The sequence below is a fragment of the Neofelis nebulosa genome, chromosome 1, assembly GCF_028018385.1.
Source record: "Neofelis nebulosa isolate mNeoNeb1 chromosome 1, mNeoNeb1.pri, whole genome shotgun sequence".
In the NCBI taxonomy this organism is placed as follows: domain Eukaryota; kingdom Metazoa; phylum Chordata; class Mammalia; order Carnivora; family Felidae; genus Neofelis; species Neofelis nebulosa.
Window position 1 is genome coordinate 85,061,095 of NC_080782.1, and position 144,179 is coordinate 85,205,273.

The following is a 144,179-nucleotide window of genomic DNA, read 5'->3' on the forward strand; positions in this document are numbered from 1 at the left end:
ACTTCTGTGACAGGAACTGCCATGCTCCTTCCTGAAATTTTTATTATTTTATTTTTTGAGAAATTTATTTATGTATTTAAAGCAGGCTCAACACCCAGTGTGGGGCTTGAACTCACGACCCTGAGAGCAAGAGTCCCATGCGCTAGTGACTAAGCCAGCCAGGTGTCCCTCAGTTCTGAAATTTTTAGAGGCAGAGATAATTAGGAGTAGTGTGGACCAGCTCTAGAAATGGCCTAGAGAAATGAAGCATCAATCTCCAGCATCAGCTGGTTTCTGGCTGCACTGGCAATGTGCCAGAAATCAAAAGCAGGATTGGATCTTAGTGTCCAAACTGTCACTATATAACTGTCACTATAGAATGCTCTTTTCCTTTTCTTTTTTTTAAATTAATTTATTTACTTCTGAGAGAGAGAGAGACAGAGAGCGAGTGAGGTGGGGAGGGACAGTGAGAGGAAGAGACAGAATCCCAAGCAGGCTCTGCGTTGTCAGCTGCAGAGTCAGATGCGGAGCTCGAATCCACAAAAGGCGAGATCATGACTTGAACTGAGATCAAGAGTTGGACACTTAACTCACTGAGCCACCCAGGCACCACGGGAATGTTCTTTTTCATGCCGATGTTTTGAGTACCTACCTATCTGCCCATAGGTTTGGCCTTCTCTAATTGTTTCAATTTCAGTACAGAGAATAAAATCTTACTCCTACAAAGTTTTACTATATATTTTATTTGTCAAGGGGTGTGAGTAGGAGAGTAGAATGCAATGTCTGTATAGTAATACCTTTGTTAATAAATAGGACTCACTAATGATAAAATTTGTGTGTGGGGGCGGGGAGAAACGTAACAGAAATCAAAATGTGAGTGTGCCTGCCAAGATATCAGAACTCCTGAAGAGGGGAGGAAGGATACTTTGCTGTCAGCTTCAGAGACAGCACAAGTGTCTCCATTTTGGGCAATTGGAGGTTAGCTGGCCCAGGGAGAGTGGGTGGGGTTGGGAGTGAATGGTATATGTTGCTTGAGAAACAGTAGAGTAAATGGGAGAAGTCCTTGAAAGATGCAAATCAGGTCTCCACTCCAGCTGGAGATGCTGAAAAGCTTCAGTTAGACTTGCCTTAGGCTCCCTTCCAAATCCTATGGAACCACTGGCAAGCAACGTAAGCAACCAAACACAAGCATTTCTGTCCCTCTGCTTGAGGGTACCCTGCCCATCAGTGTCGGTTAAGTCCTTGCTGTAATCATTCTGTGGCATTTGCAAGTCTGGTACCAAATAAGTCTCAGCTGAGTCACTGTAGAAGGAATGTTTTAAAGAGCTCAATCAACACACTCTTTGAAAAGTAACCCAGTTTATCCTTGTTTAATTGGGAAACAGGATTAAAAATATAAGAAAATAGAAGTCTTCCCTAGGTGAGTAAAGACTTCAGGTAAAGAATACTGTGCCTTGAAGACAAATGGAGGCAAATTATGAGACCTCATGACCTCCTCAGGACCCACCTATTTATCTCAACCAATCTATGCTCAGACGTGTGTTTTGTCAAACAGCTAAAATTTCAAACAACATTTTACGCGACATGAGTTTTTGGCTTTTTTTTTTTAACACTGGATTTCTTATATATTTTCTCAGCTCATAGACAATTTTTTAAATATTTACTTATTTATATTGTGAGAGAGAGATAGAAAGCAAGTGGTGGGAGGGGCAGAGAAAGAGGGACACAGAGGATCCCAAGCAGGCCCAGCAACTGTCAGCACAGAGCCTGAGCCTGGGGCTTGATTCCACAAACAATGAGGTCATGACCTGAGCCAAAACCAAAAGTCAGGCGCTGACTGAGTCACCAAGGCACCCCTCTCACAGGTAAATTTTAAATTAAACTATCATTATATAGCAACACTCAAATCCTTATCAGAAATAATAAGCCGTTGTAATAGAAATAAAATAGAGCAAAACAGAGAGAGAGTAATACAATTCTATTCATATTATTGAATGGTAATTGCTGCTCTTTACTTAAAAATTTGCATCAAATTAGAAGTTGACTTTAATGATAAATGCTCCCTTGGATGACTCAGATGTTACTTATTTTAAAAGTTTCAAGGTTATCAGTGGAGAAGTCAGGTTGCTAAAAAACACAGTTTAATGTATCCTTGAATAAGACTGAAAACTTGTCTGATAAGTCTGATAAGGGACCCTTTGAACAAGATGAAGCTGTCTGGGAGGCTAGTATGTAAGTTTGTGTTTAAAAAGTGAATAAAATGTAAAAATAAAATCTGGTGATTTCAGGACTTAACTACATTCATAATTAATGTTCTTACTCTTGCAATTAATGTTTAAAATTTATTTAAAAATGCATGTGTGACCATAGTTTATACATATTTTAATGTTTCAAGAGCAATTTCTTTTAACATATGCTTGGTTTTTTAAACGTGAAGATAAATGTGATAGGGAGGAACTGGAAAGAGGAAGACAAATGTAAGTTTGTTTCAGAATATTTTATTTTCACTATGACTATGAAATATTCCAAAGGGAATTACATCAGTATGTTCATTCTATTACTTAGGAACCACAATTAATTTCCCTAAAATGTAATTTTTCTTTGTAATACATTTTCCAGTACATTGCCTTTTAATCTCAAAAATACATTTTACATGTAAATCAAAATGGTGACATAGTTTGCTTTTCTTTTGCTGGGACGATTCAGAGACTGGAAATTACCTGATGATGGGTCTGGCAACAAAGAGACAAAGAGGTGAATAAGATCACAGTTTCGTTTTCTGAAGTTTGCTTTCCTGATGTGTACTCCGATGCTCCTAGTTGTTAAGTCCACTTTATGGCTCTAGAGGGGTGGCCGTTTCCAGTGGGTGGCCGTTGGTGAAAGTACACTGTTTTGTGACAGGACAGTATTTGCTAGAAAAGTCAGTAGGTGGAGAGACGGCTTCATGTATTGGTCTATTTATAGTTTTCAGTGGAAAAAAATTGTGGGCACCTGTTTAATAATCTGCATTAGGAAATGTAGAGTCATTGGAGGTTTAATAAAATTTTCATTGATGGTAATTGTGAGTATGAAAGAAGCCAGGGAAGCCTCTGGTTATATCTTCTTATATTTATTAGTATTATCATTTTACAGTTGTTGATATGTATCTTCAGGTCGCTGACAGGAGGAGGACCCTTACAAGGATGGGGAGATAGTATCCCACAGAGGGGAGTTTATTTTACACTCAGCAATAGCAATTCTATTTTAAGTTCTATGGAGAAAAATGTTCAGGTATTGATCCAGCTTGTATTTTTCAGAATAATAATAAAAAATAAATAAAACAATAACAAAAAACAAAAAACAAAAACCCTCCAAAACTAAATACAGAATTCAACTTTTGACTGTAGCGAGTAAAATGCTGCTAGTTGGAACAAGTTATTATTATTTTTTTAAACAGTGGATTCATTTAAGTAAAAAACAACCCTCACAGAATCTCTTTGTTCTACACGGAGAATTAGTCATTGTGTTTCGCCTTTTGATGTACTGTGGCACTAAGGATCCTCACATAGATTCTATTTAGCTTTGCTAATGTTCTATCAACTCTGGGACCTACGGATGAAACCTAAAGAGATAATGTGGCTCTCGCTGCCAAAATCAAGTTTTCCCTCAAAGCACACAGCATGTTCCCATCTTCCACTCTTGGGCATTTCCTTTTCACAACAGGTCCCCTAATGGATATTAGACCAAAATAATAATAGCATGGCAGTCAAAAATATATTGTCTCTTTTCAAATGTTGCCCTACAGAGACAAAGAGAGTGTGCTAATTTCCCTCCTTTTATTCTCACTCAAAAAAGTTAATAGTAGCTGAATCCCTGACAATCAGCACTCAATCAAATAAACAAATAAATCAACAACAAAATTATTTTTAAGATATATGTGATCTAATCTGTAACTGAGAAAGGCCAAAACAGCATTCGTTTTATGCAGACCTCAAGCAACTCAATTTCTGAAGGATGATTTTAATGGTAGCCTTCACCAAAATGCATATTTTAACAAGGCATATTTACAGTACATAATAAATGTTTAAATTAGATTAATTAGTATGTATGGTTGAGGCCTTCCTAGTGTTTAGAATTATTTGCCTTGCTAAAGTAGTAAATCTAGATGAGCTGAGCACTCAAATGATTCCAATAACAACACTTGGCATTTGTGTAGTACATTATATTTTCTAAGTACTTTATAATTACAGTATTAATTAGTTAAGTGACACAGTGATCTTGTGAAGAGGTCTACACCATTATTCCCTTTCACAAATGAGGAAACTTTAAATGCAAAGGACACAGTAATTCACATAGCAAGTAAATAAGGTTAAAACTGAAAAACCTTTGGTGTGACTTGTCCGGGTCTGATGTTCCATTTTACTAAGAATAATTTGTTTTGATGTCATGTCCTTTTTGCTTAATCCCAAATACACATTTTATGAAAGCTAAAAGACTAAGAATAGAAAAGGTGGTCCTTAGTTTCAGCGCACTTTGTCTCCCAAAATAAACTTGCATTGGTCCTGGAGTCTGAGTTGTTTTCCACATTTCGTTTTTGGATAGTTTGTTGTTAGCTCATACAGATGCAACTGACTTTTTGTAAGTTGATTTTGAATCCTGCAAATGTACAATTTATTTGTTAGTGCTAATAGCTTCTTTTTTTTTCTTTTTGTGTGTGAAGTTTTAGGTTTTTGTCCCTTTTTTTTAATATATAAGATCATGTCGTCTACAAACAGAAAATTTTGCTTTTTTCTTTCCCATTTGGACGCCTTTTATCTCTTTTTGTCTAATTCTTACCTCATACCATATAAAAGTAACTAAAAGTGAACCCTAGACTTAAATATAAGAGATAAGACTATAACATTTCCAGAAGAAAACATGCAATAAAATGGTTGCATCTTGAATTAGGCAAAGATCTCATATACAGGGCACAAAAGGCACAAGCCATAAAAGAAAAAAATGAAAAGTTGGCCTTTATCAAAATAAAATAAATTTTTCTTTTTAAATTTTTTTTTTCAACGTTTTTTATTTATTTTTGGGACAGAGAGAGACAGAGCATGAACGGGGGAGGGGCAGAGAGAGAGGGAGACACAGAACCGGAAGCAGGCTCCAGGCTCTGAGCGGTCAGCCCAGAGCCTGACGCGGGGCTCGAACTCACGGACCGCGAGATCGTGACCTGGCTGAAGTCGGACGCTTAACCGACTGCGCCACCCAGGTGCCCCATAAAATAACTTTTTCTTTTTGAAAGCCACTACTAAGAAAATATAAAGCAAGTCACTGACATGATGAATGTGTTTCCACAAAACATTTCTGAACAAGGATTAGCATGTTTAATACAGAAACATTTTACAACTCAATACTTAGAAAGTAAAAGCTATATTTAAAAATGAGCAAAAATGTGAGCAGGTACTTTTATAACAAAAGATATGCCAATGGAAAATAATTATGGAAATGCAAATTAAAACCACAATAATTTAACACTCATGAGTGGCTCAAAAAAAATTTTTTTTTTAATTTTTTTAAGGTTTATTTATTTTTGAGACAGAGAGAGACAGAGTATGAACCGGGGAGGGTCAGAGAGAGAGGGAGACACAGAATCTGAAACAGGCTCCAGGCTCTGAGCCGTCAGCACAGATGCCTGACGCGGGGCTTGAACTCATGAACCGCGAGATCATGACATGAGCTGAAGTCGGCCGCTTAACCGACTGGGCCACCCAGGCACCCCTCAAAAAATTTTTTTAAAGACATGCCCGAAACTGGTGAGCATGTAGAGGAACAGGATATCTCACATGTTGCTAATGAGAATGCCAGTAGTTTGGAGAAAAATTAATTTCTAATATGGTTAAACATGCAGTTAACTATGATCCTGCAACCCAGTTCCAGAAAAAAATGAAAACTCTTGTCCACACAAGAAACTATATGTGAATTTTCATAAGACCTTTATTTATCATTGACCAAAACTGGAAACAAGCTGAATGCCTATCAGGAAAAACAAACTGTGGCACATTCATGAAATGGAACGACTCATCAGTGAAAAGGAGTGAAATGCATGCAACGTTGTAACAGAGTCTTGTAAAAACATTTTTTGCTAAATGTAAAGAAAAAAACATAAAAGTCTGGGATCTATTTATGTGGCTCTATGGAAAAGGTAATACTATAGGAACAGAAAACATTATCGGTGGTTCCCTAGGGGAAGAAAACAACTAAAAAAGGGCACGAGGGAACTTTTGGGGGCATTGGAAATGTTCTATATCTTGATTGTGGACATGATCACACAATTGTATATTATCTGTGAAAATTTATTAAACTTTATGCTTAAGAAGAGTGAATTTTATTGCATGCAAATTATATCTCGATCAACCTTACTAAAAAAATGAATTTAAAAGCCAATGAAAGAGGACTTAAGGAATTGGTTTAGAGTAGTAAATTATAGTTAAAAATGTGGCATTCTGTGTAGCTATCAAAAAGAACAAAGTGATTTGTGTATACATTTTTGATGAATTTACTTAAGCATATCATTAAGTTAATGGAAAAAAAAAGGTGCATACCAAGAGTGTATTATGAAGAAATAGAAAATCTGAATGAACCTAAAAACTGATAAAAGACTGAATCAGGTATCAGAAACCTAACAAAGAAAGCCCAAGACTAGATGGTTTCACTGATGGAGTCTATCAAATATTAATTAATTAATTAATTTCTCTATCAAACACTTGAAGAAGAGTTAACATCAATCCTCCTCAAACTCTTCCAAAAAATTGAAGAGAGGGAAACACAAACTTATTCAGTGAGGTCAGCATTACTCTGATTGATACTAAGCCAGACAAAGAAACTACTGGAAAACAAAACTGAAGACCAGTATTTTTTATTAATATGCAAAAATGTTCAACAAAATCTTATCAATCAATATTCAGCAGTATACTAAAAGTATTATGCATACTTTTAGTACATACCAAGTGGAATGTATTCCTGTAATGCAAAATGGTTTGACATATAGAAATCAATGTAATAGACTGTATTAACAGAATGAAGGCAAAAATGTAACATGATCATCTCTATTGATGGAGAAAAAGCATTTGACAAAATACAATGCTCTTGTATGAAAAAACACCCAACAAACAAGAAACAGAAGGAAACGACATCAATTTAGTAAAAATCAATATCAAAATTGCACAACTAACATCATACTCAATGGTAAAAGACAAAACTTTCCCAAGGTCAGGAACAAGGCAAGGATGCTCACTTTCACCACTTCTTTCAACATAATACTAGAAATATGGGCTAGAGAAATTAGGCAAGAAAAAATAAAAGCTATCCAAACTGGAAAGGAAGAAGTAAAATTGTCTTTGTTAGAGATCTAATATTTACAAAATACTAAAGATTCCACACATGAATACACAAAACTGTTAGAAATCAGAAAAAAATAATGTTAAGTTACTGGATACAAATCAACACATAAAAAGCAGTTGCACTTTTTAAATTTTTTTTTTACTGATTATTTATTTTTTAATTTACATCCAAGTTAGGATATGGTGCAACAATGATTTCAGGAGTAGATTCTTTAATACCCCTCAACCATTTAGCCCATCCCCCTCCCACACCCCCTTCAGCAACCCTCTGTTGTTTTCTATATTTGAGGATCTCTTATGTTTTTCCCCCCTCCCTGTTTTTATATTATTTTTGTTTCCCTTCCCTTGTGTTCATCTGTTCTGTGTCTTAAAGTCCTCATATGAGTGAAATCATATATTTGTCTTTCTCTAACTGACTAATTTCACTTAGCCTAATACCCTCTAGTTCCATCCATGTAGTTGCAAATGGCAAGATTTCATTCTTTTTCATTGTGGAGTAATACTCCATTGTATATATATACCACATCTTCTTTATCCATTCATCCATTGATGGACATTTGGGCTCTTTCCACACTTTGGCTGTTGTTGATAGTGCCGCTATAAACATTGGGGTGCATGTGCCCCTTCAAAACAGCACCCCTGTATCCCTTGGGTAAATACCTAGTAGTGCAATTTCTGGGTTGTAGGGTATTTCTATTTTTAATGTTTTGAGGAACTTCCATACTGTTTTCCAGAGTGGCTGCAGCAGTTGAAAAGCAGTTGCATTTCTTTTTTTTTTTTAATTTTTTTTTTTTAACATTTATTTATTTCTGAGACAGAGAGAGACAGAGCATGAACGGGGGAGGGGCAGAGAGAGAGGGAGACACAGAATCGGAAGCAGGCTCCAGGCTCTGAGCGGTCAGCCCAGAGCCTGACGCGGGGCTCGAACTCACAGACCGTGAGATCGTGACCTGAGCTGAAGTCGGACGCTCAACCGACTGAGCCACCCAGGCACCCCAGCAGTTGCATTTCTATACACTAACAATAAACAATTTGAAAAGAAAATAATTTTACCTTTAAGAGTATCAAAAAGAATAAAATACTTAGGAATAAACTTAGCCAGGACACCAACATTTGTTTATTGAATATTATAAAATATACTGCTGAAATAAACAAATAAATGAGAAGACATTCCATATTCATGTTTCAGGAGATTTAATATTATTAAAATTTCAACATTATCCAAAATGATATACAGACCTCATGAAATCTCTATAAAAATCCCAAAGGCATTTTTTGCAGAAATAGAAAAATCCATTCTCATATGTATATGGAATCTCAAAGGGTCCTGAATAGCCAAAATAATCTTCAAAAGAACAAATTTGGAAGTCTCAAACTTCCTGATTCCAAAACTTATTGCTAAGCTATGATAATAAAAAACAGTATGGTATGGGCATAAAGATAGACATACAGACCAATGGAATAAAATTTCAAGCCCAGAAATAAACCTTTGCATATATGGTCAAGTGACTTTTTAAAGAAGGGCCAAGGCATTCAAAGGAGAGAGGACAATCTTTTTAACAAATGATATTGGGAAAACTGGATATCCACATGCAAAAGAATGAAGTTGGATTTTTACCTTATACTACATGCAAGAATTAACTCAAATGAATCAAAGACTTAAATGTAAGAACTAAAACTATAAAACTCAGAATAAAACATGGGGAAAAGCTCCATGATATCGGATTTCTTGGATATTATACCAAAGCACAAGTTACAAAAGTAAAAATAGATAAATTATCTATCAAAATTAAAAATGTTATACATCAAAAGACATAACCAACACAGTAAAAGGTAACCTATGGGATGGGAGAAAATATTTGCAACTCATATACTTGATAAGGAATTAATATTCAAAGTATATAGAGAACTAATAAGGCTCAACAATAGCAAAAAACAAAACAAACAAAAACCTCAATTAAAAATGGGCAAAGGAGCTTAATACTAATAGAAAAATTGGGCCAATTTTCATCCCATCAGTGCAAAGTTGATTAAACAACTCTATTTTTAAGTGGCATGTAAAGCATTTAACTTAGTATTGCTTAGTATTAACTAGCATTAACTTAGTATTAACTTAGGGTCTAGGTTACATGCATAGATTGAGGGGAATATTAAAGTGTATGACTTAGATTTCAAACACATTTTTTTCATGCATTTGAATGTTATTATGTAAACAAGGTACTGATGACTCCTTGGATATTTCTGGAGGGAAAAAAGCTTTGTAATCACTTAACTTTCTTCCAAATAATAAAATTTTATAATTTCACACTTATAAATTCTGTAAGTAAACTAAATTATAATCATGTAAAAAAAATGGGCAAAGGGCTTGAGCAGATATTTCTCCAAAGAAGATATACAAATAGCTAAAAAAGCATATGAAAATACAGTCAATAGTACTAATCATTACAGAAATGCAAACCAAAACCATAATGAGATACCATCTCATACCCGGTAGGATAATGATTATCAAAAACCAAACCAAAGCAAAACAAAACAAAACAAAACAGAAAGTACCAAGTTTTGGTGAGGTTGGTGGAGCATGTGGAATGATTGTGCACTGTTGGTGTTAATGTTAAATGATGCAACCACTGTGGGAAACAATGTGGCTCTTCCTCCAAAAATTGAAAAATAGAATTTATCATATGATCCAGCAACTCCACTTTTAGGTATATAGCCAAAGAATTGAAAGCAGGTGTCAAAGAGATATTTGTACTGCTCATGGCAGCATCGTTCAAAATAACCAAAAGGTGGAAGCAACCCAAGTGTTCATGGATGGATAATGGACCAACAAAATGTGATATATGCATGCAATAGAATATTATTCAACCATAAAAAGGAAGGAAATTCTGACATATGCTACACTATAGATGAACCCTGAGGATGTTATGCTAAGCGAAAAAAGACAACCACAAAGAGACAAATGCTCTATGATTCCACATATATGAGGTACCTAGAATAGTCAAATTCATAGAGAGAGAAAGTAGAATGGTGGTTTCCAGAGACTGTAGGTAGGGAGGAATAGGAAATTGTTTAATAAGTATAGAGTTTCAGTTTTTCAAGATGAAAAGAATTCTGGAGGTTGCACAACAATGTGAATATACTCAACATTATCACACTGTACACTTAAAAATGGTTAAGATGGAAATTTTATGTTATATAACCACAACTTAAAAAGTATTTAAAAGGTGATAAAAAAAAAAGCAAAGTGCAGAATAACAGCCATTTGTATGCACCATTTATACAAATAAATTATAAATAAAAATTGAATTAGGGCAAAAGAACTAAGAGTAAGAGAAAAATGGAAAAAAATTAATCTTGTTTTATTTTTTAAGTTTATTTATTTTGAGAGAGAGGGAGCTTGAGCAGGGGGAGGGCAGAGAGAGAGGGAGAGAGGATCCCAAGCAGGCTCCACATTGTCAGCACGGAGCCCGATGCGGGGGTCAGTCCCACGAACCCTGATATCATGACCTGAGCTGAAATCAAGAGTCTGACACTTAACTGACTGAGCCACCGAGGCATCTCACAATTTTGTGTTTTATTTTCACCTTTGGTGTGTTTTGGAATTTTGTACCTGAGCATGTATTATCTCTACTTCGATAAAAACACTTAGAAATATAGATTGATGTAGGTATGTAGATAGATGGACTGACAGGAGACAGAGAAATAGATGGGTAGATGGATATGTAATTGGGACAGACCATATGAAATTGCTATTTGATCAATTTTGACACGCAAAGAAGGCACTCTCATACAATTCAATGAAATACAGGAATTAGCAGATGAAAACAAAAGTAGCTTAGTTAATATTTAAAATCCTTTCCAATTTTGATTTTATGAATCCAAAAAAGATAGCTTCAAAATATAAGTCTCAATTTAGTGTTAAAAAGTTAGAAGTCTATTCAGTTTTTGATGTTATATCCCAAATTGCTTCATTTGCAATTCTGGTTGCAAGTATTGGTTTTTGTGGAGCATTTTAGCTCATAGAATTTCTAAGATTAGAATTTAGGCTTTACTGCGTAGTTTATTTACAGCACATTTATTGAGACTTAAACAATACAGACATATGTAGCATCTTAAAGAATATTTCTAGACAAGTCAACTTTGTTGATTATCCTAGAGTGTTTTCCATGTACTAAATATATCAAGGGAGATAATTTGAATGTTATAGAAGTCGACTTGCCCTTTTTGGATCCACATCAGTTTAAAAGATGCAGAGCAGAAAAACCATGATTGTAAAATGGGAAGAAGCTTAGAGTGTTTGGTTCAAAAATCTTTCTTTGCCTGTCATGGAGCTCATGTTCCTTAGGCAGATAATGTATAGTAATAGTTGAAGGCTATAATAAATATCCTTTCTTACTAATGTATTACATTTTATTAGCTAGATCAATATTGCTGTAATTTCCACCCATTAGCATCTCATTGCTGTAAAGTACATAAAAATATTTACATTAACACTGATCAAAATTGCAGCGGCGTATATTAAAATATGAATGACATATAATCAGAATTTTCTGTTTCTACTGCCTCCAGTTATTTGTGACCCCAGATATGAAGTTCAAGTTTATACTTAATAGCACAATTATGTAAATCTGTAATTCTAACACTGAATTACAGCTGGTAATGATCAATAATTATATTTATGTATGATGGGAAGTTAATACTGCCACCATAGATTAATGTAAACAACAAAATTATTTCTGTAGTCGAGAGCTAACAAATCATCATAAACAAAGAGAACTGAAACAATCTCTTTAGAGCCTAATTTCTCCAGCAGAGTAAACAGATTTTTTATTCCCAATGAATGTAAAGCCCCCAATGAAAGAGAACACAACTCTACCAAAATATCATGATGGTTGAATGTTTCACTACACTTATTGATTCTTATTTCAGTCTTCAGAAAAGGGACAGTATTCGGAAATATCTACAACCAGTGATTTATAAAAACCAATTTGGAAAACATACACATATTTCTGTACATTATAGACTTCAGAGTCTTTCCAATAAAAACAGATGGTTTTGCAAATACATCAGAAAATTGTACATAGTTATTTTGTTGTCTGACCCTATCTTGAATTACAACCACAGTTGTAAGAAACAGATGCTTGAAATATTCCGAATAAGGGAGATTTTAAGTGTCAATAATTATGAATTTCTGAATCAGGGGGAAGACCTAGGAATCATGCTACAAATCTTTGTGTTGCTTAGTGCTGTGTAAATAGTGTGTACTTGATAAACACACATAGATACAGAAGAGTCCTACTGAAATACAATGAAAACTGAAGAACAGTGGCAAGACTGTAAAACTACTATACTCCTCGCTAAGACTCAATTCAATGCCTTATTTCCGATTTCACTAATGAGGTTAAAGGAGGCGGGATTGTCTATAGGAGGGTTGGTATTTTACATCTGTTTTATTCATTCATCAATCACTTATTTTTAGCTAATGTTTATATAATGCTCCCTAAGGGCCAGGACCTGTTCTAGTTTGTACATAAGAACTTATTATTTCTCACAATCACTCTGTGCAGTAGGTACTACCAATATCTCCATTTTACAGATGAGAAACCTGAGGCACAGGGGCTTTCTAAGCTCATACAGTTAGTAAGTGGAGGAGGTAGGATTTAAACCTGTTTTTCCTGAAATGAAAATCATGTTCGTTGTTTCATACTATGGTGCAAACACCGAATTATTGGTGTTACGCAGTAGAACACTAGTAAAATACAATTTTAACTTCTTAATTTAGGCCAAGCTAGATTATTACACATCACTGCACTCTGCTTAAGTGTGCCTGATTTTCAGCCCTATTGACACTTGGGAGTCACACGGTAGTTTGTTTGGAAGGTTGTTCTGTGTGTTATAGGATGCATGGCATGTCCCTGATTTCTTCCCATTAGATGCTGGTAGCAGCTCCCCACTTAGTTGTGACAACCAAAATGTCCCCTGGGGGCTAAATCACCCCCAGTTGAGAACCATTAAATCTTAGCCACATCCTAACAACTGCATATGGTAAAATGAATTTTTAATAAATGCTTTTCAATAACATAGAACACTTACTCAATAAAAGTCAGATATTATCTCTATCCTCAAGCTACCTAGGAAATGTCACATCTTGATACTATCAAGAATGAGTCTGGAAAATGAACATTGACAACAAGAATTAGTCATTTCCATGTAACAACTTCTCATGATGTTACCAGTGATGAGTGGTCTTCCTGTCTTCTATGGATTCTAATCTCTGACATAGCTTGTATTTCACTGTGACTGTATTGACTATACAAATAGACATTGGAAGGAGATCATTTCTATTCCTCCTAACTCATTGACATAAGTGTCTTATCGATCCAAAGACCAACTATTTCTGAATTAGCAAGTTAAAATGTTGTTTATGAATGTATTCCTGTCTTAATTTAATTTTTAAAATTTTTTTAACGTTTATTTATTTTTGAGACAGAGAGAGACAGAGCATGAACAGGGGAGGGGCAGAGAGAGAGGGAGACACAGAATCGGAAGCAGGCTCCAGGCTCTGAGCCATCAGCCCAGAGCCCAACGCGGGGCTCGAACTCACGGACCACGAGATCGTGACCTGAGCTGAAGTCGGACGCCCAACAGACTGAGCCAGCCAGGCGCCCCATATTCCTGTTTTAATTTAAATAAAGTTCTAGTTTCTTTTAATGGTCACCTTAACAAAATAATTCCATTCACTGTCATGCTATAGAAACTTTTCTTGGGTTGGCAGTAAGGAATTATTGGCTGATAGGCCAATTTTCTCTGAACAATCTTAGCCACTATTTTAGAAAGGGGGGAAAAAAGCAGAATAATTCTACTCCTCTTGCAGAAGTTCTTTGTGACATGGTGTTTTCCTCACACCGTAAATGTTCACCTAGTGATTTCAGATTATAGACTTACATTTCTTACCTGGTCCCTGTGGGACTTCTCAGGCAGCTTAACCAAGGTTAAACTGGTTTATTCTCCCTTTTCTGTACAAAAATGTTTCTGAGACAATACATTTATGTGACATTTATTTATTTGAAAAAAAACATACATATAAAATTTGTTATTTGCCAGTCACTGGTCTAGGAGAGTCAAAAGAATTAGCTAATTTAACTCTCACAGTACTATGAGGTAGGCACTATTTCTAAAATGGTCTCAACTTCAAAAACAAAGAAACTGTGGGACAGAAGTCTTAAATAACTTGCCCAACATCCTTGGCTAATAAGTAGCAGAACCAGGATTTAGACCTAGGTGGTGTGGTTCCAGAACAGGCACACTTGGCTCTTGGCCACCCTCCAGAACGTTCTGAATCATTTTTTAAGGGAGTCCATTTCTTTTTTAACTTGAAAACACCTCTACATTTCTGCAAAGAAAGATTTGCTATTATTAATACTTTTATTAATATAAAGATTCCCATTTAGCAGATAGCTGAGGTTTTTGATAAAGCTCAAATCCTAAATTTGAAAATGGAGATGTGTGTGTGTGTGTGTGTGTGTGTGTGTGTGTGTTTGTGTGTGTTTTGGACCAAGTTGTTATAATTACATTATTTGCCAACATTTAAAGCTTTGGAAAATTTCTCAGAAAAATATGGATATTGGGTTTTCCTTGAAATAATTAGAAGATAAGAAAATAACAGATTTAGTTTTCCTATATGGCAACAATCTGTCACAGCTAAGCAGCTGTCCTTTTTATATAGGACCTGTAAGCCCCAGCACTTGTATCTTGCTAGTCACGCTCATGATGTTTCTTGATGGTTTCTGTGGAACTTTAAGACCCCTGATCTAGTCGCTGGAAAAACCAAAAAGAAGCAAGACATCTTAGTTCTCAGAGGACATAGGACTCCTGGGAGGTATCATTTCTAGAACTTGAGAATAAGATGAGATATTAGGCTCAGAAAAATGTTCAGAGCTCAATGATTACATCTGGGTTACAAATTACAATATTGTGATTATTAAGAACACCCTGAATTCAACTGAATAAAAAGTAAAAATCTTACTGGCTTTATTCAATAATTCCTGAATTGGGCAGCATCCAATCTAGCAGATCAAAAGGAGCTCCAAGGGGCTGTGCATAATGAAAGACTTCTACAGGCACAAGGGAGCAAGAACAAGGAAGTTGTGCTAGTAAACTTGGTTGTGGCAAGGTCACCTTGCCTTAGGGTTCTACCAGGAAGATTACTTCACTAATGCTGATCAAGTAATTCCTGATTTGACTAGTTTAAGATTCCATTTCCGGGAGAGCTGAAAGTGCAATTAAGTCTCAGTTTGGTGATGTGGGGGTTAGCATTAATGACTCCATTTTGGGCCTGTTGTCTTGCTTTTAACATGGTTTGTAAAAATATATATTTGGTCATTCACATGACCCAAATATACTTCTTATATATTCAATCTTTGTCCATAGGTCCTGGCTCACAGCTCCCCAAACCCTTGGGATCTCCTGATTGATAAGGGCAACAGAGACATCTTATGTCATAGTATTTAGTTCCTGAAAATGCTTCAGAGCCAAAGGGTGAAATCGGTAGCTTGTTATGAGTAACAATCCCCTTTCCACCACAACAGGCTTTATGTTAACGAAGTAAGTTTTGGAAAGCACCTGGGCTGGTTGCCAGTGGGACTAACCACTAACAAAGGGGTGGGACTTTCCGTCCCAACCCCCTGATTTACAGGAAAGAAAGAGGGCTAAATGCTGAATCATCACCAATGGTCAATGATTTAATCAATCGTGCTTGTGTAATGAAGTCTCCATAACAACCCACGAGGAGAGAGTTCTGAGTGCTTTCAAGTTGGTGGAGGTCCTGGAGAGGGCATGGAAGCTCCCTGTGCTTTCCTTATACTTCACAGCTCTTCTTCTCTTCCATCTGGTGGTTCCTGAGCTTTATCCTTTTATAACAAACCAGTGATCAAGTAAGTAATTGAGTTTCCTAAGTTCTGTGAACCTTTCTAGCAAATTAATCAACCCAAGGAAGAGGCTGTGGGAACCTGTGATTTATAGCCCTTTGGCTGGAAGTGCAGGTAACAACGTTGGTTTGAGACTGGCATCTGAAGTGGGTGGAGGTGGGGGAGAGTTGGGAGGGGTCTCGAAAGGTTGTAGATGAGAACAGTTTTGTGGGGCTAAGTCCTCACCCTGTGGAATAGGATGCTGTCGCTGGACAGATAGTGTCTGAATTGAGTCAAATTTTAAGACTCTAAGCTGGTGTTGAGAATTGTTTGTTGGTGCAGGAAATCCCTAGCCCTGCCTGTGGAAATTGGGTCCCAGAACCCTATTAAATAGGAAAACCGGTAAGTCTGACCATGTAAAATTTACCATGCCATTACCGTATGTAGGCACCATATCCTCCCCTTGATAAGAAATAGGAACTAAATTAGCTAGTGGGGCAGCAGTGATTGTTAAGTTGGACCAGATGTGCAAGGGAGATTTGCAGACGGCTTTAATTTTATCTTTCCACTATTGAACATGCAAAATGTCCACTATTTAGATGTAATTATCACTGTATTCCTTGCCTTTGTATATTACCTGGGCTTAATTTTTGTCAAAGAATTCTATAAGAATGTAAGTTCTATGTGATTCTCTGGAAACATATATTAGCGCTTATTCTCTGAATTCCATGAAAGGAGAACATATATAAGAATTTACTAAAGAGGAGAGGAGAAGGCTATTAAAAATGTCTTTGACTTCACTTAGCCAGACCCTGGAATTTCACAAAACTTAACAGTGGTTAATTGGTTTACTATTGAATGATGGACAGTTAAGGGAAGAAGCTGATAGCTGGGAGACCGTAAAGAGTCTGCAAGTGGGCGGAAGTATTTATGTGACAAAATCTTAGTAGAGTGGTCAGTGGAAGGCTTTAAACCTGAATCCAAGGGTACTTGATTATAGATAAAAAGTGAGAGTTAAGAAAGAAAGGACTTGTGAGTGAAGGAAAGAATCTCTAATGCCACAATCAGCCTGTTAGCATTGTCTCCCTAGCAAACCAGAAACTGAAAGACCTTTAGTATCATAGTTGTGTCAGTCGCTTCATGGATCCCATTTTCAAGGAAACGTTTTGCAGGAACTTTAATGCCTTACGGAAGAAGTTGTTGTAATTGCATGGGTGTACTCACAGGTACTCAGCTTTAGAAATAGTTTATACCAGGGGTGCCTGGGTGGCTCACTCGGTTGAGCCTCAGATTTTGGCTCAGGTCATGATCTTGCGGTTCATGATTTCAAGCCCCACACCCAGCTCTGTGCTGACAGCTCAGGGCCTGGAGCCTGCTTCAGGTTCTGTGTCTCCCTCTCTGCCCCTCCTCCACTTGTGCTCTGTCTCTCTCTCCATCTCAAAATTAAATAAACATTAAAAAAGTAAAAAAAGAAATAGTTTATACCATAGTATTTTTATTAATGATATTTATGAAGCAAGATGAGGCATTGAGAAATTACAGGTAAGCCAGGCCTATTCTGCCAGAAGCAAATCAATTTGAGAACTAGAGATTAAAATATATTTAGAGATTAAAATCAATGTGCGCAATAAGGGAAGATGAGCCAAAGCAGAATGAATGAGGAGAAAGTATTTGCAGACTTCTGGTTAAAGACATCATTAATACTCAAATGAAGAAAGCTTGGTCATTAGCTTCCAATTTGCAGTACATTTATAATTAAAGATTTTATACTTTGTGATAAGTCAGCAATTATATATTCTTAAATATATTCATTTAAGAATTCTGTTTCATAAATTCTCTATATCTTAAAGTGTGAATTTTGTTCTTGTTTATTCATCTTCCTATGGCCATTTTAAAGTACAGAATTAAAAGGTTTTTTTGTTTTTTGGGTTTTTTTTTTTTTTTTTTTTGGAAGAATCAAAGAGAAACCATACTGGGTTAATCTGTCTGGTATCTAGAGACTCTATTCTTGTGCAAAGACAGAGCAGACCAGGTCAGTGGCATCCCAGATAAGGAGGTTAGACCAAAAATATGACTGACTAGGTAGAGTTCCACGGCCTGGGCAGGATGGAGAGAATAGTTGTTTGGAGACCTTATATCTTTGCCATGGCAACATGATGATGGTGAAAAAATATTCCTCAGGTTGTATTTTAATAGTCGATATTTGAAAAAAGTCAGACCTAAGTTAGATGGTTCAAACCCAAGTCATCAATCTAAGGCCTCCTGGGAGAGAGGAAGATTAGGCACTACATCAGTTATCTATTGCTGCACAACAAGCCAACCCCAAATTCTGTGGCTTGAAACCATAACAATTTACTGTCTATCATGAGTTTGGGCAATCTTTGGATGATCTTGACTCTTGGTTTCTCATGTGATTACATTTTACTGGAGAATCTGCTGGGCTAGAATATCCAAGATGGCAGGTGTTGCACATTGTTGGCTGGTGAATCTCATCTCTCCACGGACTGCTACCCTTCAGGGGTCTAAATTGACTACTTACCTAGCAGTCTTAGGGCAACCTAGTCTTAGGGCAACCTAGCCAGAGGTTGAAGACTGAAGGGGCAAAGTGTCTTGAGACCCAGAGTCTGGTACTTGAAAAACTTTAATTCAGTCATATTTATTTATTAAAACAAATCCTAAGATTGGCTCAAATTCACTGGGTGGGGAAATAAATGCCATCTCCTTCTGGGAGGAGCTAAAAAGAATCTGGACATGGAATAGAGACCTTGAATCAATAGTAGGCTTAAAAACCAGGGACCCAAGAAAATTTTTATGCGTTAGAAGACAAGAAGTCTAGAGCAATCTTAAAGGCAAAGTGTGAGTGCTCATAGCAAATACTGAAGTGTTATTCCTGTGCTTACTTACTAGTGTTTTGGGTACACTTGAAGATGTTTAGAGGGAGTGAATACCTGCAGAATGTGGTCTAAGCAGGGATTTTTCTGGGGTAACACGGTAACTTAATTATATACTTAAATATTTGGTTGGGATATGTACCATCTTCATGAAGTAATGTCTTCATGTCTTTCACTCTAACAGTATAACAAAGTTTCAAGTGTTTTGGCTACAAAATAACTTTTCATTCATACCAAAGCTATCTGAATGGGTGTTTCCTACCACACAGTTATATGCTTTTCATTGAAAAATGATACTGTAATAGCATTCTTTGGAGCAGATGGTAGCTACATTTGTGGTGAGCATAGCATCACATATAGAGAAGTTGAGTCACTATGCTGTATACCCTCAACTAATGTAACATTGTGTGTCGACTGCTAGAAAGAAAGAAAGAAAGAAAGAAAGAAAGAAAGAAAGAAAGAAAGAAAAACTCGGAAGGATTGTTTTCTCAGGATCAGAAGACAATTATACATGGATCTCAGAACGCCAGGAATTTTTTTCTTATATCTTGGAGTTGTGTGATTATGTGATTTCTGTTTTCTAGTTGCTACTCAGTGGTACTGAACGCAGAGGACCCAGCATTGCTCTGGTGGTGATTTCAATAAAATAATCTCAGCTCTAAGCTTTTCTTATTTTAAGTTAGTCTTAAGTACAGCTTTGTATAACCACATGAATTGAGGAATGCCTGGTTTGGTATTTTGTGTTGTCTACAACTTACTAGGTTTATCCATACATTAATCATTATATTATGATATAATGATCAAACATCCCCAGCTACACAGAGCCCTGAATGTATTTTATGAATGACAACGATAATCTAAGTTCACTCTTCAAATGTCTAGTGTACTCTTAGAGTGGTCTAGTTATTTATCCCAATGATATCTTAACTTATTTTAGTTTTATTCTTCATTTGACTTCCTAATCATGGCAGATAATAGGTCTAAATTGCCTTCCTTAAATTAGATGAGAAAGATAGGATTAAATTGCACTTGTGCCCAAAGTATCATTTTTCACTTAAGAAACAGCATCAATGATGTCTATACTTCCACTCATGTTAAATTCTCAGTTTCCCACCATTGTGCAAAGGTGAGCTTTTTTTTTTTTTTTTTTTTTTTTTTTGCATTTCTTGGAAAAACAAGGACACACCACTTCCCATATTTAGCACGCACGTATGCACTTACATCTGGTTTAGGTGTGACTGCATATTACATTTCCCCTATAATAGTAGGCTAAAATGTTAATTTTTCTCCAGTGTTTAAAGTTAGGTAGGCAGAACAGGGTGGTCTGGCAGTCCCAAATGCTACTTCAGGTTATAAGTTTCTTTTAGATCATCTTTCTTTCATTCCTAGACTGAGCCCATGGAACCCATGTGGTTAGTGGAACTCCAATTGTCACATGCATGTTCTAGAAAGCAGGAGAAAGGGAAAAGCGATAAAAGATAACTCCCTCCTTAAGTATATGATACTTTATTTTAATCTTACTGACTCAATCTTAGTCATATATATACATCTGCCAAGAAAGCTGGGAAAGGCAGTCTTTTAGCTGGATGCATGACTTCTGTTAAAAAAGAAGAGGAGAATGGATATTGAGAAGCAACCATCAATTTTTTCCATGGTACTTAGTAAGAATTAATGGAATTAAATTGAATAGAAATCAGAGATTTCTGATATGTGCTTTAAGAATCACTACCTGACGAGGTGTTTGAAATCATTCTCATTATTTGGTGTTCATGTTGTTGAACGTGTAACCTGAATTTAGATTACCAGAAGTTGCTGTAACCTCTTAAAGTATGAATCTGTTTATCTTCAATTTCTGTGCTGAAGGCAACAGCTGCATCTTACCAATGAACCCCCATCTGATAGAAACATGTGTCTGATTTCTATTTTAGTCTTGGCATAGTAACTGTGAAAGATTTTGGTTGGCACTTAGTTATATTGCTAATATGTCACTGACTATTATTGCTACGAAACCAGCTTTTCTGTCACATCTCTTATCATGTAGCATATCTATAATCCTTATAAATAAGCTAGAATTCTACCCTTTTATAAAAATATATATCTTAATTCTGTGTCTAAACATATACACTCCCTCTGACTTGTGCATTTCACATTGTCTGCTATTTTCACTTAAATTCTAATACCATTATTTAAAAATTGTCAAACAGCCAAGAAAGACTGAAAAGAAGGAAATCAACTAGAAAATTACTGAGTTGGCAACACTGTGTAAAAATGATCAAACTGTATATGTGTATTATTTTACACACAAGAGATGATTGTTTTGTTTCCTTTCTTTTGGTTTCTCACAACATTAAAGCTTAAAATTTGTATATACTCAAAATTTTGTTCTACACCCCCTGTAGTTAAAATATTGTCAATATCCTGAAATCAGAATTACAAGATGTTTAAATTGTTTTTCTTTTCCTTAAACAAAATGCCCTTCACAGTCTTCTGTGGCTAATATGCTATTGACATCATTGAATATGTTCTTTATTTCAGATATTTTATTTTTCATTTCTAAAATTTCCATTTCATTCTCTTGAAAGGTTTAATTTAGTGTTAAATGTTTTGTTCATATCCTTCATTCTCATAAATATATTTATCACAATTATTTCATAACCTGTTAACTCTAATAATTTGGTGATTTGTGGACCTATCTGTTTGTTTTTACACTTTTTGGTTTTTAGGCATGTGGTTGTCTTTGTTGTGCCAAGTGACTTTTGATGGAATGTCAGATATTATATATAAAAATCATGGGGGCTGCAGATATTATCTTCACAGAGAGTACACCCTTTATTTTTGATAGGTAGAAGGAATCAAAGATAATCATCCAAATAAATGAAGGAGAAAGCTGCTTTGATGAGGTGTGGCAACCGTGATGTGGCTTGGCTGATCCTGGGTTCACCCTGGACTCCTAGAATCTCCAGTGGATGGGCTTCCCCTTTAGGGGCCCCATTCTCTTGACAGGTCTCATATTCTGATTTTTATGTTCTGAGGCAATATAGACCTCCAGCTACTTTTCAGGTATTTTATTTTTTAGCTTTTTAAAAAAATTATTTATTTTTTATTGTTTTTATTTTACAGATACAGAGCAAGTGAATGGAGGTGGGGGAAGGAAGAGGGAGAGAGAGAATCTTAAGCAGGCTCCACACACAGCACAGAGCCTGACATGTAGTCTGATGTGGGGCTCAGTCCCATGACCCCGGGATCATGACCTAAGGTGAAATCAAGAGTTGGGTGCTCAGCCTACTGAGCCACTCAGGTGCCCCTATGTGTTAGCTTTTAACCTTCTACTCTGCATAGTCCCAGAATTTGGGTTAAACCCATTCATATTCTTGAACCTCCTTTCCAAATATTTATCAAAAGCTCTGTTGGTTTTTCTTTTCCCAGGAGTAACACTCTATTAGTTTAAAATCCAATTCTCAGGCTCCTGCTTAAGCCCAGGATAGGCACAGGCCTCATGGTAAAGGCAGCTGCAAAGGTCAGCTTACTCACTCATGATTTTCCCCTCTCTAGAGTTTTAGACCTTCCAGTCCTTGGTGCCTCATCAGTTTTCCAGCATCTTCAAACAGATGATTTGCATGTTGTATCATTTTTTTCCTCCAATTGTTCTCTGAGAGAGCTTTACTCTGCCCAAATCTGCTCAATTCCATCTGGTATGATCTATGTTTTTGTACTGTTTGTTCATTTTATTTTAAACAGTATACCATATGGACATCTTGGAAATATACCTACCTTTGTAGTGTATTATTGATACACAAAATATCAATAAATGGTCTGAATGTATACTTTTTTTTTAAGTTTATTTATTTATTTTGAGATTGGGGAGCAGAGAGAGAGGGAGAGAGAATCCCAAGCAGGCTTTACACTGTCAGCGTGGAGTCTGACACAGGGCTCAAACCCATGAACCATGAGATCCTGAGCTGAAATCAAAAATGGGATGCTTAACTGACTGAGCCACCCAGGCACCCCTGAATGTACACTTACATATAGGGAGGTATATTACTTCATGAATGGAAGCATAAAAAAAAATATTGTCACAAAATATATAGTCTTAATAAAATTCTTCAAAATTCTTAAGCTTTCTTAAATCTGTGCATGATATGAAGTCTTTAAAATGAGTACTTCAATCTAAAAAGCATATTCATGCATTCATAAAAATTTACTATTTGAAATGTTTCTCTGGCAGAATTGGGAGAGAGGAAGAAGGTACACTTTGTGTGCTTTGCTCTCCCCTGAAATCTAATGTTACCCTATTTTTAAAAAGTTTATCTGGTTAACATCCAACTTTTACACCTGTATAATAAAATAGGTTTTTGGAAATTGACAGATCTAAAATTTTGAATTCTATCTGTAGCTTTTTCTCTTTGAGAAATCTCCTCTATGCCTATTACTTGAAACACCAGTTATACAGTAGTGATGATTCTCAACCCATGTAACTCTTTGGGGCTCCAAATTTGTACATAAAAAGTCACCAAGTTACTGTGACTTAAATGTCACCTGGGTATGTCAGACTCCAGTTGCTGAAACTTTATTTCTACCCTGACTCTCATGTACCTAATGTGCGGTAAGCGCACATACTCTATGTTGACCGATTGAATGAATGAATGACACACCCATCCTTCTCCAATCTAGAATCCTCTTCTTTATTCCTTCCTTTGGCAAACACAGGAAAACCAATCACCGCTTGTAATTAGCCCAGGTTCCACATATCACTTTCTGTTACTCATTTAAGATGAAAAATATCTCTCCTTTTTTCTGTTTCTTTGTTCTAATTTCTGTCTTTTCCATGAGAGGTGTTCTCAAATATCTGAAACTACTGGTCTTTCCATATGTACTAAGAATAAAGCAAAAAATCTGACTGGAAGCTCTGTATCTGTTGTCAGGGATTAATGAGTGGGTGATTTCATACCAGGATTTGGGAGCAGAGACCTGTCATTTATATTGGAGAAACCCTCATATAGCAGCCCGTCTTTACTGGTCATTCAGTTTCATCAGAAATGAATCCTCAGGGCTCCTTTCTGTGACCTATAGACCCATAGACTTGATGGAATATATTCTGGGAGTGATTTTCTCTCTGTCTCTCTCTGTCTCTCTCTCTCCGTGTGTGTGTGTGTGTGTGTGTGTGTGTGTGTGTGTGTGTGTGTGTTAGGGATGGGGGTGAGCTCACCATATAAACTTTTAGTTAACAGTATCATAAGTCAGTCTCACCCTTTGCTGTTTCTAATGTCCCTAAATCTACAGGTTGTTTAAATTTCTCCAAAGACTAAATCTCCAGCCTCTGTCACGTGGAGAGACAACTAAGTGGCCTTGCTAGTTGGTGAAGTCCTCAGCAGGTTTTTCATGTTCCCATAATACCCCATGTATAACTCTATTACAGCTGTCATAGTATACTATACTATGCTAAACATTAGTTTCCCCTTCTGTTTTCTGAGTATGGATTCCTTAAAACTAGACTCTTATCACATGGACAGTATTTAATAAATATTTAAAGAAATGAAATGATTAGAGATATATTTATATTATATCATTTATTTATTACTACTTGATTATATTTATTTAATTCCTGATATATTTTTAAACCATACTCCTTCACCAAATGTTTATTAGTAAGTGTCCCACATGGTTTTAAGGAGTGGTGATTGATCAGTCGACAAAACAGTGCCTTATGAAACTTAGAGTCTAGGGATAAGAGAAAAAAAGGAAAAGAAATGTAATAAATATTTAAGTTATATGATGAATAGATAGAATTTGATAAGTGCTATGAAAAAGACCTACTAGAGCAAGTTGAGAAGGACTGAGAGTGTTGGAAGAGGAAGTTTAGTTTGTGGTATTAAAGTTGTTCCTTAGGCAATGTTGATGAAATTAGAGCAAAGCTTGGAAGAAAAGTATTAGCTAAGAGAATATCTGTAGGAAGAATAGTCCAGATAAAGAAAATAAATAGAGCATTGGCCCCAAAGGAGAAAAGGTTAGTGTGGCTGGAGTGGAATGAGCAAGAAAGAGGGAGAGTGATGGAAAATGTGGTAACAGAGGAGCAGGACCCAGTTCATGCTGGGATTTTTAGGCCATCACAAGGATCTTGGCTTTTATTCTAAGGGAAATGGTGAGTCATTGCTGAATTTTGACAGTGATGTTTCATGATCACAAGTACATTTTATAGGAAGACTCTGTTTGCTATGGTAAGAGTGGACTGTAGCAGGGAAGGGTGGACACAGGATGACCTGGTAGAAAGGTACTGCAATAAAAATGAGACAACATGGTCATTCTAACCAGGATGGTAATGTAGAAGTGAGAAATGGTTAGATCTTCGATATTTGAAGGTGGAGCTGATGAGGTTTGCAGATGGATTCAACATGGCTTTTGGCCCAAATAGCTGAAAGATAAAACTGTCATCATCTGGGACACAAAAAGGCTGTAAGTAAAACAGATATGGGGTGGGGAGAAGATCATATTTGAACACATATTGGATTTGGCTCTTAAACATTTACATGGGTATGTCAGGTCATCAAGTCAGGACAGATATTTAAATTGGAAACATATTGGAGAGTTTAAGCACCCAGATGCTCTTCAAAGCCATAGGACTACATGAGATCACCAAGGAATGGGACATAGTTGGAAAAGAGAAGATAGAGGAGTGCACTCTGGGGAACATTCAGATTAATAGGCCTGGGAGAAAAGGAAGAACCAATAAAGGAAACAGAGGAAGAGGCATTCATCAGGTAGGAGGAAAACCAAGAGACTGTCACCTAGGAACCAGGTACAGACAGGAAGTGTCTCAAGGAAGAAGGACTAATCAACTCTGTCAATTGTTGGTAAGTCACATAGGGAAGGAACTTGGAATTGATCAATGGATTTACAATTAGGGAATTGTGATTGAAAAGCAGAATTTGGTGGAAGCGGTCATGCTGTGGTGATGATCTAGACTAGGGTGAGTTTAGTAGAAAATGGAAAGAGATAAATTGGACATAGAATAGAAAATCTAGGGCACTTGGGTGGCTCAGTGGGTTAAGAAACCCACTCTTGATTTCAGCTCAGGTCATGATCTCACAGTTGCTGGGATCGAGCCCCATGTCGGGCTCTGCACTGACAGTGAGGAGCCTACTTGGGATTCTCTCTCCCTTTCTCTCTCCCCCTCTCCCACTCATGCTCTCTCTCTCTCTCTCCTTCTCAAAATAAATAAATAAACATTAAAAAAAGAAAAGTCTGTTGAGGAGTTTTCCTGAAAAGGGAACAAAAAAAAAACAAAAAAAAAGAAGTTTGTCTAAAGATGTAAGTCATAGTGGTATAATAATCAGAATATGATTTCCTGTGTGCTGATGGGGAAAGTCTAGCAAAGAGTGAACAATTGATAGGACAGGAGAAAGTGAGGAGCACATTCCTGGGGCTCTGTCCATGAGGAGGGGGGAAAGATGGGAACTAGTGTGAAAGTCAGACTTGAATTGAGAAAGGAGCCTGGGAGTGGCATGAGTCCCACCAGGCAGGAAGGCAGAGTATGTGAGCACATGTAATGGTAATGTGGGGAGTAGACTCTTTGGAGGTTCTTTTCTGATTGCTTCAGTTTTTTTCAGTAAAGGAAAACAAAAATGTCATCAGCTGAGAGTATGGACAAGAAAGGGGGTGTTGAGGTTTGAAGAGTGAGAAGCCATGAAATATATGTGTAGGAGAATAGAAGTATAAACATACTGGAGACATATTTACTGACTACATGATATTATTAAGCACCCACTGTAGGCAGTAAACAGGAATATGAGACCAGTCAGCATGATGGAATGTGACTCTCTAGACAGACAGATTCAGCTGCGTAGTTGTGGGATTTAACCAAAACCAAGAGAGGGGCAAAATCATTAAGGGTATATGTAAGGAAATGCTTTTAATGCTTGACCATGGAGCTTTTTATGTTTGTTTTGTTTGGATTCCAAGTTAAATTTAGAGAAATCATACAAAATTCTTCTTTTTGTAAACCAAGACAATATTCCCTGGAAACGGAATGATAATAATAATGGATCCAAACAAAAACCCAATTTTAATATTTTAAGTTTAAATACATCCTTGAAGTTTCTTCATCTCTTTTTAGATCTTCAATGAGATATCAGTATTGATATTTCAACAATTGATTATTTTGTGTCTATTCTCTAAGTGGAAGCATTATTAACTACCATGGCTAGTAAAGTAATGATGTTTAAAAACAAGGACTGTGACTGTCCAGTCATTTGAAGCATCTCTTCTGGAGCGGATAATTAAGGAAATGTTGGAATAGGAGAGAATAATGGGTACCACACTGAAGAGCATTGGATTTACTTTCAAATCTCATTTTCAGAATTGTTATTAGGACTATATATCTGTACAGTTGACCCTCAGACAACATGACTTTGAACTGCATGAGCCCACTTATGTGGATTTTTTTTTCAATAAATATAGCACAGTACTGTAAATGTATTTTCACTTCCTTATGATTTTCTTAATATCAGCACCCCTAACCCCTGCATTGTTCAAGGGTCAACTGTGTATCCATTATTTAGTTGACTATTGAAATTATGCTGAAAATCTAGAAAAAAATGAAAACCGCATATTTATTGAAGTGAGACATCTTCCGTCTTTCAATGATCCTGGTTCTATAAGAGGCAATGCAAATGAATGTGTATATTCTTTATGCCAATGAATGTTTTTTTTGTTGTCTATGCAGTATGGCCCAGTTTTTGACAGGAAACATGTAACTGATCTTTATAACCTGGTACTTAATTGCTTCTTTCCTATAAGATTAAGTAGAAACCTTTTAATCTGTAAAGCAGCATTCTCCTTGGCACTAAAGGAAGTCTATTTCAAAACAATTCTATTGAAAGGGCTCTTAACCTAATGCATGGGAATTATTGTTTACATGACATATTGTTCGCAAAATGTGTGTGTGTACACTTAAACATACACTTGTGGGTAGAGATTGCTACCTTTCATAAACCTTTCAAAGGGATCTTTGACCTCCCCCCCAAAAAAATAAGTGATATAACTGACAATTCCATGATAAAGGGCTTTTTCCCTATGTTCTAAAGATGAGTAATTCTGTTGCATCCTTACGTCCATTACACAGGGTAAAAATGTGTATGTAGTAGTTTTAATTTGCATGTAATGAAGCTGGATTACTAAAGGGACAAATGTATGTACCCAAATCACCCAAAAGGCAACAGTGTCCAACACAAAAGCCACATTAAAAAATTCCCTCTCCAATGGACTAACCAGGAGCATGCAGTTTTTCAGCTGTGAGCAATTGGCTACTGATAACCTTGTTCATTAACAAATCAAGCAGCTGTTCAGATCTGCAGAAAAGCCCCCATGTTGTCCCTAAATACTCCAGTACAAAATCAGTGTAAACCAATTAAGTTACACAATGGGAAAAGCATCAGATGTGTAACTGATGCTTCACTTAGCCTCAGCCTACTCTTCTTTTAGATTTCAATAATCCTCAACCTCCAGAAAATGATAAATTTCACATCAATCTTGAGTAAATATTCCAGAGTCCATTCTACTGTGTACAGAGAAACATATTTTAGAAATCTTCTAAATATTTGGTGGCTACCTGAACTGGAATTATTTTTGTCCACTGAAAAAAATAATTTAAATCAGTGACTAGAAGTAATCTGTGGTCCAAAAGATTTTTATTATTTATGTTAAGAAATACTGTTTGTACTTACAAAGTTGTCAATTATCTGTGGAAGAAATGGTGGAGGTATTTATTATTCTGAAATTATATTGTTGTAATTGAATCAAACTGTCAATATGTACTCAGCATGCTTAAGATACGTCAAAAAGAAATCTTAATTAGGATTTTGGGGGTGTGGAAAATTTAGCACACAAAATTATACACATTATATTTTTCACACCAATGGAATCAATAAAACATATGGCTTACCTTCGTCTTTGTGGCTAGCAGTATTTTGAAGTAATTCATCTCAAATCTCATTGTGCAAGAGCTGAAATAATTTTACCTATCGCTTTTTAGTTCATCTTTATAATCTGTTATTTATTCTCTTTTGTTTGGGTAGTATCAAAATTGTGGTAAATATTAATCTTAAAAATCACAGCATTTTTAGAACTTCAAAGGATTGTCAAGGTTCTTAGGTCCAACTCCTTTATTATACTTCCTCAATAAAAAACTCATTAGGAAAATAATCCTATTTTTCACAATCATTTCTAAAAGGAACACAGATTTCTATGCTCTGTCACCCAGCCCAGCTCTTTCAGTGAAAGGAATGACCTTGAATTGAACTGTAGAAAGTACATGGAAGAAAAGTTTACTGAAGAAGTTTAGTAAGGATACAGGAGATTAATGCATATATTTGTGTTGGACACCCTTGCCTGTGCTGCATATTCAAAGTGATGGGATCATGTTATTTATTATATTTTTCAGATCATTTGCAATGTTAATTTACATGAGTTTGATATCGCTTTTGTCTTTTAGTTATGTGTTATTCTGAGAAATCCCTAGGGAAGCAGAGGATTTATATGCTTTGTGTACATGTTCCGCAGACTAAGCGCTCTGGCATAATTATTTTTGGCACTCGCTAACTGATTAAAACATCCAATTTAACTCATGATCAGTAAGATTAAACCTTTTTAATATACCTCAAAAGTAAATTATCATTTACTACTCAAACATCCCTTTCTGCACATGTCCTCAATAAAGCTTTTCTTTTTTCGTTAATGTACCTTTTAACGAGGATTCCCTTTTATTTCTTCCTTTGGGCAAAACTGCCTTACCCTTTATAGAGAGGTAGGAACAAAGATGAGATGGAGGCTGACTAGATAAATACATGGATTTTTAATGTTACACCAATTACAAGCCCTCGTTCTTGTTGTATTTTGTAAAGAATTTGCTATTCAAGAAGACATGCCCCTGCTTTGGGTTTATTTGATGTACAGACAAATGAGAACAGTTAGAAAGAAATAATATTTGAAAAAAAATCATTTATACGACTTGGCGAAAAAACTGCCTTTTGTTTAATTTTAAATCAGTTGCTTTTCAAAACTTGAGGTTACATTTCAGTTTTGCAGTGAAACCCATTTAATGGAATATCCAAAGCACATAGCATATTACAACAATTTGAAGGGAAGAAAAGGTTCCCAAGGATGACTAAGTATGATCTAATCTTAAATTAGAATATTGGCAGTTTGCTGGTCCTCTCCTTGCCGAGGACTCTTGCACTGGATCATCACTGTAAGGAGAGATGAGGAAAGTAAAATGCCCTACATAACGTGTGCTGGTTAAGTCAGGAGCTCATGGAGCTTTAAAGCAATCACAGGTGTAAGCCCCTCACACACACACCTCACACGCTGAGGGAGGTAGGGGGCAGTCAGATTAGGAGAATCCTCCTGTGTGGATGTTAGAGTGTTATTGTGTACAAATGTTGTGGTTACTGCCTTTTATGCATAGGATTAACATCAAATGAAACAAGAATTATGGAGTAGGGCTTTAGATAGAAAATAGGTCAAGTCAATGCAATAAATATCCTGTCAGAATTTTGATCCAGATTTACAAATACTTCACCAGATTGCTAATAAGCCTGTAGCCCAGCATGTAAATATTTGAACAGTATGAAAAATGCATCTGAGTTAAACAACACGACTATGCCCCAAATAGGTTGAACTACTGTAATGTTGTAAACCAGGCAGAAGGGAGACTTTTCTGGAATATGTGGTAGATAGACCAAGAACATTGCCAAAGTGGTTTCCTAAATTGTCAGGAAATCAAAATCTCAAAATAAGTAAATCTAGTAGTTGGTTACACAAATTCTAAGAGCTAGAAGAAACAAGCTTACAAACTTTGTGTAGATTTCCCATTCTTGGATCTAGAAGTGTTGGAGTCTTCTGAAAAAAATTGGCCACGCATAAAACTATCTTTGAAATTGCCATATCCATGCAGTGGTCTCCCCTCCAAGACAGATTCTGGATGTGAGAATAATTTGAAGACCCACTAACAAATGTGATTTTTTATTAGGTGTGTTTGTGCCAGCCCTTTGGACGTTAGGGGTTGCACATAGGCAAACATTTTGGTGGGCATTTTCTCCCTCTCTCCATTTCACATAAAATTAAAGAGTAATTTAGTGTTGAAGTCCAACATATGAATCCCTAGGTTAGCATATTAGTTTCAACAGTTATTAAAGCTTGCATAAGACCAATCACATTTCCATTGTACCATTGTAACTAATTTATGGTCTTGATTTCCACCCCCTCCCCGAACTTTCTGACCAAGCATGACATTAAAGGCTCCAAGGAAAACATTTGTTTAAAAGGTGAAAACAATAGTAGTAAATGTTCTGCTTTTTCTCCTCTGGTTCCAGCAGCAATCATACCAAATTTCTAGTATATTTACTTGTTGCTAATTGATGAAATAATGTCATTCTTTTCTATTAAGAAGCGAGTTCAATTATTGATCCCATCATCTGTAAAAAGGCAATTTGCTATCAGTTTCCAAGTGTGTGATTTGTTTTTAACTAAGAAAAAACTTTGAACATGGGAGAGGGTAAGCTTGTTGTGCTTAAATTTTCATAAATTGGCAACTTTTGGCACAGATGCCAAAGAGAGAACAAGAATAAATGTCTCAAGCCTTGGTTGTTAGGGTCTGATCACAAGCGTTGTGGTGTAGAATTCATGGATTATTCATGTGTAATTACAGATAGCTATTGTGCTCCTTTAAATCATCCCTATGGCCCATTATGGCCCATAACAACTGAAATAGCAATTGTCATAGTAAGGTTTGGGCTCTGTCACAGAGTGTGGACTCTAATCAATAATGATGAATGGTAAAATTTTACATCAAGCGGTCCAAAGTCTGGTTGGCCTCCTCCATAAATCTGTACAAACACTAAGCAGAGCAGCTGCAGGGTCTGGAAATTTAAAAGCCAACACTCGCCTTACCCCCTACATGCATTTACCTCTGTAAAAGTAAAAAAAAAAAAAAAAAAAAAAAAAAAAAAGGGAGGGGGGGGGGAGAAAAGGAAATGCTCAATATATCAATTCTAATAATTCACATGCTGTTAGAAGCATTTCCCCCCTATTTAAATGGGAGTGAACCCTAGGTTGTTTTCAAGGTCAATTTCAGGTGAAAGGGGGGTCATCTAAAGGTCACTTGAGCTCCCATGCAGGTCAATAACACCTCTTCACTTCCACAGCAGACAAGCGCTCACACCCAATCAATCCACCAGCGCTGCGGCTGCACCCAGTGTAATGAACAGTGAATAAATGTAGCCTATCATCACAAAACATGCTTTTTAAGTACCTTTCCTTTTCATGTAAAACCTCTCGCTGTCAAATTCTACATTCACTCATCCAGCAGTGAGTAGCAAAAGTGAGAAATCAGACTCTCATTGGGGTTGGTAAAAGGTCACAGCTGACAGACACGGAGGTTAAACTGCCGAGTTAAAATACTGTTCATTACCCACTGCAGCTTTTTGCTAACTACACTTCTTTGTGTTATAGTCAAGCAGTACATCAATATGCCCCTCCTCTTAATTTATTAGCAATTGTTGAATTGTGTGGGGTAGGGGCTAAAGGAGAAATTAATGTCTTATATGTGGCATATCTTTACATATGCATATATATTTTGCTTTTGAATATTCCAATTCCCTGTTTTAATACTCAATACCCTGTACAGCATGGTGTCTACTTGAGATGTGCCCTAATTATTAGGGAAACATAATTCCTAAGATCATAAGAGACTGGGTAATCTGAATTCCAAAGGCCCAGGGTTGGTTGTTTGGAGACCATTTTTATTCAGATATTTTTTCTTAAATGAATTGTATATGAGACCTTTTGATGTTTTTCAGTCAAAAAAAAAAACCTGGTTAAATATATGGGAACTTGTAATTTCCACCAAAACATGTAAAAAATACGTGTTAAATGTACACAGTGTTTCAAAATAATTCATTTTATCAAAAAGTGTGATAGTCTTATGTTGACAAGGGTAGCACCTATCAAACACATTGTCAACCCAGAATATAATCTATTATTTTTCCAGAGAAGTGCGTCATACCTGCATTCCCCCCCTCCCCCAATTCTGATGGAGTCAAAGGAGCCTTTAATAGTGGTGAGTAATCACTGGAGTTTAAGAGGAAACAGTACTTTTAATGAATTCAGTTGACTAAATGAAACGGTTTGGTGTGAAATCTGAATGGATTAGTACAATTTTCCAAAAATGAAATTTCATTCTTTGATTAATTAACACGTAGGTGGAAGTCCCTTTATTGAAACACAGAGGCTTTGTATTTAAAGATACCAATATGAAAACAAGTTGTAGAGTGTTCCAGCACAAAATCACAAATCATGAATAAAATAAAGGTTTATTTACATGCTCTCTCCAACAATAATTTGACTCAACAAAATTACCATTATCTATTTACATCTTTAAAAAATGCATTCTGAGATTTATTCTAGAAAAATATATCTTTTTCCCCCTCCTGTATGCCTTCTCTCTCAGTGGGACTGAAAATAAAATGTTATGACTTAAATCACAAGAGGCTAACATCATTTTTAGCAACAAGGGCTGCATAATTTCAAGACTATGAGTGAGTGGCTGACTTTAACTAAAATGTTTCAGTTCTCTGCGTATATAGGTACATAAATAATTCAGAATTAATCCCTGCAGAGGGGACAATGGGAATCGTAAATTATCCATGTGCCGTCCTCAACATTAGAGGCAATGAACCTATAGTAACAAACTATGAGTGTTACTCATTACATACATTTCACAGACACCTTAACCTTTTGAATATTAATTTCCCTCTGCAGCTTGTAGCTAGGCAGTATCATTTTTTTAATTTTCCTTCCCACTCCTCTTGCCTTCATTTCGTTCTCTCACGAAATCTCCCAAACGGTAGTTAAGCCACAGCTACTGAGTGGATGTATTGGAATACATTGATTTGTTATAGAAAGGAGTTTTTTTTAAGCTGAATATTTTTTGTTTTGTAAAAACCCCTCAATATCAGAGGTAGCCTTTCTGTAGAATGCAAGGTGAGGTATATCAGTCAGGCTGTTTTTATAAAAATAAATGGGCTTGCAAATCTGACTCCACTGTGGTTGATAGTGTCCTTCAGATTTCACAAATATATATCATACTTTTATTTTTAACTAAAAATATGTTGAAGAGTTGTCATAATTTTCATCTAAAGATGAAAATAAAGTAAAAAAGAGAGGTATGATAGTTCCTAATTATAAAATCAATTAAATTACAAAATTTAACTGTTAAATTAGGGAGTTTATTTTTTTTAAGACAATGAGATATAATAGTGGGTATCCTTATTTTTGTCTCTAAATTACCTTCCCAGGTAAAAATATCCTGATTAGCTTTAGAACTCTTATTTTGAATGACAGAGTAAAGAAAAGATTCTTTCTAGTCTAATTCATTATGCCCATTCCTGTCTATTAGATAAGATAAATCGAAATGTTTATCCTAAAAAATTATGAGAAGTAACATTTATAAAATAAATATAAATATTTGTAAGGATATATATATAAATATAGACAAACATGCATGTATTAGACATGTATGTAGATGAACTGATATGAACCCTATTATAAATCTCTACGTTTAACTGAACTATACATCATATGAAGGTTGTCTACAGACACAGCTGGAGTGAAATTCAACAAAATTGTTTGTGCATCAGGCTTTTCAGAGATTTCAACATGCCCTTCCCCAGCATAGTTGCATGACTTACTCCTCCATCTTGTTAAGATCTTTAATTACCTCTCTGTACCTTCTGTCAGTGCCTAGTTTAAAATTACAAATCTACCAGGGGTCCCTGGGTGGCTCAGTCAGTTAAGTTCCTGACTCCTGATTTTGGCTCAGGTCATGATCTCAGGGTTCTTGGGATGGAGCCCTGAGTCGAGCTCTGTGCTGAGAGCTTGGGATTCTCCCTCTCCCTCTCTCTCTGGCCCTCCGCACTGTCTCTCTCTCAAAATAAATAAATTTAAAAAATGAAACAAAATAAAACCCACTAATATCCAAGATGTCTCTTAGTTTCCTTTCCTTGCTTTATCTCTGCAACTCCTGTAACTCTGACATAATGCTGGAAAATTTTTGAGGACAGGAAGTTTTGTTGATTTTGTTCTTTGCTGTATCCTGAATGCCTAAGAGATAGTAGGAGCTCATTAAATACGCTAAAGAAATGAAACATGGTAGTAAATTTGAGGTGTCAAGAACTATTTGAAAATCACTCTAGTCCCAGCATGGCTGACTAATGGGGCAAATCGTGATATGAATTTAAGGCAACACTGCCTTATTTCTTGGGCATCTCCCACAACTTGCACAAAACCTTCCCTTTGGGCAGGCATTGCCCTTGGACTCTCCCTGCAACTGCTTTTATTGAAATTAAAACTTGTTCTCACTAAAAGTCCGTTATCATTCATTGACAAATTGCACTGTACATGTTAATTTTGTTCCATAGAATGCATTTGCACTTTAGGCCTTATCTCATATTATACAGTCAAAGGATTTGTTTTCTATGAAAGAAATTTCCAATAGAGACAATTAAGTTAGGCAAAATACTTTGGTTTTCCTTTTGGTTTGTTGCAATCTTGATTTTAGGTCTTCAATTCATGTTATGTAAATTTCCATCTTTTTCACCACAATTCTGCATATGGTTCATTTAAATTAACCAGAAATAGCCTTAGTACTAGTGCCTGAGGTGTGGCCAACAGTTGGCTCATTCATTGGTGCGCGCGCGCGCACACACACACATATACTTTTTCATGGGAGGCAAGTAACTAATTCTTTGTATTTTAAATTCTTTGTAACAAATTGTATTTTCTTTTTAAAAAGCAGACATTTTTTCCCTAAAGGTCAAAGAGTTCTTTGAAATTACATTATACCTGTTTTTAGATTTTATTTTGGAAATGGTATTTGTAGATGTGAAGAAAATAAAAAAAAGAACTTTACCTCAAACACTCAGGCCATCCGCCCCCAATTTTAACCCAGGAGAGTGTTGGCTGTTTTTGTAGGACTGAGTTATAAATTTTATCCTATCATTTTGGGATCAATGATATTGGTGTAAAATAATGATTAGGAAATAACAATTCATAAAAAACAAAATATGAATACTTTTAAAATTCAATTTTTATGAACTAACCACTGGGGAAGCTATAGTGTCTAATTAAACTGTTATTCCAACATTAATGTGGGATTATGAAAGCAAGGACCCAATACGTAAGTAAATCGCAGCTTTTTTATAGCAGGTAGTGACTGTGTTGTTTGAATATGTGTTTTGAGACACAACCTCTTTTGTAACCTGGTCTTTCATGTGTTGAGCAGGAGTGCTCATCATTTAGTCTGCTGTAAAGACTGTATTGTGGCAGGAATGAATCTCAGTACTTGATTACAGCTTCGTGAGGAGTATAACATTTTAATTTTCTATAGGTTCTACTTCAGGTCTAAACTTGGAAGATAATATTAGCCATTCAGGGTGTCTTCTATCCATTCCTATGGGTGGAAATCTATGCCTCTGGGGTTGTGCAGTGGTTGACCCCCTCATTGGGGTCACAATTGTTATCTTGCTCCCTGCCTTTGCCATTACCTAAACTGGCATTTGCAGAGGGCATCTATTTACCTAAAGAATTAGGCTTTGGGACCAAGCACATCCCTCCTGTATTCTTCTGGACCTACAGGGCCTCTCCTTCTCTTCCAGCTCTTTGAATGGCCTCATTAATGCACAAGACATTGCAATTGTTTTGCCTCTCTCTTGGGTCACAGGAAACTTGAAGCTTTCCCCCTGACTTACTGGATCATGTTTTGTGTCAGAACTATATGGCTAGACACCTCACTGAGCCATCCTTCCGCTCCATCTCCTGGACCATCCATGCTGGTTGAGAGGGTAGAACTAGGGTGATAGAGCTTTTCTGACCACTACGTTAAATGGTGAGGGTTAAGCACCAGTCCTCTTTGTCCTTTGGTTTTCCCAAACCCATTTTTACAAAAAGAATTATGTTCTCCTCTTCTCTTATTAATCCTTTAAGGAGCAGGACAATGGATCCTAAGTGTAAAACAGATATTTAGGGTGGAATTACTTTGAGTACTTGTAATTATACTTCATGATGCCATCCAAATTTTTAGAAAAGACTATTACAGAATAGGCATGTTTACATATCTAATCAGCTATCAAGTTAAGGGTCATTACTATTGAAACTGTGTTACCCTGCAATGAGATAGGTGGTATTGGGGAAGTTACTTCTGTTTGGAGCAGAGGAGAACAGAGCACATTCTCGTTCTGTAGGAAGTCTTGAGGGCATGGGAAAAAGCAGACTTCTCTGTGACTTACCCCAGAGTAATCTTGAAGAGTACCGACCGAGTAGTGGCAGTTGATTTCGAAGTGAGACAACCAACTCAGTAGGGTTCTGAGTTGTAACTGATGAGGAGTCAGGTATCCCTTAGTCTAGAGGAAAGTAGTTTCCTTAATTCCCTGTTTTCTTCAGGGCACCATTTCTAATAGTAGCCAGACTAAGATTTAGCAGGCAGATACCTTCTTTTGAAACATGAATGTTTACATTCTCATAATTTTATCCTCTTCAGGGAAGGAACAGGATTAGTGAACGCATGTCCTAGTTATTCACGTTCATCACTTTTATTCCCTAGACCCAAAATATATGAATATAGTGCTGAGGGGCTAGCAGTTTACTTTCCTTTAAAATTTAAGAGCAAAACAGAGAAAACAAAGAGTTATAGGAAAACCTGCAATTTAGTGACATTCCCTAAGCAAAAGATTCAATAATACTGTTGAAATAACTTCATAGTGAATTCAAACTGAATAATCCTGGGTGGCTTATCCAGTTAAGCATCTGACTCTTGAGTTTGGCTCAGGTCATGATCTTACAGTTCGAGGACTGAGCCCCACATTGAGCTCTGTGCTGACAGCATGAAGCCTGCTTGGGATTTCTCTCTCTCCATCTCTCTGCCCCTATCCTGCTCAGACATGTGCTATGTCTCTTTCTCTCTCTCCTTCTCTCTCTCTCTCCAAATAAATAAACATTAAAAACAAAAACAAACAACAAAAATCTGAATGATCCTATTCAATCAGGTAAGTCTTGTAAATGGACTCAAAGGGGTGAAAAATTGCAATGTCTTTGTCAAAATTTAAGTTGGCTAAGATACAAGATAGATGAACACAGGGCAAGGGAAAATAAAAAGAGAGGGAAGCAAGAGACTCAACTATAGAGAACATACTGAGGCTTGGTGGAGGGAGGTGGGTGGAGGATGGACTAAATGGGTGATGGATATTAAGAAGGACACTTGTTGGGATGAGCACTGGGTGTTATATGTAAATCATGAATCACTAAATTCTACACCCAAAACCAATTTTACTATATTTGTTAACTAACTAGAATATAAATAAAAACTTGAAAAGAAGTTGAGGTGTATAGTATTATCACACTATTAAAATTTATGTTCACATTTAAATCAATTCCGTTTCTATGAAAGGAGAATCAGGATAATTTAGAATATAAAATTAAATCACATTGCCAAAGAACTCTTTCTGTATAACTTGGAACGAATACACCAAACATCTAGCCTTTTTTTAAAAAAATTATTTTGCATACAGTAAATGATAAATAAATGCTTGAATCACTTTAGAAAACCATCTCTGCTCATATCCTAAAGTGCCCACAAATTATTTCTTCCTGAAGGATTTTAGATCAGTCTGTGAGGACATACTATCCTTAACAGAATTTATTGGTTTAAAACATGTCCATGTAGTAATATGATAAATAAAATTATGTAATCTGCAAATATCTGGCAGAGAGCTACATAAATAGTTAAACATTAGTTTGTCTGAAAGTTACATGAATAGAAACAAGAAAGTGTGTAATGATACCAGGAAGCTTCTAAGCATCTGAAAATAAAGGTGCTGGCCACAGAGATGAAAAAAAAATTGAAAAAGGAGTCTGATGACATCAAAGGAGGTATTTACTTATTTCCTCATTTTGGGGTTCCCAGTTTTTACTGTTCCCATTTAGAGGCTACACAGTAGCTCCTATCATCTACTTAAAACCTAAATGTTCATCCTGTGAAAATAAATATCTAAATTATGCTATTGTAGGGAAATTTATATATAAATCAACATAATACTGACTTCAATAGCAAAAGAATAGTTACTGAATCATTATTTGTAGCCATGAAAAATCTAGGCATTGATAATAGTACCCTTTTCTTTACTTATATAATTGTTAAAATAAGCTCTACTCAGAAATGCAAATTATTTTGCAATGCAAATACAAAGCAAATGTAGATGTTTTTCCAATGTATCAATGCTTTTTTAATATAACAGAAATAAAGATGTTATGTATAATATTATAATGATATATTTTGTGACAATGTTACATGAACACTTCTTAGTGAAATTGATGAAAACATGCATGCTATTAAAAATCAACTTAAAAAAACAAGCTAAACTTAAAAAAATGTTATAGTTGTGACATATAACCACTAGGATATTTCTAGAAGTGGTATCATACTTAACACCCAACTTTGCCTTTTTTCACTTTCACACTTATAATCTTGTGTTTTGCCATGATCAAACAGTGTGCCCAAGGCTACTGTTTCTCTGAGATGGTATTTCTGGAAATGACCTTATAATACTATCAGAAATACTGCTGCCAACTTTGATAATAGTGGGTACAGAAAGGTCTAGGACTTTATTGTAGAGACAAGGCAAAACTACCAGAAAATGTTAAAATTTAGTCTCTGAAGTTTTACCCCCCCAAAAAACGTACACACAGTCACATACATGACTTCAAAAAAACTAACTTCCAGAGGTCAAGTTTGTATTATATATATGACAGTACAATTTGTTGAATGATGTAAAAAGTTCTCTATGCCTTGTATGTGCCTCAGGTACTCAGAACCCAGAAGTTTCTCTGGAAATTTAAGACCAATAATCCACCAATATTGATATTTTGGGATATCTGCATTATAATTTTTTTTTCAGTGCATGATTTCTGAAGGGCACCATAAATGCTTCTGAATTCTTTCTTAAAGTTTATGGATAAACTGAATGGTTGAAAATATCTTAAAAGTTGGTGAGTCAACTAGAGAGAACCTGGTGAAGAATGTTCATCTACTCAACATTTTCCATAACCAGCCTTAAGTCAAAAATTTGAAAAAGCAAACACAATAGCTATTTGAGTCATTCTTCAGCGTGTCAATCAGTGATAGAAGAAACCAATGCCAATAAAGGACCCAAGATTAGTTGAGATTTCACTGAAACATTTGGATTATAACAAATCCTTCAGGCTTAAATTAGGTAACAGTAACTGTCCCTTTCCATCATGGATTTAGACTACACGTTCCTTTATAGCAGGCATTTTATTTTCTTAATGATTACATCCCTGGCATCTAAGACACAGACATTCGATTCATATCAACTGAATTGATGAATGAGTGAATGAGTGAATGATTGAAGAAAGCAATTGAAATACTTTTTCAGCACGTCATCAAATTATAAGTACTTTACAGTTCTGCCTAGCAAAGCACGTTCTACTATAGAACATAATGTGAGAGTAGAATGGGTAAAGATATAATAAATGGGATATTTGTTAAGAGATGCTCATTCAAAACAAATCTTTGCCTCAGAGGCAAATATGAGTCAAATTAGTTTTATCTTTTCACAGTGTTATAATTCAGATGTTGACTCTCAAGTGTTTCATTCTATTAAGGGAGCCCTCTTTATTTTTCTTAATCTTGCTGTAAATTTATATTGAAATTAAATAGTATACTTTCATCGAAAAAAACTCTTGAGTAGAAAGCTATTGTGTGGATATTTTAGTAAAAGAGTGAAGAAATCTATGCTTGATTATTTATTTGTAGCTCTGTTAAATTATGTTAAAATAAAGCAAGTAAGCCCACATAACTAGGCCTTAAAGATTACATGATTTTTATTTTTAGAGGAAAAACCCCTCATAAACCACAGTCCAATTATTCAATTTTGCTTACTAATTATGGAAACTGCTCATTTCTTGGCCTCAAGCAGTAGATGATACATCTCTGAAGGGTGACACAAAATCTGTCACCATCTATGGCTCATTTTATTCAATGTAAATATTTTTGGAAAACAAAATAAATAGTTTAGAAATTCCTACATTCAGTGTGGTTGATATATGCATCATTTCTGATATGTGAGCCTTCGTTCATACTGTCCTTTAGATAAGGTTGTGGGCTGTGCTTTTTCTCCCCTAGGACAGTGAAAAACACAGAAAGGCATCAGTTGGAACATAATTATAAACATGTTTTCTCATAATAAAAGCTGGTGTTTAAGCTATCAATAGAATTAGAATTAAATTGGGCCAATAGCTCATATTTTTAGAACCATCATGTGAGAAATTGTATCTCTTTCTTTCCTACATGGCACAAAAGCAATATTGCAGCATAACAAGTTGATATAAAGCTCTTTCCGTGCTTTCTCAAGTGTCCTCTGAAGCAGCTCAAAATTCAGAGCCAAATTAGAATCTTCAAAAAATGTTTTAAATGTTTAAGATTATAGAGAGGATTGATGAGACCACGTGTATGGAATTTTCTCCATGCATTCATAGAATCCTGTACTAACTAGAAGTGTTAAAACTTCAAACAAGTTTCATAGCAAACATCACTTATAGGACGTGGAGCTCACACGGTCATTAGATTGGAGATAAAGACTTGAGGAAGTGTTTTCACTTTAACTTAAATACTAACCTAGGAAGACTGGCCCTACATTTATGGAGTAGTTATTCTTGCCATTTTGAATTTTTTCAGAAGTCCTCACTGCATTGTTTTAAGAGCTTTATGAGAAGTTAGCAGCTTGCTAACTTAGGTCTTGAGAATATATTCGTGTACTCTAAACGCACTTTTCATGAAATCATACTTTTTATTTAACTATGTAGACTACTTAACAAGTATGAATTTAAAAGAAACTGATGATAGTGATTCCTTGTTTATTGTTATTGGTGGATAATATTGAAAACAATTTAAAATAAGTAAATTACTAGAATTTTTATCACCCTTCACGTCATGTATTACTTAAAAAAACAAAACGAAACAAAACATTATTTTTAACTTTTTGAGGAACCTCCGTAATGTGTTCCAGAGTGGCTGCACCAGTTTGCATTCCACCAACAGTGCAAGAGGGTTCCTCTTTCTCCACATCCTCGCCAATACCTGCTGTTTCTTGTGTTGTTGATTTTAGCCATTATGACAGGTGTGAGGTGATATCTGATTGTAGTTTTGATTTGTATTCCCTGGTGATGAGTGATGTTGAGCGTCTTTTCCTGTGTCTGTTGATGATATGGATGTCTTCTTTGGAAAAATGTTGATTCATGTCTTCTACCCATTTTTTAACTGGATTATTTGGTTATTATGGGTGGTGGGCTTGCTAAATTCTTTATAGATTTTGGATACTAACCCTTTATCAGCTATCTCATTTGCAAATAACTTCTCTCACTCCGTAGGTTGTCTTTTAGTTTCATTAATTGTTTCCTTCACTGTGCAGAAGCTTTTTTATTTTGATGTAGTATCAGTAGTTTATTTTTGCTTTTGTCTCCTGTGCCTCAGGAGATGTATGTATCTAGTAAGAAATTATTATGGCCATTGTCAAAGAGGTTCCTGCCTGTGTTCTCTTCCAGGATTTTTATGATTTCATGTCTCACATTTAGGTGTTTAATCCATCTTCAATATTATATGTATGTTAACTAGCTGGAATTTAAATGAAAAATTTAAAAACCATTTAATTATTTTGTGAAATCAAGGTGGGGAATATTTTGAGAATCGTGTTTAACTTGAAACAATAAATAATTTAAAAGATATAAATGTAAGACAAAATTAATAATATTTAATTAAAAGTCAGAAACAACTTCCTGACTGGGCATTTTTAAAAGAAGAATCATATATAAATATTTCCAAGTTTAGATATTACTAAAGAGAGGACCTGGATAAATACCAGTCTAATAATGTGTTGCCTTATAGTGATGTATTCTACAATACAGCAATAGAAGAGATTCAAGGGCTAGAATATTAACTTGTCAGATCCCATGTTTTGTAGAGTATAAACTACAATGCTTATGTAAGTAAGTAATATATTAAGCATCAAAATGACTAGACAAATCTTAAAGGGTTATATATATGTGAATGAAGCCAATATAATTCTGCCTACTGCATGTTAGTTGAATTGGATGTTGAATGTTTTAACTTTAGGGAATATTTTAGACCATTTCAAGTCTTATAAAATGGATAGAACATCAGCTAGATTTCCTATATATAATTTCCCTTGTTAAATATAAAAAATATAAATATAAATATAAATATAAATATTTTTTTCAGGATAAACAAAAGTTATTGAGCTGGAGGGGTCATGATAGGAGAAAGATCATACTATTAATATCAGCTGGATTATAAAATAAATGGGTACACATGGGTACATCTCAGTATCTTGTTATTTTTGTGCCCTGACTTCGTTTTATCTGTAGCATCTGTTACTACATAACATATTCTCTTTCCTCTCACTAGACCGTGTACTTTGTGAAAATAAGAACCCCATCTTCTTTGTTCATTTCTGGATCCTCAGAACCTGGTATGTAGTAGGATTTGAAAAATATTTGTGGAATGAAATAATTGACATTAAAATTTATATAGATGCATTTATCAAAACATCTATGGTCTTACATAAATAGAAAAGATAGTGACACATATTACTTCCAATGTTTGCCATAGTGTTTCTCCCTTATGGTTCCTCTTGTTAGTTTATATTTATTGGTATATGTGGATGACTTCATAGATCTTTTCATTTTTTGTTGTTGTTGTTTTCTTTTCTTTTGCATTCATAAAATACTTTAATCTTTCTTTTTTTTTTTAATATGAAATTTATTGTCAAATTGGTTTCCATACAACACCCAGTGGCCATCCCAAAAGGTGCCCTCTTCAATACCCATCACCCACCCTCCCCTCCCTCCCACCCCCCATCTACCCTCAGTTTGTTCTCAGTTTTTAAGAGTCTCTTATGCTTTGGCTCTCTCCCACTCTAACCTTTTTTTTTTTTTTCCTTCTTCCCCTCCCCCATGGACTTCTGTTAAGTTTCTCAGGATCCACATAAGAGTGAAAACATATGGTATCTGTCTTAGATCTTTTCAAAGAAAACATAGATATTAGGAAACTCACAGAACATTAAATTTATAACTAGCTATTTAAAGACTAGAGTAGGGAACAAGAAAAGATATCCCAAGCTAAAAGGAATGTGTTTTATTTTCCACTGAATTTTAGTTAGCTAATAATAATTTATGAACAAAATTATAGACTCATCTCTAGGGTATGCGGTTCCTGGGTGTGGTGGTTCTATAAAGAGCAGCAGAATGACTTTCTTTTCAATATGCAGTCAAGGATTACCTTTAGTCTAGGTATTTCAATGAAGAATAAAATAATTCTTTAGTTTTGAAGAGGAAAGAGAAATGGTTAAAGAGACAGGCAGTTTTGGGACACTAGGTGATAAAATTTACTTTGATTTAAAAACTTACACAAAAACATTTTCATGATTTTAGCTCACTACTGCATCATTGATATTTAACACTTATTTATAAACAACCAAAGACTACATACTAATAAATATATTTCTGATAAATTTCTTTTACCTTTTGGTATAATCATGTATTATTTGCGAGTATTTCAGATGCCATAAAATAATTTTTTTAAACCTTGTAAATTCGTTTTATGGATGAGACTAAAATCACATATTCTAATCTCACTTCATTTAATAATTAAAAACAAACTTCTGCTCCTCAGAACATACGGATTCCTTAAGAATTCCTCAAGAATTGGTTTCACAAAATAGATAACTTAGCTAACAAATAGTGTGTCATATTGATTTTATTGTATGAGAGTTTTCAGTTTCTTAGAATTATGCTCCAGTTAAAGAACTTTGAAAGTACCCACAAAATGAAACAACACAGTTTTATAAAACATAAAGTTTTAATTAATGTTCTATGGAAAAGACATTAGGCTGTTTTTTTCCACTAAATTTACCTAATTCTTTACATTGAATTAATCAGGATTAATCAGATATTTTTGTGTCATGAAATATTTCCAGAATTATACATTGGAGGTAATGATAATCCTGGAGGTAGACATGGAATTCTGTGTTTTATAATGATATTTAGCATTAAAAATTGAAGTGGTAATTATTAGCTCTTTCCTTCAATTGCCTGAGCATCTAGACTAAAAGTGACATTTTTACCATAGTTATTTTGACAAATAACTCAATTCTTTTATTCATTTTGAACATAATTTTTACATAAGCAAATTTCTAAAACTTTCGGAGCCATAATTCAATTGTAATTTACTGGAGAGAGATGTCATTTTAGAATAGACATTCTCATGTTGCATCCATTTATTCATAACTTTTCAATCCCCCACATGGCTAATATCCTTGTTCTAGATTATTTTTCTTCTTGTCCTTTATAAGTGAACTGGACATCTATGGAACTCAAGCTTACACCCCTTTTGTCAACACACACGTTCTAGCTTAAAATATCTGTATGAGATCTTTAATTCCCTGATCATTATTATTATTATTTGTTTGGAGATTGTTTTTATCGCATTTAGACTTAATATTCCATACATAGCTACTTGGGCATCAATTTCAACTTTTAGAACTGTTAGCAGAAATACATAGGTCTTTGAAAACATGGGAAGCATTAAAGCGATGGGGACATTCTGGGCTGATATTTTAGTATTTGCCACAAATTTAGCTGGCAGTTACTTTAATTAAAAAAAAAAAAAAAGCTAGAGTAGAAAGTTATTCACCGGGAGGTAAGTGAAGACCACCAGGAATCGGCTAATAACTTATTCTTACATTAGACTCAACCTAGGTCAAAAAGGTAAGCATCTAGCTATTACACAGCCAACTTTATATCATTCAAGTCAAGCTTGAAAAAGCAGGTTTCAGATGTTGACTTTTGCTTTCCCCTGATATATGTGATCTTTGGAGGAGAAAAGGACAGCTTTAGGCTCTTGGTGCTGGCATTTTCATGTCTTTCTCAATACCGCAACCATGCTGTGTCCTTTGGAGATGTTCTTTTACTGGACTGCTCCCCAATGAAACTGGGTCTTGAAGTGTCAATGGTATCAAGAGAGATCATAGGATACCCCTCTAAATCTGCCTCTGGTTGATGTCAGTCCTGCTAGCCCTGTGGATTCTGGTCATAGCTGCCAACTTTCTCTTTGAAACTTCTTCCTTTTCATTATGTTTAGGTGCCTCTCAAGTCACCGAGCTTTGGTCCAGACTCAAAATCAAATTTCTTTTTTCTCGTCTCTCCCTGACTGATCTCAGAGATATTACAAAGCACATTAAATCTCCAAAGAGAGACAGCACTTAAAAGTGCTATTTCACTTTTGTGTTAACTCACAAAAGTCAGTATCTCTGACTGATCACCTATGAAAGAACCCTTAAAAAGAACAGTATCACATTAAAAAATTTTTAAAGCATTTTAAACTGCTCTTTGGGGTCTATCTTCTTTTAGACACTTCCACCTGATATAATGGTGGGGGTCGGTGGGTGGAAACTTGGTCTAAAAAATAATGATTAGCAAATTTAGGAAATTCTTTAAGTTTGGCTGGATACTTTTTGCTTTGTCAGAACTGTCAGTGCGTGCATTTCACCCTTGATTTGGCCAGGTCCAATTACTTTATAAGAGTTTCTGTTTTTGAAAAACTGATTTCTTTTGTTGTTTTTTTGTCTCCAACAAAAGAAGTCATGGTAATACTAAAGGTAGACACAGAATTCTTTTTTCATAAATGTAAAATTAGGAGTATTAATTTATAACAGTTATACCATCTTGAAAAATATTAGGAAAACTGAAAATTACATGATGGTGAGATTTTATCGAAGAGTGGGAGTCAGGTTAATCAGCTTGGCCAGAATACGGAAATGATCTAATAGTTGTTATAACTTACTTTGCTCTCAAAGAAGAAGATATTAACTTGAACATATTACCAAGAGGACTGAATATCTTGCCGAGTAGATAGAGCAAAGCTCAGAAAAATTAAGCTGGTCCAACCTTTCCAAAATCGTTTTTTTTTTAAATACTTATATGTAAAAGTGGAATCTATAAGGCTTTAACTAGATCTTATGGCACAGCGTGAAATACCAAGCAAAGGTACGAGATTAACAATCGTTTTTATTATGTCAAGGGAAAACAATAATTCTCAGTCTCACATACCAGTAAGAATTGTCCATTTATATGTGGAATCTAAAATAAACAAAACAAACCAACAAAGAGACACCTTGTAGAAAAAGAGATCACACCTGCGACCACCAGAAGCAGGGAGTGGAGGAAGGAGGAAGGGAAGGAAGGTCGTGAAAGGCACAAACTTCCACTAATAAGATAAATTAGTACCAAGGATGGAATGAGCAACATGATGATTCTGGTTACCACTGCTCTTTGATATACATGAAAGTTGGTAAGAGAGTAAATCCTAGGAGTTTTCATTCCAAGGAGAAAATCCCGCCCCCGCCCAATTTCTTGTATCTATATAAGATGATGGATGTTAACTTCCTGTGCTAATCGGTTTATAATATATATAAGTGAAATGTGTATGCTATATACTTGAAACTTATTCAGTAATGTATGTCAGTTGTAGCTCAATAAAACTGGGAAAAAATTTTGCTGAACTAAATTGGATAGAGTGCACCTGACATTACTTTTCTCTGCAATTTGATTGCTGTAGTCCGAGGTTGCTACACTAGATACTGGGACTGACTCTCCAAATAAAGTGTTAGATGAATTCTTGATCTACCCAGTGAGTAATATTAGAAGCTTTTTGAAGAGTGCAACTGTCTTATACTTTTTGGGCTTATATTTTATATCAGAAATCCATCAGATATTACATGTACATAAACTCAGTTGATAGCTTCTGTAAAGGAATTTCATGTAGAAATGCATGGAATGTGAGAAAATGTTTGTTTTTGTAAATAAATGATAGGAAATCAGATGTTTGATCTGTGTTGTCATGTGGGATCCATGAGCATATATATGAAACCATATGTTTGGTGTCTAGAATTAGGACTATGATTATAGGTGCTCAATAAATATTTGCTGAATGCTTGAATAAGAAAAAAAAATCATAAAGGGCTGGGAAGTCACATATAGGTTTGATTTCCATAGAGTGTTTCTTATGACTTAAATTTCCCAAACTAGGCATGAGAATTTTAGGAACATTTATTTGATTTTAATTTTTGCAAATGGTGTGTATGTGTGTGTGTGTATGTGTGATCTTCATTTTCTTATCTTTGTAAAGTGAACCTACTAAGAGGAGGAGGTCTAGAAACCAAATTTTGAAGTACCTGGTACATTTAATGTGAAAAATCGCTACAAAGTATGATTTCCCCTCAACTAAGATTTTACGTATTGTCTTCCACATGGGAAAAGCAAACTATTAACTACAAAATATTCTTTCTTCGGTAGTTTTTATTACTGGCATCAAAGTGATATTTCTTTTTCTTCCCTCTTGGGTTTTAAGCAACTGCTAGAACCCTTTATATCTTAAACCTTGAGGCAAATTGCATATAAGTATTTATATCCCGAAGAATAACTTTCAAACTTTTTGTACTTTTGGATGGAAGAGATACTACATGTGAATCTAAGAACACTCTTGGAACTTACTAAGTTCTCATACATTGATATAGTACGAGGGTTTAGTTTATGATTCGATTTGCTCCAAGTCAGAGCATTTGACATTTTGATTTCAGATTTTACAAATGTTGTTACAAATTCTACTTTCTAGCTTGTTCATTTGCACTGACTTTTTTTAAGTGAACAGGAATGCACATCATTGACAGATTTTCCACATTTTGAGATAAGGTAAATTCAAAATCAAACTTAAATCTATATTCTTAATTTTTAAAAATCTATCGGGAAAGAGCACAATGGAGCACAAGCATTAGTATAACATATTGTAGACCAATTATAAATCGGTGCCCACTAAATAAATAGTTAACATCATTGGACAAATAATTTAAAAGGCTTATAAATGCAAAAGGAATGCTTATCTAGTATGCTATTTAAAACTTAGAGTTGACTTGTATGATGACCATAATGTCAGAGGAAGATAGAAATAGCTGTCACATAAACTTATATAATTCCTAACTGGCAGACTGTTTGCTAAGTCCTCAATTTGAAAGAGTCATAAAATTAGATGTATTCTTATAATGTTGTCCTCTTGGTTTTTCTAAGAGGGAATATGCCGACATACCATCTAATAGTCTTCTTAAATATTTTACATTGTATGTGTATTTTAAGTTTTGAAAAAGTAATAGTTACTTTTTTCAGATATATTGAGTGAACTAATGCGAGCTTATGTTTCTAGCAAAAGAGCTGTCTTCACTAAAATTAGCGTGGTAACAGCCAACATTTTTTGAGCAAATGTTACTTGTTAGATACTGCTTTATGCATCCACAGGTATAAACTTATTTAATACTTACAACAGTTCTGTGGGGTAAATACCATCATAAGATCATTTTGAACCTAAGGAAGTTGAGGTATAAAGTTGTAGAGAAAATTCCCACGGTTACACAGCTCCTATAGGTTGGATTCAAAACCAATGCCCTTAATCAATGATTTATATTACCTATAAAATATTTGCAGGACTTCTCATCTCTGCCCTGATCTGTATGGCTTTAGTTGGCGTTGCTTTTCCGGAGGACAAACATTAAGATGAAACCGAGAATTTAGTTTATCATTTGGGATTTCTATTATTTTCTTATTACAAGATACAGGAAAATGTAAAGTCATTTCATAATTTTCTTGTTGTTTTTTGTGGTTTATTTAATTGCATCAAGATTTTTGGTCCTACAGTGACCTAACTTAACAACTTAAATGGAGGCAAGCATACCCGAGAGAGGAGGGAAAGATTGATTGTACACACCTCATGACTACATGTATCTGTTCCCTAAAAAGTTGGTTTAAAGAAACGAAAATCCCAAATCTTAAGATATCTCTTAAAAACATTATAAGACATTTCAGTTGAAAAGCTATGTTAAAACATGAAAATTTGGGGTTATCAAATTATTACTTAGATTCTTAATAGTCACTGTCACAGACACATCGTGTGACACACACTATAAGATCAAAAGGAAAAAAAAAAGCATTGTTTCATTATTTCCGTTTCGAAATCTACAAAGGAAGAAGTTGGGCTTGATGGGAGCTGAAGATGAACATCAGCTGTAGAGGGGAAAAGTGCTGAAATAAACAGAAGTTTTTTTATCAGGTAGTGCATTAAGTTTCATGCAATAAACTAATTAACTAAAAAAAAAAAAAAAAGCAATTTACACAGATGCCCCGTCAAACACTACAGGGGAAGCACAGATGGGGCACTATCAAGTAGCATAATGCTCCAGTACTCATTTATAAAATCTGCATAATTCTTCCAAACATCTGAAGCCCTGTAAAGAAACACATGCTAAATTTAAAAAAAATATATATTGCTCTAAATTCAAACACTCTTTTACATACTGCAATATATTTGAGTGGGTGAAGTTCTATTTGTGGGTAGTATTTGCCTCACATGCAGTAAAGTTTGGAGATGGAAACAAATGTACAGATACAGGGAATTCCCTGGAATAAGCAATATATCTGCCCGGTACCACAACACACACTGTGTTTTCAGCAGTCGTGCTCTACCTGGTTGAATCATTATAGGATATCTTGAGGAGTTGAACCATTCACTTGTTCGAAGACAGGTGTAAAATTCAGGAAATTTTATCTATGCTGTAGGAGAGATTTATTTTCTCCTTTTAAATGATTTTGTTTTTCAGGCTTCAAAAGCCCATTTTATTTAATTCATATGGATGTTCCTTGTGTTATAATGCCTTTTGGACTGATGTTCAAAGCGAAAGCACCTAAATTTAATAATCACTGCTAAGTGCACCCGTGCATTTTCCTCTAATGATATTAGTGAGCAAATTTATATTGTTTTGCTTTATGCTTATCTTTTAAGGGTGTATTTTTGAAAATGACTCTAGTGCCCTGAGCGGTGTGTGGACCAAACATTAACTAAGTGCCTGACTCTTGTTTCTCTGACTTATGCCTTATCTTTTCTACGAAGATTCTTGATAGTCCTTTATGATTTTCTCGTTTTGCTTTTTTATTTTCACAATGGTGTAAGCCAACACATAAAATGCGAGAAGTGAAGTTTTGGGTTAAGGTTGGGGGCAGGGCACGAAAGCCTCTGTAAGCATTGTTTTCTTTTCCCCCCAATCTCTCTGCTACCTCTATTATAAAACATACAATATGCAATCTCATTGCCTTTGACCTTATTGGTTTCTCTTTCGCATGGGCACTAATAATTAATACAGAGCCACTGAGTGATACGAATATATTCTCTGTTGCATTGTCGAACATGCTAAATAATTTAAAACGCACAGAAGACTCTCTAATGCTTGGTGGGGGAGGTAAAACCATACCCATTTGGAAGGGGCAGGGGGTTGGGGGGTCTTTGCTTTTTTGTTTCTATTGAATGCTTTTCGGCTGTACAGCTGGAAAGGGCATTCCTATAGGACTTTAAAGGCAAAGTAGAAAAATGACATAAAAGCCTTGCTTGGATTTGATTGATGCACTCTCATATTTGAAGTTCACTCAGAGCTTTGTGCTAGAAGGCCTGGGTCACTCTATCCAGCACTCTAATGAGACTGTGTGTGAACACTTCCAGCTTTGTGGGCCTTGCTTTAATCAGAGATTGGAAAACACTCCTGACTGATAGGCTCCAGAATCAGATCTAAACAGAAAATAACATGCTCGATTTGGCCTCTGAAGGTGGGTTGAGCAAATCTTTGTGATGTATTGGAGCATTTGCTGAGTGCAAGTGCACGTGGGGTGGTTCCTATTTCTGTCGGCAAATACAAATTTTTCACTCAGCAGGCGTAATCAGAGCTAACTCGAGAGGAGAAATAACAAAAACTCAACAGCCCTTAGCAACTCAGCATGGCATAGAGGGATTTAAGACTTTAGCATTTTATCTCCATCAGTATGAAAATGTATGAGGAAATCTGAACTTTGAAAGTACAAATAAACACATTTAACACATTGCAAGCCACTGAAACCACTGGCTCTAGCTGGGCACTTTTAATTCTCCTTCTTTTGTTTAATCAATTGTTTATCAATTTCACTTAGGACTTTCAACTCTCGTAAAACTTCTTTCCTAATTTGCACCGCGATAGTTTGGATGAGCAAGGAATAATGCAAGTAGTACCTCCTAATGAGTTACTGGTGCTTAGTGATAATCTGACGTTTAAAATGTTGTGCTAGATGCCAAAAGAGAGTGTCATTCATTGAGGGGCAGAAATTATCCTCATGTGTCATGAGAGATACTAGAAATCCCTGACAGTCACCATTCAAAGTCAGGGTCAGAGGTGCTTTTAGAACTCAGTTATAGAACTTATAATTGTTTAAAAATAATGCAATCATGAAAATAACCACAAAGGGTGCATACTCGATGCCTTGTTTACACAATTTTGATACAAATTCTCATTATTTTGTGATTTTCTTATCTTTGTTAATGTCATTTCTTGGAAGCAGTGATATAGCAGAACTTATGATATCAACGTTTAATATTGAACCTTATGTGCCTTTGAAATCATGTCTGATATATGAGATCTTTCTTAGATAATGTTGATCTCAATCAACATTCTAATTACCAATGTTGCCCAAGCATTGATGGTGCTAAAGTTCTACCAGAAAAGTAGTCATGTGTTTTATTATCCGAAGTTAGACACTTCTAAAATGAAAGAGCTCTATTATTAATGAGGCCAAGGGAACAAGTATACAACGGACCATACTGGGAAAACCAGGATGTATGGCACCTTACCTCCAGGAAACTTCTTACCTACAGGCCAACTCCTACAGGAAACTTTGTTTGAGTGATGTTAAATTCTTCTTGGTAAATCTTAGAAGAATAATTTTTCCATAATGAAAATTTTATGTTTCATTTTTCTTTGTGTACCTAGTCTTGAGTCAATTGGGTTTCCAACATCACTCTAAAGATACTTGATTTCACATTTTATAGATTCGTTAGCACTTAAGATTTTAGATATAGTCTTGTTTGAAAATTCTAAGGAAATGTTAGCAAGTGGCAAATACATGCTACATACTTTTAATTACTATTCAGTCTAACTCCTGGAAGGACCAGAGTGATATAAGTGGTTAAAGGGATATTTTTTCTCTGACTTCTGGGCAATGAAAACATCATCTTCATCATAGAAGTGGGCATTAGACATCCAAATGAAGAGTGGGAAATTAACCTAATTCCATAGAACACAACCTGACTTGTTTTTTTTCAAGTTTATTTATTTATTTTGAGAGACAGAGAGCACAAATGGGAGAAGGGCAGAGAGAGAGGGGGAGAGAGAATCTCAAGAAGCCTCCAAACCATCAGTACAGAGCCCAATGTGAGGCTTGAACACACTAACAGCAAGATCACAACCTGAGCTGAAATCAAGAGTTGGATGCTTAATTGACTGAGCTCCTGAGGAGCCCCACACATCCTGACTTATGTTCTAACCTCAATCTACCTTTTTCCTTAACCACTGGGGGTGTCTATTATGAACCCAAAGAAATTGCCAGATCAAAGGATTCTACCCCCATAAAGGAGCCAAGGATGTACTGATGTCACAATTGTAAATTCTGGCATCAAATATTCTAGGAAAATCTTTACTTTCACTACTGCCTAGATACCCTCACCTACTCCCTGGGTCTGTTTTTCAGAATGCAAATGAATTCCTTGGCTTAGACTAAACTGCCCTCTCTCTCTCTCTCTCTCTCTCTCTCTGCAACGGTGTTTAAAAATAATAAACCTGAAACAAGAGAATCTTGTAAACCATCTAATCCCTTTGGCTTTCTTATTGTACAATTTGCGTAAATATTTGCATGCATATGATAAAATAGTTTGTTGAATGAGTAAATAAATAGAACTAAATTAAAAGGTTAATGCAAACATTTCTATATATACCTAAATGAATAATTATACAAACACGTTTTTAAATATTTTACTATTTCTTCCTAAAGAGCGTTTAAAACTTTTTTATTTATTTTTGAGAGAGACAGAGAGACAGAGAGAGAGAGAGACAGAGAGAGAGAGAGAGAGACAGAGAGAGAGAGAATCTAAAGCAGGCTCCAGGCTCTGAGCCGTCAACACAGAGTAGTCCAATGTGGGGCTCAAACCCACAAACCAAGGAATCATGAGCCGAAGTCGGATGCTTAACTTACTGAAGCAACCAGGCGCCCCATAAATAACTTTTTAAATTCAAATTGTCATTTATTCTAAAGTTGGAAAAAAGATTATAAGTTATTAAGTACACTCGCTGCAGTTCACTAGTTGGCAAGTATCTATGATTCTACATATGCCACAGTTGTTCTTATTTTTGGACTTTTTTGTTTTAAATAATTTTATGTAAAGTGTATGTAATTTCCTTGTAACTTGGAAAGAGTTAGTAAAATGAAAATGGTTACCAAAGAATCATGCTCTCAGTAAAATGAGGAAAATTTGATTACGTGTTGAGATGTCATGGTGTTTAAGATTATAGAAGGTATATAGATGGGTAGACTTGTTTCTGTCATGTGCTTTTTTATGGTATAATTTCAGTATATTTGGGGTTGTTGTCACGTGACATAAATGCTTTAAAAGTAGCAGGCAATAATCTGGTACGATTATTTTTGGTATAATATTATAATATTGTTTATATCCTTAACTACTCCTTTTTTCTTTTCTCTACCTCTAATCTAAGACTAATTTCTGTCCACTCTACTTTCTAAATAGCTGTCAGATAGAGCTGCTTCTCTCTGAATGCCTGTCACTGATTTCCATAGTCTCCTACATGAACCGCTTGCCTCCAGCTTTGTCACTTTTCAATCCATTCTCCACATTGTGAGGATAAGCTTTCTAAAATTCAAATTTTTGACCATTCCCTGCTTACAGCTCTTTGAAAGCTCTCCGCTACTCGGAGATAAAGCTAAACTCTTAAAGTTACTGACAACTTCCTCTCCACCATGGTCCTTGCTGACCTATCACTCACACCATTCTGTCGTTCCTCCAGTGCACACCCCTGCTCATTTTCCCCCAATACTCTTTCTTTTTAATGCCTTCCCTTTTCCTTCTACATTAATTTAATTATTTCCATCTTTGAGGCTTGTTTTGCCACTCCTCCTGAAAACTTTCCCTGATTTTTGAAGTCTGGGTAAGGTGTTCCTCTTTTGTGTGCCAGTAGTAACCTACCCTTGATTTATGATACTCATCCATTTATTTATTTGAACTCCTGCTGCGTTGTAAGTTTCATAATGTTATTCACCTTTCTTTTCTTGTTCACAATAATAAACCAGGTTTAAGCGTAGTATCTGGTACATAGTAGGTGTTCAGCATTTGTTTGTTTATTTAATATGTGAAGCATCAGCCTCTATGAGAACAAATTGATATTAAAGACATATACATTTCCATCTTGTTAACCACACTTCCTTACACACTTCTAGGTAGAGATCTGGCTTCAAATACATGAAGTGGTTTATAAACAAATTCATTATTAGATTTTGAATGTTGAGCCACCCATTCTTGTTATTTGTCTCCTTTATAAATATATTCTTACCTCTTTCTCACTTTCTCTCTCTGTCTCTTTCTCTCTTTGTCTCTGTCTCTGTCTCTGTCTCTGTCTCTCTGGTCCTGGCTGTGTTTCACAGTAAAACGAGTCACCAGTGAGTCACAGAACAAACAGTAGGCTTTTTCCATGAAATGTTGAGAATAAATTCCAAAATCTTTGAAAGAAGAATGTTGGCATGGATTCTCAGCCCATGTTGGTAGTCATTAACAGGTACATTTTCATTAATGCAGACTTCTCTGTAAAGAAAAAACACATACTTCATGTAAGTTTATTGCTACTTCACTGTGAAGTGAATGTATACTCACCTAGCTATTAATTTTCTTTTACACCATTTTTAAGACCAGACAGCATTCTTTTTCTTCTCCCTCTCACACTTCTGGGTCTGAATCTTATGTGTCTGAACAATGGTTAGACATTTAACGTTGTTAACATTTAACGTTAGTGATTTGATTGTAATATTTTCCTCTCTGCAACTGTGACGTGATAAAGTTTATAATAGGAAAATACTTAATATATAATAAATAAATTTCTTCCTTTTTATTCGAATTATTTTCAAATTCCTAAAATAAAGTGGAAATGGAAAAAATGAAACAGGAATAAATCTACTTATCTTAAAAAGGACGAAGTTAGAAGTAAAGAAAATCTCTAAATTCAGGTCAGTTTAAGAATTAAGAGAAAAAAATCCTAAGGATTAAATAAGTTAATTGAAATATACATGAATAAATTGGCTAATATATTTAATCAGAAAGATCAAGTACCAAACATGTCCAGAGCCTTGAGACTAGTCTGGTTCATGTTGGACATACAGTTGACGCTGAACAAACACAGGAGGTGCAGCAACGCCGCCCCCGCCCCCCACAAGATAGTCAGAAGTTATGTATACCTTTTGACTCCCTAAAACTTAAATATCAGTAGGTTACTGTTGACTGGAAGCCTTATGATAACATAAGCAGTTGATTAACACATATTTAGTATGTTATATGCGGTCTATATTCTCGCAATAAAGTAAGCTAGAGAAAAGACAGTGTTACTGAGAAAATCATAAAGAAGAGAAAATACATTTGCAGTACTCTGTATATTTATTGAAAAAAAATCCACATGTAGGTGCATCCGCACAATTCACATCTGTGTTGTTCAAGGGCGGACTGTAATTTCCGAGCGTTTTATGTTTACTCACAGACCCAGTTCCCTTTCTCTTAATTTTTTTTTGAATGGGAATGTTTCAGTAAAGTTTAATTAATATTCACATATGACTTGTCATTTTCTAACACATGACATCCTTTTTTCTGTGATGGGCACAGATGATAAGCGAAACATGTGTCTTGAGTGAACAAAATGGTGCTGGTTCCCACAGGACAAGGGGGAAGCTACATTTACTCAACCAGCTCATATTCCCCTCAAAATTGCATAACTGCACGACTGTGCCCTCTGAGTTCCAGGTAAATGTGTCTACTGCATTGGCACTTACACAGTTTGCACTATTACCCGCAGGTAGAATCTCAAGGATCCATTAGAGGGCCAGACTAATAACTTTAAGATAGATTTTACTGAGTAGCCCGACAGTTGGTTTCTATCACAGGAAACAAAGAAACAGAGTTAATATACTCAACTCAACTCAAGCTCCCTCCGCTCTATTATTTAATTATATAAATACAAAATGTTTCACTACTGCCTCTGTTTGTATGAATGAAATCATACAAACTTGGGAAAAGTCCGGTGTTGATTACTTACTACAACATCTACACGGAGTTTACTTACTGAGAACAAGTGCATCTTTCCACTTCACTTTAACTTGTGGAAATCTGACAAAATGAAACTCATTTTAACTAATGGTTTTAAAAGTGTTTTATGTTTCTTTGTACTTTTTATAAAGAACTATCAGCTTTCTTTTTTTATTTACATTTTTTAATGTTTATTTATTTTTGAGAGAGAGAGAGAAACAGAGCACCAGTTGAGAAGGAGCAGAAAAGAGAGGGAGACACAGAATCCAAAGCAGGCTCCAGGCTTTGAGCTGTCAGCACGGTGACTATGGGGCTTGAACCCACCAGCTGCAAGATCATGACCTGAGTGGAAGTCAAGCTTAACCGACTGAGCCACCTAGGGCCCCCAAAATATCAGCTTTCTAGTAGCACTAATAGACATGTAATTTAAAAATGTCCCAAACTGGTTTAGTTTTCAACTAAAAGTTCAAGATGTTTCCAGAGGTCAGACTAATTGTGATTGAATCATCTCCCTCCCTCCCCTAGACCCTCCCTTTTAAAAAAAGTGGCACTCTTCAGTAAATAATGTCATCATCATGATAGAAGTTGCTCATGTGGGTTGAGAATAGTTTATTACAAAGAGAACTTGATATTTGGTTGGTAAAGGAGTAGAGATTGGAATCAGAGGAAATCAGTTTCGGTTTTCAGTACTTTGGTTCATGTCTTCTTAATGTTTTCTTTTTGTAAAATACAATTCGTTCTTAAAATCAGTATGCCTTATCTACCGTGTTGTACGTAAGGTGATACGGAAAAAACAAGCTAATAACAAATGAAAGAGCTGCTTATGTTTTTTTTCTTCTAAAATTCTAAATATTCCTACTTAAATATTATGCTGGCTTTTAAGATACATTTTAAGTTCTCTCAGTTTCAGGCAAGTTGTGGAACGGATTTAGATTATGGTTACAAGGTATAAAAATATAGAAGAGGTAAAATAGAACTTCTAATCATTAAACTACCAAGAAGCCAAACTGAAAAAAGCCATTTCCTTTCCAAAGAAAAGAATCTCAATGTTTTTAAATCAAAGAGGAAAAAAAAGCAAAGGTCTAACTGCCATGTAAACTCATTTTAAATGTCATGTCTTATTAGAACCTAATGATCAGAATGCCTAATTCCCCCTTTTGCTTGAGCTATCAAATTTGTCAAAATTTTATGATAATTCATCTCATCATTCCTTAGACATTTAAATGACAGACAGTCATGGTAAAGGGGGAAAAAGCCTCTGTAATCCTACTCCTCATGTTAAAACTGCCTCCAGAGAGGTTTTAAAAATATTCCATATTATAGCATGTGGAGCCGCTCAACTTCTCAGTTCCACTTATGATTCCCTGCCTTTTTGGAAAATGACAATAAATTGGCTATCTACTATTCTTGACCTTGTGACTTCTGAACCATGGCTGACCAAATCTTTGCTGACTTGTTTAAGTCAGTAGCTCTAGTATCTCTTAGATCCTTTCCCAAAGGGTCCGAAGCTTTCTCTCTCCTGAACGGGTAAGCTCCCCCTCTAGTGTTCAGTGCTCATCAGATTATTCCTCCAACAAATAAGGGAACTGCCCGGTTTGGGGCTCCCTCTAGACAGACATAGCTTGGAGTGACATTTATAAGTGTTTAATAGCACAAAGAGGAAAAGGTATGCGTGAATTCTACATTTCGAAATCTGTTCTTTCCTTTTTAAAGCGTCCCAACTGTTTGCTTCTGGAACTCTAGGAAGTGCTGTTTTGTGCGCCTTGCAGGCAGAATGTAGGCTGAAGAGATAGGATGATGTTGGAAACTATAAGATGACCTAGTAAAAGTGATCCTTTCTGTTGAGAAATTTGAAGCCTTGTTACAAAGAAGGGACTTCTTACTGAAAGCTGACAACCTAGGAGCTCTTTATTTGCAGACCAACTACCAATAGAGGAGCAGGATTGGGGAGTATGGAGGGTTGGAGCCTCCAGCATGTTTTTTTTTTTTTTTTTCTTTTATATAAGAATTTTGAGAAGGGCCAGTTAGAGAATTAAAACCCCTCTATTTGCTGTGAAAAAGAGCTTGGGTAAACAAGCTCCTGTACTCTACACGGCTTATTCTTCCTCTATCTGGAACAGAACCACTGGGCGGCAGGGCAGGGGAGGGGGGGGGCGAAGTACAATGGATATTGGTGATAGTTTTAAAGTATGTTGGTCTCAGAGGTTAAAAGTTCAGCCACTTCATTAAATCTAGTGTTGAAACTTCAGTGAGACATAATCCAGAATTTATCATGAAGTTGAAAGTAAGAGAAAGAGAAAACAAAGAAGGAAAGATCAAACAAAAGAAGGGAAAAAGTAAAAAATCTGAAATAGTTCCATGAGGTTAAAATTCCGCAGTTGGTTACCAAACTAAAACTTAGTAGGCTTATTTGTTTTTAATCATGGTACATAATTTTCAATTAAACAGAACAAAATTAGTCAGCAAATATACACCAACATTTTTAAAGAAGACCTAACGAATTCTACTATTTAAGTAATTGCTTCGAAGTATGTTTCAGAGGATAGGATATAAATTGGAATAGATCATATAATTCATTTAAAATTCAGGTTGGAAATAACATGAAGACATCAAATTAGCTTTGGCACTAATTGTCTGAATTTTGGGGAATAATGTAAGTCCTCAAGCAGTATTTTTCTTTTTTTTTTTTTTTTTTTATTTATTTTTTGGGACAGAGAGAGACAGAGCATGAACGGGGGAGGGGCAGAGAGAGAGGGAGACACAGAATCGGAAACAGGCTCCAGGCTCCGAGCCATCAGCCCAGAGCCCGACGCGGGGCTCGAACTCACGGACCGCGAGATCGTGACCTGGCTGAAGTCGGACGCTTAACCGACTGCGCCACCCAGGCGCCCCCAGTATTTTTCTTAATATAAGTGATTTCAAAAACATGCGTGGTTAATTTTATTCTTGTGTTATAAGTTAACATACATTTTTTAATGAAAGTACTAAGACCTTAAAAAGTGGTGATAAATAAAGACGACCTCCCAAAGTCGAGAGAGGAACTTTCTTTTAAAGTGTTCCATTTTAATATTCATGATCAAATGATCACTATTATCCTCATTATCACTAAGCATGTATCAAGTACCTACAAATCATATAAAATATATATCCTGTGAGACCCCAACTTACATTTTGTTTTGGTGTTGAATTATTATATTTTGGTGTGAGAAGTACATTAAGATATTTTCTAAAGTAAAATAAAGTATTCCTTAATAGTATTCCTTACTTTGTTGTTTTTCTCTTTACTGGATCATTTTAAGTAAATTATTTAATATAGCAGAAGAATAATGTCTGCAGGGCCTGAAATGTTAGACCGTCCTAAATTTTGGCTATTTTCATTTTTTTTGCTTCTGTGTTTTACTAAATTTCATTTTAGTGCTCTCTTTTAAAGTTGACTAAAGGGCCTTCTTAAAAAATCACCCTTCTTTCGTAAACTGATAGGATCAGGTGACTAGGGCCTATCTTTGGTCCACAGGAGTCCCTTTGAAGGTTTAAAGTCCTAATATGTTCCATAGTCCGTTTAGTTTTGAACTTCTTAGATCAGACTGACAACTCATAGGATGACCATTTCCACCAGGTTTTCCAGGTGGACAGTCTGCTCTGAACTGGACTGAGATCACACACATTTGTCTCTGAATAGTTGTTTGACAGGAATATCCATCTATCACATGTCTCATACTAGATTGCATTATAAGACACACAGGATTAACTGGAAGCCAGCACAAATATATTACCACCTTTATTTTTGCTCTCGTTGTTGTTTAGTTGGTGCTCCAAGTCACTGGTTTAGGTAAAGTTCAAACCATCAGTAAAATTCTAAAGTAAGTAGAATTACAAAGTAAATATAATACTATATAACAGGAAAGCTGACTTAAAAAAATTTTTTTAAGTGTTGATTTATTTTTGAGAGAGAGAGAGAGAGAGAGAGAGAGCCCCAAGGGTGGGGGCAGAGAGAGAGGAAGATGCAGAATCCAAAGCAGGCTCCAGGCTCCAAGCTGTCAGCACAGAGCCTGACTCGGGGCCCAAACTCACGAACCAAGGGATCATGGCTTGGGCTGAAGTTGGATGCTTACCTGACTGAGCCACCCAGGTGCCCCGGGAAAGCTGACTTTTATGCAATTTTTATACTTCAAATTTAGTTGTACAAAAGTCACATCAAAATTTCTAGCATGGTGGAGGTCATGAGTTGGCTTGAATAACTTTTAATTGCTAAGATTGTATAGCATCGTGAAGAACAGATGAAGGGGCCCCTATGTATCAAAGTGGTTATAGAATAACAAATACACACAGAAAAACTGTGGAAAATCACAAAAATAAAAGCATGAAATAAAGTTAACTACACAGAACCCTGAGGGTCCTGGTAATTTGGAGTGACTTATAATAAGATTATACAATATACAAACTATAAGGGACCTTATGGATGATCACATCTACTTTTCTCATTTGCCAAATCTCAGACCCAGGAAATGTAGAAAAATAACTTCCTTACTTAATACCATGTGGCTACAAAATGGAGGAAAAAGCATTGGATCTCGGTCGTTGGGTCTCAGTGGCACTGCACCTTTTACCAAGTAAGCTTCGGTCATGCCCTGGTTGGCAGGGGTGGTTTCATAGAAATAGAAAGTCATAGTTTTGGAAAGTTTAGAATAGATGTGATTTAGTCAAGGAGTTAGTAAATATTTAGAGACGGGTTAAGTTAAATGTTTGTTGGGAGTAAAAAGGTACTTGTTAAGCTCTTGAAACTCTTCATCTTGGAATTTACCCTCATTAACGTAACAACAAGTAAGATACAATTTGTTATTGAGATTAGGTATTAAAGAATAAATGATGGTTGATTGGAGCGTATTCTTTTTAACAAATACATTAGAAAAGTTTATCAACTTAAGCACTTACTGGTTAGGTCTCTGTAATGAATCCACAGTCCTGGGCCCTGGCAGAGGCATAAAAATGGTTCTTATGAGTTATGGTGAAAACTTTGATCAATTGTGCTCATTTATTTTTGGAAGAAATTGTGTATTCTTTGATTAACCAGCAGTCATCGGGGGGGGGTGAAGAGAGAAAACTGTCACAGGTCTCTTTAACAAAAGAAAGAAAAAAAAGGTGGTGGTTTTGAAAGTAGTTTAAGTAGGAAAAAGTCTAGATACAGTTAAAAGAAAATGGTCACAAGGGAGTATAGATGGCACCTTTCAGAGTTTGACTTCAGTAAGGAAATAAAAAGGGACGTATATTATTTGTTGGAATGTGATTATTTTGATCATCCTATGTAACTTGTCTTCATTTACAAGAACTCACATCATTAATTGTCTCCATTTGGAGGCCTGCTTTGTTACCCTTGTCCTCCCTTGCTCCTTTCCTCCTCTCTCTGTTAGGAGCCTAATTCTTTGCTTTATTTAGATACTAGCCCTTCCTACACTGACTGTACTGTAGATTTCCTCATCCTGGGTAGCCAGAAAATGTTCAAGCGTAGTGGTTATATCTTGCTTTTCTGCATTTACAGTGCCCCCTTCTCACTGTCTGGCAAATAGTAGGCACTCATAGAAAATTGTTTCATGAATGATATCTTTGCTGTAAGATTAGAATGAAAGAAAACTTTGATTTCCCAGTGTTCATTCTACAGTTGACTCCTTATTTTGTAGAAACAGCAAGAAAGTTTCCATGATACTCAACAGTTCTTTTTGCAAGGTAAAATGATGTATTCAAAATTGGAGCCATACTTGGAAATCATGACTTTAACTCTAAAAAATTGTACAATAATTGTAAAACTGCTTTGCTGTAAAAATATCAAAATTATGTCACTTTTAACAAGTATCTCTTTATATATTATATAATACCTATGCAAGCATTTTAATCTCCTTATATCTTCAGTGACATATTAACCATTTCATGACATTCATTCAGTGAGTGTTTAAGGAATGTGCTGGAAGCACAGTAGTAATTAATTTTTTTTTCTTCATGAATTTACATACCAGGGCAAGAGGCAGATGATAAATAAATGTGACAACATACAATGGATGGAAAGAATAGCAGAATATTGGAGTTATGGGAAGCTAAAAAAAGGTCCATACTTGAAGTTACTGTATGTCATATGTATGCTGTATTGTGGTGGCAGGTCCCCAAGAGTCTGCCTTTGTTCATATAAATATTATTCTATACAGACAACAGTGTGTCAGGTTGTTCTTCCTCAACTTTTTCTAGAGATTCTATCCAAGAATATCACGGCTGAGGCTCCAGTGTGGTTTCAAGTGTATATTGAATGCTCCTCACATTGCAACAGCTTGAACATTCGGCTCTTGGTTATTCTCCAGACATATTCAGGCCAATGTAATTTGTGGCAGAAATTATTACTTTAATAATATTTGAGAGATACGGGGGAAATGCCCAGAAAAAAAAAAACAAGAGAAATAATAAAGAGAGAAGAAAAGGGGCAATAGTAGGTCCCTAGAAATCATTAAGAAAAACAGAGCTGACGATCTCTTACAAAACTTAAACTTGCAGGTAAATTGGACAGGATTTAAAACAGATACTATGTACACATTTGTACAAATTGGACCTAATAGAAGGAGCAAAAAGTGATACAGATTACAAATTAGTCATTCTACCTTCAGTAAATTCCATGAACCTTAGACTGGAAATATAGTTGATGGAATTTAAGTAGGAATTAAAAGAGAGAAGACCCACATGACATGATTTTAGAAGCATAACATTTCAGAGATAAAAGAGATCTTAGAGGGATGTTTAGATAAAATTTTTAACTTCATAGATGAAACTAAATTGAAGAGCACTGTTGAGTACAGACCACCTTGCAAAAGAGAAGATGTGGATATTGATGTCATAATAAAAATGTTATAACATAAGCTTATTTCCTTTGCTTCCTTCTCTCGTACCTTTTATCATATCAATAATATGAATGTAAATTTCTAGAGTGTAGGAACTTTCTCTCACATACCACTGAAATCCTGCTAGTGAGCACAGAGCGTGGTATGATAGTTCTATACATCTTTATAAATAGTTGTTATAAATGCTCAATTACTGCATTGCTTGCTGAATAAATGAGTGAATGAAGGATGAATAAATATATGGCCAACTGTGCAGACTGTGATAAGTCAGAAAGTCAGCACCATACCATCTGACAAAACTTGACTTAACTTTTGGAAAATTTCCTCTCAAACTTTTAAGAAATACTGAAAAGAATTGCCTCTTCAATCTTCATCCTAATAAAAATAAAATCAAAATTAGGGAGTGTGAAGTGTGTGCCAAACCACTTTGTTTGTTTTGATTCACACCACAACCCCCTAAGACATATACTCTCGGCAGTGAGAAGGTAGAGAAACTGAAGTCTAAGAGAAATTAAGCAAATCACCCCAAAAAACATCTATCTTTGCGAATAGCATAGATTTGAATCCAATTGGCTGGCTGTACAGCCAATGCCCGATGCCCTTCTGTGCCTCCAAGCTCCCTTCTATTGAAACGGGTTTTGGAAAAGTGGTGTTTAAAAACCTGTGAGGGTGTGATATTATTAACTTAGAATTTATGAAAGCATGGAATATAATGTAACCTAGCCCCTAGACTTTAGGGAAATAGATTTAAAAAATGTCGAGAGAGGGGTGCCTGGGTGGCTCAGCGGGTTAAGCATCTGACTTTGGCTCAGGTCATGATTTCAGGTCATAATTTCACGGTTTGGGAGTTTGAGCCCCATGTTGGGCTCTGTGCTGTCAGTTTGGGGCCTGGAGCCTGCTTCAGATTCTGTGTCTCCCTTTCTCTCTGTCCCTACCCCTCTCGTGCTCTCTCTCTCTCTTTCTCTCTCAAAAATAAAAAAACATTAAAAACATTTTTAAAATGTTGAAAGAAAAGAGACTTGATTCCAAGACCATCCATTTTATTTATTTATTTGTTTGTTTGTTTATTATTTTTTATTTACTTTTTAATTTTTTTATGTTTATTTTTGAAGGAGAGAGAGAGAAAATGTGAGGGGGGAGGGGCAGAGAGAGAGGGAGACACAGAATCCGAAGCAGGCTCCAGGCTCTGAGCTGTCAGCACAGAGCCCGATGCAGGGCTCAAACCTGTAAACCAGGAGATCATGACCTGAGCCAAAGTCGGAGGCTTAATTGACTGAGCCACCCAGGTGCCCCCCAAGACCATCCATTTTAAAATGGAATATGGCTCCAGTGTTATAGAAGACTCTGAAACATGAAATTATCAGTAACATCATTGACCTGCATTCTTCTAAATCCTGGCTTTGTCACTTACTAGTGTATAATTCTGGGGACATGGCTTGTCTGCACCTCATTTTCCTAATTTATAAAATGGTGGTAACAGTAATACTTTTCCTTACAAAGAAATTGGAGAGTTCCATGAGATGTAATTGTAAAGAAAATTCAGAATAAATGATTGGCACATAGTAGACACTTAATGGATGTTAGCTATTATACTGAAGATGGAGACACCCAAGTATCAAATTGGTTCTATGATAAAAGATACAGGATCAAACAAGGGGCAACAGAGAGAAGGGAGTAAGTAAAGACAGTACGGAACAAAGGTCAGCGGAACCACTGGGACTGAAAAGTCAAGTCTCTTTAGGGAGAGGGTTGCAATAGCAGTCTGCATTTCTGAAGAATAAAGTGAATCTGGCAAAATCGAAAATGATTTGCCATGGCTCTGGGCACCAGGAGCGGTGCGGTCTGCGTGGCCATCAGCGTTGCAGAGAATAAAAATACCAGGAATCAAAAAGAAGTTAAAACCTGGGGGGAAGGGACTAAAATTTACACGATTAAAACAATGAGAAATAGGGGCGCCTGGGTGGCGCAGTCGGTTAAGCGTCCGACTTCAGCCAGGTCACGATCTCACGGTCTGTGAGTTCGAGCCCCGCGTCAGGCTCTGGGCTGATGGCTCGGAGCCTGGAGCCTGTTTCCGATTCTGTGTCTCCCTCTCTCTCTGCCCCTCCCCCGTTCATGCTATGTCTCTCTCTGTCCCAAAAACAAAAAAACAAAAAAACAAAAAAACAAAAAAAAACCAATGAGAAATAAATATAAAGATCTGCAGTTAGGTCAAAAGTTCAAAAATTATGTGGAAAAATCAGCATTACCTTGGAGACAAATTTGTTTTTTGATTATTGAATCATATCTTTATTTATAATACTTCTCACTAATATCGCGTATTTTTTTTTACATGCCCAGCTACATGTGTACTTACTAGAACGTATGTTTCCAGATAGCAGGGAGCTCATGCATCTTGTCCACAGAAACCTACGATGCGTTTAGTACAGTGACGAGCACAGGGCACGCACTCCAGAAATACTTTTCAACAAAGGCACTGCTTTCACCTTATCTTGAGGGGGGGTGGGTGTTACTTAACCTAAGTTCCCAAATCTTTATCTCCAAAATTGTTGTAATAAATGAGATAATATACGTAAAGCACTTGGCCTGATGTCTGGCCCACGGCAGCTTCTCATAAATGCTAATTTGATTCTTCCTGCATAGGGCTGCTGTGTAGGAGATAAATTCTGTGCTTTGTAGAGGTGTTCTTTAAATGCCATGCCTCACAAAGTACATAACGTTTTAGGTATTTTATCTTTTCTAGAAACTCCTAAATTATTTTACAATGAAAGTTGCTATTTACACTATATCTTTAGTACAATGTTGGTCAAAATATCAAAGAAATTCATGTACATTAAGTTTAGTAAACATTTATTGATTTTTATTACACTACATAGAGATAATACCACCTCTGTTTTCAAAGACTGCATATGACCCAGGTGGGTGGACTTAGATTAAATAGCTGTATTTCAAAAATTATATTTTTAGGGGCACCTGGGTGGTTCAGTCGGTTAAGCATCTGACTTTAGCTCAGGTCATGATCTCATGGTTCATGGGTTTGAGTCCTGCATCAAGCTCTGTGCTGACAGCTCCGGGCCTGGAGCCTGCTTCGGATTCTGTGTCGTCCTCTGTCTCTACCCTTCTCTCACTGGTGCTCTGTCTCTCTCTCTCTCTCTCTCTCAAAAATAAATGAATATTAAAATTTAAAAAAAAGAAATATATTTTTAAAATTATAAAGAGGAACCAAGCCACCATTGTTTTCAGTATATGATATATATATATATATATATATATATATATATATATATATATATATATTTTTTTTTTTTTTTTTTTTTTTTTTTTTTTTTTTTTGGTTTTATAAAGTTGGTATTGAACTCTTGGAGATATCAACTTTAATACTAATAATTGTATATGTAGAGTTTCCTCTGGTTAGACAAAAGCACTGCGAAGCAGTAAAACAAATTATAAAGGATTATTTAGCTATTTTTTTTAACTTCAACTCCAAATGAAAACAATTATATTGGAGACATATATTTAAGAAATGGGTGAATCATAAGGTCAAATTATCTTTAAAACAGAATCAAATGACCATTGAAATCTCTTACAAAAGACATTTGGCTTAGGAAAATTATTTCTTTTACTTGAGACTCAGCATTTATACATTTGCTGTTTTAAAATTACTTCTTAAGATTATCTTTGTATTATAATGGAATTGTTGTGCAAATATGGCTTAATACATAAAATGAGAGCTATTATGGTCTCCCTTATGGTTCCATCACAATCCATAAAGCGTCCTCCCAGGTCTCTGTAGAGTCTGCCCTCTGGTGCCCTAGGTCTGTGCTGCCACAGTCACATTCTCCAGCTTATCAGCTCTGAAATAAAAAGCAAATTCTGACCTCAAAAAGAGACTGGACAGATGTAGCCTGAATGCAATTTAAGAAAATCAAATACTATCAAAGGCTGATTTTGAAAGAAGGCTTTCCACCATTAAAAAACAAAACAAAACAAAAAATAATAGATCTTAAAATGCCAGCTGAGTGTAGTTTCTAATCAAGGAAAAAGGCATGATACAGCAGAAACTTTCAATATGCCACATTTGACTTTCTTCAAGGATTATAAATTAATTTTAGAATTTCTAGAAGAGCATTTCTATTAGAAAAATCATGCATACAGTAATATGCCTAGCTATGAATTCAGCCTTCATTATTTCAAAGATTCCTTCTTGAGAAAAAAAAAAAAATTATAGCCAGAAAAAGTTAACAATTTATCTTCTTAGAGATATTTTGAAAAATTAAGCAGAGATTCAAATAAATGTACTTACTGATCATATGCTACTTGTAAGATTTCTTCTTTTAAGCTTGGTGCCAAAACTCTTATCCTTTAAATAAACATAGGAAATAAATTCTAGGAGAGGAAAAGCATGTTCTGAAACTCTAAAATATGGTTTAGAGTTCATAAATCACATGATGAAAATTTATTTCATTAATTTAAACAAGCTGCCAGACTTTATGAAAGACATCTTCATATTCCAAATTGGTAGTTAAAATGTGATAGGTCTATAGTCTTGTTTTAACCTGAAATGATCAAAATCAGGCTACTTAATACTTCGTTAATTATAATCCATTAAAGAAGATGACTAAATTCAGAATCCACCAGTTGAATATGTGATAATAGCTGACATTTTGTGGTATTAACAGTTTATAATAATTGTCTTTTCACATATGGAATATTATTGATATGATTAGCACTGTACAAAATGAATAGCAAAGGGAAGTTATGTGTCTTCTGGAGGAATAGCTGACATTCTTTTTTTAAAAAAATGTATATATAGCATTGGAAAACCCACAAATCCGAGAACTGTGCATTAATTGAAGTATTATGAATTAATTTGTTAGGGGTGGAAAGCAGACTTATGGGTGATTTTAATGATGAGTTACATTGAATTTCTTGCACAATAGTATGCATGTCTTTGATGATATCAACCTCAGAAATAGATCATTTTAAACAGCAAAGGCAGCAATTATAGAAGGTTGTCAGATTACAAAAATTCAGCGATTAGACATGAATTTTATCAGGGCATGATGCACTGTAGATATGTTTTTTTTCATATTGATTTCTGTTATATCTCTTTAATAATAAAATATTTTTAATCTCTCTCAAGATCTCTCTGTTTAACAAAATCCTCCCACCAGATATGCAAACTAGAGCCAGGCTAGTCATTTTGGAATTGTGAAAAAAAAAAAGGGTAATAATGTGTTGTGTTAAACTCTACTGTTCCAATTCATTTCAATGAGAATCAGTCAATAAAAAGTCTCTGTTTCAGCAAAGGCGGGAGGAGAAACAAAAGGACTTAATGAAATGATCTGTTTACAAAATGCTAAGTGAGGGTTCTATGAGAAAACAGCATTAAATCCAATTTTCCTCTCCTAATGCAATTTAGGAAATCTCATATTCTCCCAGTTTTTGCTTGTCATTTTTTTTTTTTTTTTTGTAAATGGACTGAGGCATGTGGCCTTTTTTCTTAATGTTAATTTTTTTTAAAGCTATTTAACTTTCTTTCTCTTCAACTTTGCTACAGTATTTCTAAATAGCCCAGAAGAGATAAATCAACGCCTGAACTGTAACCTTACACTTATATACTTGTTAAATGACTTTTTTACAGTCTGTTATTGCTAGAAATTGGATTGCTTTTAAACTAATGCTGTCTGGCGGGCAAAAGTGAGTGAAACCGCAAAGCCTGGAGGAACACTAATTACTTGTTTTAATTAGCAGCAACTTTCACTAGAGTATAATCTCCCTACAGGCCACTTTTCGGTAGGTGTGGAAAAAAAAATCCTGTAGGAACAAACTGATAATCTCTGACTTGCGCCTAAATGAGAGCAGAACTCTGCGTCTAGTGTAGACATATTCTGTACAAGCCTCTAAACCCGCCGGGAACAGGGCCTACCAGGCTCGGCTACCCAATTCAAAGATCTTTAGCAATCAGTTACACAATAGAGCCCCCTATTTTATGCTGCTACATCATAAAAGTGGTCCTTTTGTTACATTTCCATCCTGAAAAGGGTCTTAATCCCTTTCTTTTCAGGCCAGTCTATGGCAAATTCCATTGGGACATCCCATTCGCCACAAGGACTGAAATGACCCACTCCGAAAGCAGCATGTGAAGCTTTGAGCCTTTTTTTTCCCCCTGCCACTCTCCAGAGAACATTAAATCGTACTTTTCATTCCCCTCACCATAGGGGGAACCCCCTTAATGATGACAGAGAAAGAAAAATTCCATCACACTGTCCTATGATACCATTCTGTTGTCAAGCAGGCGTTTCCCTGGTCAGAGAATCAAACATGGCTTCCAGCAGGTGGATGGTGCTGAAGGTCACAGGCAGCCAAATGCAGAGGTTACACACGGAGGAAGCGCAGGTTCCCACAGCAAATTAAGTCATCTGTGAAGCCTTCTCATTTCCCAGCGACTAAATTTATGACTGCTCTAAAGGGTCATCATCGCTTGCATGCACATGTGCTTTAATGAAAGTATTTGAGTTTAGAAGAGTGGGATAGTCCCAATTAAAAACACATACATGAGCTACATGTTTAAAGGGATGAGTGAAATATTCAAATCTGCATATATAACTCTTTTATTCCTAAGGAGGTAAACACTTCATAACTTTTAATAATTTAAAAATAAAGTTGTAAATACTAGATTGAACATGGGTGTATTTCCAAGGTAAGGTGGAAATTAAATGTTAAATGTGAAAGTGGAAGCAAAATGTTACTATTGGTAAATAGTAACATTTTTTTCTTTGTTATAAAAAACTTTTAACTTTTACATTAAAGATACTGAATAAAACCCCGCAATATTATAGTTTTGTTATGCTATTATAAATCTTGATTATTATGCTATTATTTCATATAGAACATGAAATATGCATTTCATTTTTTAAAACTCAAAGCTGACTTCAAATGTTTTTTTATAAAGTAAAAATATGGAGTAGTAAATTAGTAGTTTTCATTTGATTTAATAACCTGAACTTGATTGATTTTATTCAAATTAAAAGTATTCTCATAGATTTTACCATATTTAAATTTTTATTTAAAATACCTTTTAAATTATACTGTAATTCCTGCTCAAAAGATGAGATTGAATAAGACTTTTATTCTATTTTACACAAATGACCTAGAGAATTGGCTAATAAACTTTCACAGTGGTTAACATGTCCAACTGTAAATGGCGATACCATTGTAAATATTCCCTTGACCAGATTATGATATTTTTTTAATGTAGATATTTTTTGAAAAGTTTTGTTCATTCTCTTAATAACTTAGAAGGGGCCTTATCCCTCCTCTCTACAGGTATAATTTCTTGCAAAGTTTATTTATATATAATCACATATCATAGGGAGCTATTCTATATATATATATATATATATATATATATATATATATAACTAAATATATATATACGTATATATATATATAACTTCATATGGTCATATCATATACATACTTATTTATCTCATACTCCAGGATTTAAAATTTTCTGAATTACAAAAATAACCTAAAAAATCAAAGCAAACTCAAAACTAAGCATATTAATTCAGAATACAACAGATATTTTATTCTGCCATTTTTATATTACTCAGGTGATAATGTTTTCACATGCTTTGTTGTTTGAAATATCAAGGAAACCAACCCTCCAAAATGCTTGTACTGTAACTTCCCTGTGTTGCTGCGCAATGGTTCTTCCCAGAAATCTATTTTAGCTTGCATTAAGGTACCTATAGTTACTGTTTTGTAAATACTGAAAACTCACCATGCATTTCTACAAATTATCAAATCTTGGGCTTGAGATTCGTTTTCTTCAATGGCAAGCTTGTGCTTTGGTTGTGTGCAGCTTGCTGGAGGGTGGGGTATGCTGTGCACGAGATAGCAAAAAGAGATCTGAATGAGTAAAAGTAAACATCCAGAATAAAGGAGCAGTTGAAAGGAGCTTTTTGAACAAGGGGTGTTGCAGCAGAGGAGAATGGGTGAGGGGGGGCTGCCCCAAACCCTTTGTTTCCCTTCACAGTGGTGCCTCTGAGGGACCTGCATTGTGCCATGAATGAACGGACCATCTCTCAAACAGGCTAATAGTCACCCCTTGCAAGCGCATTTAAATCATGTAGCCTAAATATTTAGAGTTATTTGGGGCTCTTTTTTTCATTAATTAGTGGCTACCTACCTACCACTCCTCAATTTTCTGTACGCTCTTTCCCTGATACTTTCCACAAGGCACATGCTGAAATCCCTGGCTAAAAGTTATGCCTAGGACTGGTGTTGTTTCATTGAGCCTGAAGAAAAATCATTTATTTTGTAAGACTTCTGTGCTTTAGAGAGAACCTGTACATCACATGAGATGCAAACTAAAACATAATTTATTCCTATTTTCCAGTTTTAATTTCTGGGCAGAAAGGCTTTTTGAGCACAATTTTAGTTTCTTTCCTTGTAAGTGGGAAAAGAAAACCCATGTCTGAAGAATTATCTTTCAGAATCTATACACCACAGAGGGAAGTTGACTAAGTACAGGTTGCAAAAAGAAAAAGCAAAAAAAGAAACAAAGGTGTTTTTTTTGTATCCTTTTGCTAAATATCAAGGTGTTTGTGATTTATATTTCTGAAGATTCTCCAGGTAGGTGTCCTGATGGGAAATAGAACTTTAATGTCCATGAAGGACTCAACCACAGTTTCCAAGTGCAATCTAAATTTCATTATTAACTTTTTCAGTATTTTGACTAGTGATTAGCCTCCTAGGGATATCCCACCAGTAAAATCACTTCATTTAATTACCGAAAGTCCAAGTATAGAAGCTATGAGCATATATACATACATGTATTCTATAGCTGATAGCTTATTTGATAGGGCTTTATGAAAAAGGTAAATTTTTCTTCTGGAATAACCAGTCATAAAACTATAAAAGATTTTAATTATTGACCTTTGAAGCAAATATTCCTGACTTAAAATACCTTCCCCAATTATGTATGATGCAAAATTTGAAGGTGTGGGCATAATTACTGTTTTGGTAATATAATTCTTTTTATCTTTGGAGAACATTTGTCTTTGATTTTAACATATAAATGCCGAAACAAAGATAATGTTATATTTGAGAAGATGTGATAATACAAACAAATATTTTAATTATAAAAAATTATAACTTTATCAGTACTTATGTATGGGTTCTGGTTACATGGCTGTGTTCAAATTGTGAAAATTAATTAGGCTGCTGTTTATTATCCTTATAGTATGTGTATTTTAGTTCAATAAATATCCTATTTAAAATTCTAAATGATTTCCAGAATCATAGAACTTCAGGAGTTACCTTACAAATTGTCTAATATAGATTCCCCAACAGGTCTTTCTTTTTTGAATGGACAGTTTTATACCCAGACTGTCTTGACAGAGCAGAAGTCCCTGACCACATATTTATGGCATGTTTAAAAAGGGTGTAAATAATAAACATGACAGAATTATGCAAACCAAAATACAAATTCTTAATTACAAAGTATTGTTAAAGTTTCTAAGGGATAGCAAGTTGCATGAGACAAGTTTGCTTACCTCCAAGAATTCAAAAGATAGAAAGGAGGAAGTTAGACATATTCATAATTGTGACAGTACTTCTTTTTTTTTTTTTTAATTTTTAATATTTATTTTTGAGACAGAGAGAGACACAGTGTGAGCAGGGGAGGGGCAGAGAGAGAGGGAGACAGAATCCAAAGCAGGCCCCAGGCTCTGAGCTGTCAGCACAGAGCCCTATGCGGGGCTCAAACTCACAAACTGTGAGCTCATGACCTGAGCTGAAGTCGGACGCTTAACTGACTGAGCCACCCAGGCTCCCCAAGTGTGACAGTTCTTCTGATTGAAATACAAAGAGTTATGGAGTATTTTTTTTAACCTTTATTTATTTTTGAGAGACAGAGAGAGACAGAGAACGAGCAGGGGAGGAACAGAGAGAGAGGGAGACACAGAATCCGAAGCAGGCTCCAAGCTCTGAGCTGTCAGCACAGAGCCAGACACGGGGCTTGAACCCATGAACTGCAAGATCATGACCTGAACTGAAGTCAGTTACTTCACTGACTGAGCCATCCAGATGCCCTTTGAGTATCTTTGATAAATGCTGACAATGTGCCAGTTATGGCTCTAAGGGTTTTACCTGAATACTGTTTGTTTTTCACAAGAGCCCTGTGAAATGGTTACTAGTATTTCCCCTCTACAGATGGAGAAACTACAACTTTAAAAACATCAAAAACATAGTGTTAGTAAGTGTTGAAGAATGAATTTCAGTGAAAGAAGTCTGACTCTGCAATCTATGTTCTTCTCTTCTACTATTTGAGACTAATATACTTCTTAGGTCTCCTCAAAGTCCCAAGAGGGAGCAAGTAAATGTCGATTTCCTGACTTCTTCAGATGAAATGCATATTCAGTATGAATTAGACAATGACAGAATTCGAAATATTTGTTTTCCAACTTATTAATTTAGATGCTAAAGTGGATTTACGCACAGAAATGCTATTATAAATATATTCCCCATTTTACGAATATCTGGTTAATTCCTTCCTGGTTAGGATTTTTTGTGCTAATCTTATGGATGAAATTGCTGCATTGTAAGTTTTATGAAGTATTCATTGCTTAATAGATATTCATTATGGACTCTGTACCACATCAAAACATTGAACTATGATTATTAGGCCCACATATTCTAACAGAAGAAACATGGAATTATTGAATGCATTGTGATAAATCCTATAGTAAATATACTTTCATAGTATTCTAGGAATACAACAGAAGGTAGATTTGTTCGGGCTAACGGATTTGGGGAAGACTTTTTTTTAAGTTTATATATTTATTATTTAAGAGAGAGAGAGAGAGTGAGAGCACCTGAGTGGGGCAGGGGCAGAGAGAGAGAGGGAGGGTGAGAATCCCAAGCAGGCTCCATGGTGACAGCACAGAGCCTGTGCCTTCCCCACTCATGTGCACACTTGTGCATTCTCTCAAGATAAATAACATTTCAAAAAAACATTAGGGGCTTTAACACTAAGTAAACAAACACATAAATATATTACGATAAATTGTGATCAGTGGTATAAAGAAAATTAAGACAGTGTTGTGAAGGGCAGCTATGAGGGGAATCTACTTCATATTAGGTGCTCAGGAAAATTACTCAGGAGAAGTGAGATGAAGAATGGGAAGGAGTAGGTGGGAGAAAATGAAAATAGTGAATGTTCTAAGAAGAAAGAGCAGCTATGTGGCAAGTCCACAAAATAGGAAAGAGCTTGGGATATTCTGGAAACTGAAGGAAAAAACAAATAAGCACTATAACTGAACCATAAAAAGCAAAGAGGAGAACAGTTCAAAATGATTTGGGGGATGTGGCTCAAGAGCCGGATTTTAGAGGCAAACTCCTTTAAAAACATGTTTATTTACTTTGAAAGAGAAAGAGAGAGAGCCAGCAGGGGAAGGGCAGAGAGAGAGGGAGAGAGAATTTCAGGAAGGCTCTGGGCTTCAGGACAGATCCCAATGTGTGGCTCAGTGTCACAAACCACCATATCATGAACGGAGCTGAAGTCAAGAGTCCAATGCTCAACTGACTGAGCCACCCAAGTGCCCTGAGGAAAACTTTTAAAGAGCCTGGATTTAATCCCAGATTCAAGGGAAGCAAAGTAAATTCTTTATAAGTGTTAGCTACTATTATTTCTACTTATGTTGTAAAGTATTCGCCAGCTCTCTTTCTAATAAAACATTATATTCATAATACTAACATAGCATTGAACTTTTAATATTTTTCTTTGTAGAATTTGAAGTCCTCTCAAGCCAAAAGCATGCTCTCTGCAGAAAAAAATAATGCCATTTCTTCCTATAATTTGTCCCCACATGGTAAGTGCTAGGCAGCTTCTTAAAGCTACCTACAGTAGCACAGGAATTAACAAACAAAGAAAAAGGGCCCAGGGGGACTAGAGAATTGAAGTTCCATCTGATGTCAACATTGAAAAAAACAAAAAACAAAAAAAAAACTTTCCCAATGGCCATAGTGAGGGCCAAAATAGGACTTAGGGTACTTGTGAGGCTTAAATAAAATAATACATATATTTCACTCAGGATATGATGTGCCACATATTGGTGTTTCAGTAAGCATTCATTATTATTGTTATATTCAATGTATAATAAGCATTCAGAAACTCATATTTCTTTTCAGTAGTTCTCATTTATAGAGGCTAGCTTTTCTGCCATAAGTTACATGCAACATACCAACCTATCACTGAATAGAGTCATTACTTTAAGGACAAGTGAGTTGACTAATTTTATACATAAGTCCAGACAGAAGTTCAGTTGCTTCAAAGGGAAGTTTTCACTCCTTTCTTGCGTATCTCACAATACACTGAGGTCATTTAGGATCATGTCACCCAAATTTGGATAGTTGATGTGACCTAATAAGACCAAGGAGGTATAGACACTACTTCCTTTTTCTTTGTCACTTGAACATGCCACAGGTGTAAGAATGTGGTCATTACCCCACCCCCCCGAACCAGTTTTCTTTCTCTGTGTCTCCCCATCTGCATCTAGATGCAGATGCTCCTGCAGAGGACTCCCAGGGGAAAGGTACATCCATGAGATGGAGGGAGCTTGAGTCCCTAAGTCACCACGTGAGTGTTCTCCAACCAAACCCTGGGCTTGAACTGCTGTGTGAGCGAGAAACAGGCATTTTTCCCAGTAAGCCATTTGTTGAGATCTTTGGATTTTCTGTTTTAGCTATTGGGGTAACTTGATTAAATACTGAGATACTCCAGAAAATGCCATTCTCTTAAGATATAAACATGTTTTTTAAAAATCACTTAAAATTCCCAATTTTTTCTCTGCTTTAGTTGTCTGTTTCTCCTAATAGTACCATCATGTTCCCAGGCTCTCCATTTCAAAATCTTGGTGTTATCATTGGCTCTGTTTTATTCCTCATACATTATTTGTTGCCATCTTTGGTAAAGTTTGAATCTTCAGTGATTCTTACATCTAGTCTTCCTTTAGCTAAAATAGCAGTTTATATCTTTGGCTTCTTTCCTTGATTATCATTTTCGTAATTCATCCACAATATATTTGCTTGTCAATATGCGCCGAGCATTGTGCTAGGGAGTTATCAGTCAGAGTCCAGCAAGGAGACAGAAACCATACAGTAATTTGAATCAGGAAAATTCAGTATAAAGAATTAACTAGCATAAAGCGTAAAAAAAGGACTGTAAGGCTAAAGAAGTAGAAAATGCAAAAAGCAGATACTCGTATCTAAGGCCAAGGGAGAGTGAACAAGAAGGAACTAAGAATTTAGAAAAGGAATTATTCCCTGCCCCTAAAATGCAGAGATTCTTATGGGAGAAATTAGCACTCCCAAAGAAACAATATTTTGACACATAAGAAATTTGCAGAAGTAAAAAGGGCGCCAACTGGCCCCTAAGAATTGCCCGCGGAGAAGCTGAGAAATCTGTTCAAGGATGGTGTAGTTGTACTTCATTCTTAGGAATGTCCCACTGAATGTCTGAGAAACCTGTTGGAGGGTGCAGTCAGGCCAGAGCTGGTCCCTAGAAAACCTACAAAAGGTTTGTCAAGTGGCCACGTAAACTGCTAGAGGGTCTGGGTGGACTGGTCCCTAAAAATGGACTTGTTTTTACTTTTACTTGTGTTCCTCCAGTTCCCTCTCTTAACAAAGCCTCACATCAAGTCAACTGGTGAAGGAGAAATGTTTGCTGGGTCCAATTATAGTATTAAGATTAGAGCATAGAAAATGGATTTTGAGCTGAGAAATATTAATGTAATAATTAGCACAGGGAATCAGAGAATAACAACAAAGTCCCCACATTCTATTAGCTCAGAAACTACTTGGACCATGATTCAGAAGTATTTGCGATAGATTTGAATAAGTGCTATGGTAGGGGTATATAAAATGTTGATAGGAATATAGAGAAGCTGACTTAATCCATACTGGGAAATGGGAGATGATTATGGAAGAGCTGACGTCTTGGGTGAGTTTCAAAAAGTCAACGGGCACTAGCTGGATGGGGCATGGGTGAAGAGGAGGAAATTTTCCAGATAGAGGAAAGAGCAAGGGCAAAGGCTGCAGGTGAGCTGGAGCATTGTTTATATGATAAATCATAAATTATGTAAATTGTAAACTATGGGAAAAAAGTGACCCTAATCTGTCAGCATGGGCTAGATCATAAATTTTTCTGTTTTTTTAATTTTTAAATGTTTTACATCAGAGACTAACCTAAGGATTAGAAATAGTTGGTTAAGGGCAGGGGGAGGTTCAGAATCACAACACTGAATATCTGTTGCCAGAGTGAACTTGATAAAAGTTCTGCAAGGGTTGATATCTATTTGCTGGTGAAGTTCACATGCCTCTGTACCCGGTACACAGCATAGGCTCAAACACCATTTGCCGAATAGATGAATGAATGAGTGAATTATAGTTCATTGTCAAGATGGTATCTAATTTGACCTGAGTTAGAAGTAATTGATTATTCAGTTGTAGAAGCTGAGGATCCAGGTGGATATAAATCACCAGCTCAAGGCAGAATTCTACAAAGAAATTTAGTTTGGGAGTTGCCAAGACATGGGCAGGATTTCAGCTCTTGAGTCTAAATAAAATCATTAAAAGAGAATGGAATGGAATGATATGAAATGAGGAGTATAACAGAATTTGGAGGCATCAGTAGTTACCATAGAATTAGAGAAAAAAGAATCAGAAATGAGATAGAGAAATACCCAAAGATTTTGGACAAGATCTTGAGAGAGGTAATTTGAATACAAAGGAGGAGAGGGATCAAGAAAGAAGCAGCAGTCAACGGATTCAGCATAAGAATCAAGTTAAGATTAAAAAAAAAAAAAAAGTAATGTTAATATCTTTTAATCAGCTTTTTCTCCCTAACCTAATACTATAACCTAGGTACTGTTCTCTGTGGAGCCTTGCTAAAGTCTAGTTCTCATCATTTAACTTCCCCTTTAAAAACTTTTGATGATTCCTCATGGTTCTCGAAATCATAATCAAGAACCAATCAACCAGACCTCAGGACCAGTGTGACCTCTGCTTTGAATCCCATTGCATTTCTCTGGGACTTGGCCACACTCAGCCTTTTGATTAGTATTTGTGTACTGTCTTATCACATCTGTAAAGCCTCTCGACTGGACTGTAAGTTTTCTGAGAGCAGGAACTGAGTCTTACTCTTTGTATCTCTACAGATTTAGCATGATGCTTATTTTTTTCTTTTAATGCATTAAACACCATATTGTGAAAATTGAACTACATTGCCTTTCCTGATAATGCTTTTAGTTAACATTGAAACTCATAAATTGGGTGTTATAGTCCCATTTTCCCTATTCAGTGGAACAAAAGTTCCTTTCTACATCACTGTTCTGTGGAAAATTGGAGCTTCAAACTAGGTCTGCGTGCCTAACAAGACTGAAATGCTTTACCACATTGTACCACACTGCCAATGGAAGGACACCAATAAATATTCATTTAATAAAATTGGTTTGAATTGATATGGGCCTCAGAAATGGCTTTCAGTTGTGTTGGTAGAGCTCCTTGCCTGGTCTTTTTTGCGTGTTATTTTAATTGTACAGCATGGATGATGATATCGAAAGTGAGGGTGGGGGATAGAAGGATAATAAGTTGTAGAGGACAGAATTTGGATTTTGAACGATACTGACAGGGTTGAAATGATGGGTTAAAGCGAATGAGTTGAAATTCAACCAGGAAGGATTCTGGAGGACGCATTAGCCGCGGGGAGGTACAAAAGGTGAAAGAGAAGTTAGGAGGGTTTTAAACAGTCCAGGAGAGAAGAAATGAGGACCTGAACTCTGTTAACGGGAATGGATGTGAGTGACACGGAGCATTTCAAGTCCATATACCTTGACAAGTGAATGGATGCAAGCGTGAGGGAGAAAGATTCAAATGGGACTTTAAATAGTTGACCGTGAATAACCCAGAAAATGTGAAGAGATTGGCAGAGACAGTGAGGTCAGAAGAGGGACCCAGATGGGGAGCAGAATGAGAAGATCAGTGATTTCAGCTTTGGGCATGCAAGTTATTCAAGTGGACGTAAAGTCATTTTTTTTTTTTTTTTAATTGGGACACTGTTGATTCATCTCATTTATTTTAGGCAAGGTATTCAACCTATTCATAAGTTTTAAAGCTGTATAGTATTGAGCATACATACGTTGTGCCAGCAACAAAGCAGATTGCTTTATATGCATCTTCTTACTTAGTTGCCATAACTTGCCTTGGAAATCCATTTACAGCTGAGAAAGTTGAACCTGGCAACTAGAAAAGACAACTTAAGATACCCAGAGACATTTTTTAAGGCATCCAAAGACATCTGTGGAAATCACGAAAGCTCATATTAAATTCATTATTAAAGCTCATATTAAGTGAAATTGCTTTCTTTTGGTAATATTTCTGCCTAATATAAACTATTATTTAAACCATGTTCATCTCAGTGAACTTGATATGTACCTCTGTTTCCCATTTTGTCACCATTTTGGCACTTACTCATAGGCTGAATCTGTCTGATCCTGACCTTGCTTAGGAGGAGCTCTAACACCCCAAACTACGATTGTGAGTCTCATCCATCTGGCTACCCTTAGCTGGCCATATCCCCTACCTCTGAGGAAAGGAACTTCAATATCCTCTGCCAGATATGTCTAGAAACTGTCCTACCCTCTCTGGGCTTTCTACATTTATAGTTTGAACTAGCTTTTGAAGTTTGAGGGAGAGTTTCATGAGTGAATAGGAGAAGAAAGAAATTCCAGATGGTGGAAACAGTATGCGCAAAGCACAATGCAAGAAAGGCACAGCAGACTGAGGTGATTGTGTTAATGATTTGTTACACGCTTCTCAGTATAAAGAGTCTTTCCCCTGAAGGCTGAAGATGAAGACCAAGAGATGGGTAGTTTTGTGTTTCACTTTCATCTTCTAAGAACAAGTGATGTTCCCTTTTTGTTCATTTTTGTATACCAAGCATAGATAAAGTGGCCTTTCCTATTCCAGTCTTATCCCTAAAACTTTATCTCATCTTTGACTTTCTCTTCTTGGTGATGGTCACAAAGGTCCATGACATTTTTTTTACTTCTAAATCTTAGGTCATCAAAACTGTGGTTTCTTAGGATAGTCCTTCTTTATTTCTTCATGGGTTTTGCTTTCATTTTTGTTTCGCTTAACTGTTCTGCCCTTAAGAATCTTCTTTGGGGAGCTGAGAGAGAGTTCTAGAAACCAGATGCCTACACTTTTGCTTTATTTTATATATGGCTTTCTTAAAAACCTAAGGCATATGTTTAGGAATCTCCAAAAGACAATTTTTACATTGTTATGAACTCATAGTTGACATATGGCAATTAACTATTAGTTGTTCCTCCCAATATTTAGTTTTTCTTTATTTTCTGAGTGAATTCCACAAGCTTTACTGGGGTACAGAATAAAGACCACACATCTCATGTTCACGGGCCTAAATTATGGCCAGTTGGATGTAAGTAGAGATTATGTGTACACAGGAAGTGTCCTTAAAGGAAGGTGACATAACTTTCTTTTGGTAAGGATGAAATTATTGGAATTCTAGCCGCCATCTTGGACTGATTAAGAGGGCCACATCAGAAAAGCAGTAGCAATGATAGTGGCTGGCGGTATATGTAGCATTTGCCATCTCCCAGGAATTATTCTTTGCAATTTGCATATGTTAACTCCTATGCAACTCATATGCACATAACAGTCATATGAGATGGAGATCTCAGTTTCTTCATAGAGCTTAAGCACAGGGTTCTACATTGCCTGGGTTATGTTTGATATGGCCGTTTATCATCTGCATCTTCCTTAGCAGGTAAAGAGTTAAAAACAGTACCTGGACGTGAGAAGCACTCATTAAATGTCAGCTACTGTTATGTTTGAGTACTTATTACAAATTATTACCCACAGTTTCAGTTAGAAATTTCCATTAAAGTAATTTATAGTTAGTAATTATAAATCTATTTACAGAGGTAGATACGGAGGCACAGAGAGATGAATTGACTTGCCAAAGATGGAACAACTAGGAGGTGGTGAAGTTGGATTCTGTGTCAATGTTCTTAACCTATTCCATTTTGAATGAAAGGCGGAGAGGCAACTGGAATCTGCACGAATTTGTTATGTTGCTACCCTAACCCTAGAGAGCTGACCTCGGGACTTTTTCAACAGAGAATTAAATCTTATGCACTAGGCCAGTTAATTTGGATTTTCTGTTGCATGCAGCTAAACTGAATCCTGACTGTATAGTGTCTTAATTCCTCCCAAGGTCATTGCCACTTTCAGATCCTTACACAATTCTTTCTTTTTGATCAAAGTGAAGTTCAGAATAACAGTTCTTGTTCCCTTTGTATCGTCTGTGAGATAAAATTATCAGCAACATTAGTGAAGCATTTTAAATAGGAAATTCAAGTTAATGGAGTTGATGTTCCCATAGATATGTGGATAGATGTAGGCCCCAGAGCTCTGTCAGCATCTTCTCCCTGGCCTGTATCATTTATTTCATGTATTAGGAGATCGTCATTCATATCCCCTGTATGTTTGGGCATCCAATAATACACTTCCACCAGCAAAATACTAGAATCTCTCTCTTTTTAAATTTTCATCCAGTATCAAGCATGCTTTTATCTTCATGGCCATGGATTTTAATAGAAATACTTATCTGACAAATTTATCTCCAAGACTTATTATAGCTAAATTCATGATTTTAAGAACAAGAAGGTATTGAGAAATAGTGGACCTCTTTGTTTAACACAAACACTTATTTTGTTGTTTCTGCTGGGCATGTCGAATGGAAATACGGAAATATAGTGTTTAATGGAAATATGGTGTCTAAAAAAAGTCTTGCTGTCTAATTTTGGCTCTTAGGAATTATTAAAATTGTTTAGTATACAATGGCAGAAGTTAAAAAGCAAGACAATATGGTGAGCAAATTACTAACATTTAAGCTAACAAATTTCGAAGCATAGTTGAATCTAATATTTTCTATTTGTTTTATTTGATGCTGCTATTAGGTAATAGCTGTAGTATAGAAATTCATCTATAGATCTTATTTTCTACAATTTCAGTGATCTGGCTAGATGTAGAAATTCACATTAGCACATTTTAATAATTTGCTTTTTCACCTTATTTTGTTTTTACTAATTCACAGAAGTGAGAACTGGGAAATCCATGTGTTTGAACACGAGGAGAAAAAAAATAATGTTGTGTAAATTTTACCAGAATATCCAAATGGAATATCTTTTGAAAACTGATCCATCTTTTGTTACTGCCGCCTAAGTAGTCAACCACAGGATGTTTTGATTTAACCTCAAATCTTCTCAGATACACTCAGAGGTGTAACACTAACACACTAAAGTAAATACCACAAAACATCCTTTGCCTTTGAAACATAACTGCTGTCATAATGACCATCTGCTGGCTGTAGGTTTCGAACATTCAGTGACCTCTGACATTTATGACAAATTATGTACCAAAGTGCTAGTGACGCCTTGTTAAAATGAAGCCAGAGGCCCTCAAGTTCCCAACCCCTCTTGTCTTTAAAAGCATGGGTTAAACGGCAGCAAGAGGCAGCCTGGACAGAAAACAGACATGGCGACAGCTAAAAGGAAATGAAATCCTAATCCTCTACCCTTTGACTTTTGTAGCTAGCTTCACTGCAATGTGCTTTCAACCATTAAACAACCTTAACCTTCCGAAGAGCCAAACCAGTTAAAATTGACTGAAAATTTGCACATCACCACCCAGGACTTGATTGATTCTTATTTGAAAATTGCGGGAAGGACAGTCGCTTACTGCAATATTTTTAACCAACAAAATGTTTCTCAGTCACCTCCGGTGCACAGTGAAATTGATGTCATATAAAAAGCAATGTGAAGAGCACTTTTCAAAGTCACAAAGTTAGTCTAGCTGCAAAATACAGTTGTGTCAGTTGGATTTAGACAGAGTAGACTATATTGTGTAAATGGTTTTTAAAAATACATAAAAAACAACTTTACTTTTTGATTCCATTTCCGAAGATACATACTCACTTTACATATATGGGATAAACAAGGTTAGATAGTTTTTATTATAAAAATCTAGTGGTATATTTTTGTAAGCAATAGTTATGTTATTACTATTGTCATGAAAAATGGTGAAAATAATATACACAAAATAAATTTATACAATGCAACTTCTTCACACAAAAAACAACGTGAGGTATTTTTAATTTATGATTTCATGACACAAGGTAATGGTCTGAAGACCAGAATCTTCAAATAAGTTAACATTGTAATTGATAAGCTTATGAGGCAAGCCATATAAAAGAAATGCATATAACTCCACATGATGGGATGACACAAAAATGTTGACATACTGTGAAATAGTAAGACATTTCTTAAGCAAAACCTTTAGGAAAATTGGAGCTCCCAAGCGTCCAATTTCTCACCTATGTTTTCTTGACTGATCAATGTAAAATAGATTATGCGGTCTTTGGCATGACAAAAAAAAAAAAAAAAAAAAAAAAGAACAACCGAGTCAGGGGACCATAGAGCACTAAGGCATGTACTGAAAAAATGCAAAAACTTACATTGTATCTCCATGCTTACCTAAAAAGGAGTTTACCTATACATTTTCAAAGAAATTACAAAGTTTTCATAACTTTGTTTTGTTGGAACTATTATCTGCAGTTTCTTTTTTCATTTAATGTTTTATTTATTTTTGAGACAGGGAGAGAGACAGAGCATGAGCAGGGGAGAGGCAGAGAGAGAGGGAGACACAGAATTGGAAGCAGGCTCCAGGCTCTGAGCTGTCAACACAGAGCCCGATGCGGGGCTCAAACTCACAGACTGTGAGATCATGACCTGAGCCGAAGTCAGATGCTCAACCGACTGAGACACCCAGGCGCCCCTTATCTGCAGTTTCAAGAATTACTTTAGATAGACAAGATTCTAACTTGTCCAAAGGAGAATTTATGACCCCTGCAAAACCAGCTTCAAATGAAGCTAAATTCTTTGTGTGAGGGGATGTGAGGTGTTCATTGAACAGGTTTGAATTTCAAAATTTGATTAAATAATAGACAAAAAGAATTCTAGAAATACCCCATCATCATGTTTCTTCTTTGTGGGTTTTATAAACTCTATCAGGCAATTATTTCCTTAGCTTTTTTCTGGACTACTTTTGTTTTATTTAATTTTTTTAACGTTTATTTATTTTGAGAAAGAAAGAAAGAGAGTGTGTACACATGAGCAGGAGACAGGCAGAGAGGGGAGGAGAGAGAATCTCAAGCAGGCTCTGTATTGAAAGCACAGAGTTCAACTGGGGGTTCTATGTCACAAATCATGAGATCATGACCTGAGCTGAAATCAAGAATCTGACACTTAACTGACTGAGCCATCCAGGCACGTCTGGACTACTTTTATTTAATTAAAAAAAAAAAAAACCTTTATGTTTATTCATTTTTGAAAGACAGAGAGAGACAGAGCACAAACAGGAGTGGGGCCGGGGGTGGGGCACAGAATCCGAAGCAGGCTCCAGGCTCCAAGCTGTCAGCACAGAGCCCGACGTGGGGCTCGAACTCACCAACCGTGAGATCATGACCTGAGCCGAAGTTGGATGCTCAACCAACTCAACCACCCAGGTTCCCCACCTCTGGACTACTTTTAGAGGGCATGGGTCACAGATTTAGATATTACACTTTCTCTCCTATTAGAATTTTATAAATTGTCGGTGCCTGTATAAAATATGCCCACAAATGTATGAATATGTTTGCATATATGTATATACATTTTATAATTATAATTTTATCATTTTTTATTTTAATATTTAAATTGACACTTCAGGAGTAAAATCTAGTCTTAAGCAAAGTTTGTAATATATTTCCAGTTCCTTTGTGCCTTTGCATTTCAGCAGATTCTTTCTCCTTCATCCAGTGCCTTTCTTTGTCCTTTTTGCCCCTACGTGGACAAACACTTCCTTTTCCCCCTCAAAATTAGCAGCTATGTTGCAGTCCCCAGGGCATGTGTTCTTTTCTAGAAAGTAACAAAATAGTAACAATGAACACAGAAGCACTCACCAAATTTTTCCATGGAACATTAGCACTAAAACCTTATAAATCATAAGACCCAGAGGTTTTTCATAAATATATTTTTTTCATTAATGGGATTCCTTTTACTTTTTCTGAAGATATCTGTATTTGACGTGGAACTTAGAAGCCAAGGGCCCTCATTGCTAATCTTGACTTCTGCCTCCTGGAGCTTCTCTCCAGTTGCTATGGCGTATGACAGACTCCATGGATAGAGTTTAAAAAGCTTTATGTAGCTCAACTCTACAGACAGGTAACTAAGTCCAGAAGTGAAGTGACTTTGGCCCTGTGTCAGAAATGTTCTTCCTTACTCTGTCTTCATTTCTAAAACCCCTTTTCATAGGACTCCTATTCTGTCATAACCTGACTTCTCCTAGAAAAGTCATTTTATACGATTTTGTGGTTACATGCTTTTTCTTGCAGTTTTTGGATAATACTCTGCTGCAATTGTTTGTGTACTTTATGGGGACAGAGACTGTTTGACTCATTTTCATCCATGGCTTCTACCAGGGTCTGACCATAGTAGGTACTCATTAAATGTTAACATATATCAGTACTGTCTTTAGAGTTGACAAGAGTTATGTACAGCTTGACGCTGGCAGGAAAAACCAAACTAAACCGAAACTAGCCAGTTTTCCAATCTTTATTACAATGCTTTATCTACTGCGTGACTTTCGTTTTAGATTCTTTTCTAATAAGGCTATATAGTAAGACCTTTATCCAGGCACTCAACTCAAAACAATTAAGTATGAGAATTTCAGATATAAAATAAAATACTACTGATATACCTATGCTAAAGAAGTCACATTATATATTTTTTGGTAGCTAAATTTTTCTGTTAACACTTGTGGCTCCCAAAACTTTTTTTTTTTTTCACTGCATGAATACTTCTGGCTGCTTCTCATTTTGCAGCAGGTATGTTTCTCCTACCCATACCCAGGACTTTACAGTTTCACTACATACTCATTGGCTCAGTCTCATGGGAAGAAATTTTGCTACTTTAGGACTGTCTGAAATGGAAGGGGTTATAATAAAATATAAAAATTCAATGTCGTTGCTGGGTTCAAGTAGAAGACGGACTCTCGGTTTTCTAGATGTTCAGGAGTGAATTTATTTGTCAAGTCATGGACTAAACATGTGTCCACACTATTAAATGCACTAGTAAATTCATATCTATGTCCAAAAGCTCTGCCTTCCCCTATTAAAACAGATAAAAGTCTGTGCTTCTAAGGTAAAATCCTGTACTTGTCCCTAATCAAATCCCTCCTCATCTACTCAAAAACATCACCCCAGCAATTCTACCTCTGTCTTCTGCGTCTTCATTGTTTCCACTAGACAAACACAATGTAATACTCTCCATCTTTAAAACAAATTCCTCCCTTGAGGAAGAATAAACTCTCTGACTGCTTATCTCTGTCTACTTACCACCACACTTCTCTACTCTGCCTTGCAGCAAAACTCTTGGAAATAGATCTTATATACATCTCAATTTCCTCCCTTTTCTTTGCTTTGATTTTCTGTTGATTCAACACTAGTCAGCTTTTTTGTTATTCTGAAACTCAGAATTACTTCGCCGAAGGAGAGAAGATGGGGGCATTTATAACCCTGAGTCCCATCTTCTCATTAGTGGGAATTGCCTGTGGGGTCCTTAATTGCATACATGACCACAGGGACTGAGTGACTGGTTTTCACTTTGGAAAAAACCTTGAGAAGTTAAGCAGAAAATCTTGGAGGTTCTTAGCATGAACTGAAACTGTCTACCACAGTTTCAGCTGAGCTTGGAGACTGACCAAAGGGATGTGATTCACAGGACACAAACAAATGTCTACTTTGAACTTTTCCATGTTTGGTTCATCTTATTCTCTTTTTACAAAACCTCCTCACGTTTGTAACCTTTAAACTGGCATGCCCCAGGAGTTAATCTTTGGCCTTTTTCTTTTCTAACTACATTGACTACTTACTTACCTGACCTTATGCGATCCAATCACGTTGAAATAATGTTTATAATGTTAAATTCCAATTTTGTACCTACCTCTTTCCTAAATTCTAGACCAAGACATCAGGTACCTACACAATGTCTCTCCTTGGATACTAACTCAAAACCAAACTCTTCACATAATTTTACCATCCAAACCAGCAATTTTCCTCCACATACTCTACCCATGAGAAATAAAAACATGACTTGGATGTGAATAGTCAATGCTACATTATTTATAATAGCCCCAAGCTGGGGAAAAACAAAAACAAAAACAAAATAACTGATAACATATCCATTCAGTGAAATATTATTCAGCAATAAAAAGGAAAGAAGTACTGACTCTTGCTATAATGTAAATGAATCTGAAAGCATAGCATTAAGAGAAAGAAGCCGGATACCAAAACCAACACATGTATGACTCTGTTTCTATGAAATGTCAGAATAGGGAAATCTGCCAATACGGAAAATAGGTTAGTGATTGCCAGGGGCTTGAGATGTATATGAGGAGTTACTACAAATGGGTACCAAGCATCTTTTTGAGGTTGATAAAAATATTCTGAAATGAGGTCAGATGGATGGCTGCATAACTCTAAATTCACCAAAACTTACTAAATTCTATACCCTCAATGGGTGAAATTTATGGAATGGCATGTATACTTCAAAAATGTTAAAAATAACCCGAATTTTGATCTTCTGCCTTGAACTTTCTTCTTTCTTTCCCATTTTTGGACACATCAGCTCTGTTTTACCAGCTCCTTAAGTGAGAAACCTTGGAATCATTTTTGACTTGCTCAGAGTAAAATCCAAAGATGTCATCACTGTAGGGTTTCCAGAGAAAATACAGGACACCCCATTCAACATGAATTAGAAATGAACAGCAAATATATATAGAAATATAAAATATATATATATTTAAATTACATATGTCCTATACAATATTTAGGACATAAATATATTTGAACCATTTGTTGTTTATCTAAAACTCAAACTTAGCATTCTGTATCTTTATTTGCTAAATCTAGCAACTCCACATCAAAAAGTGCCCGATGACCTGGGCTCTCACTCTCTCTCTCTCATGTCACCTTCTTCCTCATTCTTTTTGCTCAAATTACTGAGGCCTTTTCACCACTTTCAAGCAAGTTAAGAATGTTCTAACCATAGTGCCTTTGAGTTTGTTCTTCCCTGTATCTAGAAACATTTTTCTCCCAATATCTGCCTGGTTTGTTTTCCCGTTTTACTTACCTTTCTGGCTAAATGACAGATCTACATAGAGGCCTTCCTGATCAACCAGTCAATAACAGCTCTTGCCATGCACTTTCTCATTTCTTTCATGTGGCTTTCCTTATTTTCTTAGCACTTATCACAAATGGGCATATAATACATTTGTTTTGTCAATCTCTAATATGAAGTAGAGGCAGAAAACTTGCCTCTGGACACTTCCGTATATAAAAGGACTAGAATAATATTTGGCAGATAATAAGTGATCAGTAAATTCAGTCACACACTCATCCATCCACCCATTGATAGATCTATTCATCCATTCAACATTTTTTTCCTTTTCTACGTTCTAGGTGTCAAATCGCATGTAGTGCTACTGTCAATGTCTCAAGTAGTGTATTTTTAGAAAGCAAGTGGAAAAAGAGAAGCAAGAGTGTGCTGAAGCTAACAGGGACAAATTGACAGTCAGAAATAGATATGTGTCTGTAGGCTAATGATAGCACGATAAGTTGGATGGTAGCATGGTCACTGCACTTGTATTCCTGAGTGACAAGCCCACCCACCCAACTGGAGTTCAGGGGAAAGGTTAAATCGAGAGACAGTATTTGGGACTCATCTGCCTGGGGTGATAGTTAAAACTGACGTATCCTGAGTTCCTGTCAGCAGCTGTTCCTATGCACTTGAGAACTCTCCATTAACATTTAAACTGACTGTCAAGTCCATGATTTTGTCCTCTGTCTTCCATCAATTACTTTCTTCCTTTTAAAACGTTGAAGTCTTCCCTGTCCATTGGTACATTCACCATTGCCTCCCCAGTTCTCCAGGATTTTCTATTCTCAGGATGCTTTTGCTTTACTTTCGAACCTTGCTCCATCTTATTTCTCCTTTCCTTCATTTCTCTACTTCCTCATTATCTCACTTCAACCATTGAATTGAAATTGAATCCTTCAAAGTCACCAATCCCTAATTCATTTTTATTTTTCCAATCTTCATTCTCCTGGACTTGTCAGGGGAATCTGAGACTATTGGCCATAAAAACACACACACACACACACACACACACACACACATTCATTCATATATATATTACATAATATATGTATATATATAAAATACATGAATATATATATATAAATATATACATAATATATATTATGTATATGCTTGCTTTGGTTTTTCCACTATTACTCAACAAAGTCTTCTTTCTTTCTGTTTTTGCCCTCAGGAGTAAATAATCCTCAACATTCTGTTATCAACTCTCTGTTGTTCCTTCTATAGTCTCTTGACTGTGGAAGCTATGTGTAGCCTTATAACTTTGAATTTCAACACTAGATATATGTCTCCAAAACTGCCTGGTTTCTTATTGCTCCATCTCTGGTAATGTATCACTATTTGTTTTGTGTATTCATTTTAACATACTAAAGATATATACATTGCAACATGTTGCAATATAACTTAATGATTGATATGTCCTGTTGTCCCAAATAGATTTTTATATTATTTAGCAGAATAAGCCCTGACATATACTTCTTTCCAAAAATTGTTTTTATATATATGATAACTGAAGAAATATTGTTTTAGATGAAAAGGAAAATGAAAAGTTGTATTTATTTATACAGATTAAGGACCATACATATCTGTGTACCAAGTGTTTTCTGTTTTCTATTATCTTATAACCAGTTCGGGTCTTAAAGTATCAGTGGTACTTAGGAGAGCAGGATGGGAAAAATTGTAGATGCATGCACGTTTATGTTCCTACTCACATCTTTCTGTTGCCTTTAATCATGTTAAACTTCATATCATCTTCATTTATACCAACTATAGCCAATAAGTCCTGCTCTAGACCTGTGTTCAGTGCTTTCTTCTGATTCCGTTCAACTCCAAAGTCAGTGATTAAGCAGTCAGCTCTGTTGGGAGAACTCTGATCATGATCTCTGGTTGAAACCAACCTCCCTCATTTCTAGTGAACCCCCTTTGTGTCTCAGTGTCTAATAAGCTGCTCAGTGGGTAGTGGGATTGCCATGCAAGAGGATTTTGCTAGAATTGACATTCTATCTCTTTAAAGATATTTAGAGTTTGTACTTAAAATTTTTTGAATTAGAAAAAAAAATTTTGAACTTGAGAGAATTGTACTGAAAAACTTTTATTTACAGAACTTAGTAAAGAATCAACAAAGATAAAGTAAGCCTGGATATGGACATAATTAATCTTTTAACCATTACATATGTTTTGGTTCTTAACTATTTAAAGAAAACAAGGTTAGATATAAATATATACCTGTTGACTTTACAGTCTGATCAGAACAAGAGAAAAATTGGGAATTGGAAGAGGGATGATGAAAAGGTGAGAAGGAGCTTCTAATTTAATAAAAAAAAAAAAGATAAAGACAAGCTAGGGAGAATAAAGAAGGAAAGGAAAATAGCAATTTAGAAAAGGCAAGAAAAATCAGAGAAATGTATAAATCAACAGACACAAAAGGTCTGTTGGTCTCTTTGTAGGAGTGTACTATTACCAAAGCAACACAGATTTTAACTTATTAAAAAAGCACCATGATCAAATCTTTAAAAATATATCGATGGTTACAATATTAATTTCAGTCATGTGAGGAAAAAATAAAAGAATTTCAAATAATTGGCATTAAGTGAAAGAGCAGTTACATAACTGCCTGGACCTTTAGGTAAGTAATTTTGTTATGTACATAAGAATATCTAAACAATACATACAAAGTTAGGAAGCAAATTGTCAAGAATAGCACCTAGAAATTTATGGTAGAGTTAGTAGAGCTTGAACGTTTAATGCTACTTAGGCCCAATTTGATAATTAAAAAACAAACAAACTTTTTTTAACGTTTATTTATTTTAGAGAGAGAGGGCAACACAGAATCTGGAGCAGGCTCCAGGCTCTGAGCTGTCAGCACAGAGACTGACGCATGACATGAATTCACAAACCTAGAGATCATGATCTGAGCCAAAGTCGGATGCTTAACCAACTGAGCCCCCAGGTGCCCCCCAATTTGATAATTTGATTAAGGTGTCAGCAGTATACTATTATATGCAGTCTGTTTCTATCAAATAATATATAACTATATGACTACATATTATATCATATTGCTAGAAATTTTCTTACACAATTTATATTTATCTTATTAATTTTAATAAAATTTATGAAATGTATTTATCATTATTTTTAATTCATTGATGAGAAAATGAGAGTAAGAAATATTAAGCAACTTCTGGATTACATAGGAGCTATTAAAACAGTGTCTTAGTAAACCCCAGACTTCATGCTTTTTCTACCACAGTATATTGCCTCCCTCCACATGTGAATCAAAATGTGGCTATAATTTACATGAATTAACTGTCTTTATATCTCAAAATATAACCTGAAATTATGCTTCAAAATCTACTGTAGGTGATTGAGTTATTTGGGCTAAAATTTGTGAGTCAAGGAGTTCACCATTAAAATGCAAATATTATTAAAATGGTATCATGTAGTTATCTTTGATTATCAAATTCCCTAGCTCAAAGTAATCTGTAAGACCAATTTCTGACAGTGACAAGAAGAAGAGAGGGAATTGGAAGGAAGAATGTGGAGTATTGGCTCTCTCTGGAAAGCAAAACTCAGGGAAGGGACTCACTGCTGGCAGGGACATTTATGTGGGTGGAGAAGGGTTTAGAAGGGGACAAAATGAGCACCGAGCTCCTTAGCTAAGGGAACAGGCACCAAATGGGAAAGGAAGTGTGAAAAACAAATTTCTTACTATGCCTTGGATTCAGTGCTGAATAGTAGGACATCGTGCCAAAATTCAAGTTGGTATAACTAGCATGCTTCATTGATTTGAACATGGATAGATTTTCATATTTTAAACTCTGAAAATCAAGAGAGTATTAGATCATTGTTAAGTTGGCAGCATTTTTATTTCTTAGTAATGGTGTATCTTACAATTGATGATGACACCTTAGATTTGATGAAGGACAGTGAGTGAGGTTCATCTGAAATTTAAAAGCTAATGTATATGAGTCTATTCTGAGGTCCTCTAGTGATGCTCAACATCGCTTCTGATGCTAATTCTCTTCTTGTGTTAATTCTCTTAATCTGTAATGATAAGACTAATGTCTCATAAGTGTGCCATTCATGTTCCCTGTCTGATGGATTCCTCTATGAAGATGGAGTGATGTCAATTGAGAAAAGGAGTTAAAACTCCATTTATATAAGCAGTGTATAGAAAAGCTATGAAGTCTTCATGGCATTTAAAATAGAATTTAAAAAATCTCTTAGGACTCAAGATATTTTTACTTTTTAAGGAATTTTCAAATTTTCCAAGCTGTGTGATTTTTGTAATCTTCTGTAGTCAAAAAAAATATTTTAACTAAGTTAAAATTTTAAGCTACTCTGTGATGTTAAGATTGAGTTCAGTGTAAAAGGCTTCAGTCTAATAAATTGAGTAGTGGTTAAGCTCAGAAAGCAAGAGCTCTGAGCTGTATGTTTCTAGCTGGATTCTCAGTTTTTGTTTTGTTTTTTAATAAGGCATAGTTTCCCATGCAGTAACATATGGTTTCAATATTTGAGCATTCTCAGCCATTTTCCCCATATGTTTGTTGTAATCAACTAACCACACATGGCCAAATTCTGCCCTTAGATGAGTGTGGAGAATGTTCACTGGGGTCGAGGAAAGCAAGCACACTTCTTGCAGCAACCAATGGCAGATAAACCAGATTTCCATCACTATTTGTACAACAATGAATAGCAAATGAATGATTATTAATACATTTTAGAAGTGACTTTGATTGCAGAAGCTCTTTTGTTCTGAGAATGTCTGAGATTAGCTGTTTCACGGAGTTATTGAAAGACTCGGGGAAAGTTAAGTGTGAAGGTATGTATGCACTGGGTAGGGGAATGGGGAGCATTAAAAATCACTTGGGGTGTGGCATGCAGAGATATCCAAGGCATTATTTACTTATTTCATTCACTCCACAAGTCAGCATGCATCTAAGTGCTGAGTATACATTATCTGCTCTCATAGAGCTCCCATTCTAGATGCCATACGGACAATGAACAGATAAACTAGTAAATAAACCAGGAAATGTATATAAGTGTAATGAAGGTGATAAAACAAGATAATATTATTTAGAGAGATATGAATTTTTTTGCTAGGGTAGTTAGAGAAAGTCCTCTCTGTCTAGAAGTGATATTTGACATGAGGCCACAATGGTGAGAAGGAGCCAGCCATGTGAAATCGCAAGTGGAAGTAAGAATTTACTACACAAGAGGAAGCCCCTAAGGCTTGAACAATCTATCTGATGGTTCTGGAGAGAGGTGGGATTGTATATGCAGACCAGATCATGCAGGTTCGGATAGACCATAGTAAGTTTTGTGGATATTAGTCTAACCACAATGCAGTGTTTTAAGCAAGAGAGTGAAGCAAGCTCATTTATTTATACATTTATATTGAAATATACCATTACAACTGCTTTGCCCCATGAATGACCACAATGATAATCATTAGGATAGTAATGGAAGGTATAGAAAATACCGCTATTTGATGGGAATGAAAATTGTGACCCTGGCAAGCGCATATCAAGACATCTTGAACATAATTTTGATTTTCTGGGATATAGTGTCTTTAGGCATAGAGTCCTTGTCTACCTACATACAATCTGAGAAGACATCTTCCTGTGAGTTTTAGGGGAGAAATTTAAGACATGGAATGGTCAACATGTGAACATCATATAATTAACATAAACACACTTACATCTATGATAATTTTAGGAAAATTGGAAGGAAAAGTATTGTAAAGATAGACTTCCTTTTGACTGATAAAGATTTTTGAAAATAGGAAACAATGGATATATTTAGAAATCATAAAGTGATTTCCAAAATTGAAGTTTGGCAGATGCACATACAGTAACTCTTCATCACCCCTGTGCAATTTCAATTTGGACCAATTTTTATTCACTTTAAATGTGATAAAGTGACATTTATACATCAATATTAAGGATATTAGAATTCTTTAAAAGAAGTTTAATTTTCAAAATAGCAAAAGGAATTTTTTTGACATATGAGAACATAATTACCCAACGTCTAATCTTTCCTCGTTTCCTTTCTAAGATAATGATAAAAGTAAATTCAAAGAAAAAAAACCCTAAATGTTTGAAAATGTTTAACAAATATTTGCAGATAGATTTATTTTCCAGATATTGCTATGTATTTTCATGTTTTAAGGTCATCACTAGTTTTCATGGCACTTTCAAATAGCTATATATGTTCAGTGACATACAGAAATTTATATCAAACCAAGATTGTCTTGCTACAGAAATATGTAATCCAATAAATTTGGGATGATTGAACTTTGTCTTGAGATTCTGAGAGGGTATGGATTTTCTAACTTAATTGGTAGTTAAATACAGGAATTCTTTATTGGCCGTATCATTAAGACAGGCTAGTGTATGCTGTGGTAACAATCACAAATTTCAGTGGATCAGAAAAACAAAATTCATTTCTCCCTTATGCTCCGTGTGGTTTACAGGAAAGTTTTGATTTTCATGGTCACTTGGCAATCCAGGTTGAAGGAGGTGTCATGATTCTTTTTTTTAATATTTTTTTTCTTTTTCAATCTTTTTGAGAAAAAAATCACATAATGTGGAATTCACTGTGTAAAGTATACACTTGAGTGGTTTTTAGTATATATGTAGTGACGTACAACCATCACCACTATCTCATTCCAGAACATTGCCACCACCCTTAAAAGATATACTGTATCTGTTAACAGTGACCCCTGACTCATATTTCCTTTTCACCCCTGGGCAAACATTAATCTACATTCTATCTTTATGGATTTGCCCATTCTGGAAATTTCGTATAAGAAGAATAATACAGTAGTCAATCTTTTGAGTCTGGCTTCTTTCATTAGCATAATATTTTTAAGGTTCATCCATTTTGTAGCATCTTTCTACTGCCAAATAATATTCCACTGTAAGGATATAACACGTTTGTTTATCAATTCATTAGTTGATGCACATTGGAATTGTTTCCAGTTTGGGGATATTATGAATAATACTGCTATGAAAATTTGTGTACAAGTTCTTGTGTAAATATGTTTTCAATTCTCTTAGTTGTAGACCTAAAGGTGGAATAGCTGTGGCTTGCCGTAACCCTATATTTAGCTTTTCGAGGAATTGCCAAACTGTTTCCACAGCTGCACCATTTTATATTTCTACCAGCATTATATGTGGTTCCAATTTCTCCACATCCTCACCAAGTCTTGTTATTTTACCTTCTCTCTCTCTGTGTATATATATTTTAAATGGACATCCTTCTGGGTATGAAGTGGCATTTCACTGTGGTTTTGATTTGCATTTGCCTAATGATGAATAATTTTGGGAATCTTCTTACCTGTTTTTTGGCCATTTGTATACCTTCAATGGGGTAATGGTCTGTTCAAGTCTTTTGCCAGTTTTGTATTTCTCTTTATAATTCTTTAATTATATTATATTAATTAATTATATCTATAATATTCTTGATAATATAAAGAATTATCTTTATATTCTAGGTAACTAGATTCTTATCAGATACATGATTTGCAAGTATTTTTTATCAATTATGTAGCTGTCTTTCTATTTTATTGATAGTGTCCTCTGAAACACAACATTTTTATATTTAGATAAAGTTCATATTATCTATTTTTTGTTTCCTTTGCTTTTGGTGTCATATTTAAGAAACACCTGATAAATCCAACTTCATGCAGATTTATACCTATGAATCCTTCTAAGACTTTTATAGCATTAGCTCTTACGTTTGTTTATGATTCTTTCTGAGTTAATTTGTGTACCTTGTGTGAGCAGTCCAAATTCATTCTTTTGCATGTGAATAGCCATTACTATTTGTTGAAAATACTATATTTTTCCATTGAATACTCTTGGTATATCTGTAAAAAAATTGACTGTAAAAAAATGGATTGACCGTAGATGAATGGGTTTATTTCTCAGCTCTCAATTTTATCCCCTTGATGTATATATTTAGCTTTTGCCAGTACCACATTGTATCAATCACTGTAGTTTTGTAGTAACTTTTAAAATGGAAGAATGTAAGTCCTCCAACCTTATACTTATTATTCAAGATGGTTGTTGCTCTCTGAAGTCCCTTTCATTTCATTATAAATTTTAGGGTCAGCATATCCTTTTCTTAAAAAAAAAATCAACCTGGAATTCTGATAGGGATAACACTGAAGCTGTACATCAATTTGAGGAGTATTGCCATCTTATTGATATTAAGTCTTCTAACCCATTAACCAAGGATATATTTCCATTCTTTTAAATCCTCTTTGATTCATTTCATCCTTTGTTTCATAGTTTTTAGCATACAAATCTTACACTTCATTGGTTAATTTTTTTTTACTAAGTATATTATTTTTTGATACTATTAAGATTAGAATTGTTTTTAATTTCATTTGCAAATTGTTTACCACTAATATATAGAAATGTAGTTGTAATTTTGTATGTTAATTTGATAACTTGTAACTTTGCTGAACTCATTTGCCAGCTCTGATTGTGTGTGTGTGTGTGTGTGTGTGTGTGTGTGTGTGTGTGTATTATTTAGTGTTTTTAAAGTTTTTAAATTTTTTTTTAAATTCCAGTATAACTAACATACAGAGTTATATAGTTATATAGTTTCAGGTGTACAATATAGTGATTCAACAATTCTATCCATTAGTCATTGCTCATCACCGTACCTGTACTCTTAATCCCCTTCACCTATTTTACCCATCCCCCACTCACCTCCCCTCTGATAATCATCAGTTCTCTATATTTAACAATCCTGTTTTTTTTGGCTTGACTCTTTTTTCCTTTGACAGTTCATTTGTTTCTTAGATTCCACATGTGAGTGACATCATGTAGTATTTGTCTTTCTCTAACTTATTTCTCTTAGCATTATACTCTCCACATCCATCCATGTTGTTGTAAATGGCAAGACTTCATTCTTTTTTATGGCTGAGTAATATTCTATTGTGCACATAGCCACATTTTCCTATCCATTTATCTATAGATGGACCCGTGGGTTGTTTCCATATTTTGGCTATTGTAAATAATGCTGTGATAAACATAGTAAACATAGTAGTGCACGTATCTTTTTTGAATTAGCGTTTTAATATTCTTTGGGTTAACACCCAGTAGTGGAATTACTGGATCATATGATAATTCTAGTTATTTTGTTTTTTAGAAAACTCCATACTGTTTCCTATAGTGACTACAGCATTTGGCATTACCACCAACAGTGAACTAGGGTTCCTTTTTCTTTACATTCTTGTCAAAATTTATTTCTTATGTTTTTGATTTTAGCCATTGTGACAAATGAAATGCCATCTCATTATGGTTCTGATTTTCATTTCTCTGATGATGAGTGATGTTGAGCATCGTTTCATGTGTCTGTTGGTCATTTCCTTGGAGAAATGTTTGTTCATGTCTTCTGCCCATGTTTTAATTGGATTATTTGCTTTTTGGGTGTTGAGGTGTATAAGTTCTTCATATATTTTGGATAATAACCCCTTTTAGTGTCTTTTATATATGAGATTATTCCATGTGCAAATAAATGGTTTTACTTCTTTCTTTCCAACCTGGATGATTTTTTTTTTCCCTTACCTAAATGCCCTAGACAGAAATTCTGTACAGTATTGAAAAAAGTGATGAAAATACATATCCTTGTCTGTGTCCTTACCTTAGAGGGAAAATTTACAGTCCTTTATCATTAAGTATGATGTTAGCTGTGGGTTTTTCATAGATATGTTTTATCAGGTTAAGGATATATCTTTGTATTCCTAATTTGTTGAGTATTTTATTCTGAATTTGTGTTGGGTTTTGTCAAATGCTTTTTCTTTCTGTGTCTATTGAGATGATTGTGTGTGTGAGTGTGTGTGTGTGTGTTTATTCTTTTAGTATGGTATATGATATTGCTTAATTTTAATATGTTCAAAAAATCTTGCATTCCTGGGATATATCCCACTTAGTAATGTTATATCATCCTTTTTTTAATACTGCTGAATTCTACTTATTAGTATTTTACCTATATTCATAAAACTATTGGTTGGTAGTTCTCTTGTGATACCTTCGTCTGGCTTTAGAATTAGTGTAACACTGCCCTCACAGAATCAGTTCAGTAACATTTTTTTCTTTTATTTTTTGGAGGAGTTTGAAAAGAATTGATGTCAATTATTTTTAAAATCTTTGGTATAATACACCAGTGAAATTATTTGGCTCTGGGTTTTTATGGTTGTTGTTGTTAGTAAATTTTTGATTACTAAATATTTTTGTTTGTAATAGTTCTACCCAGGTTCTCTATTTCTTCTTGAATCAGTTTTGGTAGGTTCTGTGTTTCTAAGAATTTGTGCATTTCATCCAAGTTACCTAATTGGTTGAAATACATTCATTCATAGTAGTTTCTTGTAACCATTTCTATTTCTGTGAAGTAAGAAGTAATGTTACCACTGTCATTTCTGATATTAGAAATCTTCTCTATTCTTCATCAGTAAGCATATTCATAGGTTTGTCTATTTGTTTTCATTGATTTCTCAATTTTAAATTTCTTAGTTATTTCCACTCTAGTCTTTATTATTTCCTTCCTGCTTGTTTTGAGTTTAGTTTGTCTCCTTTTTTTCCCAGTTTCCTAAGATGGAAGATTGATTTGAAATCTTTCTTTTTTATTAATGTAGGTATGTAAAGTTACTTATTTTTCTTGAAGGACTGTTCTACTGCATCCCATAAGTTTTGGTATTTTGTATTTTTATTGTCATTAATCTCAAGTTTTTTCGGGATTTCTCTTGTGATTTCTTCTTAGACTCATTTGTTATTTGAGAACATGTTGTTTCATTTCCACATAATTATAAATTTTTCGTTTTCCATTTTGTTACTGATTTTTAGTTTAATTTCATTTTGATTGTAGAACATACTTCTACAATTTCAATCATATTACATTTATTGAATTTTGTTTTGTGCCCTACCTTATCGTCATTCCTGGAAAATGCTCCATGTGCTCTTGAGAAGAATGTGAATTCTGCCTTTGTTGGGTAGAATGTTCTATAGATGTCTACTTGTCTATTAGGTCAGATCTGTTTGGTTTTCACCAATAGGTCTATTAAGCTTACACTATTGTTAAAGTCCTTTATTTACTTATTGATCGTATGTCTAGTTCTAGCTTTCTTTGAAAGTTAAATGTGAACATCTCGAACTATTACTATTATTTTTTTTTTAACATTTATTCATTTTTGCAAGTAAAGGTGGGTCAAAGACAGAGGGAGACACAGAAGCTGAAGCAGGTTCCAGGCTCTGAGCTTTCCACACAGAGCCCGCCATGGGGCTCAAACCGTGATCTCACAAACTGTGAGATCATGATCTGAGATGAAGTCAGAAGCTTAACTGACTGAGCCATCTAGGTGCTCCTCCAAGTCATTTTTTTGTTTTGTATATTTTGGGGTTTGGTTGTTAGGTGCATATATATTTATTATTGTTATATCTTCTCAATGGATTGACCTTTATATCATTATATGATACCCTTCTTTGTTTCTATTGACATTTTTAAAAAATTTTTTAATGTTTATTTATTTTTGACACAGAGAGAGAGACAGAACACGAGCAGGGGAGGAGCAGAGAGAGAGGGAGACACAGAATCTGAAACAGGCTTCAGGCTCTGAGCTGTCAGCACAGAGCCTGACTTGGGGCTCAAAATCACAAACCGTGAGATCATGACCTGAGCAGAAGCCGGATGCTCAACCGACTGAGCCATCCAGGCACTCCTCTACTGACAAATTTTATCTTACAGTCCATTTTTTCTTTTATTTGTTTAGCTACTCCAGCTTTTTTATTTTATTTTATTTTATTTTATTTATTTATTTATTTATTTATTTATTTATTTATTTACTTATTGGTTACTGTATGCGTGGAATATCTTTTTCATCTTTTACCTTTCAACTTATTTTATTGTACCATTTTAATTCCTTCGCCATATCTCTAATATGTATTTTAGTTATTTTCTTTTTGTTGCCCTAGTGATTACAATAAACATTTTAATTTGTAATAATCAGTTCATATTAATACTACGTTAATTTCATTAGTATACAATTTGCTCCTATATGACTCTGTTTTCCTGTCCCCTTTAAGTTGTTATTGTTACAAATTATCCCTTTATATATTTTTGTGCCAAAGAAGACATGTAAAATTATGATCTATGCAGTTCTGTTTTAAGTCACATAGGTAAAAGAAAGATTTACAAACAAAAAATATCGTTATGTCTTTTATATTTACCTGAGTTATTTCCTTTATCGGTTTATAAAATTTCTTTTCTTTTTTTTAATTTATTTCTGGATTCAAGTTACTGTCTATTGTCCTTTCATTTCAGTCTGAGGACTTCCTTGTAGCATAGATATGTTAGCAATGAATTCAATTGTAGTTTATCTGAGAGTGTCTAAATTTCTATCTCATTTTTGAAAAAGAGTTTTGCTGGGTATAGAATTATTTATCATCAGGATGTTTGAATTTATGTTTCTTTTAGCACTTTGCTATGTCATTCCATTTTTTTCTAGACTCTATAGTCTCAGGTGAGAAATCAGCTTTTAATCTTACTGAGGATCCTTCTATGTGATATCACTTTTATCTAACTATCAAGATATCAAGATTCTCTTTTTGTTTTTGTCTTTTATCAGTTTGCTTGTGCTGTATATAGATTTGGCTTTCTTTGAATTTATCCTACTTGCAGTTTGTTGAAACTTTTGGATGTGTAGATTAATGTTTTCATCAGATTTGAGTTTTCAGACATTATTTTTTCAAATACTCTGTGTATTCCCTTTTCTCTCCCTCTGTTTTTGAGATTTGAATTATGTGTTTATTGTTATGCTTGATGGTGTCCCACAGATATCTTAGACTCAATTCATTTTTAATGTTTATTTATTCTTGAGAGAGAGAGGGAGAGAGAGAGAGAGAGAGAGAGAGAGAGAGAGAGAGAGAGAAAGTGCAAGCCAGGGAGGGGCAGATAGAGGGAGACACAGAATCTGAAGCAGGCTTCAGGCTCTGAGCTGTCAGCACAGAGCCTGGCACAGGGCTTAAACGCACAAACCACGAGATCATGACCTGAGCCTACGTCAGATGCTTAACCAACTGAGCCACCCAGGTGGTCTGACTCAATTCTTTTTAAAAATTCTTTCCTCAGTTCCTGAAATGGCGTAATTTCAACTGGCATAATTTCAACTGACCTGTCTTCAATTTCACTGATTAATTTTTCATCAGGCTTCAGTCTGTATTCAGATACTCGTGAATTTTTCATTTCACTTGTACATTTTAACTCTATAAAGAAAATTCTCTCTCTCTTTCTCCCTCTGTGTGTGTGTGTATGTGTGTGTGTGTGTGTGTGTGTATTCATTTTTAATATCTCTAATTACTGAGATGGCATCTCATACTTTGTTTTTTTTTTATTTTTTAGTGTTTTATTTTATTTTTGAAAGAGAGACAGAGACAGAGTACAAGTGGTGGAGGGGCAGAGGGACAGAGATAATCAATCCAAAGCAGGCTCCAGGCTCTGAGCTGTCAGCACAGAGCCTGACATAGGGTTCAAACTCATAAACTGTAAGATCATGCCCTGAGCTGAAGTTGGACACTTAACTAATTGAGCCACCCAGGTGCCCCTAACTCTTTAGACATGATTTCCTTTAGGTTTTGAACATATTTAAAATACCCTATGTAAAATCTTTTTGTCTCGGGAATCTAATGTTTCAGCTTCTTTAGGACAATTTCCATTGATAGTCTTTTCCTCTTATGAGCCACACTTTCCTGTTTTTTTATTGTATTTCCTGTATTTTATTGTTGTTGTTGTTGAAAACTGGACATTTTCAATATTATTTGGCAATTCTAGGAATGAGAGAGCCCCATTTTTTTGTTTTTGTTTTGTTTTGTTTTGTTCCTGAATTACTTATGGTACATTTACTATACATATAGAGTACCTTCGAAGTAAAAAATTAAATTTTTTCCAAATTCAAAACTCTTTCTAATTAACAGAGAAGTACCCTATATAACAAAGTAAATTATTTCTGGTTTCTGTTTTGCTTTCAAAAGTCGCTTGGTAATGTTTAGGGGATTTAAGACTCTAAGTAACTAATTTCTGAAAGCATTAAACTTTAGAAAAATAACTCATTAACAGGTTCAAAAAAATGAAAAGTATGTATTAACGTGGAATGCATTATTATTGATATTTTATTTAATATCTAACATGGTTAAATTTTGATTCCAAAACAAAGGTCATTATTTTGACCCAATCCAGGCAATACAGAGTAAAGTATACAAATAGATACTATGATGTGGTGGACTAAGCTTTAGGATAGGTAGTGCAGTTTGTTGGGGCGGCTCAGTCTGTTAAGTGACCCACTTTGGCTCAGGTCATGATCTCGCAGTTGGTGATTTTGAGCCCCACGCTGGGCTCTGTGCTGACAGCTCAGAGCCTGGAGACTGCTTCAGATTCTGTGTCCGCCCCCTCTCTCTGCCCCTCCCCTGCTCACACTCTGTGTGTGTTTTTCTGTCCCAAAAGTAAATAAACGTTAAAAAAATTAAAAATAGGATAGGTGGTGCAGTAAGTATTTTCAACTCTGGTACTGCCTCATTACAGGACTGTGTTTCCTAGGGCTCAATTTCTTTGTTTGAGTAATGGACCCAGTTGGATCATTTGTAACATTCTATAATTTAAATCCACAAATCCCTAAATTTTCCAGAGTGCTGTCTATTTGTCACATTATGCTTCACAATCTGTTTCTGTTAGGTTTTTCTGTTTACAATAGAACTTGTTAAATAGCTAACCACATCTCCAATTTGTAGTTATTAAAATAAAGTCCTCATATTCCTGGTATCTTTTTCTTTCTTGTCCTTATTTCTAACTCTGATGATCAATTAAAACTGCCTATTCTATATGAGTTTCCCTCTAAACATATTTACTATGTCTCCCTATGTACAGTAAAACCTTGGACTGTGAGTAACTTGTTCTTTGAGTGTTCCACAGGAGGAGCAAACATTTATAATTAATTTTAACTTGATAAATGAGCAATGTCTTGCAATATGGGTAGTACATGATGCCGAATGTCATATGATCATGACAGAGCCAATGGTTCCTGAAATTCACTTTGTTATGTATACAAGTGCTTTGGATTGCAAGCATATTTCCAGAGCAAATTATGCTCACAGTCCAAGGTTTTACTGGATATAGCATGCTTTGTTTTTGTTCACGGTGGTGATTCAGCAGTGAAAGAAGATATCTCTTAAATGGTAAGGTTTAAATGACTAACCTAGTTGTTATCAGGGATACTGACTAGTCTTGAACAATAGAGATCTTAAAAGGGGGCAAAGGAGCAAGCTCTTTGAAGCTGATATCTTGACCCCCAGCAAAATCTTGTCCAACCTCCATTACTACCATCCTGCATTCTCTTTAATTCGTCCCTCTGCCCTGTGAAGATAGATTGACAAAAGTTATTTGAGGGACAGATAAAAATGAAGGTGGTGCCTGCCCTATTTTCTCTGCCAGTGTCATTACAGGCAAGAAAATACATCCTCTACTGTCTGTACCTCCATTCAAGCATCTTTACTGATCTGTTTTTCCCCACTTCCCCATCTGCATCTTCTGCTATCAGGCCCTGGTAGATGAAGAGAATGCAACGTAGGTACTGGGTGTAAAAAGGTAGAGTGATTGAAGAGAAGGATTCTGATTGAGTCTTCCTTTCTCTTCTTCATCATTGCATGTGATTGTAAAACCCTCCATCATTAACTAGTGCAGACCATAAAAAGAAATTATGTCCCATTTCTAAAGGTTTTCAAAAGATAAAATTCCAAATTTATTTTTAAATTATCTTTTATTGTTTCATCCTTTAATATGGAAATGGAAAGTTAGCTCCTCCCTTATTTTTCTTAGGAAAAACAATTCAAAGAACATCAGTTCTACAAAGGAACGAGCCATCAATTCTATGGTCTCTTCAACGTATGTTCTTTCCACTAATACTGATGGTTCAATATTTTTCTGTCACAAAGCAGCATAAATAACCCTGATGATGAGTCTTTTGAAAAGTTCCAGGGACACCTGGGTGGCTCAGTCGGTTAAGCAACCGACTTCAGCTCAGTTCATGATCTCTCAGTCCGTGAGTTCGAGCTCCGCGTCAGGCTCTGTGCTGACAGCTCAGAGCCTGGAGCCTGCTTCAGATTCTGTGTCTCCTTCTCTTTCTGCCCCTCCTCTGTTCATGCTCTGTTTCTCTCTGTCTCAAAAATAAATAAAAACATTTAAAAAATTAAAAAATAAAAGTTCCAGAGTGCAAGAGTAAAACCTAACTAATTCAGCAAACCAGTGTGGGTGCCACACATGCCCTGAGCATATAGTTAGCAAATTATTCAGAATCTGTACTTTCCTGTCCTAAAATTTGAGTATAGGTGAGATGTGTCTGTGTGTGTGTATATGTGTGTATTTTAAAGAAATTCCTGTCTCCATGAGTGAAGTAAAAAACCAACAGCAACCTAGGACACCTCACAATCCATGATGCTAATATTTTTATTAAAACTTTTATTATAGTTTCTTTGCTACAAGATTCCAAGCTCAGGTCTAACCGACCCTGCAGTATGCCTCTAGCATGAAACACTGAAGTGACATCTTCAATATCCACCCTAAGGAAAGGGGTCAGGCATGTGAAAAGTGCCATTCTTAACATATACTTAGTATATTTTTTAGGCTAAGTTACTTTATAGATGAAATTAACTGATTAAATGGAGTAAAGTTGTATTTCAGTTTTTATAGGAAACCTTGGGGGTCAATAGTTTCCAGAGTTCACACAAATTCTTGAAGTAGGAACCTTGGTACTCATGGGTGTGGATATACCCACGTCATAAGACTTGGGAGGGGTTATTAAAAAGTTCACAGAGAGAGCACAAATTCTGCCCCATTAATTGTACTAAATCAAAAGTCGATGGGCTGCACAACACGTAGGGACTCCCACATGCTAGTAATGATTGCAAAGGCTTAGTGTGAGCCTGATATAATGAACATAAGAGAGCCAATTCTGTAGACATGGCAGAAAGCCTCCATAACTTTCTTAAGTACATAGTATGATGCTTTGTACACAGTGAACATTAACTGAATATTGTGTTTGACTACAAAAGAAATTGAAGTATAATGAAGAATAACATGAGACAAAATAATGAGATTTCCTTTTTTATCTCTTTAGCCACTAACAAACAAAAATCTTCATCGGTCTCGTTATACTAGACTTTGTAATAATGTTTTCATATTTTTTAAAGATGGAACCACATCAAACATCTGTACTTAAGAGATAGACAAGGGAAAATAACCAGGCAAAGTTCTGAGAGAAGGAATGACCAAAGTTTGAGAAAACGGTAGTGTTGAAACAAGCCAAGGGGTGGGGTAAGGAGAAGGCAGTAGTGAGAAATACTTTCTAAGAATGATGAAGTTCTTTCTAGTGTCAACTTACACTGAGGTTAAGTAAGAGAATGACTGAAGCCTACCCACGTGCAGCACTTTCGGCAACAATTTTGGTAGAATGATACAAACACGAGGAGAGAGGGGAAAAAGAACTCAGGATAGGTGTCTGTTGGATGTCAGCAAGTTGGGTTGACTCTCAAAGATTTCTATGTTCCTTGCTGAATGGGAGGTAAGGTGATTCTCTAGGAGTGATAGATTGGGGTTATGGTACATGTTTTGGAAAGATGGGACTGAGGTGAAATAGTTTCTGTGAAAAATAGGTGAGGGAGCTGACCAGGCAGCCCTATGGACCTCGCTGGGGCTGCAGACCATGACTGTAGAGGGTCACAGATGTTTTAGTGAGGATCCAGGAATTGCCATGAATTGTCCTCTTAAACTCTGGGTTTCTCTTGAAGATGAGGACTATATCATAGCTCTCTAACCTCAGCAGATAACATAATGCCTGAACTCTGCATGCGGGCGTACCTCAGAAATATTGCGGATTCAGTTCTGGGCCACCACAATAAAGTGAATGTTATAGTAAGGTAAGCAAAATGCGCTAACATTATGCTCCAAAACACAATGTACATACCTTAATTAAAAGTACTTAATTGCTGGGCACCTGGGTGGCTCAGTCGACTGAGCATCTGACTTCGGCTCAGGTCATGATCTCACAGTTCCGCATTCGAGCCCCACCTCTGTGCTGACAGCTCAGAGCCTGGAGCCTGTTTCGATTCTGTGTCTCCCTCTTTCTCTGCCACTTCCTCTCTCTCTCTCTCTCTCTCTTTCTCAAAAATAAATAAACGTTAAATTTTTTTTAAAGTACTTCAATGCTAAAAAAAATGCTCTCCATCATCTGAGATTTCAGTGGGATGTAATTACTGACCACAGATCACCATGACAATTGTAGCAATAGTGAAAAGATTGGAAATATTGCAAGAATTACCAAAATGTGACACAGAGACAAGAACTGAACAACTGTTGTTGGAAAAATGATGCCAACAGGCTTTTTCTATGCAGAGTTGCTATGACTTTATATAAAACAACAACAACAACATCAACAACAAACACACAGTATCTGTGAAGTGCAGTAAAGCAAAATGCAATAAACAAGATATGTCTGTAATTATCTACAATTATTTACTGTATAACAAAATGCTGACCTATGTCATAAGATGACAACAGCAATTATTGACTCTTATTCATGAGCATGATCAGATACAGAAACTTCCTTGTTATCTGACTATGCCAACCATGTCCTCACACTCCAACAATAGTTCTCCCTTCTAATTCTTTCTTTCTCTGTGGCCCATTTTCTCCCCCCCAGTCAACTGATGATAATTACAGATTCTTAATCATCTTTCGAATTTAGCAATGGCAGAATCTTTTCAGTGCAGATTCTTGATATTATAGCTATATTAGGGAAATACCCCAAAAAAGACCACAGTCCATTTGTATAATAGACCCTTTTCTTGATCCTCAGTTATCAACTCTACTTTCCATCACAGCAATATACTATTTGTTATTGGGAAGCAATTAGATTCAGTTTCAATTCATAAAATCAACCTTTAGTGCTAGATAAATAGTTTAAAACTCTATATCTTATGCTAAACAAATAGAAAAGCATCCTGTTTGTTTTGATCCATGAAATGCTTGACAGTTAATTCACCACTGAAACTTGAGTTAAAACTCTAAATTGGTGGGGTGTCTGGGTGGCTCAGTCACTTGAGTGTCCAACTCTTGATTTCAGTTCAGGTTGTGATCCCAGGGTCTGGGATTAAGCCCTGCATCAGGCTCTGGGCTGAGCATGGAGCTTGCTTAAGATTCTCTCTCTCTACCTCTTGCCACACCCCCGCTTTAATATGAAAAGAGGAAAACAAAAACAAAAACAAAAAACTCTAAGCTGGTTTAGTGAAGTGATCAAGAATATTATCTCTCATTTTCTGTTTCCTTAGTGCCTTGTGATGACTTTTTTTCCCTCCGTGTGTGGGTAGAAGTAGGCAATGAAGAGTATAAAACAGAAAAAGGGAAGAGCCTAGGCTTGTATTCTGTATAGACTAATACGAAGGAATCAACTTGAACGCATGATGGCCAATGTCAGGCATGTCATAGGACAGCGGGGACAGGGCATATTTCACATCAATTCAAAATAATCTCTGTGCTTTCCAACTCATTTTAGCTATATCAAAGAAGGGGACAGACTGGGACTCAAGAAGATCATATAGCTAGTAGCTTTCAAATTCAGACTGTATGGAATGTATAAGAATATCTGTCCATCATTCTAAATTGTGCAGACGCTACTCTTCATTTAAAAAGTGTACCAAAAAAATTGCCTGATCATAGCCATGTTTTAAGATCTTTAACGCTTGTCTACGATTAGGGGCAAAATGGCTTTAAATTTTTTTTTTATAGAAATTCTGGCTTTTCTGTGAAGATCAGCCTCTTCCTAAGCTGCATCAACTTCAAATATTCTGCTGGCAGTGTCCGCACAAGAGGCTGCTAGGCTTCAGTCTGCCACAGGCCCTGGGATTCTACAGGGTCTAGAATCCTATGGTGTATGTCTATTCATTTCAAATAGTTTTCAAAAATAGAAAAATGTGAGAGGATGAATGCTTAATATTAAATGAAAGGGATCTTGGGCTACAAAGCACACATTCTGCCTCTGTTGTACAGAATCATAATTTGAGGTTGAAATTTATATTCTTAATGTAATTTCAGAGTGGAACATAGCTTTTAAAACAGTAAAACAATAAAGGTGGCCATGCATAGCTTACAGATATCGCTGTGCTGATAATGCCTGCACCGAAAGTGTCAGAGTTCTCCACGCACACGTTACTTTTAAAACCAGTCAAGATACGAAGAGAAGTATTAAAACACTTGAACCATCCTCTGAGAACATAGGGAGTGGGTGAGAGATACCTGTGAGTTTTGCATCAACACTTCCGATATTGAGACGCAAATTCTCATTTGGTTTCTGCCTGGATTGTCCAGGCACACTATAATGTTAATTACATCTTACAACTCCAGGATATCATTAACAATATGTAAAATCCTCATTTATATTGTTTTCAATTTGCATTTATTCTTATATATCTTTAGGGCTTAAATAATTATGGGAGGTAAAAACTCAAAATGTTGGAAATCTCCTTGTGAACCACAGTGATGAACACTAATATGGCCTTGGTAGTACTTGGTACCCATTTAGTAGAATCTGGTGCTTACTGTGGTCACCAAGTGTTTTACTTTCCAACCACAAGAGAGAAGGCCGTTAATGGATTCCTGGTCTCTAAAGGGGCGTCTTAGAAAATGCAAATGCAAATTGCGGTAAACAGTTCTCCAGCGCAATGCTTACCTTACAAGTGAAAGGTGATTTTTTGGAAATCATTTATATCAACTTTCGCATCCTTACCTTGGCAATATTTTCAACTGCATTAATTTCTAATTTAGGTTATTAAGCATATGACAAATTTGAATATCCATTGTACACTGTACCTCATATTTTAACATTATCCAATTACCCAAAGAGACAGAGGTAGAATACTTTTATTTTAGGATCAATTATGCCATATTGCTAAATGAAAATGACATCGTCCCTTAGCATTATCATTAATAAACCATTCATTGGGAAACTTGTATCATTTCTCTCAAAGTCTCAAGATTTTTCTTACCAATATATATCATCTGTCTTTCCGGAAACAACAAATACATTTAAAAAGCGAAACAGTTGACACTTCAACTTTTACCATTTCCTCCCTCCTCTCTTCCCTGCCCCCGCCCCTCCCCCCCCCCCCCCCCCAGCAAAAACAACAGAAAATTATTTGAACTCGCTGGAAAGAGTTGGCTGTGATTAATTGCCTTTCTTGGTGTGTGTGTGTGTGTGTGTGTGTGTGTGTGTGTGTGTGTGCCACAGTTCATTTTATGATGAAGATTTCTGACTCGAGCAAAAGACGATATATCAAAGTTTAAATATCAGTAATAAAACAGTACAGGAGATATTCTGTGACTACTTAGATCTGAAAGCATTTTATTGAAAAAGGTTTGTTTTCTTTGGCAGCCTTCCATGACCTCCTACTGTTGACCAAACTAGCAGCCTGTGTCCTGTTTGAAGAGCTACTGCGGCAGAAGCCGCTGCCTCCAAGCGCTTACGGGATTTATCTCTAAATTAATATTTTCATCGAACACGCTCACGATACACCTTACATAATCTTTAAATTATAGGGAAACGCTAGAAGGGTGTTCTGCAAGTCACTGGCTGGAGTCCTGCGAGAGATTTATGGCTCTCTCAAGTCGACATTTGTGACTGACCTACAGCACACCAGGGCTGCTATTTCCCTTTCCTGATTCATGATAAGTGCAGCTGCCTCCAAATAAGCCTCCCGAGCCCATTAATGCTCAGTCCATTCCCTTCTGGTAAATACGCACATCCCCAGCCTCACTTTTGAATGTTCAGCGGCGACAAAGTTGAATAGAAAATCAGGTTGCCTTTTCCTGTTCGAAACCCTTTGCCAAGTGCCTTGTCACCAGAACGTGGGCGCCCCAGAGTCCAACTTAACCTCTGGCTCTAATTAAGGAGATACTTTCCAATATAGTTTACTCTCGCAAAAATAGCAAGATTGTTTTCCCCTGGCAACACGGGTTTTAAGGTCCTACACTGGGACGCCTTCCGTGTTTTGCTGCCAGCACCATAGCTAATTAACAAAATTGCATAAAGATTGATATGAAGGTAAATATTAAAGGCACAAAAGGGAAGGGAAGGCAAATTATTTAAAATGTCAGAAAAGCCAAGACATTCATCTTCCCTGCCGCAATTTGTTTTTCATTAATAAAATATACATTGTTTTCCGCTCGGAAAAGTTATTAGTGGCAACACGGTCTGCACGAAGCTTTGTCTCTTCTGAAATGAAGTCTTTGTTTAGACATCGGTGATGAGGGTTTTGTGCCATTGTCTAATCTGTCAGATTAGATGAGCAAGTGTATTTAGGGGTGCAAAGATGTGCAGCCACACCTGCTGTGCAAAGCTGTGAATTCACAACTCTTCTGACTATTAAAATGTGTTATCCTGGGAGCTCTTTTGTTGTAATGGAACTGTTGGTGGTTGTGTGTTTGAAGTCGCGCAAGTGTCAGGCCTTATTACAATCATAATAATCACTCCAAAAATAACCTCATATTTCGACCATTTCATGTTAATGCGCAAAAAATTAAAGGCTAAGCACCTAATAGATTTGAAGATGTGAAAGTGATTTTGCACTCAAATCTTTCTAAGCAAAAACGAAAGTCCATTAATGCAATAATATTCACAACCCAGAAAAACTATAGCCATTTGAGAGAGAGTTTTGAAATAATACAGGACGCGAACAAAGGACACGCAACCAAATGTGAAGCCAATATAGTGAGGATAAAATTATTCTCTGAGCGATATTAACTGTGATCCTTAAAAAACGCTAATTATCATTTCTTTATCTGTTGATGTTTGTCCTTTTCATGGGAACCTATCATGATATTTTATTCCCTCAACTAAATATTGGATTAAGCCTAAACAGAGCTAATATTTTCTACTTATCCCTGATTATATTGGCCACTTTTTTTGTGTGCAATTTCTGTTATTTTACTTTGTTGAAATGTAACTGCCCTTAATAATCTTGAAACAAAACAAGGAAATAGAGCTGCTTCATTTATTAACTCACCATGCAGTTCCTAAAACCTACTTTTCTACCTAATTTATATTTTTGATATTGGAGGTTTTTGTTGAGCATTAGTGTTCTTTAAATAATCGTTGAGTGTCTCATAAATCTGTAGGACTTTCTTCATTATAAGTTAGAGCATTTGCTAAGGAATGAGAGAATTTTTTTTCCAGTATTTTAAAAAGCAAGGGAAAAGAGAAAAGAACAAAATGTTAAGCCTCTGTTGTTACTTTTATAACACTAAGCAGCTTGTGGCAGGTTTAATAGACCCTAATCTAGAGAGGCCTTTTTAGGGACCTTAGACCTGTATGGCCTCATTAATTCACATGGTGCGTGACAGTTCAGAGGTGTCCTAAACCAGCCATTACCTGCATAAACAGGCTCTGATGCCAGCGTGGCACGTTCACTGTCCTCAGATCAGAATTCCTCATCCTTGATAGCTGTGATTAGACAAAACCTCCGTAATGGAAGAATATTTTCTTTTTTTTCCTCTGTAAATACCAATGAAATCTGATCACGAACTACGGTGCAGTACCTTGCAAAACAGATTTTTAAATATTTTTAGCACTATCCCACAAGAAGATAATGCACACTGAACCGAGAAAAGATACTGGCTTAAAATAATGGAAAGATATTGGCCTTCTCCAACTCTCCAGAAATTGTCATTTTACTGAGACTCGGGCATACAATTAGGTGGCCCTCATTTGACAATCATTACAATGCTGAGACCCAGATTTCATATTGTGTAACATCTGGATGGTCCTGCACATGTAGCAGGGTGACAGCTTCACACATTCCTTGAAAAGAGGCGTCCACACACTGACAGTTACTCATCATTCAGAACCAGAGGAAAAAAAAAATGAAACGAAAGAAAGATTTTCCTCCTGACTCTTAATTTAGGCTAATCTATGTAAAATACATTATCTAATAGCAACCAGCACAGGAACAGTTTTCTGGCACATTTGCAAATTGCAGCTGGTCTGAATTAAAGCAAGAAATATTTTACCTTGTGATAGAAAAGGGAAAAAAAGTTTTTACCAAAGGCCAAACTGTGTAATAAAGGAAATTAAGAGTAATTGAAGATTTGATTTAATTTAATTAACTTTGTAATAATCTTAAATTACTTCTCTTTTTTATCCTTATATAAATGCCCAGTGAAGACATTGAATATGAAAATGCTAAAATAATATGTAAACCTAGTATTTTAATTAAATCAGTGCCAAGCTAATTTCTAGCTATTACTTGTTGAGAGAAGTCTTCGTGATAACAGGATTGTTCATCTCAAGGCTGTATAAAGTGATGAAAAACATATAAATATGTGAAAATTAATATCTGCACATGTGTTTTTTCTTTTCAAGTACGCTGAAATCTTCACAAACCTTTAATATTTATCATTGCGCTCGGTTCCCCTAACAGTATTGGTGTTTCAGTCTCTTACATTTTCCTCAGAACCCTGTGTCCTTGTTTCCCTGACTAGTTTTGATCTGGATAGGTAAAATACTGATGCTGCTTAAAACTTTCCTGCACAGAAGACATTTAAAGCAAGGCAGATACAAAGATTGGTTTTCCTTTCCTGAAATTAATGAAAGCCACTGTATGCAATGGATATTTAGTAGAGAAAATGCATTATTTTATGGAAGATATTTTTTTTAAATGTTATGCAGACTTCTCTTGCTTTGCAGTGTATCCACACCAGCTAAAAAGATTCAATAGTCTGACTACACTTCTACGTGCTGGATTAGTTTTTATATTTGTTTTGATAGAAAAGCAGGCAACAGCCTATTTCATGGACAATAAATTCAAGATAGTAATGATGAGATAGTATTGCCTCAGCTAAGTGCACCCAGATTGGAGGGTCACATATTTGACCTCGATCTAGTATGGTCCTTAATGAATCTATATACTTGATTAGAGTTACTGTCTTTTTATGGCTCCAAATAGCTTTGCATGGAAAACTAGCTCATTTTAAGTAGAGTTGAGAGAATTATTTTGCTTCCAACGAATCTCTGAAACTTTTCCAAAGACTTTTGAGTGCTTGCTTTAAAATTTTTGCTTCCCAGAAAGCTACCCTTCTCCTTGCCAATTTTGGTTTTGTTTACAACCTTCATTGCATAGAAAAGATGTGCTCTTCTGCCACATTTTAAAGGTATGAAAAATTTGGGCTTTTCAAATAATCAGCAGAATTACTGAAGTATTGTATGAAAGCCCTGGTCTTGCAGTTATTTAGGAATTTTGCAGATCTTCCTTGCCTAGCGCATTTCTTAGGACAGAGTAGAAGAATTGATGCTGGCGTGTCATATTGAGAGATCAGTGTAAAAGTAGCAGTAAGACAAAACAAAACAAAACAAAACAAAACAAAACAAAACAAAACAAAACAAAACAGAGCCAGGAAGGATTAGAACTCAGAGCCATTGGAGGTCTTCTGTCCTATTTTGCCTGTGCTTTGTTTCTTTTATTCATTTACTTTTATTTGCATTCTGTCAGCTTCTAATAATAAGTGGAATTTTTATAGCGTCTGGTTACAGATATCACCTCTAATGTTCCAGTGTGCATGCAATGCACCTGCTTTATTATGCAATGGCCTTTTATAGTCTCCCTGCTTCTGTGATGTAGCTCTCTTCTCATCTCTGCTTCCAACTCCATCTCTCTTTCTCTCTGCTTCTCCGGCTGCATCACTCACCCTTAATTCAAGAAAGTGATTTCTTACTTCTTGTCATTCTCTTTCTTTCTACCACTCACTCTCAATCTATCAGAACTCATTTCCTGATTCCGACTACTCTGGGCTCATGTATCTCCCTCACTCCGTTCCTCTTCCAGAAATATGATCGAAATTCTTTCTTTCTTTACCTTTTTTTTTAAATGCAGCTTTCAGAAACTTTTATTTTCCTTCTTTGTCTTTACTACCATTCAGGATTTGGAGGGTAGACAAATTTAGACAGTAAAATCTCAAGGTCACATCACTCTGGGCACTTCTGAAGGGATAAATATTTTCTGAAAGTATCCACAAATATGAAATGGTAGACTCCTGCAGTATTACTCATTAATAAATATAGTGAAGGTTTTCAATCAAGGACTTTTGGAGATGAAAGAATTAGCTCTCAGGTGTGGGGTATTGTCTCTAATAACAACAAAGAATTAGGGTACAAATAGATGACGTGTGCATATTTCCAGTTGTGTCTCTTAATGTTGGACTAGGGTCTGAATCTGCAAAGACCAAAAACACTCGGATTTTACGTTTTTTAGTGTATCACTTCACTCACTTAGATTGCTTTGCTGTTGTTACTTCTTCATGTTCTAAAATGGGTTGGTCATGCATTCTTCTTAACATATGATCTTAAGTGGATGTGTTGATGTCACGATAACAGAGCCAGAATAATTGTCATTCTAACACTATCAGGAATTTCATATGTAATTCAATAGTTACACGAGTTTTAAATAGCATTAATACATCCCTAAGCCCAACACAATGAATATAGTATATAATCAATCAGTTTTGCCTAAGTTTAAAGACAAAACAAAAACGCCACTAAAAAGAGATTACTGCATCTATTCTAGAACTTCTTTTTTACCGGGGTTACAAATGAGGCAATTTTCCATCACATGCCACCAAAAGTAAGCACCTCACAAATAACCATTGTAATAATTTAATTCCATTTCATTCCAATTTTGAGCGGGAATTCTCTAGTAACTCTGTCAGATGAAGTCTGTCCTAAAAACAAACAAAAACCCTCTGTTGGCATAGAGATCTCCAAATAGTAACGAAAGTGACGAAAATTAGAAACAAAACAAACAAACACACATTAGGGGAAAAATAAACCTCACAGTTAAACCTCAATTGAGGACACTGGAGCCATCTCTAACATCTCTGTATAATTTGTAAATTATATATTTTTTTCCTTGGTAAGATAATGACACCTGCATCCTTCCAATCATTACTAGGGGAAAAAAACCCCGAATGATATAAGTGTAATTCAAAACAAAATAAATTGATTTGCCTTTGCTCCATGTAACTGTCACTTAAGTAGGCCATAAGCTATGATGTAGGCAACACCCACGGCTTATTGTAAGAGAGCTCACATTCCCATAGTCCAGCTTCACATACCCTAATAAACGGAATAAAATATTTAACATGATGGTAAAGCTCAGTTTTCTTTCACTTCCTCTTGACGATAATTCCATAGCTCGGTATCCTGTATATTTGTGCCTGAAGAGGATGAAGTATTTTTCTTTTTGGATGATATTAATCTATTTTGCTGTCTTAGCAGGGATACATTAACCAGGCCGAACTCTGAACACGTTTTTATTTCTTACCATAGAAAAGACAGCCAGATAGCTCATTAAAATATATCAATGAATAATACCTTCTTCCTTTAAATTAACTAATATCTAAGTTTAATGAAGCTCAGTTTATAGTAATTTTCTGGCTGAAGTGCTCTTCTTTCTGCCTAATTATGTGCACCGTTTTCAGACAACAAGGAGTGTCTTTAACATTTGATAAGAACCTGGGCTTTTATCTCAATCAATAGTCTTTAGCCTTTGAACTCGTGTCAGTGGAAGACCAGTCCGTCACATTCAGTTCTACCTGATCTTTTTTTCTTCTTGATGCATGCTGCCATTTACAAAAGAAACACACACACACACACACGCACGCACGCACTCACGCGCGCGCGCATGCACGCACTCACACATGCTCATACACACCCAGGCACACACCTAAGATACAAGCAGGCAAAGTGTTTAGATTATTTGTGTGTCTGTGTGTATGTGCATGCGCACAAGCATGTGTGGACAGGATCCTTTATAGCTGTAAAGATGTGTGACTGTAATGATGATGTTAAAATTTTCTTGTTTCCTTTCACTGGGCTTTGTGTATCTCAAAGGAGCCCCATATGGTGCTCTTTGTCCGTGTCATTACCTCGTTACAGCCACTGTCTGCCAGCCAAAGGTAGACCGAGCGCTGCAGCTGTAGACAGCGATACAACTGGAATTGTCTAAGGTCAACAGTGCCGTAATTACTTTAAAATGTCAGCGTACAATAAAATACAACAGTTCATCTGGCAGAAAGCAAATTAGCTTTGACCATAGCGTAATTACCCTTTTCTCAGCACCATTAGAAGAGATCAAATCTCCACATTCAGTGTTTGAGGAAAGGCCATCAGAGTACACTCTACCTGACAAGGATGCACATTTGCCATTTTCAGATGTAATTAATTGTCCCTATAATAGAAATTTTTATATTTGACTCTGGAATTGAAATGTGTAATAACCTGGCTTCTTCATTTTAACCATTTTGATGCTGGAAGGAAAGGTATGTTTTGCCTAGTACAAATAAGTCATATCAGTACCGTGCAGAGCGTATTTTTCATTTTGGTAACAATTAGTTCTCCTGCAGGAGTGATTTTTCTGAAGTGACTTCCACGTATATTAAGAACGGTACTAATGTCTATGTCTATATCCTACATCAGAGGAACCTAATTAAGAAATTAGCATCATTAAAGGCTTCCTTTCATAGCTTCTCTCTCTTTTTTGCCTGTGTACTTCCTATCTGGCTGGGATGATGTGAAGGGGAGTAGCTTTTAGATGGACTTATTAGAGGTTGATTGCTGCCAATGATCTTCATCTACCCCTCTACCTCACATACAAGGGCAATCTAGGTAAACGAGTCCCCCTCCCCCATCTCCCACAGGATTAATGAGCCATTATGCCAAGACATCCTCTTTTTTTCAAAGACACTCACCATTAATGGTGGAAGGTACAAATGCACCAATGATATAGTAATTTGATTAACTCAGAAACAAACAGCAAGGAGCTGACCAGTGACAGTCCCTGTAGGGCAAAGACTTCACTGCTTGTTGACTTTCATTAATATTTAAGGGTGCCAAGGATGCTTTAAGCTGATTTGAAATGACTTAAGGTGTCTAAGCGGCATTTCTCCGTGTGCCTGGTTGTAGATACACATGAAAAACAGCTGTTTTGCATCAGAAGAGCCTTGCACTGTATTTGGGGAATTCTACCACCATAAAGATGTTTACGTTTTCTTGATGTTTCATTCACTGTGTTGTGGGCTTCTTCATATTTTTTCAAATGAAAGCATGTTCTCTTGAGTTCAAAATTCTCCCTTTTGAGCACAGATTTCCTGGGGGGAAAACTATCTATGAAACCAACAAGGAACTTTATAGTTGGCAGGAAAATTCTTAACACAACCCCTTCTTATTGAACCATTGCTAGTTTTAATGTGCTAAAGCCAAAACAATAAACAGGCTTTCTGGTAAAATCACTGTAGCGTATCACTGATCAGTTTATCTCTTCAGAGCAGAAAATTATGGCACATACTGAGCTTTCTCCCCAACTGCTGAGTTGCTTTGTTCCTCTTCAATGTCATTTATAACTCAGATCATTTCACAACGTAAAAAAAAAAAAAAATAAGGCCAGAGGAATGTTTAAAAAATAAGCAAAATGGTCAGAAAAAGCTTTTAAATAGATGTGAACATTTGGGAAGAAAGAGAAAAAAAATTGCTTTTTGAGTTCATCTTGTTCCAGATTAAATCAAGATGCCTGCTAATATATTTAATGGATAATTTGTAGAATTCAGGGAAGTAAATCTCACAGGGTGAGCTTTGTAGGACTTACGTAGGCTAACACTTTTAAATTGACATGACTGACCAAACTGGAACTTTCAGCTGCTGGTGAATGGCATAAATTAATGACTTGCTATCACTTTGAGAGAGAGTGATTTTTTTTTTTTTTTCCCGCCTAATAATACTTGGAAGAGCCCTTGGCAGGCTAACAAGGCCTCTGAAATAGTCAAAACTTGCAGTTGCCCGGAATATAAGGCCTTAGACAGTTTACCCAAACTCACCCTTATTCTCACCTTTTCCTAATGCAAACTCACCCTCCAACACCCCCACCCCCACCCATGTAACCACAGGTCTCTCCAACTTGGTGCCTCTCCACCTCTGTGTCACCTTCCCTGCTGTCTATTACTGCCCTAAATAAGATTGATATTATGCTGTCTATCTCAGTAGTATGTCCGTAATGTTTCACCCCTTGTCCATTTCACAATTGTATCTTTCTCTTTTGAGTATCTAAAAATTTTATCATCTGGTGAAATAATCCACCAATTAGATGGTTTTTAGAGGTTTTTTTAGTATCGCTCTTATTTGCATTAATCTTGTTTTAATATTAAAAACAAGTTCTTATGAATGGCAGAGATCACATACTACTTGTCATTTTTTTTTTACCACTGGTGTGCTATAATATGCACATAGGTAATTTTTTAAATTATTGAATAAATTAATTAATTTGCTAAAAACATTAGGGAAATGTGGGAAAGATATGAAGGTATCAGTATCTATATAAAATTAGTAACTATGACTTACATATGGTGAAAATGATTAAGAAAAGTCAAATGCTAGATTCCTAGATCCAAACAGTTCTTCAAATTTTTGTATTAAATCCATCCATGATTCAAAAGCATCACCTTATTCTCATTTGATCCAGTGGTGTAACATGAATAACTCACAGTGAAAACATAGTCTACGAATACAAAAAATGACATCAAGTCAGGAAGACGTAAATCAAAGCTACCAGGGGGCACCTGGGTGGCTCAGTCGGTTAAGCATTTGACTTTGGCTCAGGTCATGATCTCACGGTCAGTCTGTGAGTTCGAGCCCCTCGTCCGGCTCTGTGCTGTCAGCTTGGAGCCTGGAGCCTGCTTCGGATTCTGTCTCTCTCTCTCCCTCTCTCTGACCGTCCCCCATTCATGCTCTGTCTCTCTCTGCCTCAAAAAAATTAAATAAACATTAAAAAAAAAAGCTACTACTTGTCACTGTGCTACATACTCAGTATCTGGAAAAATAGAAAAAAAAATAAAAGTAAGCATTCTTGAGGAAATCACAAAATCAATTTATGAAAAGATATAAAAAATGTAAAAGAGATAAATCTTAGGAGAAAAAGATTAAAATTAACATTATGTACAACATTTAGAGCCAATATGTTCCTTTTGGGATTCAGCCAATATTACAGAAAAGGCAAATAATCTGTGTAGAAAACAATGTATCAGTTTTCCTCAATCAACTGAGCAAGCAGTCATTTAAGGGTACCCAAATATACATTTGACATTTTCTTTACTAAGCCCAGATTGCTAAGATTATGTCTTTATAATTAAATATTTGTTAAAACTATCAGCCCACTCTACTTTTTTTTTTTTAAGCTTGACATCAGAAAGCATTTCCTTTTCAATTAACTGAAGTCATTAAACCGCAAGTAGAATTGGACATCCAAGACCTAGTAACTGGGTTTCACGTTAAAAATAAAGACAGGTTTTGGGGCGCCTGGGTGGCTCAGTCGGTTAAGCGTTCGATTTCGGCTCAGGTCACCATCTCACGGTCCGTGAGTTCGAGCCCCGCGTCGGGCTCTGGGCTGATGGCTCAGAGCCTGGAGCCTGCTTCCGATTCTGTGTCTCCCTCTCTCTCTGCCCCTCCCCCGTTCGTGCTCGCTCTGTCTCTCTCTGTCTCAAAAATAAATAAATGTTAAAAAAAAATTAAAAAAAAAATAAAGACAGGTTTAACATGAGCAATTAACGATATTTTAATTTATGCACATTTACATTTCAACTGTTTTCATATAACTCCTTAGTTTAGAACTATCTCATTTTACATATAATGCCTAATCATTTTTACACACTTTCAAGAGGAGATTTGCATTACTATTCTTTAAGAGAACTATTTCATGCCTTTACTTCTCTCAGAACTCAAATCCCTACACTCATTCTCATTCTCAATTCATGATTTGCTTTTATTCCACTGACAAAAACAAAACAAAACAAAAACAAACAAATAAATGACTTCTACCTCTGGCCAAGATGGGAAAATAGGGATCAGGTTTACCCTCTAGACCCAAGGCATCCAACAGCACACAAAATATAAAAAATAAAAGTTTTCAGGACAATGGAAATCAAGCAGCTAAGTACAATGACCCCTGAGAGATGGGAAATCAGTCAGGTAAGCTCTATTACTGCCACAGTTTACTGCCTTAAGAGAGATTCCAGGTTGTGGGATAGGGAGAGAAAACACGAGGGGACCCAGCACACTTCCTGCACGGAGGAGACAAGAGCTGAAAGTCTGGGTAGATGAAGCTAGGTAGATGTCCCAGAGCAAACTAGCAGAGAAAAGACATCTGCATGAAGAGAGAGCCCCAGCGACCTGCAGAAAATACTAGAGGAGCAGTCAGAGCCTCTATGTGAATGAAGAAACCACCCAAGGCCAGACAAAGAATAATTTAGTAGAGTTAAAGGGAACAGCGCTGGGGCGCCTGGATGGCGCAGTCGGTTAAGCGTCCGACTTCAGCCAGGTCACGATCTCGCGGTCCGTGAGTTCGAGCCCCGCGTCAGGCTCTGGGCTGATGGCTCGGAGCCTGGAGCCTGTTTCCGATTCTGTGTCTCCCTCTCTCTCTGCCCCTCCCCCGTTCATGCTCTGTCTCTCTGTCCCAAAAATAAATAAAAAACGTTGAAAAAAAAAAATTAAAAAAAAAAAATAAATAAAGGGAACAGCGCTAAGGCTCGCACAGGATCCAAAATAATGCTTATTCTCACCAACTAGATAGGAAAATTTCATGATTTATGGTATGGTAGGTAGCATATTCAAAGCAGGTTGTGCCTCAGCAGTGGGAAATAATTAGCTCTAAGCTAAGCACTATTCCATATTTGACTTTGAAAAATCATAATCAAATATCTAAAAGGATCAAAATGGTTTTAAGTAATTTAATTACATTTCAAAGCAAAACTCAAGAATATTTATAGGAATACAAAATACCCAGTTTTCAACAAGGTAAAATCAACAATGTGTGGCATCCAATCAAAGAGTACCAGACATACAAAGAAGCAGGAAGAAAAGATACATAATTAATAAGCGATCAAACAGATATTAGAATGAACAGACAGGATTAAAAGTTATTATAATTTTATTCTATGTGTAAAAAAAAGTTAAAAAGAGACATGAAAGATATGGAATAACAAGTGACAAAACAAACCCCTTTATCATACTTCTAGACAGAAAAGCAATATCTGAGATGAAAAATACACTTGAGGGTGCCTGGGTGGCTTAGTCAGATAAGGGTCCAACTCTTGATTTTAGCTCAGGTCATGATTTCACAGTTCATGAGTTCAAGCCCTCAAGTTCAAGCTTGGGATCCTCTCTCTCCCTCTCTCTTTTCCCCACCTCCACCCTCTCTCTCTCAAAAATTAATAAATAAACTTTTAAAAAAAGAAAAATACACTGGATGAAATTAGTGGCAAATCAGATTTCTTATAAGCATAGATGTAAAGTTCTAAACATAATTTTAACATATGTCCAACAGTACATAGAAAAATAATACATGATGATCAAATAGGTTTTATCCTAGTAATATGGGATTAATTTTAATTAACAATATTAAATTTGCACACTACTGTATTAACAAAAAAGAAAAAAATCATCTCAATAAGTGAAGACAAGTACTTGGCAAAATATGATATCCATTTATGATAAAAACTCAGCAAACTAGGTTTCAAAGGGAACTTCATCAACCTTATACAGGTCATCTACAAAACACCTACAGAAAATAACACATTTAATGGTGAACATTTAATGTTTTCCCCCTAAGAACAACAAGACACGGATCTCACATGCTCATTCCTACTCAGTATTGTTCTATGGCTCTAGACAGTAAAAGCCGGCAAATATAAAAAGCATCCAGATAGGAAAAGAAGAAATATAACTATCTTTATTTTTTAAGTGACATGAACACCTAAGTAGAAAATTCAGTGAAAACTGGAAAAAAGCTGTAAGGACTAATGAGAAAGTTTGGTAGGATTGCAGGATATGGAAATAAATATACAAAATTAATTACATTTATATATCCTAGCAATGAATAATCAAAAATTTAAATTAAGAAAATACATTTTAAATAGTCCTCATCCTTCATGCTAAACCGGTTCAATGTGCTCTAGCCACACTGAGTTATTCCCTATTTCTCAAAATACGAAGTTTATGATGGCTTTAGAAATTGTATACTTTCTTTGTTCTGTCAGAAGCACTTCTTTGTTCCCTATGCTCATGGATAACTCATCGAAGTATCAAGATCTCTGAAGATATATCACTTCCACTGACAAATCATCTCTGACCATCCTATCTGAATAGCCACCACCTTGGAAACTTCAAGCACTGTTGATGGGAATATAGACTGGTACAGCCACTGTGGAAAACAGTATGGAGTTCCTCAAAAATTAAAAATAGAAATACCATATGATCCAGTAATTCTACTACTTGTATTTACACAAAGGAAATGAAAAAAAAAAACTAATTTAAAAAGATACATGCACCCCCCAAAAAGATATATGTTTACCAAACCCTTATTTAAAATAGCTAAGATATGGAAGCAAACCAAGTGCCCATTGGTAGATGAATGGATAAAGAAGATACAGCACACCCTCCCCCCCCACCCCCCACACAATGGAATATTACTCAGTTATAAAAAAATAAGATCCAATATGATGAAACTAGAGGGGATTATGCCAAGTGAAATAAGTCACATAGAGAAAGACAAATGCCATAAGGTTTTACTTATATGTAGAACTAAAAAAAAACCAAACAAACAAAAAGCAGAAACAGACCCATAAACACAGAGAACAGACTGATGGTTGCCAGAGGGAAGGAGGGTGGGAAGATGAGCAAAATGGTGAAGAGGAGTGGGAAATGCAAGCCTTCAGTTGTGGGATGGATAAGTCACGAAAGTAGAGACTGTAGGGACTATAGTTAATGGTATTGTAATAGCTTTGTATGGTGACATATGGTAGCTACACTGTGAGCTTAACGAAATGAATAAACTTGTTGAATCACTATGCTGTTCACCTGAAACTAATGTAATATTATGTGCGAACCATACTCCAATTAATAACAAAATGAAAAACTCCACTACAACCACCCCAATCACTTCATATCCTCTCACTATATTATTTTCTTCAGAGCTCTGTCACTGTCTACTCATTTGTTTATTTTTGTCTCTCCTGTTAGATGGCGAGTTTCATGAGAAGAGAGACGTCACTATCTTGTTGTTTGTATTTATCATCTAGAACAGTGTTTTAGAGATAATAAACACTTAACATATAACAGACATGTATTGATTGCTATGAAATGGATCCACAAGTTATCTATTTTATGTTAGTGGGTAGCATACTTAAACGTGAGCTGTTTTAAAGTATTAGTTAGTTTTTTTTTTTTTTTCTTTTTTAATTTTTTTTTCAACGTTTTTTATTTATTTCTGGGACAGAGAGAGACAGAGCATGAACGGGGGAGGGGCAGAGAGAGAGGGAGACACAGAATCGGAAACAGGCTCCAGGCTCCGAGCCATCAGCCCAGAGCCTGACGCGGGGCTCGAACTCACAGACCGCGAGATCGTGACCTGGCTGAAGTCGGACGCTCAACCGACTGCGCCACCCAGGCGCCCCAAGTATTAGTTAGTTTTTAAAGAGCTTTTGCCTCCCTGTCTTGAAACTTTTCTAAAAATAATTAATTTTCCGGAATACAGGGAAACAGTTATGACTTGCCTCTGTGGTATCAGATAATGTGATGGCATTGTAATTCTCCCTGGTTGTTTGACGGCAATGGTGGGATAGGAATAGTGGGCTCCAGATGTACTTTCAGTCAGAATAACTCTATCCTGGGTGTAGACATGGGTGTACATGCTAGTTGCCTTACATATGCTTTTCCATTTACTCAAAAAGACAACTATGAGCATTTCCATGTGTATTGTGCATATGAGGAAATTGAGTCTTGGTAAGGAAAGTTAACTTGCCAATTAAAACAGAGAGGCATACCTAGATCAGTTTGGGGTTGGTCAGACCTGAGTTTTCCCTGGGAAATTTCTATTAATCCACATAGGTTTTTGAGAGACAAAATGTTAGATGGATATTGCTCTACATGCTTAGAGATAGGTTGTCTTTACTCAGTCTTCTCTTCTTATGACATTTTTATTGTTTTGTTTTGTTTTGTTGGTTGGTTTCTCTCCCCTTTTTTCACTCATTCACCAAGAAATAAAGAGGTACCCTCTAAAGGCCAATACAAATTTTTATTAAATCATTTGATGAGATTTCTCACTGGTTCACATTTTTAAAAAGTAGAACCAATAAGGGACCACAAAGACCAGGATGACTGTAGATTAGAGACTCCAGTGCTAAGAAAAGCAAAATTTCTCATTTATTATTACTTTACACAGCACATTTCCTCAGTTTCACTTAGGGCCTGCTTTATTTATATAACCATGTCATCAATACAGGCAATGCTCAAAAAAATATACATTGGGTAAGAAATGGTGGATGTCCCAGAGATACTTATTTTTAAGACAGGTTATTACCTTCATTTATTGCAAAATGCTTTTAAAGTCTATGTGCTGAGTACCACTTTGGAAGGTAGGCACTTTTTTGTTTATGTTGTTTTCAAAATTAGCACACACTAAAAAAATGGAATAATCTTCCCATCCCTCCATCCCCACAAATGTGGAATTACCATCTTCTTCTAATATGGAAACTTAATTACCTTTTCCCCCCCTGAATGACATTACCCTCTTTTTACAAATGGCAATCATTGTACATATCCCTAAATGGAGGCATGTGTTAGCATAGGACCAATGGAAAGGATCAGGTGCATATGCTTAAGTAAAAAACTTTGTCAGAATGAATTTCATATTGATAGAGGGTAATAGAGACAGGCAAGAGAAAGCCAAACACCACATGGAAGCCATTTGTTCCTTCAAAGCATGATGCTGATTCAAACCTTCAGATAAAAATGTACAAGCTGCCGGCTTCAAAGAAGCATTAAATACTAAAAAAAAAAAAAAAAAAAAAAAAAAAAAATTAAAAAAAATTGAGAATTGTACCTTGCATACATAAACACTTAGTGTGCACATGTGTGCTGGTACCTCACATTCATAGAGCATATCTGATGTCAAACCATATTATCTTAATAGCTGAATTAGAAGATAACAGTTAAAACCTCTGAATTCATAATGCTTTGTGTACATAAAAAAATTCATAAGATTCTGTGGAAATCCTGGCATATACAACATTTAACATTATTTACATTTAAGTAGGTAAAATCAAATCTCACAAAGTTGGTTCATTAGATTTCTCCAAGGCCAGTTGTTTATGTAAGCAATGAATCATTAATATGCAGTTTCTCCTGTAATTATAAGGCTATCAGATAAGAAAGCTGCTGCCTAGAACAGATAAAGAAACTTGGAGATAGTCACAGATATAAACCCCAATTCACACTGCTAGAGCATTTAGAAAGATCTTGCATGAAAATGTGAGTCACTTTACAGAGGCAAACAATAGAAACCCAAATGGAGCCAGGTTAATTTTTTTTTTCTTTCCTGTTTAAATGGAAAATCAAGTAAAATAAAATAGTGAAGATATTTGAGTTTGCTTTTTTTTCATTTAAAAATGGATTGCAAAAGTAGACAACATCTTTTTCTTAACATAGATATGTAGAAGAAGATGGACCCAAGTTATGTTATATCTCCATCCATGATAATTGTTGCAGCCCTGTTTTCTGACTACTATTCCAAACAGTGAGTTTTGGGTGATTAGAAATAGACGTATCTGCCAGTTTGTTGAATTCTTAGAGGAGAAGTTAACTCTACTGACTCAATTTCCTATAGTGTCTCATATATGTCTAACCAAATAGTCATACTCGCAGTGAAATCGTTTTCAGTCCTATTGATTTTCATATGGCATCTTCTCATCCCTCTGCTTCACTATTGATGGACTGTACCTAATGTCCATGTCTGTTGCCTGCTCCTTTACAAACCCACCTCCACCTTTGTAACCCTCAGTGCCTCCTACAGGCAGGACTTCCATTACCTCTTTCTAATCTGCCTAGTGACAAAAAAAATCATGATTCCAGTGCAAAATCTCCACCATTCCTTCACCCTTTTCTATGTACCTCCCTTTGGTTGAGTGTTGAGCTCCTGGTGGCCCAAGGCACTAAGTCCTTAACTCTCTTCCCTCTAACAGAGGGTGGAGTCCACCTCTCCAAGGCAACAAAAGCAACAATTTACCAGTTTCTTGAGAGGTCCTGAGAGGGGAGAAAAGAGATTACTTTTGTAAAACATGATATACCTTTCCTCTTAGCGTTTCCCAATGTTAATTGATTAAAAATGCCAAAAACAGAGTAGAAAAGAAACTTGGGTTTCTGTTTTTAAATTTATTTATTTTTATTTATTTTTTATGAATATAATTTACTGTTCAAATTGGCTTACATACAACACCCAGTGCTCATCCCAACAAGTGCCCTCCTCAATGCCCATCACCCATTTTGGGTTTCTTTTTTAACCTAGTATTTTTCAATCCATTTGAACACAACCATCTTTACTTTCATATAATATTTCAGAAAATTTTGGGAAATAGATTTTAAAATTATTGATATTACCGTCTTGGATACTCAATGTTTTGTTTAAGAAATAACTTTAGGAAATACATCATGCTTTTATCTTTACTCTGTGTTATCGCATCATCCTCAGTGATTTCCAAATATATTCAAATTGCCCATCTAAAACCAAGCCTCATAGTTCACCATTTTCCCTTATTCAACTTTTTTGTATTCTACCTCAACCTTCTCAACATGACCATACCCTTTATTTCTTTACCTCAAAACAGGACTTTAAATTCTAAATCTTTCTATCCACAACTGCAACTTCTTTGTCGGACGCACCCCTTCTCAGTTTTAGCTACTTTAAACACTCTGGTCATGTTACCCCTTTCATTTCGCCCATTCCTTCAGTGTTTTTGCTCTATGCTGCCCACCTTGAGGTTCATGACTAGTTATTTCAGGGCTGCCCAAGCTCTCTCAGGGATGCCATTGTTTCCTTAATCTTTCCTGGCTAATCATCGACCCACCTCTTCTTTCATCTGTCATTTATTTCTTTGCTTCTGTCCCAAATTTGTTCTAGAAAAACTGAAAGAGTCTTCCAGATAGTGGTCAACTTTAACATGACTGAACTAAGTATTACTAGATAGTAACTCCACAGCAGTGAGCACACCATTAGGTACTTAAATATTCTAGGGTTGGCCATAGTTTGCTTGAATAAGTAATGATTTTGGAGAAGAAACATACAACTCAAAGATAGATCCATCAGAGTTCATGGATAGAGGCCCATCTACCTAAGTAAAAGTACCCCCTTACCTTCTTGAAATTATTTACGTTACCATTTCTCTCACTTTTTGGTGATTTAATTTGAAAATCAGATTATTTCCTTCCTCAATTCTTGGACTAGAATGAGGAAAGAGAAAAAAAAAAAAGAGAGGTAACATTTTAGAGTCTGAAGGATAGAAGCAACTCAGGAATCTGTGAAATTCTAGAGAAGTGATTTGGGTAGTCAGCAGTATCTACAAAATTAGCCTCCTGGAGAGTAAAAGAAATCTGTCTCAGAAATGAAAGCAATCAAAGGGAACTTCAGCTAACCTATAATTCTGATAGAATTATTTTTGCTAGTGACTCCACCCACATGCTATAGAAAAAATCATCTCCTGGATGTTTTGGGGCTACCTGACAGAAACTGCCAATGTTTGCATCTTCTATGGTCCCATTTGTACCTCACTCCTCCCCATTTACTACCAGGGTGTTTTTCCCAGTTCTGGGTCCAATCTTAGAACTCTTCTCCCTCTTTGTCTTGATGAGTTTGTTTAGTATCATGTCTCAGAAAGTACTTTTATGATGATGGTTAATAGTGAATTGGCCTAATCCCTAATTTGTTTGTCCCATGTTTTCAAATGTACCCTTCATTGTTCCTTAACCCATAAGCTTCCTTTGAGCTAATTCCATTTATTTACTGTCCTTCAAGTCTGCCTTGCTCATTTTTATCTTACTATGCCTTTCCTCCTAACTACCCTCACTCAATAGCCTAATCCTCTCCTTTCTTAAATATGCAGCCCGAGATTCAAACTTTTCATGAACCTTCTATGACCTCTCTGGGCCACAGTAAACTCTAGTTCCTCTGAATTCTAAAATACTCATGGCTTGTACCACTGGTGTGACCCTAAATACATATGACTTTGTATGGTTATTTCATTTTACTTTGGGTATATAAGACCTTTTTTATTATTTTGTATTCACCAAATCTTCTAGCACATTAGGCATAAAATAAAGGCCACTGAAATGAATAAATGATGTTTAACATCCAAGACCCTTAAACCAAATCACAAAGGACTTCTGAAACCTCAAATACAAAAGTCATTCAGGACTATTTAGTATGAGTGATATTTTAATAAATTATAATTGTATGAAGCATGATAATCCATGTATAACATAGTAATTCAGTTTATTAGGGTACTCATTCGAGAACAAACTCCGGGTTGATGTGGGGTTCATATTTCCTCATCTCCTCTATAGTTACCATCCAACAAATTTCTATACTAACAAAGTGAATTTCAGTTTCATGAAGAAAAATGCCCCAGTCTTATGAACAGAAAAAAAAACAAAAAAACAAAACAAAACAAAACAAAAACAACTTTAGCAAAGACACAGGACAAAAATATACATTTTTATTTATTTTTTAAAATGTGTATTTATTTTTGAGGGAGAGAGAGAACACATGCAGGGGAGAAGCAGAGAGAGAGAAGGAGATGCAGAATCCGCAGCAGGCCCCAGGCTCTGAGCTGTCAGCACAGAGCCCCACGTGGGGCTCAAACTCATGAACTGTGAGATCATGACCTTAACTGAAGTTGGACATTTAACCAACTGAGCCACCCAGGCATCCCCAAAATATACATTGTTAAGGAATACATTAGTCTCAGTTAAAACATTGCCCAGGAAGATGAAAATCAATAAAAAACTTTTAAATTATCAATCAAAAGCTTTTTTTTTATTATCAATCAAAAGCTTTTAAAATACAGGTATATTTTAAAGCAGTGATTATCTTACTATAAAATAAAGAAATAATGAGGTAATTTTTGCATGTGTGTATGTATAAGGATGTTCACTACAAACCTATTTATAATGACTCAAAACAAGAAATGCCATAACGTGATGATAGAAAATGGATTAAATAAATTAAGGTACATGTAGATATTAGATGTAATGAAATGTGGTCACAGAACATATTAAATTTCTAAGATATTCTATTGTGATCATGTATTACTTGTACAATTTAAAAAATCAACTCCATGTACTATTGAGATAAGGAAAATGATTTATGTCATGTCATACTTTGGAGGTTGCAGGTGTAAGTGAAGAAAAGAAGTAACAAATTTTTATCATTTTATTTTAATATTGACCCACGTATCAGGATTAATTTTATTTATTATGTATATAAATTATTAAATAAATTTATGAACTTATACTTTTCTGAATAACCATGAAGTTCTAAAAATCAGGTTAAAAGACAACAGGTTAAAAGACAACATAAATGTTTTCAATTAGAATTCTATTTCTCCTTAGAGAACATAATACAGGTGTACCACATTGACTTCTATATTAAATCTCATTTAGGGATCGTGGGATTAGAGTTTAAATAATTTTATTGTGTGTAACCCAGATCAATTCATTATAACAAGACAGACTCTACCAAATAGGTGATTTAAATAAACTACTTTTGAATAGGAATCATCCGTTGATAAAACAAATAAAAAGTATTATTTCATAATAATTAATTTTGTAAGTTATATACACAAATATAATTGTCACTTCTTATCATGGTTATGGTAATAGTAGCATCCGTATCTTGCACTTACTACAGTGGAACTATTATCTTTCAAAGTTTTAGACCAAATAGAAATATATCATTTTAAAAATTAATGTAATTTATGATGAACTCAGTTAAAGGTAACATAGATAAGTAGTGCCTTTATATAGTTATCTGCAATACAATCATTTTATAATTTTTTATATACAATCTTAAAAATTAAATTAAAAACCAAAGCGCAGTCTTCAAATTGTTTCTGTCCAGGTTTGTGATTGTCGTCAAATAAAAATATTTATAAGGCTTGAAATGTTTTTTTGTAACCAAACAATTTTATTCTTTTTACTACTGAAGATTTTAGATATGGTCAGCTGTAATTTGGGCAAGTTAATGTTAAAAATGTTTTCAAGCATTTGCCACATTATGTTAGGTTCTCTACATTTAAAAATCTGATAAGAAAAAGCAAAAAAAAAAAAAAGAATTTTTGTGCAAAGATTTGTTCATGAATCAACTGCATCACAATGACCTAGGTATTTGTTAACGATTTGTAGATTCTTTGGTGACATTCTAAGTTTTGGAAGATAATCTATGTTGTAAAGCCCAGGTGCTACATTTTATTAGAGGTTTTTTTTTTTTTTTAATGTTTATTTATTTTTGAGAGAAAGACACACAGAGCACGAACAGGGGTGGGGCAGAAAGAGAGGGAGACACAGAATCTGAAGCAGGCTCCAGGCTCTGAACTGTCAGCACAGAGCCCAACGTGGGACTCGAACCCACGAACCGGGAGATCATGACCTGAGCCAAAGTTGGATGCTTAACCGACTGAGCCACCCAGGTGCCCCTGAAGTTTTTATTTAACTTCCAGTTAGTTAAGATGCAGTGTAATATTATTTTTGCGTGTACAACATAGTGATTCAACATTTCCATACAACAGTCTGTGCTCATCACAAATGTACTCCTTAATCCCCATCATCTATATTACCCATCCCGCCCCCCCCCACCTCCCTCCTGGTAATCATCAGTTTGTTTTCCATAGTTAAGAGACTGTTTCTTTGTTTCTCTCTCTCCCTCCCTCTCCCTCTCTCTCTCTCTCTCTCTCTCTCTCTCTCTCTCTCTCTCTCTCTCTATCCCTAGGCTCATTTGTTTTGTTTCTTAAATTCCACGTATGATTGAAATCATATGGTATTTGTCTTTCTGTGACTGGCTTATTTCGCTTAGCATATACTTTCTAGCTACATCCACATGATTACAAATGGCAAGATTTCAATTTTTTATGTCTGAGTAATATTCCATTAAATATATATCTCACTTTTTCTTTGTCCATTCATCAGTTGATGGACACTTGAGTTGTTTCTGTAATTTGGCTATTGTATATAATGTTGCTATAAACATGGAGGTGCATGTATCCCTTTGAATTAGTGTTTTTGTAGTCATTGAAGAAATACCTAGTAAGGTGATTGCTGGATTGTAGGGTAGTTCTATTTGTAACCTTTGAAAAACCTCCATAGTCTTTTCTATAGTGGTTGCATCAATTTACATTTCCTCCAACCGTGCAAGAGGGTTCCGCTTTCTCCACATCCATGCCAACACCTCTTGTTTCTTGTGTTGATTTTAGCCATTCTGACAGGTTTGAGGTGATATCTCATTGTGGTTTTGATTTGTATTTCTCTGATGCTCAATGATGCTGAGCCTTTTTTTCATGTATTTCTTGGCCATGTGGATGTCTTCTTTGGGAAAATATCTATTCATGTTTTCTGCCATTTTTTTAACTGGACTGTTCTTATTGTGGGTGTTGAGTTTCATAAGTTCTTTATATATTTTGAATACTAACCCTTTATCAGATATGTCATTTACAAATACCATCTCCCATTCCAAGATTGCTTTGGCTACTCAGGGTCTGTTGTGGTTCCACACATATTTTAGGATTGTTTGTTCTAGCTCTGTGAAAAATGCTGTTGGTATTTTGATAGGGATTGCACTGAAGGTGTAAATTGCTTTGGGTAGTTTAGACATTTTGGTAATGATTGTTCTTCCAACCTATGAGAATGAAATGTCTTTCTATTTCTTTGTGTCCACTTCAATTTCTTTCATCAGTAGTTTATAATTTACAGAATACGTGTCTTTCACCTCTTTGGTTAGGTTTATTCCTAGGTATCTTAATGTTTTTGGTACAGTTGTAAATGGGATTGATTCCTTAATTTCTCTCTCTGCTGCATAAGCTTCCCAAATAACCTTTGATCTACAATTAAATCTGAGAGTCGGTACTCTAAGAAAATGTTCTAACAGGATATCTAATCAGAAACTCAGAGGCTAGTTGTAAAATCTGGAATAGATAATTATGAGTTTAAAAAAAAAAAAAGGAGAGTTTAGAGGAAAAATTCTGTTCCTGAATAAAATAACTTACAAGACATAGGCTTCCAACGGGTAGTCCCCTCATTACTTCTTGCCTTCATTTTGTTCCAGGGAATAGTGGAAGCAGAACAGTTTGTGGACTCCCACATCAATGCATTTATAAAGTTATTCAAGTACAATTTTTAATTAAGAAGGTTTGTTGCTTAATACAGTAAACTTTGCTACTAGTTACCTCTGCCCTAAAGATTTACCAGATTATTAGTAGCCTAAGTCTACAGGGCCTGCTGGGATCCCTGAGTTTTCAAATCTTAAGTGATGGGCAAGAGCCAGTGATAACTTCAGATTCCTTTCAAAGGCAATTGGTTTATTGCTTTAGCCCAAGAATTCTAATTCAATATGTTCTTGTCTGCAAATTAGAAAACAAATGACTGTACGTAAAAGTAGTACAGATAATGTCTACAATTAAGAAGTTATTTTTAGATTAATTTTATCTTATACAATCATTGCATCCATACTAATGCTATCATTTAGTACAGTACTATATAAGCAGAAGTTCTTTTGTTTGCAAGAACCAAATAGAAGCAAAAAAAAAAAAAGTGGGTCAGGGTGGCAGGTGCTTGGAGCTTGCAGTAAGGGGACACATGCAAGAACATAGTTGAACAGGAAGACTTAAGAGAACCTAAGCCAGCACTCTGTTATTTTTGCTCCTCTATGGACATCTACTTCTCTTCTTTTGCACACTGGCTTCTTTTACTCATCCCAATTTATGTCATAGAGAATTTAGTTACTAACAGCTTCTGAGAGAAATTGATCACTTTTTTTTTTTTCTGAGTCCTACCATCTTCGTAAGTGACAGCTCTGCCCCTGGGCTAGTTAACTTTGTCCAGGTATTAGGGTTTGGGAAAGGGACTCTGATTTGTCACTCTTGGACCTAGTATCCACTTCCATATCTGTGGTTGGGGGTATAGGCAGGACACTGAAAGAGGATGGAAAAGGGGAATGGGGAACACATTGTATGAATATGATTACAGGATCTCATGCAGATTGCAAGGAGGGCAATGACCAAAGAGATGGAATTACTAGAAGCTTCCTATCACAGACTTGATTTTTTATAGAAAATCCTAGTGACTTGAAAGTAGCTATTGTGTCTAAATTACCGAAACTGATCCTTAAAGGGGTAACAAAGCAGTACAGTATTAAGAGGAATCTTTTGTTCAAACTGCTATAAGCCAGGGGCTTTATGTACATTATTTCTTTTTTTCCCCTGCAACTCAATCATTACTTCCATTTTACAGATTAAAAAACCTGTTGTCCACTAACAAGTAGTAAAATATTAATCCAGATATCTAAACCAGGTCTGTCAAAACTAAAAAGCCATGCTGATTTCACTACATAATTCATATTTTCTGGAGGCAAGGACATATTCTGAATAATTATAACATTATTTTAATAATGAACATTATTGGCCACTATACCTAAAAGAAGAATGGTCAGAGAATAGGGTGAACCAGGATGGCATCATCATTGTCATTATCCAGAAATCCTCTCAGTGTTTCGGAGGAAAACTGAAACTAAGGCCCATACCACAATCTGCACATTTACTCCTTTAGCTAGTTCTCTGAGTGTAAGGGAAGATAGTTTATTTTGTGGAAGAGGATACAAGAGTAAGTAATCAGAGACTTCTTTCAGGGATAAATCTGGTATTTTGAGAAGATTTGTATGTCAAGGCTGCTTTGCAATGTTCAGTGGCCTAAAAGAATGCAGTGTCCTGAAGTACTTTGTCTTCTTGAGTTACTTGAGTACTAACAAAATTTGTCTTCATTTGTATCCTTACTCTGAGAGCGGGATGTGTGGGTACAAACTTTCCAGGCTGCTATTTTCGGAACATATGGGCAAAGCTGAAATATATGAACATATGTATGTATGTTTGTGTACGTATATGAGCATGTATATTTGTATAAGCAACCACGTTTTTATTCTCCCCCTCATTCTCCCACCCTCTTCTACATTTGGAAGATATTTGAAATATGGAACATGTGCTTGGTGAGCAGGCAGTATTATTTTATAATGATCAAACTATCGTGTGTGTGTGTGTGTGTGTGTGTGTGTGTGTGTGTGTGTTGTTTGCGTACATGTATCTTCCTTAACAAACCTACAAGCAATTAATCTATTCTGTCGCTAAAAATTATTCTATAGGAGTGATTCCCATTTTTTGGGTGCATACAATGTATACTCTTCATGAAGGCACAGATAATTTGTTCTAATCTTGTGAGAGAAAATTTTATCCTGAATTATTGTATACACACCAGTCAAATAGGAATTTGCTAAAATTTTAAAACACACAAATCTTAAACAGATAATGGCTTGTGGAATTATTTTAGGGCATTCGGTATAAAAGCACAGCCTATAGAAATGGGGATTTGTGCATGCGTGAATAAATGTGTGTCCATGAGATAAATGGGTCTGTGAGCATACGCATGGGGAGGATCTGTGATCTGGGTCCTTACTCATGCTCGTACTTTCTGTTTGACAAATTTTGGTGGAACACTGATTTTTTAAAAATATTTTAAGTGCTCAATTATATTAATAATATGTTATATTTGACAGTGTGCCAAATACCAAAGGTATAAAATTGTACAGTCTTCCCTAGTAATGTATTCTTTCTTATAATGATCCATGATTCACCATGCCTTCCTTTTTCTGTTTAGTTTCTCTATCCTTTCCATCTAAAACAACTAAAGAAAAATGACTAAAAATATGGTTGATTTATGCTAACTTTAGGCTCGGACAGTCCATTAAAATCTGCATATCCCAAACAGGATAGTTGGTCAAATATTACCATCATCAGTTTCAGAAAACGGAAAGCTAAAACCAAGATTACAAATAAAAAAGAAAATTGTACCAAATAATTACTGATTAGAAGCTCTTGATGCTGTTTGTGCATTTAAACATAATATGGTATTCTAGTTATTTCATCTGATGTAATAATCTTACTTCTGGTCAGTTGAAAGTTCCAAGGAATTATTTTTTTTCAAAGTTTATTTATTTACTTTCAGAGAGAGAGAGAGAGAGAGACAGAGAGAGCCTGCAAGCCCTTGCGGTGGAGGGGCAGAGAGAGAGGGAGATAGAGAATCGTAAGCAGGTTCCACACTGTCACTGCAGAGCCCAGTGTTGAGCCTGATCTGGTAAACTGGGAGATTATGATGTGAACTGAAATCAAGAGTCTGATGCTGGGGCGCCTGGGTGGCTCAGCTGGTTGAGTGTCTGACTTCAGCTCAGGTCATGATCTCGCGGTCTGTGAGAGTTCGAGCCCCGCGCCAGGCTCTACGCTGACCGCTCAGAGCCTGGAGCCTGCTTTGGATTCTGTGTCTCCCTCTCTCTCTGCCCCTCCCCTGCTCATGCTCTGTCTCTCTCTCTCTCTCTGTCAAAAACAAGTAAACATTAAAAAAGAAAAGAAACCAGTCCGATGCTTAACTGACTGAGCCACCCCCGTGCCCCAACTGAGGAATATTTGTTAAGGATAATTCTGACCGAATGGACACAGTATCTCATTTTTCATTCAGAATGCAGCCATTCTGTAAATGGGAACTGTGTCTACACACATTGTGGTATGTATAACGTATATGAATGCTTCAAAGAATAATACCTATTTGTTTGTCATGAGTCTTGGGAAAGCGAGGTGAAGAAGAGAGGATAGGAAACACACAGAGCAAGCAACCTTTCACTCAGTACTACTCCCTGCAAGCTGAAGGTGTTTGCGTACAGCTATTTTACTCAAAGCTCCGTTTCTCTTTCAGTAAGTCAACATATTCTCGATAAGGATTTACCCAACCTCAATTACTATTCCTTTACTTTGAAAACATTAACCTGCATCTCTTAAAAACAGCAATCAGAACAAGATTAGTATGTTTTTAACACAGTAATGGCATACGTGTCAGCCTGTTACCCAATTTCTATGCTTCCTATTACAGATCTCTTATTACACACTCACAAGCACTGTTTTCCTAAAAGCACCTTTCAAGTACCCTGCCTTTCACTGAAATGTGGCTGCTACTGTGTACTTATTTTAAAAATGGCTTGACAGAATTGCTAATGTTCTCATTCCTTCAGGATATTTCCTAATACTTGTAGCCTTTTCATGTTTCTAATTAGGCCAGTAATGGTCCCTGAAGTTAAACCAATTAAAATTATTTACTGTGACACACAGTGTGGAGATAATTATCTGATATCTGAATCCAACTTCTGCTTACTTCGCAACATTACTTAATAGAAAACAGAGAAACTGATGCCCGGGCTTTCATTTTACTTGTCTACCAAATGTGTTTGCCCTATAGCAAACTGTTTAAATAAAGCATTAAAATCTTTGTGGTGCTAATCAAAATGTTTAAAATCCACTCACACTCCCTTTATAGTTCTGAAAAGCATATAAAACTCTTACACATTACCTTTTACATTATAGTTGCTGACCAATGGAGTATTATAGCCACATTATATACAGATAATGCAGCTTCTGCAGTTTCTAGTAACTTTACTTTTCTCCCTTCCTCTACTCGTTTTCTCCAATTATTCTTGTTTCTTTTTAACATTTCTCTTTTTTTCTCATTTTTTTTTTCTTCTCTCTTTGTCTTGTGCTTTGTTTCAGTATCGTGTGGTTCACCATAAGGAGCACAAATCCAGTGGATTTTGAAATATAAGCTTCATACAACAGAAGGTAATTCTGTATAGTCTAAACAATTATTATAGCATGGAAACACCACACGTTAGGTTTATTACCATTTTATCTTTGCATAGGGTTGGGTGTTTGGAAGATGGGAGATTTAAAAAGAGGTTTTTCTCAAAGGCAGAAGTCTTAGTAATAAGTTCAGTTTATATTTAACGTAAAGCCAAAATCCTCTAGAAAAAAAAAATGCACAGAGCAAGTAAATCATGTCACGAAGCAATGCTTTTCATTAAAAGTTGGCTGGCATTGTGTGGAGAATTTGGACAAATGTAAAGACTAAGCCTGCAAGTTAGGCTTGCATATGCTGTAGTTAAATGCCAAAGTGCAGTCTCATAAAGAATTATAGCTTAGACACTTTTAGAACATTTAGCCCATAATCCCAATGCAAATTATTCTAAGAGAAAATTGAGTTTCATGCCAAAATGCCACCTTGAGACTGGCAATGTAAAGTTGGACATTAAGCCTGATCTTAGGATGGATTCCTTTACTGTTTCCTGCTTTCTGTTCAAATATTCATGAAAACCAGCACAGATACAGTACAGACACAGATACATTTTCCAAGTCACCATGTGCTTAACTAGAGCCCCTTGGCTATTTGTAATAACTTTACTTTGGAAAAACAGATTGCAACAGGAAGTTAGGCATGGCATTTAATTCAGAACCATAGCCCAAGAGTGTGGTGTTTGGGAACTTCCGGTTCAGGCCCTAGCTTTGGAATGCTAATGGATCAAATTTGAGAATCCCTGTTTCAAGTTGGATGATCTGAGATACCCAGTTATTTTTCCCAGCAGGTGGAAGGGAATGCGGTCTATATAACACCTATGCTTACAAAGGCATCAGGTCAACAAGGTGCCAGGAAGGGCAGTGAGGACTTCTCAGAGAGCCTTGATCATTCAAGTATGGGGTGGAATCCTTTGCACAAGATGTCTTTCCGGTAGCACTGCGTTCAATCTTTGCAGAACTAACATTTGTTTATGGTGGTTTATAATTGAAGAAATCTGTGCTCCTTTTTTGTATCATCATGTATTTTGCACATACCTTCATCAACACAACACACATTAGCATTCTGATTATTTGTCTTTGTTGGTAAATAAATGTTGCTAAATAAAACTGTAGCCAACAGCATTTCTTCAAGGTTGGTGATTAGAAATCTTTTTGCAATAAGTGGAGAGTTGGTTATGAAAATTTTAAAACCTTAAAATATTAGAAAAGATGACTTTTCCAACTATTTATACTTAAGTCTGCGGTCTCTTATTTTATTTCTTTTGAATTTATGTATAGTATTCTACATTAATATATATGATATCTTAAGTATTTTATCAATACTAGCTTTGTCTTCACAACTAGGTTAGGACTTTGGCCCAAGCACTTGTGACTTGTAAAGTATTTAACACAGAGAACATTGCAGAATAAGTATACTATTATTAAATTTGAATACAATTTCAGAACTATGGATTCTGTGCTATGAATACAACAAGAGCTCAATAAATGATCTTGTACACTGTGGTCCAGAAATTTGTACCACACCGTTTTGATTAATAATTTGCAAGTGAATTTATCTGGGTTCCATGAGAACACGAGAGTGAAAGGAAGAAATAAATTTACTTTTTTCAAGCTTTAAATATTAATGTGACTCTTCGTCTAAATTTTTGAAGTTTGAGATGGAGTTCCGGAAGATGGCGGCGTAGGAGGACGCTGGGCTCACCGCGCGTCCTGCTGATCACTTAGATTCCACCTACACCTGCCTAAAGAACCCAGAAAACCGCCAGAGGATTAGCAGAATGGAGTCTCCGGAGCCAAGCGCAGACGAGAGGCCCACGGAAGAGGGTAGGAAGGGCGGCGAGGCGGTGCGCGCTCCACGGACTGGCGGGAGGGAGCTGGGGCAGAGGGGCGGCTCGCCGGCCAAGCAGAGCCCCCGAGTCGGGCTGGCAAAAGCGGAGGGGCCAGACGGACTGTGTTCCGACAGCAAGCGCGACTTAGCGTCTGGGAGGTCATAAGTTAACAGCTCTGCTCAGAAAGCGGGAAGGCTGGAGGACAAAGGGAGGGAGAGCTGCTGAGCCCCCGGACGGCAGAGCTCAGCTTGGCGGGGAACAAAGGCACTCGCCAGCGCCATCTCCCCCGCCCATCCCCCAGCCAAAATCCCAAAGGGAACCAGTTCCTGCCAGGGAACTTGCTCGCTCTGCGCAAACACCCAACTCTGTGCTTCTGCGGAGCCAAACCTCCGGCAGCGGATCTGACTCCCTCCCGCTGCCACAGGGCCCCTCCTGAAGTGGATCACCTAAGGAGAAGCGAGCTAAGCCTGCCCCTCCTGCCCCGTGCACCTTGCCTACCCACCCCAGCTAATACGCCAGCTCCCCAGCACCACAAGCCTGGCAGTGTGCAAGTAGACCAGACGGGCCACACCAGCCCACGGTGAATCCCGCCCCTAGGAGAGGGGAAGAGAAGGCACACACCAGTCTGACTGTGGCCCCAGAGGTGGGCTGGGGGCAGACATCAGGTCGGACTGCGGCCCCGCCCACCAACTCCAGTTATACACCACAGCACGGGGGAAGTGCCCTGCAGGTCCTCAGTGCTCCAGGGACTATCCAAAATGACCAAACGGAAGAATTCCCCTCAGAAGAATCTCCAGGAAATAACAACAGCTAATGAACTGATCAAAAAGGATTTAAATAATATAACAGAAAGTGAATTTAGAATAATAGTCATAAAATTAATCGCTGGGCTTGAAAACAGTATACAGGACAGCAGAGAATCTCTTGCTACAGAGATCAAGGGACTAAGGAACAGTCACGAGGAGCTGAAAAACGCTTTAAACAAAATGCAAAACAAAATGGAAACCACGACGGCTCGGATTGAAGAGGCAGAGGAGAGAATAGGTGAACTAGAAGATAAAGTTACGGAGAAAGAGGAAGCTGAGAGAAAGAGAGATAAAAAAATCCAGGAGTATGAGGGGAAAATTAGAGAACTAAGTGATACACTAAAAAGAAATAATATACGCATAATTGGTATCCCAGAGGAGGAAGAGAGAGGGAAAGGTGCTGAAGGGGTACTTGAAGAAATTATAGCTGAGAACTTCCCTGAACTGGGGAAGGAAAAAGGCATTGAAATCCAAGAGGCACAGAGAACTCCCTTCAGACGTAACGTGAATCGATCTTCTGCACGACATATCATAGTGAAACTGGCAAAATACAAGGATAAAGAGAAAATTCTGAAAGCAGCAAGGGATAAACGTGCCCTCACATATAAAGGGAGACCTATAAGACTCGTGACTGATCTCTCCTTTGAAACTTGGCAGGCCAGAAAGGCTTGGCACGATATCTTCAGTGTGCTAAACAGAAAAAATATGCAGCCGAGAATCCTTTATCCAGCAAGTCTGTCATTTAGAATAGAAGGAGAGATAAAGGTCTTCCCAAACAAACAAAAACTGAAGGAATTTGTCACCACGAAACCAGCCCTACAAGAGATCCTAAGGGGGATCCTGTGAGACAAAGTACCAGAGTCATCACTACAAGCATAAAAAAATACAGACATCACAATGACTCTAAACCTGTATCTTTCTATAATAACACTGAATGTAAATGGATTAAATGCGCCAACCAAAAGACATAGGGTATCAGAATGGATAAAAAAACAAGACCCATCTATTTGCTGTCTACAAGAGACTCATTTTAGATCTGAGGACACCTTTAGATTGAGAGTGAGGGGATGGAGAACTATTTATCATGCTACTGGAAGCCAAAAGAAAGCTGGAGTAGCCATACTTATATCAGACAAACTAGACTTTAAATTAAAGGCTGTAACAAGAGATGAAGAAGGGCATTATATAATAATTACAGGGTCTATCCATCAGGAAGAGCTAACAATTATAAATGTGTATGCGCCAAATACCGGAGCCCCCAGATATATAAAACAGTTACTCATAAACATAAGCAACCTTATTGATAAGAATGTGGTCATTGCAGGGGACTTTAACACACCACTTACAGAAATGGATAGATCATCTAGACACACAGTCAATAAAGAAACAAGGGCCCTGAATGATACATTGGATCAGATGGACTTGACAGATATATTTAGAACTCTGCATCCCAAAGCAACAGAATATACTTTCTTCTCGAGTGCACATGGAACATTCTCCAAGATAGATCATATACTGGGTCACAAAACAGCCCTTCATAAGTTTACAAGAATTGAAATTATACCATGCATACTTTCAGACCACAATGCTATGAAGCTTGAAATCAACCACAGGAAAAAGTCTGGAAAACCTCCAAAAGCATGGAGGTTAAAGAACACCCTACTAACGAATGAGTGGGTCAACCAGGCAATTAGAGAAGAAATTAAAAAATATATGGAAACAAACGAAAATGAAAATACAACAATCCAAACGCTTTGGGACGCAGCGAAGGCAGTCCTGAGAGGAAAATACATTGCAATCCAGGCCTATCTCAAGAAACAAGAAAAATCCCAAATACAAAATCTAACAGCACACCTAAAGGAAATAGAAGCAGAACAGCAAAGGCAGCCTAAACCCAGCAGAAGAAGAGAAATCATAAAGATCAGAGCAGATATAAACAATATAGAATCTAAAAAAACTGTAGAGCAGATCAACGAAACCAAGAGTTGGTTTTTTGAAAAAATAAACAAAATTGACAAACCTCTAGCCAGGCTTCTCAAAAAGAAAAGGGAGATGACCCAAATAGATAAAATCATGAATGAAAATGGAATTATTACAACCAATCCCTCAGAGATACAAACAATTATCAGGGAATACTATGAAAAATTATATGCCAACAAATTGGACAACCTTGAAGAAATGGACACATTCCTAAACACCCACACTCTTCCAAAACTCAATAGACTCAATAGAAATAGAAAAACTCAATAGAAATAGAAAGCTTGAACAGACCCATAACCAGCGAAGAAATTGAATCGGTTATCAAAAATCTCCCAACAAATAAGAGTCCAGGACCAGATGGCTTCCCAGGGGAGTTCTACCAGACGTTTAAAGCAGAGATAATACCTATCCTTCTCAAGCTATTCCAAGAAATAGAAAGGGAAGGAAAACTTCCAGACTCATTCTATGAAGCCAGTATTACTTTGATTCCTAAACCAGACAGAGACCCAGTAAAAAAAGAGAACTACAGGCCAATATCTCTGATGAATATGGATGCAAAAATTCTCAATAAGATACTAGCAAATCGAATTCAACAGCATATAAAAAGAATTATTCACCATGATCAAGTGGGATTCATTCCTGGGATGCAGGGCTGGTTCAACATTCGCAAATCGATCAACGTGATACATCACATTAACAAAAAAAAAGAGAAGAACCATATGATCCTGTCAATCGATGCAGAAAAGGCCTTTGACAAAATCCAGCACCCTTTCTTAATAAAAACCCTGGAGAAAGTCGGGATAGAAGGAACATACTTAAAGATCATAAAAGCCATTTATGAAAAGCCCACAGCTAACATCATCCTCAATGGGGAAAAACTGAGAGCTTTTTCCCTGAGATCAGGAACACGACAGGGATGC

General features: G+C 35.9%; 1 long non-coding RNA gene across 1 annotated transcript; it reads left to right on the plus strand.

The window, feature by feature from the left end:
* The first annotated feature begins 16,094 nt into the window (after nt 1-16,094).
* Nucleotides 16,095-114,246, plus strand: LOC131510209 (uncharacterized). The gene is made up of 3 exons (XR_009260933.1): nt 16,095-16,276; nt 43,685-43,748; nt 111,232-114,246. It is a non-coding gene; the product is annotated as an uncharacterized LOC131510209 (long non-coding RNA).
* Nucleotides 114,247-144,179: the final 29,933 nt, after the last annotated feature.